The 118,259-nt window shown below is 38.4% G+C and overlaps 6 protein-coding genes across 14 annotated transcripts; 5 read left to right on the top strand and 1 right to left on the bottom strand.

The window, feature by feature from the left end:
• The first annotated feature begins 3,569 nt into the window (after nucleotides 1–3,569).
• Nucleotides 3,570–7,203, top strand: naa80 (N-alpha-acetyltransferase 80, NatH catalytic subunit). The gene is made up of 2 exons (XM_079828126.1): nucleotides 3,570–3,635; nucleotides 6,216–7,203. Coding segments are annotated over exons 1-2 (747 nt in total). The 5' UTR covers nucleotides 3,570–3,633; the 3' UTR covers nucleotides 6,961–7,203.
• On the top strand, nucleotides 4,335–14,557 carry hyal3 (hyaluronidase 3). Its single transcript, XM_079828116.1, has 4 exons — nucleotides 4,335–4,510; nucleotides 11,581–12,518; nucleotides 13,787–13,876; nucleotides 14,091–14,557. Exons 1-4 carry the CDS (start codon nucleotides 4,456–4,458, stop codon nucleotides 14,349–14,351), a joined length of 1,344 nt encoding a protein of 447 aa, XP_079684242.1. The 5' UTR covers nucleotides 4,335–4,455; the 3' UTR covers nucleotides 14,352–14,557.
• Nucleotides 14,558–15,322: 765 nt separating this feature from the next.
• LOC307133239 (uncharacterized protein) lies at nucleotides 15,323–21,126 on the bottom strand. Of its 2 annotated transcripts, none has more exons than XM_079828151.1 (4): nucleotides 20,637–20,810; nucleotides 19,470–19,607; nucleotides 19,304–19,384; nucleotides 15,323–16,930 (listed from the first exon to the last, which is right to left on the bottom strand). In XM_079828151.1, exons 2-4 carry the CDS (start codon nucleotides 19,591–19,593, stop codon nucleotides 16,800–16,802), a joined length of 336 nt encoding a protein of 111 aa, XP_079684277.1. In that variant the 5' UTR covers nucleotides 19,594–19,607; nucleotides 20,637–20,810; the 3' UTR covers nucleotides 15,323–16,799. The 2 variants fall into 2 exon arrangements, with proteins under 2 accessions (XP_079684277.1, XP_079684276.1); XM_079828150.1 differs by having other exon boundaries at nucleotides 15,326–16,930; nucleotides 19,172–19,384; nucleotides 20,637–21,126.
• A 2,237-nt stretch (nucleotides 21,127–23,363) lies between these two features.
• Nucleotides 23,364–32,344, top strand: amt (aminomethyltransferase). 4 transcript variants are annotated; one of them, XR_013817388.1, is made up of 10 exons: nucleotides 23,364–23,607; nucleotides 24,754–24,921; nucleotides 25,099–25,179; nucleotides 27,227–27,358; nucleotides 27,658–27,736; nucleotides 27,888–28,033; nucleotides 28,422–28,602; nucleotides 28,673–28,828; nucleotides 30,248–31,254; nucleotides 32,075–32,344. XR_013817388.1 is itself a non-coding variant. In XM_079828118.1 (9 exons), exons 1-9 carry the CDS (start codon nucleotides 23,497–23,499, stop codon nucleotides 30,424–30,426), a joined length of 1,233 nt encoding a protein of 410 aa, XP_079684244.1. In that variant the 5' UTR covers nucleotides 23,364–23,496; the 3' UTR covers nucleotides 30,427–31,274. The 4 variants fall into 4 exon arrangements, 2 of the variants coding, with proteins under 2 accessions (XP_079684244.1, XP_079684245.1); XR_013817389.1 differs by having other exon boundaries at nucleotides 29,687–31,254; nucleotides 32,075–32,202; XM_079828118.1 differs by lacking the exon at nucleotides 32,075–32,344 and having other exon boundaries at nucleotides 30,248–31,274.
• ifrd2 (interferon-related developmental regulator 2) lies at nucleotides 32,075–52,253 on the top strand. 2 transcript variants are annotated; one of them, XM_079828111.1, is made up of 13 exons: nucleotides 32,075–32,983; nucleotides 34,834–34,893; nucleotides 44,891–45,004; nucleotides 45,101–45,182; nucleotides 45,281–45,405; nucleotides 46,669–46,826; nucleotides 46,917–46,970; nucleotides 47,066–47,244; nucleotides 50,207–50,315; nucleotides 50,391–50,525; nucleotides 50,709–50,837; nucleotides 51,008–51,100; nucleotides 51,305–52,252. In XM_079828111.1, exons 1-13 carry the CDS (start codon nucleotides 32,935–32,937, stop codon nucleotides 51,383–51,385), a joined length of 1,368 nt encoding a protein of 455 aa, XP_079684237.1. In that variant the 5' UTR covers nucleotides 32,075–32,934; the 3' UTR covers nucleotides 51,386–52,252. The 2 variants fall into 2 exon arrangements, with proteins under 2 accessions (XP_079684237.1, XP_079684238.1); XM_079828112.1 differs by lacking the exon at nucleotides 34,834–34,893 and having other exon boundaries at nucleotides 51,305–52,253.
• Nucleotides 52,254–52,458: 205 nt separating this feature from the next.
• Nucleotides 52,459–77,096, top strand: LOC307132309 (acylamino-acid-releasing enzyme). 4 transcript variants are annotated; one of them, XM_079826539.1, is made up of 26 exons: nucleotides 52,459–52,523; nucleotides 52,988–53,159; nucleotides 53,359–53,669; nucleotides 53,925–53,991; nucleotides 54,981–55,381; nucleotides 59,445–59,577; nucleotides 59,677–59,803; nucleotides 59,929–60,004; nucleotides 60,081–60,156; nucleotides 60,404–60,543; nucleotides 60,690–60,824; nucleotides 60,982–61,073; nucleotides 61,270–61,307; nucleotides 61,434–61,555; nucleotides 63,035–63,095; nucleotides 63,216–63,310; nucleotides 63,495–63,564; nucleotides 63,690–63,775; nucleotides 63,852–63,990; nucleotides 64,083–64,166; nucleotides 72,363–72,443; nucleotides 72,537–72,625; nucleotides 72,709–72,902; nucleotides 74,489–74,591; nucleotides 75,642–75,748; nucleotides 76,347–77,096. In XM_079826539.1, the coding sequence occupies exons 1-26, from the start codon at nucleotides 52,494–52,496 to the stop codon at nucleotides 76,447–76,449; spliced, it is 3,132 nt and encodes a 1,043-aa protein (XP_079682665.1). In that variant the 5' UTR covers nucleotides 52,459–52,493; the 3' UTR covers nucleotides 76,450–77,096. The 4 variants fall into 4 exon arrangements, with proteins under 4 accessions (XP_079682665.1, XP_079682666.1, XP_079682667.1 ...); XM_079826540.1 differs by lacking the exons at nucleotides 52,459–52,523; nucleotides 52,988–53,159; nucleotides 53,359–53,669; nucleotides 53,925–53,991; nucleotides 54,981–55,381 and adding exons at nucleotides 56,249–56,366; nucleotides 56,725–56,878; nucleotides 57,024–57,721; XM_079826541.1 differs by lacking the exons at nucleotides 52,459–52,523; nucleotides 52,988–53,159; nucleotides 53,359–53,669; nucleotides 53,925–53,991; nucleotides 54,981–55,381 and adding exons at nucleotides 56,278–56,366; nucleotides 56,812–56,878; nucleotides 57,024–57,721.
• The last annotated feature ends 41,163 nt before the right edge of the window (nucleotides 77,097–118,259 follow it).

The following is a 118,259-nucleotide window of genomic DNA, read 5'->3' as shown; positions in this document are numbered from 1 at the left end:
CATCTTAATGAACTACAGTATTTTCAGGTAATTTATATGACAATATGTAGAAAAAATACCTACCAACATTGTGATTGTCCTTTAGCTTAATCATTTGAAATAATAAAAACTTTTGACTACTTTCTTTAATAACTACATAACACAATACTTGTACTTTTACTTTCAGTACTTGAGTAGTACATTGCAAAATAAACTACTTGCAAAACTTAAGTACAAAAAATGTTGAATACTTTAGTACTTCTACTTAAGTGTGGTGCTTAAAGAGCACTTAAACTTCTACTCAAGTCACTTTTTTGAAAAGGAACTTGTACTTTTACTCAAGTATGTGTCTCTAGTACTTTATACATCTCTGCAAATACTGGAGGTAAACGGCTCAATCTAGCCTACTGCTCAATAAGTGACAAAATAATGCCAACCGTTTCCTATTAACATGTTTTGATGTGTATAGTTAGTTACATCGTGTACTAAGACCGACGGAAAATGAAAAGTTGCGATTTTCTAGACCGATATGGCTAGGAACTACTCCCTTTCCTGCGTAATAATCAACTTTGCTGCCGTACCATGAGTGCACACTGTTGCCAACAATTTTTCAGGGGAAGTTGCTAAAGGCAGATCAAGTTGTTGCTAAAAGTTGCTAAATGACGTTGTGACGTCATTGCGCTATGACGTCATTACGTAATCGCAAGGTAAAACTTCGCCATTATGTAACGCGTAGATATTATTTGAAATGCTAATTTAGATTTGTTTGTAAAAAATAAATTAAAGCAATGTGTTAGTTAATATGTACGGATCGAGCCCACACATGACTTGCAAGAAAAAAAAAGTAAATTGTGCGGCAAATTTACAAATTTGTTCCCTCGATTTGCTAAACCGTCCACACGATTTACTCATTTGTTCCCTCGATTTATAAATCGTGTGCACGATTTAGCCTACTAGTTTTTTTCCTGCATGTCACATGCAGGGCTCCGTAAATATGCTACCTAAATGATCTTCCGGTTTTTACAGCGATTTCCACATTTCCACAGTGATCTTAAGGAATTATGAATGAACCGCTTGGCCTATTGAGCTAGCTTGTACGTGTGTTGTTTGGATTAGAGTCACTTTCCAGAAGTTGCTAAAAGTTGCCAAATAAATTAAAAAAATTGCTAAATTTGTTGCTAGGTGCTTTTAGAAAAAAAAGTTGCTAAGGTAGTCTGAAAAGTTGTTAAATCTAGCAACAAAATTGCTAAGTTGGCAACACTGTGAGTGCAGCGGCGCAATAATATTACGCAGCGTCTGAAAATAGTCCCCAGCAGCTCTCTGTGCTAGCAGGTTGTCACGTTGGTTATGTTGACGGAAGTTAGCCTATTTTCAGGCACTGTGTAATATCAAACAAAGCAGATAGAGCAACCATTGACTTTCATAGTATTTTTTCCCTACTATGGTAGTTAATGGTTGCTCTATCTGCTTGGTTACAAACATTCTTCAAAATATCATCTTTTGTGTTCAGCAGAACAAAGAAACTCATACAGGTTTGGAACAACTTGAGGGTGAGTAAATGATGACAATTGTCATTTTTGGGTGAACTATCCCTTTAAGCCTAAACCCTGACTAAAATGCTTGAGCTGTTTTAACTTGCACTGACATCTTCAATTAAGTCAGTGCCGTTGTTTTGTCAAAAGATGCACACCAAGAATGTTTTTCCTAAGGTATACGTTTATAAATGTTACTTAAAACTGACTAAATATTAAATGTCCCACAATAAGGGCACTGCTAACTTGCGTAATTTCTAACACTTTTGCAACAAATGTAGTCATTTTCAGGATGTATCTGCATAATTCGGTACTAGAGCTGCATGCCAGGGTGCCTGTCACAAGGTTTGTCCTCCAGCCAGTGTCTGTCCAGCTGTTTGGTTTCCCATGGAATATACACTCTTGTCAGGGTGGGGAGCATAGTTTAAATAGCGCGTACACACAACTGCCTTTATCAGTATTTGCTGAGAAAAGCCCCTCAAAAAAGAATGTAAACATCACGAAAGTGGCTTCAGAGGTCAATATATTGTTTGTTTTACTAGTCCAAAGCTTGTCACTGCTCTACAGTTCACAGCAGTCCATTTTCCAATCCGGCCTGATGACGATGTATTTGTTCTTGTATTCTGCATGTGATATTTTTAATTGTTGGTTTGTTAGACTTGGGGTGTTACATAACATCTGAGCATGAGTTAAAACTCTTAATCTAAAAGCTTATGGCGTCATTTCAATCTTAAACTTTTTACATTTTTAATAAAAATAAGCATTATTACATGTAGCTAATGTTTATTTAAGTGGTGCTCTGTTTACCAAGGAGACAACTGGAAAAATGTGAAGTAATTAATTAAATATAGCGTTTGTGTATAATATACTATGTGTCATTATCAGTCAAATTGTAGGTTATAATAATTTATAAATAATAGGTAAATAAATAAGTAATAATTTGTCATCAAATATTCTCCACAATACAAAATATATACTTAAAATATAATATAGATATGTTTAGGCTTATGGTCTATATACAAATATTGATATTATGGAATTCTCCTGAGGTCTTTTGAATTTAGTATTTTTTTATGTCATTACATTGTTTAGAGCATAAACAAATGGATTTTTTTTTTTAATGATATATTATTCATATGTTATGCTATTTCCTAGTGGCCACCAGGACTCAGTTGTTTAAAACATAAAAAGACATGTATAGGCAAAAACTATGGAATTTTCTTTTTTCATTCAACAATCAATTTTCAGGTTTCAGGATTTTTTTAACCAAACTTTGTTTAAAGATTATTCTCAATCATGTTATGAAAGATATAACAGAATGAATTTATATACCATTTTACTTTATGCAATATGTGGGTAAAATGGCAGTACATGGGTTTTCCCATTCAATTCAATGTATCTATACACTATCTAATTTGCATATTAAAGTGTTCTTGGAGCAGCATGTAATGAAAAAAGAAGTGTGATAAAGGGAGTAATAGATTGCTGTATTGTAATAGATTACATTTTCATAATAATATCTAATATTTTATAGGAACATTGATATGTAATTTCTTTCCCTATTCACTTGTTGTGTCCCCTAAAATGCCTGATAAACATGCTTTAAGTCCCGGTTTCCTCTACAGTGGACATGTATGAAATCAATGCTTTGTTACAGAAAGTCATATTTTGATTAGAAACCCTATAACATTTTCCTGAGATGTTGATTTATAACAAACTATTTGAAAATTAGTCAGATTAAGAGTGCTAAATTTGATCATTCAGTCATTTTTAAAGACCAAGGAGAAGTTGTTGAAACCTCAAAACAAAATGGTATCTCTGAAAAGCCCTGAATGTGCTCTTTACGGGACATCCATAAAACTATGACATGTATGGTGTCGGAGAAATTCACTAAAATAAAATATAATGTCCTCGTCCTCGCACTCGCACTCGCACCCAGTGAGTAAATAAAACACAAATACATGGTATAATCTTCCAGAATATACAAGTTTATGGACTCTTAGTGTAAGAACGGACATGTCCGATAGGTGGCAGTAAATCGACTAGTGCTGTTTCATCTGCTCCACCAGAAGAAGAGGGAGATTCTAAAGACAGCTGATGTGACAGCGATAAAGTTTTCAGCATGTAGGTATCATAGATAAGAACTCATATAAACTAAATCCAAAATAAATTGCATGTGCCTATCACAAACAGTCGAACGGGAATCGCAACCCTTTGCTGTGTTTGTTTATCTGTTCACTTCTCTGTCTTGCTGTCGTGTTTGCTCTTTGACTGTTGCGGCATGCTGTTAATGTTGCTTTAAAGAAGGAGCTTTTAGCAATTCATTGTATAAATAATACGATAGCACATAAGCTCTTGCCATATTTAAAAAAGAAATGTTGAATCAAACTCCTCCCAATTCCTGTTAGAGAGTCGTATGGCCTTTGACGAATGAATGACTCACACGTTGGAGATTTAGGGTGGATTCAGGTACATTTAGGACACTTTTTTGGGGATTGAGATGTCTGGGAAAATGTTTTCCAATTATCCTGAATTCACTCCTACTTGAGACAGAGGAATAGTGTTTCTATCCAGCTGGTTCAAACAAAGGCACATCTTAAAACCAGAGCTAAATTAATTTTTATTTACAAAAATTACCATGAAATCCCATGGACAAACATGTTAAATGACTTTAAATAGCTTTACTGCATCTCTCTCCATATTAGGGCCTGCAAACATTTATAGCACAACCCACACACTTCACATCAGCATTTCACACTTGGCTTGGTAAAGTCAAAAAAGCTGTTTCCTTTCATTACTGATCTAGAACCAGCCTCTCTACACTAAAACCACAGTAATTAATACAAGGGAACTAGCTAAACTGACTCCAGGCCAGTGTTAATGGGAGCTTACAGAGAAATCGATCTTTTAAGCTTCTCGTTTCCTTATTTTAACCCTCTGTTGCATGAGAGACCGTTTTGAAACATTAACTGGCAGTTCTGTCTCTCTGAGCACCGCAGGTGAGGCTGGCTGTTTTATTCACAAATTATTCTGTTACATTTTTAAGTCAGAATGGATTATGGTTAATGTTGTCATGCTGAATGAGTTTGCAACCTTTAGTCCATTGATGGTTCTGTCTTTGACTTTAGCAAAGAAACTCTTACTATCATTCATTTACGTTTACATTTATGCATTTAACAGTTGTTTTATCCAAAGCGACTTACAAAAGAGGAACAAAGCAAGTAGTCAAAGAGCCAGCCATATTCGTAATATGCAATGCCATTCTTATTAGAAAACTAGATTAGAAAGCAAGCTAGAGAAGAGGAGAAATGCAGGTTATTTTTATACTTGTGGTTCTGTTCATAATTTAAGTGTCTTAACTAGTGATACATCATATTGGCCGATATTTTGGGGATTATCAGCTGACAACCTTGGTCAACAAACCATGCTTCCATTTGTGAACTACAAGGAACTTTTTTTTAATTTCAGCAGTTTTTTGTTTTGTTTTTGTGCTTATCATTTGCGGTCATGAACTGCTATATAGAATTATCAGAATTATATCGACCATTGCCCACCCTGCTCTTTTGGTGCATTGAAAATGTCATATCAGATGGCTACTAGATTTAAATGGATAGTTCACCCAAAAATAAAAATTCTGTCATCATTTACTCACCCTCATGTTGTTCCAAACTTGGGTGACTTTCTTTCTCCTGTGGAAAGAAGATATTTTGAAAAATGTCTCAGTCTTATTTACTCACTCTCATTTTGGGGTGATCTATTAACTTCCATTCAAACAGAAATGCGAAGAAGTTTGTACCAAAGTTAGTTAGTGAATTTGGTGAACTCTGACCTGAAAATTCGCAAAGCTCAGAGACGTACTGAAAATGTGTCTAAACTGAACTTGAACACAAATGTTGAAAGATATTTTTTTATATATATATATATATATATCTTCAGTTGTATTCTTTTCTAAACTACAGTTCACATTAGCATGAAGTCCATGGAGTGTAACGAGGAATCGCACATTCAGACACACCCCAAAGCCACACGTCAAGACCACAGCTTCCTCTGCTATTTTAACTTTAACAGATACTTTTTTTTTTTATAAATATGTGCTATGAGAAAAAACTACTCATGAAATAGATTGTTGCTATTGTTTTTGCTTGTGTTTGTTGCTTCAGTGCTGTGAATTACTTGTTTTTATCAATCTAGCTTTTGCCTGCATGTTAAAATGACATATGGAAGTGATGGTGATAAACTGTTGAGCGTTGAAAACAGCTGACAACTCTTGCAGCGAGTGAAAGAAATGACTGTAGAAAATAAGGGATTTTAAAGAAGTCAAATGCATACTCGACTGCACGCCTCTTAATGTTTGGATGTAAAGTCCCTTTAAAAGGAAAATTGTCATTTAATCACTCACATTGTTCCAAACCTGCATGAAGTTTCTTCTGCGGAACACAAAAGAAGATATTTTGAACTGAAAACTGTTTTTGTCTGTACAATGAAAGTCAATTGGGTCCAAAGAAACAAGAGACAGAAACAAAGAAACTAAAAAACAATTTAAATATAGTTTTTCCACAGAAGAAAAAAGTCATACAGGTTTTAGAACAACATGAGGGTTAGTAAACAAACTATTTATTACGTTAAACTGAAAAATAACTGAGCTGTTCAAAAGCGACACTCTCTGACCCTAGTGTTGACCCCGTGTCCTTGGCGTGTGTGCAGGTGCGATGGCGACGTGAACTGCGCAGTAGTTCGAAACGAACCTCTTCATGAGCGCTGGGACTTAGTAGAGGCGTGCGCTGAATTACTCAATGCCCAATGGCAACGCAGCATGGGGGCGAGAATTCACTCGCTCCGCCAGTCGAGCCACAGCTATCCTGTGTGTCTCCTGCTGCTGAAGGGAGAGAGGCGAAGTCAAGACGAGAAGCTAATAGGCCACGCCCGCTTGTCCCGCGTTCTGGGGAGCCGTAGTTTGTTTGTGGAGTCGGTGGTGGTGTGCAGCACGCTGCGAGGGAAGGGATACGGCCGTGTCCTGATGGAGGCCGTTGAACAGTATGCCAAAGGACGGGGCTGCACACGATTGTGCCTAACCACCCACGATAAGCAACACTTCTACGCCCATCTGGGGTTTGTGCTGTCCAAACCTGTCCAAAGTGTCGGGACACTGGCCTCCTTCATGCCTATGGAGGTGCTGCACATGTTCTGCAGAAGCACTGAGAACGAGGAAGAAGAGAGGAAGAGTGATGTTGAGTTAGTTAACAATCCTGAACCCTCCATTTTACCGCCACCTCCTCCACCACCTCCCCCTCCTCTACCCTCCTGTCCTCCTCCTCCCCCTATTTCTGCTCCTCCACCTCCTCCCTCTTGTCCTCCGTCATCCTGGGTTCCAGTAAGTCAGACTTTGGAGCAAACGCCATACACAGACAACAGAGGGTTGCCCATCTTCTGGATGCACAAGGACATCTGAAAGTCATGCTACACTCCTTCAGTCTGTAATTATTCAGGGATACACAAACGTAGTGTTTACAGGTTCAAGGAGGATCACTGAACTGTATTGACTGGAAATACTGTGACAAACTTGATGTGCCTTAATCAGAGTTTACTTTGTTTTAACTGTTATTTATCTTATCACAACCCTCTAAAATAAATCTATTTTCTAAGATGTTCTGTTACTTTCAAAAGGTTTTTATCAAAAATAAAAGCATTCTATAACTTTTTAAGTTTTGTGGTTGTCATTTAATAGGATCACATTTGAGGTCGGGTGGTTGATGCAAAATGTTTCCATGGGCATTTCTTTTTTATCAACATTGGGATTTTATGTTCAAATTCACACTACTGTTCAAACATTTGGGGTCAGGAAGATATTTCAATGTTTTTGAATGATATCTCTTATGCTCACTGCTCACTCCAAAATACAGTAAAACAGTAATATTGTGAAATATTATTACAATAGACCCTTTTCACATTTACAGGTTTCTCAGAGTGGAAGTCGTCATAGTTGGGTTAACTTTTATAGCGGTGAATGGGAGTATACATTAAATATATTTGGGGAACACAAAAAATAGAGTGAGATTGATAACGGCAGTCAAAAGAGAGAAATATTTGTCACTCCCTAATATAGACGCTGTATTAATAACACCCTCATAGCAGCCTCAAACAATAGTATCCAGCTGCAGCCCCGCAGCACACCAGTTTCAGAACACCATCCACAGAACCGGAAGTGAGGGGCGGGGCTTAAACAGTCATAGTTGCGCTATCCATAAATGTAATTTTCTTTTGATAAATATAAGCTGTTTTCACATGGATTTTGATCGGATCGATGTCTACGATATTTAACAACAATACTTTTAAATAAAGTAACTTTTCTGTTCATATAATAAACATGTCATGATCAGGGCCGTGCAGAGAGTTCTTCAGGGGCAGGGGCTCAAATGTAAAAAAAGGGGCAATTTATGTATATATATATATATATACATATATATATACATATATATATATATATATATATATATATATATATATATATATATATATATATATATATATATATATATATATATATACATATATATATACATATATATATATATATATATATATATATATATATATATATATATATATATATATATATATTTATGTATATATATATATCATTAAATCCTCATATTAGAATGATTTCTGAATGATCATGTGACACTGAAGAGTGGAGTAATGATGTTGAAAATCCAGCTGTGATCACAGGAATAAATTATATTTTAAATTATTTTAAAATAGAAAACCATTATTTTAATAATATTTCACAATATTGCTGTTTTTTTATCAAATAAATGCAGGATTGATGAACATAAGAGACTTCTTTCATAATGCTGCATAATATAAAAAAATGGTAATATAATAAAGTCCTTTCACGTAACCATTTCGCCAGCCTACACTTCACATAATAGGCCTGTAGGTGCCGGTGGCACTTGGGTTTTGTTAACTTTGATAGTTTCATGAAATAGTAAACGGTGCATCAATATATATAAATGAATTTATATAAAATGAATTTAACACTACTTACCATTAATGCGACTTTTGCTGCTGAATGGTTTTGTGCAGATTTGTTTGTTGTCAGTTAAAATCCATTTTGTCAGTGATGCAATTTATAAAATGAGACAAACAGCAGGAAATCGTTCCACAAACGTTAGTTCGTCTGTCCATGTAATTTTCAACCGATTTATGAATAAGAACAGAAAATTACCGCTCCACTTCACATCCCCAATGGAATTTGAACTTGCTTTGCCAGATCACGATTGGTTGGTGTATATACATGACAAATGGGCATTGGTGAATTGTGTAATACTTTAAAATATATCATATATAGATTTGTAATTAAATCAACACATTAGCTCTGATTATGGATGGAAAAAAAATATTGGTTTATTTTTTCCCGTAAGGCCACACACTCTCTGAAAGGACCATATATGGCTCGAGAGACGTTTCCGAACAGTGGAAAATCATCAGTCAATCAAAACGCACGCAACCCATAGCAACGCGTTATGGCAACGACTTAACAGAAATTGTCTGACTTTTGAGCCGTTCGATATTGTATACATTGTCATGTTATAATAATCACATTTATTTCGTTTTATTGACCACGATATTATCATTGATTTTGTCTGAGAGGGGCACTTTTGATTCATTTTGAAAAAGGGCAGGGGCTCGAGCACCCAAAGCCCCCCCCTCTGCACGTGCCTGGTCATGATGCACAATGATCAACATTTTAAAACATAGATCATGCTTAAATCAATTTATACAAAGACAGTAGTTTATACTTCATGGAAACAGGCTAAAACTATACACAGTTTTTATTAAAAAAAATATTAATAAATGTATAACATGTTGTAAAGTGTTTCTCATTTGACTATAGATATATTAGTATTATTTTGTTCACATTCATGTTGTTCCAAATAATACTGACAGAAAATAGCCTATAAGATTTAATGTTAATGGACACAAACACTGTAGTTTATTGTTACTTTAACAATACTAAAACTTTTTATTTTTATTTTAAAAATATATTAGGCCTAATATTTGTAACATGTTATAAAGTGTTTCCCATTTGACTCTATATTCAATCGTATTATTTCGATTGAAAATAATAGACAGAGAATATAACATTTCAATTTTTTCAAATGTCAAATAAAAATAACCATTTAATACAAGGCCTTAAAGTGAAACGTGTTTCTCTGAAAGAAAACAAATAGGACATATATAAAATATTTCTAAAATAATAGGTTTAAAACGAATTTAAACGGCACATAATAAAAAATTAAAACATGCAAAAAACTTAAAACACAAACTTGTGACTCTTAAGCCCATATCATGGCATTTCTGCAGAAATACTTGAAAAGATGAAAGTGTTTTCATCTCTGAAAACTAAATGTATACATTTTATTAATGAATAATTATTTAATATTAAGACAAATAATATCTTTTGACAAATGCAAAAAAGTTTTAATGATAAAACGTGAAAGACGTGAAAAGATGAAAGTCTTTTAATCCCTGAAAACAAAATTAATATGTTTTATTAATTAATAATTATTTAATATTAGGACGAATAATATAATTTGACAAATGCAAAAAAAGCTTTAATAAGACCTCCGTTCATCTTCGGAACACAAATGAAGATATTTTTGATGAAATCTGAAGGCTCAGTGAGGCCTCCATAGGGAGCAAAGCAATTTACACTCTCAAGATCCATTAATGTACTAAAAACATATTAAAATCAGTCCATGTGAGTACAGTGGTTCAATGTTAATACTATAAAGCAACGCTTATATTTTTGGTGCACCAAAAAAAAAAAAACGGCTTATATAGTGATAACCAATTTCAAAACACTGCTGCATGAAGCTTCGGAGCGTATCGAATCAGTGAGTCGATTCAGTGGTTCGGAGCGCAAAAGTCATGTGATTTCAGCAGTTTGGCGGTTTGACACGCGATCCGAATTGTTTTGAAATCGGTTATCACTATATAAGTTGTTATTTTGGGGGGGTTTTGCCGCACCAAAAATATTATCGTCGCTTTATAATATTAATATTGAACCAATGTACTCACATGGACCGATTTAAATATGTTTTTAGTACATTAATGGATCTTGAAAGTGTAAATTGCTTTGCTCCCTATATGCAGGCCTCACTGAGCCTTCAGATTTCAACAAAAATATCTTCATTTGTGTTCTGAAGATGAACGGAGGTCTTACGGGTGTGGCACGGCATGAGGGTGAGTAATAAATTACATTATTTGCATTTTTGGGTGAACTAACCCTTTAACTTGTTTTTTGTAATTTGATGCAAAAGTAATACAATACAAAGTATTAGTGTTATAAATGTACATACATTTAAAAAAAAAAAAAACTTTGCAGGATTTACGATATTGATAGCGTCATCACAGTCTGTGAAAAGGGTCCATTTAAAATAACTTTTCCGTTTTGAATATATTAAATATATAAAGTGTAATTTATTCCTGTGATGGTAAAGCTGAATTTTCAGGTTTATTACTCTAGTCTTTTGTGTCACATGATCCTTCAGAAATCATTCTAATAGGATGATTTTAAACATTTATTATCAGTGTTGAACAATGTTGAACAGTTGTGGTGCTCAATATTTTTGTGGAAACCATGATCAATTTTTTTCAGGATTCATTTTATATAACGAAAAACTTTTGTAACATTGTACATGTCTTTACTGCTACTTTTGATCAATTTAACACACCCTTAAACAATAAAAGTATTAATTAAAAAAATAACCCTACACTTTTGAATGGTAGTGTATATAAATGTGTAAGTAAAGTGTATATATTGTGACCTGTAACTGGTCTTCTAATTTTTTTTAATGATTTTTATAAACACATTTTAATTTTTTTTATTTTTATAAAAGCATTAGACGTTTTAGATAGTGTAGGTCCTCAAAACACTGGATGTCCCCAATATAGACCGAATCATAAGAGTATATCATCATTTCAATAGTTCCAGACTCATTTCTAAATTATTTGCTGCAAGGTATGTGCATTAATATGAATGACACTAATTGTGTGTATTTCATAGGCATGCATTTGAGATCTGCTATTCCACATCCCATCCTCACCTTAGTCCTGTCAGCCATTTTGTCTTCCAGCAACCCTGTTCAGAATATGGTTCAGGGGGAGGAGTCTGTCATCGGGAGGCGTGGCTTTTCAGTGATCTGGAATATGCCTACAGCTCGGTGTCAGCGTCGATACGGAGTCTCCCTGCCGCTGCACCAATACAACATTATACATAACTCACAGCAGAGATTTCAGGGTCAGAATATGAGCATATTTTATCAGCGCCGTCTGGGCCTCTACCCCTACATCAACCGTCAGGGGTCAAAAGTCAATGGTGGCCTGCCTCAACAAGGATTCCTAAAGGCTCATCTCTCATTGGCTGAGGCGCAGATCAGTGACGTGTTGAGACGGGCGTTCAGCGGATTAGCTGTGCTAGATTGGGAGGCGTGGCAGCCCATGTGGATGTGGAACTTCGGGACCAGAATTGTATATCGAAAATTTTCTAAAAAGCTGGTTAGGTGGGAACATCCAGATATGTCTGAGGAGGAAGTGAAATCCGTGGCGAAGGCGGAGTTTGAATTAGCAGCAAGAGCGTTTATGGAAAAGACTCTACGCCTTGGTGTTCGCCTCTACCCAGAGGGATTATGGGGGTTTTATGGGTTTCCCGGTTGCTATAACAATCATGGCCAAGGACAGAGTGGTTACACGGGGCAGTGCCACAAAGGCACAGATATTTTGAATGATAGACTGGCGTTTCTATGGCAACACTCCACCGCCCTCTATCCCAGCATTTATTTGTGGCGTAAGCTGGCAGGACACACACATGCTCAGCTATTGGTGAGACATCGCATACTTGAGGCCCTCAGAGTGGCATCCCAGCATTCACCTGGCACTGAATCACTTCCTGTTTTTCCCTACGCCAGAGTGGCGTTCACACACACATTGACGTTCCTGAATCAGGTACCTACACAAGAACACCCTGACCATTTCAACACGGTGTTTCACATTGTAAAGGTCAGCGCTCTGAGTTCCAGTCTTATCATGTATTAATGGGCTCTTCACCTCCACCCAGAATAGACACTGAAAGAGGAGGGGGTTTAGTTTCCAGTTTTTGCCCAGTACAGTAAGGGGCGACTCACCTCATCCTCATTTTCAAGCAAATGGTTCTCCTTTAGCCCAGATCCAAGCTCAAGTATGTGGATTCTTGGCCAATGAATCGCATTACTCTACAAATATTAGCATGTATTTTCTGTTACTGTGGCTGTAACTAACCTCCACACTCAAGGGGGCGATAGATTAAATTAAAGTTAATATTTAAGAAACATTATTTTATTAACATTATTTTGTTAAATATACCCTTTAGTAAATTTCAAAATGAATATCCACTATTCATACTGTACATTATAATGTTGTGATAGCTAAAACAAATATTATATAATTCTTATATATTATATTTATAGGTTGTTGGCAATATGAAAATAATTCAGAAATGGTCAGAATATAATATTGGTGAATCCCTATTTCTGAAGAGTGTTATTGTATTATTTATTTACTATTATAGTTATATTCATATTCAACATTTAGCTTTATTTGTATATTTTCACTTGTCCTTTTAATCTTAGTTTACATTTTAGTTATTTGTATTTGTTTACTGAAAAAATTTCTCACTGTAAAAAAATATTGTTGGTTTAACTTAAAAAAGTAAGTTACCTGATTGTCTTAATTTTGAGTTCATTGAAATTAAAAATGAGTTAATACAACAAAAGTTGTACAACAAGATCCCCAATAATTATCCAAGTTGATTTGACAAATGATACAAAGTTGTGATAACAAATCAATAAAATAATTAAATAGTTTTAATTTAAAACTAGTTCTTCCATCTTATATAATATTTTGTTTAATTTTAATTCAATTAACAATTTATAATTGATTTCTTTATTTCAGTTTGTCATTTTAGGACTTATTTCTCTGAACTTATTTTAGTTAGTTGCCATGCAAGCAAACATCTCATTTTCATTTTGTTTAAGTTTTTCATTTAATTAATATTTTATTTTATTTAACAAAAATTAAATTTTTAAATAGTTTTGGTTAACATGAACAACACTTGCGCTGACCCACATACTTCCCTGGAGTATTTTTCAAGCTTAAGAGTGTCTTAATTCTTCAGGCTGATGTGACTTTAAAAACTATATATTGGTTGAAAAAACTGTATGTGTGTATCTTTTCAGACGGATTTGGAGCACACACTAGGTGAGAGCGCTGCTTTAGGTGCCGCTGGAGTTGTGTTATGGGGCGATCTGGGTTTCGCCAAGTCCAAGGTCAGTAGGCCTATACCTGTGTGTGAAAGTTTATACCGGTAGTCTGGATTTACCTTTTTATGTGATAACCTAATGATATAATTTCTGTCGTATAAATCTAAATGCTGTCAGTACACAAACTGAAAATGTATAATGTTCTATATTAGACTCAGCACATGCCTCATCATTACTCATTGCTGGAGCTGTTTTGATATACCTTTCTGTCTTTCTCCAGCGGCAGTGCGCCCTGTTGCGAGATTACCTAGGCTCAGTATTAGGAGAGTATGTCACCGCCCTTCAGGCCAGTGTGAGCAACTGCAGCAAAAGAATGTGTAACGCCCAGGGACGCTGCTCTCGACTGGACCCTCACTCAGGTCACATGATCCCTCTACATGGTACCCACGAAGCTTTTCCTCTCAGTGACATGAGGTCAAAGTTCAAGTGTGTGTGTTATGAAGGATGGAGGGGAGAACAATGTGAGAAAAAAATGTCCTAAGTACTGTGTGCAGCCTGTTCCGATTTCCCCTATAATTTTAGACCACTAACTCAGTAATAGTGATTTTAATAGATCCAACAACAACGAAGGACAATATGGTAAAGTCAATGTGAAACCCTGTTTGCAGAAAATTTCATTTCTATGATGTAACATTTATGAGTTAAAAAGAAAATAAAAAATAAAAAAAAGTGTGGGGCAATCAGGAATTGCTTGGATGGTGAAAACTGAGTGTTACATACCAGAATGGAGTCAGACTTCAATCTTTGCTAAACAGTGCCAACATAGCTATTTATTAACATTATCAACCCATTCTCACTCCCAAAGCGTCAAAATCCGAAGCATGGTCAAGTGCCTTCCATGTCACAATGAAGACGCTAAAGGTACCCCTAGGCGTCACATTTCGACGCGCAGGGTGCTTTATTGATTTCAATAAGAAACCTTTGGCGTCATACACAGATGTGTTGGGCATGGGAATGTTATCGTCATGATGAAATTATATAATGGGTTAGGATTTTGCCATTATGACATGTTGGAGTGTGATTCTCAATTTTATCAGCCAGCATCATTTTTTTGTAAACATTTTTTTAATTTTTTTATTTACGCTATTTAGACACATGAACATGTAACCCAACCACATCCCATCCCTAAACCTACCCATTTGTGTATTATATGATATTAGTGCACAATTACCATCGCACACCTGTAGGCAATAGATAGGTGCGTAGGACAAAGGACAACCAAATCCACAAATCTCAACGAATAAAGGGAAATCCCGCACACTATCAGTACTTGCAAAAAATATGAAAACTTTTTATTAGCAACGTTTCGGTCTCATGACCTTCATCAGGCATATATATATATTGATGTATATGCCTGATGAAGGTCATGAGACCGAAACGTTGCTAACGTTGCTCGTATGACTTCAGAAGACTTGGAATGCAACACAAGTTAATACTTTTATACTGTTTTTGGTCAGTTTTTGCAATAAAAACCTGTGACTGTACTTTTATTTTTTCTGTTACATGTTTTATATTGTTTAGAAGTGGGTAGGAGTGGGGTTAGTTGCTCCAAAATATAAAAATAGCATATAAATATTCATAAAATCATGTCTGCTTGTACAAATCCAAATAATTAAATGCGTCTTGATCTGAAGCATTGGGCAAACAACTGAAATCAATCGATATAGTGACGCCTAGGGGTACCTTTAGGGTCTTCATTGTGACGCGGAAGGCACTTGACCATGCTTCAGATTTTGATGCGTAGGGAGTGAGAATGGGTTGACATTATCCAGTTCTGGAAGTATTTTTCCCATTCATTTTACCTATAGGGGATTTTTTTTTAATCTTACCTAAAAAGTTATAAGACATTAACCCAACAAGCTGAGGTGAAGCACAACATTACAAACTTTAATTTGAAGCAAAAAAAGACTTTTTTTCTTATAATGAGGAAAAGAACTACAATCTCATGAAGCATTGCAAATGATATTATTGAAAAAAAAACAAATATTTAAATAGTTTCATTAGGGAGACTCAATTACTGTACCTCATTTGCAGCGCTTCATGGGAGTGGGTGGGCACTACAAAGTTATTTTGCCCTGATTTGCTTGTTTCGATTCTCTGATTGGTGGAGATTTAATTGCAGACTCATGGGCAATGTAGTTTTTCACCAGAAATCGTGCTGTTAAAAATGGACAGCTGTTATTAAAAAATTATTAGAAATAATGAATGGCGGCTTGGCTTCAACAAAAGCACCGATTAGCAACCTCAGCTCATTCCCATATTCTTTAAAGGTTTATAAGTTATATTTCCCTTATGGGGAAAACATTGGATTTGTACTTCTGGAGCCTGTTGCACTCTATAACCCCATGGCATGAGTGACATAATCAAAAAAGAAAGTCATTTTAAAAGCACAGATAAATCATCAACAAAATGACCAGGAACCTAATTAATTGTAAATTGGAAACTTTAAAGTGCTTCAAAAACTGTAAGAGCCGTGTCATTTATAATACATGTTTACTCTTTAATTTTTTTCTTATTAAATAGAACATCATGGTCTATATAATATATATATATATTTACAGTCATTGTGCAATTACTCACCGTAGTGAATGTTACTGCTCATTCAAAACATCCTTGATCAAACATGTTTAATATCACAATTTAATATGTTTGTTTAATTAAAATAAAATTTAATATTCTTTCCAAATTTCCTATGTGGTTTTGTATTATCATTTGCTGTAGTGAAACCAATGTAGCAAGTTGCCAACAAGTGTACAAAACAATACTGGTGAAAAAACTCCACAAACAGTTTGACTAATGGATTCCACCAGAGTAATAGAAGCGTTTAGGACAGAGAATCACACATTTGATGTAAAGTTCTGGATCATAATCAGTGCTCTTCTGTCCGTGTTGTCACAGTGCAGTAGTGTTTCTGTCGAGTGGTATGTTCTTATGGTCGCTGCTCCGTGAGGTTAATGTGCAGCTTGTGCAGCTGTTGTAAGAGTTGGGAGATGTCTTCAGCCGTTTCCTGTTTCTGTTTCACCATCTCCAGAAGTGTGTGGAGGACACTGCTCTGCAGGGCTAGAGGGTTGGTAACAGAAAACGGATGTCATTTGGTGAAATAACAGTTTAACAGGCCTTCTAAATGAATCATAATCCACAAGTGGAATAATGATGATTACCACAGAAAGTCATTTTGACAATTTAACAACAACAAAAACGGCACAAAAAGATGTAGAAATGTATTCCCACTTCAAAAAAGACAAGTTAGACAAGTTAAACTTTACAGAGCAACTTCTGCAAATCTTTTAAGCTCACTTTAAACTTACAAGCTTCACCCCACTTCAATGAGATGGGAGGAAAGATTATATTTCAATGCTTTTGGGTTTTCGCATAAAACTTTTTTTGCTCAAAAAAACTTTCATGATCGAAATTATGTGATGAGGTGGGAGGAAAAACTACACTCTAAAAAGTAATTTAACTTAAAGGAACATGCCGACTTTCTGGGACTTTAGCTTATTCACCGTATCCCCCCCGAGTTAGATGAGTCCATACAAGCCATTCTTATCTCCGAAAAGTTGCGATTTTCTAGACAGATATGGCTAGGAACTATACTCTCTTTCCTGCGTAGTAATCAAGGAACTTTGTGCCGTACCATGGGTGCAGCGGCACAATGATATTACGCAGCGCCTGAAAATAGTCCCCAGCAGCTCTCTGTGCAAGCAGGTTGTCACGTTGCTTATGTTGACGGAAGTAAGCCTATTTTCAGGTATAACTATACACATCACAACATGTAAATAGGAAAATGTTGGTGTTATTTTGTCTCTTATTGAGCAATAGGCTAGCTGGAGCCATTTACCTTCAGTCTTTGTGCTAAGCTAGGCTAGCGGTGGGTGCGTCAGACAGTTATGGCACGCACATCTAACTCTGGGGCATACGGTGAATATTAAACTAAAGTCCCAAAAAGGCGGCGTGTTCCTTTAAATAAAAGCATGGTTGCAGGTTAAAAATTCAAATTTAATGTTTTAATTAAACCTTTTAAGTTGCAAACATTATTTTGTGGAGTTCTGTTGACACAATTATGTTGATCATTACATCAACTTAACATCGTCTGTAATTTAAACTAAATTTTTGGCGTTAATTGGCTTTTTTAAAACATTAGTTTGTAGTAACTTAATGAAATATCTTGATAACTTCAGAAATTAGGCAGTGGATTTATAGTTCTCAGCATGCTTTGCATAGGACTGGGTAAGGAGAATAAATGTTGAAATGAAGTGTTCATTTATTTGTTTTTAGTGAGGGGAAAGACCTGTTAGTGTTTAATGCTGTTATGTTTGACATTTAAAAGAGATAGATAGTAGATAGATAGTAGATACATGAAGGTAAACACTACATTGACTCTATAAGCAATGACTGCGCTAATGCCAGTGACAAGTAATATCTCACTTGCTCAACTATACAAAATTATGTTAGCATGTGCTATGATAGCTGTTGATTTTAACTGAAATGGCTAAGATTAATTGGTTCCAGGGCTACAACTTAATTGTTTTGAGTAATCAACTTAAAAATTTGTGTTTATGCCTACAAATTATTGTTCCTCTAACTCAATGTAGCTTGTTGGTTGAACGTAAATTCACTCAAAGTTGTCATAACTCAAATCAAACTATGCAAACTGTTTTTTGTTGAGCCAACACGTTCATTTTTAGAGTGTACATGTCAGTGCTTTTGCAAGCGAATGTCAAGTTTCTTGAGGGAATGCAATAGTTTTGCTAAAGAACACAAAGTTTTCAAGGGGAACTCGATACTTTTGTGAAAATTTACGGAGCCCCTAAAGGGACATGGAAATGGAAAGAAAAAAATATATTTAAATGATTTTGTGTTCTCTCGCAAAAGTTTTGCTTTCCCACAAGAAACTTTTGTTTGTGCAAAAAAATTAGCTTTTCGCTCAAAATTACAAAACATTTTGCGAATGCAAAGTTCCTTGGGGGAATGCAAAATATTAGCGAGAGAACGAAAAAAAACATTGACAATTTTTTCTACCATCACATTTTTTCTTCCATCACCATGTCCCTTTAGGGGACCTGTAAGAATGCAAAGTTTCTCGGGGGAACAATACTTTTGCGAGAGAACGAATAAGCATTGAACTATAATTTCCCTCCCATCTCATATTTTTTCCATCATTGTGTCCCCTTAGGGGCTCTGTATAAATCAACATTATTCCACAAAAGCTGTCAATGGAGCTTAACTTGTATTTAAGCCAAAAAAAAATTAGTTTAGCCTTTAAACACATTCATTTCAGCTTTAACAAACAAAATTTCTCACCTAAAAAAATGAAGATAAGAATGAGAGTAAGGAGGAACGCAATGATGGCTGCAAATGCTAAGAAATAGTGTCGTCTAGTGGAAGTACAAATGTCTTTCAGTCGGCTCACACAGGGCATTCTCACTGGTTGACCTGTTTGATAAACAAATGCCCGATCTTGCATCTGAAGGTTCCCGTTGGTGGAAGGAGGTGGTGGACGGGGTGGCTGAACACCTAACAGTTAGAGGTAGGTTTGAGTTGTATAAAAACCAATAAGGATTTTAGAGTCATACATACAGTCTCTTACATAATGAAATACCTTTGCTGTGCTGTTCAGAGTGTGTGCGGTGCAGGTCATTGATGGAATCGACCGAATGGAGCTCAATCTCTGTCAGGTCTCGCTCGCTGACACGAACAAATGCTGGAGGAGGAGTGGACTTCATGATCACTCCCACTACTGAGAAACAGAGAGAAAGAATGCAAACCTGATTTCATGATTTAAAAATATTTTAAAAAAGTATATTCTATTATAATTTACGCCCCCTCATGCCATTCCAAACCTGTATGACTTCCTTTCTTCCATGAAATGTTGCCGGCAATTACAATGAATGGGGAAATGGCTACAGACACAAGCACCATATGGTCTATATGGCTTTGTCATATTAACTTTATGTGAGAGACAGACTGAAATTGAAGTCCTTCAGTAAGCTGTAAACAGTTATTTCATGGGACAGACCAAGGAAAACAATCTTCAGATTTTCTCCTTTTGTGTTTCCATTAAATGTTGTCATCATTTTCTCTCCCTCAGTTGACTTAATAACTAACTATCCCTTTAAGAAAGAAAGTCCTATGGGTTTGGGACAACACGAGAGGGAATAAATGATGCAAGTATAGTGTTTAGGTGAATATTCCTTTTTTTAAAAATCATATGTTAATGACTACATATTCCCATCCCTTGATGCATGAACGCTAAATTAAACAGTAATGCCATATAATTGTATAGTTAAAGTGCAGCTTTATTGATGTTAAATATGCTGCCTTTGCCTAGTGTGATGTTAGTGCTGTCTCTTTTGAACAGCTCTATTTATTTCAAACATTTAGCCAACTTTGATGCATGGCTAAAATCCAGTAATGTAACATAAAGCCTAGAAACAGCAGTGATATGTTCCCATATTTGATATTGGATAAACATGGACATTTGTTTGTTTGATACTGTTCAAAATGCCACTCAAATTCTACTCTTTTCAACCCATTGGCTTGTATATCTCAGATAAAGACAGCAAAACATATCATCCCATTACTCTAAACCAGGACTTATTGTATTAGTTTTAGATGAATATTGGCAAAATAGTTTGAGATCAGTAGCAGGTGATTTCATGTAAACTTTTTGTTGTCCTTAATTTGGCCAAGCTACGTAGAAAGAACTAATTTCTTAGTATTAATTTTAACACGGTAAACTGTTCTGCCTGTGCGTGTGTAGACTTACCCTCAGACTGTCTTCATTAAACGCTAGTAGACGCCTCTTTGTGGTTGCGTTGTTGACAAACACGAAAGAAAATGCAGAGAAAGCCGCTGTGATTTGGATAGTCCTCGTGCGGTCTGAAACGATCTGTCCGTCTCGTCCGCCTGGCACCTCTACCCCTTAACACAGCTCAAAATCCCCAGACCCAAAATAGATACAGTCTCATGGAGGAGAAGAGATGTTATTTATAGATTTGGGGCCAAACAATCATTCAGTAACATGCAGACTGTGTGTATTTTGTGATACAGGCATTAAAACTTATGCAGCTTCATAGTATGCGTTTCTTATAGGCCTATCCATTAGATTCTTCTGTAGTATAAAAACTATAACATAGAAATGTGTTTTACAAACTAAGCGAATTGGTTTCGAACGCTAGCTAGGGAACCGAGAACAGGTTGTTATTCACACCATGTATCACAGACACAGATTCCCGAACAAATGACTCGTATGATATGAGCAGCAGAGCCAATGGGTGGAGCTTGACGTCCAGCTCCCCCTGGACGTAAATGGGTGGAGCTAGACGGTCCAATCACACCCTAACCCTATCGCTTAACATAACTCCATCCATTAAAGGGATAGTTCACCCCAAAATGAAAATTCTGTCAACACAATCACTTCTGTGATTTAGCATTAAGCTTTGTATCAGTAGAAACCCCGTAGTATATTTGAATTATGGTACTTTCCCCCCTCATATCCCCTTGAGACGAGATAATTATTTCTGGAAAAAATCCTCCAATGATGCAAATATCGTCATTTTGCGTCATCTGAGGATTTTTTTGCCCAGAGGCTAAAAACTACAGCCAGTAGAGGGAGCTGTTCCGCATGTTTTCAACCCGCCCACAGGGGAGAGATCTCACGCACAGAATGTAAATGCGCTCAACTCAACCGGAGCGGTGCAGAGCAAATTGAGTGTTTCAACTTTTCAATGAATTCCTATGAAAGTTTAGCTTTCCATATGCGATCACAAAACGCGCCAGACTGAACATGCGCTGAGAATGACTGTCGCGCTTACCTCAGCTCTGCTCAGATCTTACTTCCCTCTCATGCTGAATAAAAATCTGACTCCTGCTGCGTTCGACCTGTGACTTTCGTTCGGCTCACTCACACTTTATTGAAAATACACGTTCAGTTTTTAATTGTAGTGTTTATTCTCTAACTGAACAAAATTATTGTATTATTATGAAGATCAAAACGAAGTTGGGGGTGGTGTAGGGAGTGGCCTCGTAGGGCAGCGAAGCAAGTGCATTCTGGGAGTTGTTGTCTTTCATCCACATGAGATAAAAATACATTTTCTGTCTTTTCACAGTCTAGAAGGCACCAAATTCAAAAATAATTTCACATTTCTACTACATAAATGACCCAGTTTAAATACACATTCATCTTCCCAGCGCTGAAGTGCCCCTTTAATTACTCACTCTCATGTTGTTCCAAACCCGTAAGACCTTCGTTCATCTTCGGAACACAAAGATATTTTTGAGGAAATCGGAGAGCTCTCGGACCCCTCCATAGACAGCAATTTAATGACCACTTTCAAGGTCCATGAAAGGTATGAATGACATCATTAAAATCGTCCATGTGACTCCAGTGGTTCAACCTTAATTTTATGAAGTGACAAGAATACCTTTTGTGCTCAAAAAGCAAACAAAATAAAGACTTTATTCAACAATTTCTTCTAGCCTGTATCAGACTCTTACGCTGTTGATGCAGTGTAAACAGTGCAGCACCTCCTAGTTCTTCTGCAGAACGACTTGAACGTATGCGTACAAAGTCTATCTCACCACAGTGGCTCTACAATAATTTTACGATGCGACGACAATAGTTTTTGTGCGCAAAAAAAAAATCTAAATAACACCTTTAACCAACTTGTTCTCGACTTCCGTGTATGCCTCCACGACGCATGGATGTGACAAGAATATGACGCAGATCCGGCGTTCGGACATATGACCCAGAAGCGATTTGTTTACGAGCAGAGGAAGATGCGCGTGTCTAAGCTGTTGGATTCTACATTGATCGTGCATTAGGTCTCGGCGTAGTTCTCAAAATGGGGTTAAAGTGTGTATTTCATGGATTCCCGAACGCCGGCGCTACGTCATATTCTCGCGCATGCGTCGTGGAGGCACACACGGAAGTCGAGAACAAGTTGGTTAAAGGTGTTATTTTGATGTTTTTTTGCGCACAAAAACTATTGTCGTCGCATCGTAAAATTATTGTAGAGCCACTGTGGTGAGATAGACTTTGTAACGACGTTTTAAGTGCCTTTCATGGATCTTGGAAGTGTCAATGTACTGAATGCCAATGGAGGCCTGTCTGAAGCCTTTCTCAGCCATCAGCTTTCAACAAAAATATCTTCATTTGTGTTCCGAATATGAACGGAGGTCTTACGGGTGTCCAACGACATGAGGGTGAGTAATTAATGACAGAATTTTCATTTTTGGGTGAACTAACCCTTTAACATGTTCTGTATATGGTAGTTGTGCTGTATAGCACCATTGAAGAACCAAAATTGGTGCCATATAGCACTTAAAAAGGTTCCCCAATGATTACGAGCCAAGAACCTTTTTTTTCCTCTTTGTCACCTCTAATATGTTAATATTATATTTCTAATGCGCCGTTCTTATGGGCTGTGGGAATTTCTCAACAGCACGTGTACGTCAGGGATTCCAACTACATTTCCCAGGATTCTCTGAATTTATACGCTCCTTGTTTTGCAGTGAAAGCAGAATTACGAGTGAGAGTCGAGTTCAAACGAGCTGACAATTCACCGTGAGATCGTGTTGCCTGCGCTGGGCTTTTGAAGAATTGGTGTGAAACTAAAAGAAACAACATGCTTGCTCGGGCTTTTGCAAACGGACTCTGTAACCGACTTTCAAGGGAAACCACGCGGACTGTCGGTTTAGGGGTAACGGGGCGGCAGGACAGACAAGCTTCCACAGAGGTATGCACGGTACTGGGATCAACTTAAAAATAAACCTGGTCTTTGCAAAACCGTAAAAACACTAAATATAATTTCCTGCAAACTGTATAAAGGGGAATTTGCACGGTACATTTCAGTGTAATTCTTAATTTTGAAATGATTTTGAATCCATTGAGCTTTAAGTGGACTATTATGGCTCAGAGTGTCGTTCATGCACGAGGAACACGGCATCTGCTGTGCTGTCCGCTCGAGCTGCTGCGCTAATTAAGAGCACGAGAGCGTCCATCCGTTCAGGGTCCTCGCGGCTTTGACTCTGTGAATCACTGAAACTCACTGAAGCACTCCTATTCAAATATGAGTCCCCACGGAGTGTTCACTGCTCTCTCAAACTCTCTGTAGCCTAGAAGTTCACTTCACTTGGCATTTTCCCCATTCCATTCGGAACACCCTGTAACGTCATCAAACGCAGACATGAGTCGCGTAGTTTGAGGGTTTTTTGTATGACAGATGTATGAGCTGTTTAAAGTTAAAACTTGTATATTTTAGGTCATGCTCTGCTATTTTTTTCATGTTTTTCCACTATTATTTTTGCCTTTGCTAGTTCATTTTCGATGATCCCATGGTGTGACATGAATTAACTTCACATATTCCATTTACTATCTCAAATAATATGATCTTATGAAAACTACATGTGTAATAATTCCAGTAATTACCATTGAAATAATTAAACTGGTAGTCACAGGTGAAAGGATACTGAATTCTTTTTAACTTCTAAACACAGTGTGTGAAACCTAAAGTAATAAAGATAAAGTCTCAAACACACTCTCTCGGTAGATCAGATAGCGACATAGCATTCTAGTCTCTCATTCAGACTACTTAGTTGACTTTGGACTGGTTTCGTAAACGGTAAATAGCTAATGTGGCCTAATGTGAGGTGTCAGAGGTCAAAGGTCACAATACCTTAAAGATGATTTACTATCATGCACAGGATCTTATTTATTGTGGAATTAAATGATTAAACCCTCAAACATGCTGGACAACATGCAGTATAAGATAATATGGACTTTTTTAATATAAACTATAAATACCATACTTTAGAATTATTATTATATAAATATGAACTTTACCCCACAGGATTAATTTGCACTGATTTTTCTCTGTATCTAGGTGGCGCTCAAGAAGACCCCGCTATATGATTTCCACAGGGCTCAGGGTGGTAAGATGGTGGAGTTTGCGGGATGGAGTATGCCTGTGCAATACAAAGACAGCCACATTAACTCGCACATGCACACACGGCAGCACTGCTCCATCTTCGATGTCAGTCACATGCTGCAGGTCAGTGTGTTTTGACCCAATGCAGATTTTATTAATCGAATAAAGAATTATGTGATATAAAAATTTCATCAGTTTAAACTACATTTTCCTGACAATATTGGATATTCAGTATCATGAGGTAGTAGTGCGAAGTGTATCTGAATGTCTAATGTCTAATTTGGTGTTTTCTCCTCGTAGACTAAAGTCTATGGTAGAGACAGAGTGACATTCATAGAGTCTCTGATTGTTGGAGACATTGCTGAACTAAAAGACAACCAGGTATGATGCACACAGTGTTTATAACCGCAAACTTAGTCACCATGAAATCAAAATGTACAATTTTTTTTAATGGAATATTATTGCAGTATTTATTATAAATTAATTATTTGTGCACATCATTGTTTTTTCAAATGAATGTGCCCTCATAATCTTTAATCAAAACACTTGCAACTACATCTCTTCCAGGGTTTCTGTGGATCTCAAATAGGTCTTAAAAAGTCTTAATTTCGCCCTTACACAAATTAAGGTCTTAAATCTGGGGTTGGTTGCATAAACATAGCCATTATGTTAAGTTCTAGTATGACTCACTAGCAGTTAGTCAGGGGCAGTCAGTCTGTCTTACTTTTCGATATCAAATTAGGTCAATCTACATTTTTATGTAACTGATTAAAAAATCTATGAACAGTCTTAAAGAAAAAAATGTGATGTCTAACTTGAAAGACTAGTATTATTGGTTTATGTAACCGCAACCGGCCACAGAGCAGAAAGTCTTAAAAAGGCTTTGAATGCCCTATCAAAAAAGATAGGGCATTAAATGTTTAATGCATTGCAAAAAATTAATATCTTCATCATTGGTATTTTTGTCCTGTTTTCCGATACAAATATCTAAACCTCTTTTATACATTTACTTTAGATGCAAATGTAAAATGAAGAACAAAAGGAAGTGCGTTTATGCTTAACAAGAACAAATATCTGTCAATAAGTTATGAAAATGTCCCTTTGAATTAAGATGATTTTTGTCAGATTATTGTCAGATATTTGTTCTTCTTTGAAGTATAAACTCACTTAATTTTAGTCAATTTCACTGGAAAACAAAACTGAGGAAAAACATCACTTTTTTTTGCAGTGTGATCAGAAGACAGAGTAAAAGTTATTGGTTGAGAGCATTGGTATTCATTTATTTGTAAAATTAATTAAAAAGTAATCGATATATCTGTTGAAAGTTGTATTTTCAAACTCATTCCCCCGGTTTCACTGACAAGGATTAAGCTAGTCCCAGACTAAAATGCATGTTTGCGCTGTTTTAACTGAAAGTAACTTGCACTTATCTTAAAATATGTCAGTGCCATTGTTTTGTTTCAAGATGCACATCAGTTATGTTTTTTTTTCTGAGGCATTTTTATAAAAGCTATTTAAATGCCCTAATTGAACTAAGGCTAAATCCTGGTTTAGTTTTAGCCAGTGGTTCTCAAAGTGTGGTACGAGTACCTAGGCTGCTCTAGTGGTGTGCAGAGGAATCACTAAATAAATTAATATTAAAACACACATTTGAATTTAATCTTTATTTGAGTAAAGTTTTTGTTTTACATTTAAGTACAGAACAGTTTTAATTTAACTTCACAACACTTTTTAATTGAATCATTATTTAATTATTTAATTTATCTGTATGTAAGCACAGTGCAGTGCTAATTTACAAACAGTGTCTTTACAATGTTAAAGTGGCTGACAACAATAAATATTCTTATTAGGAATAAACTGCTTCGTTTTTGAACTGTGCAGAGCTGTAGCTGAATAGTTAGGCCTACTACGCTGTATTTTAAAGTTGGTCATTATGGTGGTACTTGGACAGCCAAATATTTTCTGAGGTGGTACTTGGTATAAAAAGTTTGAGAACCACTGGTCTAAGCCCTTGTGCCATTGTGTTTCTCCCTTGTAGACATTAACATTTAGAGAACATATTTGACGTATTGTTTTCCCTACGATATATTCCTTACATTTTCTTTACTTGGTCTTTAAAAGGTCTTGAAAAAGTCTTCAATGTACCTCCATAAAACCCGCAGAAACCCTGCTCTTCTCTTGATGATGTTTTTAGGCACAAAGGCAGGGAAACCTGTCACTCACATGAGATTGCATCAATAGCAAATTACAACCATCCAATCAATTCCCGATGGACAAAATCAAGTCCTGCCTACAATTTTTTTCTTGTTTGAGAATCCGTTTCACTTAGATATGCATCGTAATAGAGAAGAAAAGACTGTTGCAATTTCCTTTTCATGCCGACTTTAAATGTAATATTTTGGATGACTAAACCATTTTTTTCTCCTAGGGTACTCTCTCCCTCTTCACAAACACTAAAGGAGGAATCATGGATGATCTGATTGTGACCAAAACAGATCAGGAGTACCTGTATGTTGTCTCCAATGCTGGCTGTTCAGACAAAGACTCTGCTCATATGCAGGCTAGTAACAGTTAATGAAAATTAAATCTGCTCATCATTCGATTCTGATTGGTTGATCATGGCATTTAAATATTTTTTATAATAACTGTGAAAATGTAATGTAGATATTGCAAAGATGATATTAACCTTAAACACCACAAGGGGGCATCCAAATTCCTTAACAGTTTCAATTTCCAGTTTTCGGGAATCTGATTCTTCAATGTAGTAATGTAGTTTAATGTAATGTTTAATTTTTATTTATGAGTAGTTATGTTTATTTCCATGCATGCATGTCTGAAAAGGTTTGTGTTTGTTTGTAGGCCAGACTGGAGGAGTTTAAATCAGCGGGTTATGATGTAGATTTGGAGTTCATGGAAGAAAGTCTCATCGCTCTGCAGGGTAAGTTGTGGCTCTGTGATATACTTGCATTGTAATACTGCCCACATTCCTGCTTTCTACTTTTTAGAATATGTTGATGCGTGTTATTTAAATGTATTATGTACATTTTCAGGCATTCCATTGATTGTATGTTTTTTTCATGCGTATGCAGGCCCATCAATGGCACAGGTTCTGCAGAAAGGTGTGGGGTATGACCTCAGGAAGCTGACCTTTATGACCAGTGTTTTGACCCCAGTGTTTGGCATCCAGGGATGCAGGGTCACACGCTGTGGATATACAGGGGAGGATGGAGTTGAGGTGTGTGTGATCTCCATCTGATTGTATGACAACTGTATTCTGAAGGATCATATATTAAAATAGAAAACAGTTATTTTAAATTGTTTCACTGTATTTTGATCAAATAAATGCAGTCTTGGTGAGCATAAGAGACACAACATTACGAATCTTAAAGACTCTGAACTTTTGAACAGTGTATCTCCCATGGTTGTTATAAATAATTAGAGGCACAAATATTTTTTCCCCCAATATAAGAACTATTAGATCTGATCGAAATATTATCTAACTTAAAATTAACTTAAAATTAGTAGCTAGTTTTAAACACTTTTTTGGGGGGTTTGGTTTGTTTAAATTTTTTGTGGCACGCATTTAAAGTTTAATTTCTTGTCTGTACACATGATTTATTCAGATATCAGTGCCACCTGGAGACGTTGTCTCGCTGACTGAAAAGCTGTTAGCCAATAGTGAGGTGAAACTCGCCGGTCTCGGTGCCAGAGATAGTCTCAGGCTGGAGGCAGGACTTTGTCTCTATGGCAACGACATTGATGAGACCACCACACCTGTGGAAGCAAGTCTTGTCTGGACTTTAGGTGCGTCAAGACTTTTATTTTCACATCTCATGAAAGTATATTGGGTGTTAATCTATTTGTTTGTCTTAAGGTAAGCGTCGTCGACAGGCACAAGATTTCCCCGGTGCTGACATTATTGTTCCACAAATAAAGGCAAAGACTCAGAGAAAGAGAGTGGGACTGATCTCCACTGGACCACCTGTCAGACAACACACACCCATCCTGTCATCTGATGGCAGGGTTATAGGTAACAAATGCATTTGTGTTTAAAGTGCCACTATTATGCCTTTTCAGATATTACCTTTCATGAAGTGTAATAGATGCGTATGTAAATGTAAAAGGCCTGCAAGGTTTCAAAGATCAAAATGCACGATAAATGGAGTTATTGTCTCCCAAAAGAAAGAACTGATTCTGAACTGCCTGAAACAAGTTGTCATTAATTTAATCTTTCTATCTGCATGAACTTACGTAGGTTTGTAAAAAATGTGCATTGTAGTTGTAGCTGGGGCTTGGAAGAGTTTGGTTTGTGTTGTCGACATGTTGAGAAAACTACTGAGTTTGTATCACTGTGTAAGCGCTGAGGAAGCCTCCAGAGCTGAAATTCAGATATAGTAATGTAAGATATGTAGATATTTTTCCCCCGACACACACTGTAGGTTGTATACCAATCACAACAGACTGGGCCATTATTCCAGTCAGAGCAGAGTAGGCTCATGGAAAGGAGGGGTTTAAAGGGACAGAATCCTTTATCGAACCGTTTCAGATACTGTGGGAAAAGAGGTGATGCAAAAATGTATATTATGAGAAAATGAAAGTTTTTTTAAAAATATTTTTTACCTTGGATGCATGTAACACTATTGTAGGAATGCTCCCAAACAAAAATAGGAACCTTTAAAGGGAATACGGAGTGCGGTCTGGCAGAAGCTAGATATTTTACGTTAAAACGTGTTAAAGCTGCTGTCCGTAACTTTTTTTGTGTTCAAGATTTACAAAAATGATATAATGAGAATGTACAGCATGAATCCATTTTCCAAACCGTGTTTTTGTCTTACCCTGAATCATTATGGTAAACTTATAATAAGTGTTTATATTGGGACTATTTCAGACCGGACTGGTAGGAACCGCTGCGGAGGAGCACAGTCCCTGCGTGACTCGCCATAGACATAAACAGAGAGAAGTAGCTCCGGCTGCAATGTTCTTCCGCAAGACGCATGCAGTTCTGTTTATTAACCGCTAGAGCTCAAAAAGTTATGGACTGCAGCTTTAAATATGGATATTTTTTTTCTTACACTAAAGCATCGCTTTGCCTTTATTAACCCTCCGGAGCTGTGTATTGCTTTAATAATGGATTGATGCACTTTTTTGGGATTCAAATTTTGGCCTGCAATTTACTGCCATTATAATGCTTGGATTAGCCAGGACATTTTTTTTATATAACTCAGAGTGTGTTCCTCTGAAAGAAGAACGTCATATACACCTAGGATGGCTTGAGGGTGAGTAAATCATGGGCTAATTTTCATTTTTGGTTCAACTATCCCTTTAAAATGGCATAATAGGGGCACTTTAAAAGAATAGTTAAAAATCATTATTTACTTACCCTCATGTCAACAAGTATAGGATATAGGTGCAGGATGTATGATATTATTCTCCGCCCACTTTATTTCAGGCGAGGTCACCAGTGGATGCCCCTCCCCCTGCCTCAAACAAAACGTTGCCATGGGCTATGTGGAAGCTGGCTTCAGCAAAGTGGGCACATCAATCCAGGTGGAAGTGAGGAAAAAGGCAGTGCCAGCAGTGGTCAGCAAGATGCCATTCGTGCCCACCAAGTACTACATGGGCCAGTAGACCTACTGATCATAAACCCGTCTGTGTTTAAGAGAGGGTCTGTCGTAGATCTGTCTGGAAGTATTTAGCACTGGATTACCACTGGAATGGAAACCAACATTAGAGATTGTGTAAAGCCTGAGACACATGTCAACATTAAGCATTTCAAAATGCAAACACAAATGCAAATTTTAAACACTTACATGATTTAATTTTGTGAAATTGTAAGTAAATTACATTCCAGAACATTTTGCAATAATTGCACAACATTTTGGCCACTTCACTAGGAATTCAAATCAAATGGACTTTCAGGATGTGGGATAGGACCACTTGGTGTCTGTGTGTGTGTGTGTGTGTGTGTGTGTGTCTGTCTGTCTGTGTGTGTCTAACATAGAGCACTTAAAATGTCAGTTTGAGTGTGGGAAGGTGACATCTGTTTTAAAGACTACTCTGTAAGATTAATGTAAAAAGTTTGCTTCACATCTGGTTCGTGTTATTTCAGTGTTCTTTTTTAGTGTCACAGTTCTATGATGGACAATGATAAGATCATTAACAAAGTTAGTCTGAATGAGATATATTTTAGAAAAGTGCCTAATTTCTCAGGAGTAGTTTATAATGCTGTAGTCATTATTAATGTCATCATCTTTTAACTTCAGACCACATCACTGTGAAACCTTTCTGTCTGTTGCTTTTTGGGATGTGATTAAATAATTAAATTTGATTTTATATAATTGTATAAACCTTTACTTGATTGGTAATAGTGGTAATATATTATATATTATACAGAGCGTTCCTTAACAGCCAGTGAACAATTTGGTAGGATTTGTACTGTGGGCTGTGATATTAAAGGCGGCATGAAATCAAATTTTACAATTCGTATTTTTATATTAATATTGTAGTGTTTACTATAACTGATTTATCTGTGCACTTCATTATTTTTTAAAAATTCATTTACCCTTATAATCTTTAATCAAATATGTTAACTTTCCTTCCCCCATCGAAACGACCTCTCTTCTCTCCTGGTCATGTGCTATGGCGCGAGGGCGGGGTTATCGCCCCGTCTCGTTTCTGCACCTCCTCTCAGAAACATGTCACTCACTGATCTTGGTTAGGTGCATTTTTCTCGGTATACACAATACCTTCTTCAAGAAGGACTTGAGGCAAAAAGAGAGCAATATATGAGAAATAAAAGCTTTTTTTATGTAAAAATTACTCAATATAGTCGGACGAACAGCTTATCGTGACGACGCGCACTAAGGAATGCAGCGTGTGAACGCGCTTACGGCGCGCCCCCTTATAAGGGAGAGCTGAGAAAAAAGCTTTACAGAAATAAAGCCATAAAAGGCTTAAAATAAGTAAAATCTGTAGCATAAACCAGCGAAAAGTGAAGAAATATGCTCAGTAACATTATGTAGAAAAGATTTAGAGAGAAAATACATTTATTTAAGAGATAGATCAGGTTTTTCTCCACAACTGAGTGCAAACTTCAAATCTGCCTCCATTTTGTTAGCAACGCCCAACTTCCAACGATCCAATCAATTCCCGAAGGACGAAATCAAGCCTCGCCCTACATTTTTTTCTAATTTCAGAAGCCGTTTCACTCGGATATACGTCACAATAAGGAGAAAAAGACGATCTCAACTTCCGTTTCATGCCGACTTTAAATAAGTACATATTTTAGATTCGGTTTGTATTTGCAGACAATTAATTCGGCTATTTTAAAGGAACTGGGTGTAAATAACGATTTACGATGAGTAATATTAGTTGGTTGGTTAATTAATAAACAGAAAAAGCGGGTATTGATGTTGTGAATAATTAACTTGTTAAAGAGTGAATGGTGTTTATGGTCGATGTCATTAACCTAACGCCACGTGTACCACCGTCTCATTCTATGAGAATTACTAGCGACATAAAACCATAAAAGTCAGGGCATGTTGACAGTTCTGATTAGCGTCCTTATTGTTTTCAAGCAGAAAAGTTTATAAAGCTCTTAACTTTTCTGCTGACTGTGCAATCCAAACATTTCTGAATTGCTGATCATTGTTGGAATTGTAGTTCTCAATTTATTGTCTCTCGCAGAGGCAGTCAGTCGGAATTCTTACAGTAAACTACATTACCCACAATGCCCTGCAGCGTTGTGAGCCGTAGAGGAGGAGCGTGCCGGGTGTGCGAGCGATACCGATGGGAAGATGGTGGAATCTGAAGCAGCAACGTGCACGATACTCCGTCCCAAACATTTCCAAAACCATTTACCATCACAACCTGGCATTAGATATCGGTTACCCGGGGATAACCATAGATAATAATTACTCAAACTAAGATAGAATTATAAGTATTTTGATCTCGGTGCAAGGCGCACCTTGCATTGTGGTGGCTGAAACGTGGGGCCAAACTGCACAGATCACAGTATTTTGATTATCTGGAAAGGATTTTTCGGCTGGGATTGTGTGTAAACGGATCACTCTCTACGGCGTGTTGTTCTCTATATTCTGTCTTTATTTGGCTTTGGTGTTTGGAGCAGCTCTCGGCATGCCACGAAGCAAAAAGGGGAAACGTGGTGGGAACAGTTCGAGTAAGGGTGAGTTTAACACCTCCTGCTGTCATGGACAGTTAAACATCACACGCAAAATAAGCTATATTTTTTTGTCTTGTAAAATATAATCAAAACAAGATCATTGTACTTGCATAATTATGTAAATTATTATGCAAGTACAAGGCTTGTTTTCTGTCTTGAATTATTGTTCCTAAACCATGCTTTTTTTCTTGTTGTCAGTCTAAACCTCAGTGAATTGTCATATTTATGCTTAAAATAAAAATAAAAGTGTAACATTTTAAAAAATTAAATCCCTACATAGCTTTGATTTTCTTGCTGATGTGGCTGTAACCATTTACAGTATAGCTTCATTTTAAGAGCCAGCCTTCTAAAAACTTGATGTAATAAATACAATTATTATTAATAATAATAATAAGCTAAGTATTTAACAATGATTGTTTGGGAAACTGTGTTTGCCCTTTACCTCAGCAGTAAGGATAGAAGCAAAGTGATTGACTGTCAGGGTTATTCAGTCTGCAGCATGACAGGTGAAGCTCATGCCAGCTCGTGTATATTTAGCCCGTGTGTCACGGAGCCACAAAAACCGGGCCTTTCAGGACCACTCACGCGAGCGGTATTACATAAGTTTTTGATTAAACATTTAACCGTTAGTCTCAAACAACAGTTTTTTCTTTAAAAAGAACAAGTTTTTTGGTAAGTTCACGCGCAGAGTAGTGTCACGTGCAGCGTCAGCACGGCGCGTGCGTGTGTACTGCCAGTCAAACCAGATCCAGGGTTTGATGATACTCGCGTGGCGTCACCTGGTAAATGCAGGCAAGTTAGGAAATTTAAAGTTTAAGCAAGCAGAACTTGCAGATTTTTTTTTTTTGTAATCATACATTTTAATTGCTCTGAATTTGAACTATTTGAGTAAGCTAATTCATACATTTTACTTAATAATCATTTAATCTCACATTTTTAGTAGTGGAAACTTGACTAGTTTTAACTAGCTAATTCAATAAAGGCCACATTGCTGATTGGTTACAAGATGCTTTAGTAGCATTAGTATAGAACTTGCTGAATGAGGACAGCAATATAATATGTTTAACATATATCTGTTCTCAAACCAAGCTCAGGTTCCACTTGTCACCATGATGGTAATCCTACAAAAAACACACACAAAACCTTAACAGAAACTCTTCTAAACTAGCATAGCAAAACATTAAATGACGCTACTAAATCTCCCACTTAACGTTAATCATGCACACAAGAAAAACTTAATATAGCTAACACTTAATTTTGTCATTTACTGTCCCTTTTGAGTGTCATGGCAAAGCATGCTGGGAAATAGAAATCCCAGCCCAGTTTCATTTAAATTTAAGAATTAAATGAAAATAAACAAGTTTATAAAACGCAAAACAATGATCTTTTTCATGACATTTCAAATTACTTTGTGTCAGTTTTGAGAACTCAAAAGAAAATATAAAGTTCTAAATACTCAAAGTTAATTTGATTGAACTCATTTGTTTAATTTGAGTTGGCTCTACTTAAACCAATTAATTATTTTGAGCGTTATGGTTTACATTGTGGTCTTTGCTGGTTTCACAGCTGCTTTAAGATTGTTGTTTGTAGTTAGCTGGTGGTCAAGGTGAATTTCCATTCTGATCAGCTGAAAAAATGACCTAAAAACCAGCTAACCAGACCAGCACACCATTTTAGGAGGGTTGTAACTTTAAAAGATTTGGGAAGTCATTTGAGGCCACTTCATACAGCAAATAGTAACTTTTCTGTGTCGGCTGGCCTTGTCCTACCGTTGAAGTTGTAATGTCAAAGTGATCTCAGATAAGATCTGTGAGTAGTTTAATCTGTCTCTTCCTCCTGTTCACTGTGAGCAGGTTCACTTCGACAGGAAGTGCTTCAGCTGCAGTTGTCAAAAACTGCCCTGTCACGTCCAGGTAGCGTGACCTGATCTTGATTGTGACCTCATGCCTCTCACCCCATTAATGTTTAATGAGCAGCATGTAAATGTCCATTCATGTGTATTTGTTTACATCTTCTCTCATTTCTCTAATGCCGTTCATTACTTGAGAACCAAAATTCCTCACAAGCATCTATCACTTCTGCTTTCTTGTGAAAGCAGCAGACATATAGACCGGTGTTTCCCAAATGTTTTCGTCTATTGTACAGTCACACCAAATACCAAGCAAGAAATGTGTTCCTTTATCTCCTATTATATTGGAACTAATGTATCATTTCCAGAGGCTGTTATTATCTTGCGTGTATTATCTCACAATCTTTCACAGTTTCCACTGTTGGAATGATTAACAAAAGTAGTCGTAAGCACGTTTTCAGTGGTGAAATTGAAATACCAAAGGACCCCATGGGCTACACAGACCCCTGGTTGGGAATCACATGCGTCTAGTCTGTTGCAGCTTCAGCTCTACTACATGATGAAGCTTCTGGAAAGTTCTGGAACTCAAGTCAGAATATTTGGACTAACTGTTTCTCCACATTTGACTTTGAAAAGTCTGAGGCTATTGTGGATGGTCTCAATGTGTTTCCCATCAATTCCCATTGCCATTCTGCACTCCTCCACATGGCATCCATCCCATGCTGAATGCACTGCTGCTTCCCATCAGTGATGCGCGGGTTGATCCAAAATGAGCGGGTGCCCGCGGCCACCCGCGGTTACGAGTCATCCAAAAATATTTTTAATGATATTCGGGTCACGGTCAGTCGGATCGTCAATAAATCCTTATTTACCTTTTGAATGTTGAGCGTTATTAACTTTTGAATAAATGCTGACGCGGGACAAAATGCCCGATTTCCCAAAACGTTGAACTGAGCAATGCCATTGTACCATTTTAATAGGCTACTTTTAAACGCATTTAAAGTCAGTTTTATGTATTTTCTGAGAGGGGGCGGGATTTTTGTTGGGAAAGTCGGGAGAGAGATGCACACTTCGATTAGACTGGATAAACACATGCAGCATCTTAATTGTTAAGAAAATTAAACGAAATAAATGAATAAATCAAGCCTGTATTACATAACACTAGGCTATATCATACAGCATTCAGAAAAATAACAGTTTGCGCTCCTAAGGGCTTTCACACTTTTCCAAATGTTTTCCAAATGTGGGCTGATGAATTCTTCAAGCCGGGTCGAAACATAAACATCGCGTTCATCAATAATATGCATCTGGAGCTAAAATGGGATGGGCCGCCTCAAGAACTGCCTGCTCTCGCCGCTGCACCTCTGAGCACCACGCCAGGGCCTGAAACATTTTCTCAATGGCCCAATGAGCTACGATGAGCATTTACTGCTTTTAAAAAATGCGGGTCAGGAAGCGGGTCGGGTACAATATTTTCTTCCTTTTTTTTGCGGTCCGAGTTGCGGGCGGGTTAGTTGAAAACGTCGGTCGGGTGCGGGTTGTTTATACATTGACCCGCGCATCACTGCTTCCCATCTCATTCCTGCTGATGTGATGTCTTGTTATGCTGATGCATGTATTAGTACAGCAGTTAGTACACACTACCATTTCAAAGCCTATTGAGCTGTCCCGTTGATATTGATGAGCTATTTCTTTTATTGTGGCCAGACTGCGAGCAAAAGAGACTTCGTTATAAACACCAGGGAAATCTTGCTGACCCTAAACTGTTGAGCAGTAGTATATTATGTACATTAAGCAAACTAACTTACAAATGATTAATATCTTCACTAAAATCCTCCCAAGAAAATCAGACTAATCAAGATAAATCGTGATTAAATCAATCTAACCATATCATTTTAGATGATTTCTTGTGAAGCAGTATACAATCCAGATAAATAATATTTTAAAGTGGTTTGATTGAATCTTTTCAAGAGAATGAACTGTTCGGACCCACCTTTTAGAGATTAGCCTGATTCAGTAGATTCTTGATCCAGAGTGGATCAGTGCAGAGAGACAGTGATTGATTTAAAGAGGATATTTCTCCATTTTAATCTATGTCTTGCTGGATTATTGATACATGGTTTTATTCACTCCATTTTAGTTCATTTTTAAACATGCCATTTACAACTCATATTTATGTGATTGACACTTCCATGTTATGAACTAAAGGTCTGCTGCTGGTACCTCAGGGGGAAACAGGTGGGCCATTTTGTGTGTTTGTGTAGCTGTGTTTGAGAGAGGCCACATTGAACTTCGGCCTTAAAGGGATAGTTCACCCGAAAGTGAAAATTCTGTCATTTACTCACCCTCAAGTTGTTCCAAACCTGTATGCATTTATTTCTTCTGCTAAACGCAAAGATCTCGGCAGCCATTGACTACAATAGTGGTGAAAAATGCTATGGTAGTCAATGGCTGCTGAGATACAAACATTTTTCCAAATAGGCTATCTTTCTTTGTGTTTAGCTGAAGAAATAAATCAGGGTTCTACGCTAACATTTTTCTTGAGGAGCACTTGCACAGTCAAAATTTCGGAGCACTTTTTTGATCAATAACATGCATTCCAATTATAACTTTCCCATTACAGGGAAATAATCCTGTATCTATCTTTGTCCCTTTAAATTAATGTCCAGGGGCATTTTTACCATTATAAGAGCAATGCTTTCTAATCTTATTAAATATATGGATCATCTTGTCAATATCTTCAATTAAAATAGAAAAGTTGTTTTTGAAATGTTAATTTAAACAATAAATTCAGTTAGAGCAATAAGACACAATCTGGCTGTTACCAATCTAATTAAATCAGCATCAAAAGATCCATCTGTGCACTGTAGAAGTGGCACAGCAGCTCTATCTGAAGTGGTGTTTAGACTGTTTAAGATGACGGGACACGCGCAGCTCATGGGTAAATAATGTTGTATGAATGTTTTAAATATACGTTTTTGAATTTAGACATGGGTTATGTACAAGTTAAACTTTAAAAGTTTGATATTTTAAATAAAAAGTTCATGCTAGGGCTGTCACGGTATCAGATTTTTCACACCACGGTTATTGTGTCCAAAAAAAATCACGGTATCGATATATCGAAATATCTATAGACCCTTGGGGGAGAAAGTTAAATGAATTGGTAACACTTTACAATAAGGTTGTATTAGTTGACATTAGTTAACGAACTAACCATGAACAACAGCTGTTCAGCATTAGTTAATCTTCTTTGTTAATGTTAGTTAATATAGAGCTGTTCATGGTTTGTTCATGTTAGTTCACAGTGTATTTTAGCAAGATTTTAATAATGCATTAGTAAATGTTGAAATTAACATTAACAAAGATTAATAAGTGCAGTTCATTATTAGTTCATGTTAACTAATGTAACTAATGTTAATTAAGGAACCTTATTGTAAAGTGTTACCAATTAATTTTTACTTTGTTTATTTAGTTTTATTTTTTACCCAACAAACATAATTGGATAATGATAAACACAGGGTAATAGCCTACTATGTTACTGATAAATTGTCTTTGAAGCTCCCTATGAAATAACAAGAGAGAAAATACTGTCAAGTTCAACAGTATGATGATGAATAAATATTAACATAAATGTTATTGGCCATGACTAGATTGCAAATAAAAATACAAGAATAGACATTATTCATTCATTAAAAGAAACTGAGCCCGCGACCGTCGACTGGCTCTGACTGGTGAGTGGTGACTGACCGCCGCGTTCCTTCAGCGCAGCTTCAAGAGTTATGGCCTTTTTACACCTGCTCACTTCATTCACTTCGTTTTCTCTGATCATACATCTATCATATTGTGAAGAGATCAGGAGTAAATGTCTTCCGAAATTCTTTCGAGGCGGATTTAAATCCGATCACGCAGATCCACCGCTCCCACCACGCGCTGCGCGCAGGGCACCGAGTGCTGATGGGACTACAAGAAGATGCAAGAAAAGACGCAAACGGCCGCCAGTGAAACTGAAAGTAGCCCAAGGCTCAGAATCAAATGCTCAAAAACACAATCTCCATTAAAACGAATGAGACTAAATGCTCTTACCAGTGCTTAGGTCGCTCGTTCTCCTATTACGGCCTTTGATCTTGAAATGAGCCGATAAATAAAATAGCCTACAACTCATATCTGTTGCTTTCGTTGTCGTGAACTGAATTTGCATAGCCAATAGAGTGGAAATTGAAGATTGGATTTATATTCATTTTGCGGAGAGGTATAAGGTAAGACAATGCATGTTTTTATTTTTATAGTTTAGATGTAGCCCGTTTCGTTTGCAGGCGCCGTTGCGTGCGAGCCTGCCTTAGCTTGTCAAAAATGCGTTTTTACTGTGGTGGTGATAGTAAACATATAAACTTACATTGTGATATGCTTGAAGTGTTTTATATATATGGATTTTATTATAGGCAAGACAAGTCAAGTGTTGATTTGGGAGGATAAATTGATTAAACATGCAGTTAACTCACTGTCGGCCGCGGACCGCTTGGTCATTAGGAAAAAAACTAAAACTTTAATTTAACTAACGAAAATTGCCCCAAACATTTTTTCTAAATTAACGTAATAAAGAAACGAAACAAAATATAACAAATTTGACATTATAAACAAAGCTGAACGGTTTTTATGGCTGCAACAGTGTGTAATAGAGAGGGAGGAAAAAACACAGCTACAGTCAGACTCGGGACACCGGAGTATTTATGCATCATGTTATCAGACCAGTCCTGTTCATTTTAAATATTGTGGTTATCGCCAATACCGGTATATTGCCACACCCAAAATTAACACGATGTCGATATGTTGTGCTTTGAATATCACGGTTATCGTCAATACCGGTATATTGCGACACCCCTAGTTCATGCAAAGTATAAATATGACAATAAAACCGCCAGTAGGTGGCGTCAAGTCTATGTGTGAGTCATTGATTCAATCGTTCAAACGCAGATTCATTCGAATCCAGTGGCGGTTCTAGGGGGGTGGCCAGGGGGGCCGGTGCCCCCGTGTCAACAAGCCTGCCCCCCCCTCTGGCCCCCGTAAATTTGGAATCACATCGCACCAAACAATGTTCTGAAACTGGTTGCAATGTGCGTTTTTTGCTGTGGCGGTGTGTGATGAAAAGAGCACTTTATTGTGTCATAACCAATAACCAATGCAGAGAAGCAATGAGGAGGCTGCGCGCTGTGGCGCGCAAGTGATGTCTGTTTATGAATGATTCGTCACTCAGTCTGCATTCGCTCAAATAGTTGTAAAACGCGGGCTATAGCGGTTGCTACGCTCTTGATTATAGATAAAATAAGCTCTCTTTATACACGTTGTGTTGAATGTAACTGCACCCTTACGCAGCAGTGATAGCTACTGGAGATTAATTTTACTGACTTGACGACTTTGAATTCCATTCAGTCATTTCGTTCATTTACTGGTAGTTAAAATATATTTTTTCTAGAGATGCTCCGATCAGCATTTTTGGGGCCGATCACCGATTACCGATCACCAAGATCATGATCTGCCGATTGCCGATCACTGCCGATCACAGAATGGCAATCTTTTATCTATAATCTTGTAGAGTTTGCACCATTTGTAGAAATGAAACTAACTCTAAATTAACTGAGTCAAGATCTTGAAGAACCACCAAGTGTTTATTTTAGAAAATGAGATAACTTAAGACTATTGTAGGCCATCTTTCCCAAATAAATGTATATAATAAATGTATATAATTCTCACCTAAATATTTGATCATGCAGTGCATTTTTGTTTTTAAAAACAATTTTTCAGGTAGGTCTAACATTAGTATTGAGGTAAGAAATACTAAAGACATTTAATAAGAAATCAAATGTAAATTAATATTGGTCTTCCCTGAATAAATTAAATTAGATTCATCCTTACACTTAAGGTTGCAAAAGTTAGTCATTCAAGAGCAGTGGGTGTCATAAAGGTTCAACACAAGACAAAGAGAAACTCAGAGACAGCAGCAGTTTATTCGACAGCTGTCACTTTAAGAGTGAACACGGTTACGGTTACATGCAGTTGCACAAATGTTCACTCGCGAGTCACGACGGGGTTTACGTGCATACTCGTCAAGACGGTCATTTAGTACATACATATGTGTGTATCTGACCATTTCAGCGCACTTTGTACTCGCAAGCTTTTTGTGAGATGGCCTGTGTGTGTGTGTGTGTGTGTGTGTGTGTGTGTGTGTGTGTGTGTGTGTGTGTCCAGACCGTGCGCGCGAGTGCGGTTTGAACACTGGCAAGACTTAAAAATAAATGCAAATGATAAACTTTAGTGACAATGCGACACTGCCTCGATTGTGCAAAGTGGCAAATCCTGTGTCAACTGAGCACCTCGATTTTAGTGCAGATGCGATGCGCTGATGTGAAGCCATTTGAGCATTTTGAAAGGGAGAGAGAGCGCGCGCGCACGCTGTGATTCACGCGCGCTGTTTGTGAACTTATGTCCCACAGAACGTTTTCAAATGACTGCGAAAGTTATCTAATATAGAAATATGAATTGTACCTCACCTTCAGCATTATAATTATTTTACCCGCACTGGAAAGAGAATGAGACGGTGTCGCTGCATATTATGCCCTAGCTCTCACAGCAGGCGCGGGGTTTATGTGTCGTCAGCATGCGATCGGTTCATGAGATCGGCCTTTTTGGAGACCGCCGATCAACCATCCCAAAGCGATTATCGACCGATCATGATCGGTTGCCGATCGATCGGAGCACCCCTAATTTTTTCAATGGCTAATTTCTCCGAACACGTCCACATATGTAATCTTTGATCATATTCCGAATTAGGAAGATGCAGCCAAAGATAAATTATGACCAACGCAATGAAAGAACCGTTCATGTGCGAATATGACAGAGATAGGCATACCCGAGAAAAGATACAGAATAATGTAATTTCAGTCTTGTTCACATATAGCGAGAAATAATATTATTTTATCCAATTGTCCAGTGTTGCTTATAGAGTATTAGATGTTTGTTTTGATGTCTATGCTAACTTTGCGAAGAGTCTGCTAACAGAGAGCAGGTAGGCTACAAAACATGTAAAATAAATGGTTTAGTTTTACTTTTATAAATTGAGCATGTATGATCATATTACAGATACATTACTTTTCAAATAAATAAATGAACTTGAAATGATTTTACTTCACGTGTAGAGACTGCAGATCGAGTGATACAGTACATGGCCAAATAAAAGACTTTCAATAATCTGGGAATAAAATAAAGGGTTAGTTCCCCCTAAAAGAAAATAAAAACACCTAATGTAACTCACCCTCGTGTTGTTCCAAAACCTGTATTGTTAGAATGTCATTAACCAAACCATTTCAGTGCCAGAATGTCCATAAAATTCAAGATATGCGGCAGAAATGCCCCTGTTTGAGTTTTAGACTCAGAGCGTTTTTACACTGGGCACGTTTGTTGTGGTCCGCGTCAGAGCGCGTTCTACACCGCGAATACACCGCAGGCTCGCTCTCGCTCGTATCCAAGGTAAATCATCAACACTATCATCCCTTACACATGTGTTGTATTGAACTAAATACACCGTCATCTGATAAAATGCATGCGCAGGTTACTTTTCTTGCGCACCCGAGTCTATCTTATAATATATAATACAGTCTTATGTATCCTGTTTATATATATATATATATATATATTAACAAAAGTACATATTTTGAATAGGCTATCATAATGTTTATAGTTATTTTATTTTTATTTCCATTTGTTTAGCTACGCATTTGTGTTGCCTCTATCCAAAAAAATACATATACAATGGTTATTAGCAGTTGTGTACTTTGTTTTTGATTCATTATTGCATTAAATATTATTATATTGGATCTAACTATAATTACCCAGTTGTGAATCATATGACCAGTGGATCGTCCGTGGGTGGCCAGAAAACATTTATTATAAACCAGCGGCTCGGTAGCGGACCACTGTCGGAAAAGTGGTGGCTGCCGCCGGTGGTCCGCTAGGAAAACGATGAGCAAAATGCCAGGGGGCCGCCGGTGGGCCGCCAACTTTGCCTCCAGTGGTCCGCCACTGGCCCGCTAGTCGTATTAGCTTGTTGCTTTCAAATTCCCATGAATCGCAGCACAGCTCGAGCGCAATTTGCGCAACCGAGCTCAGACTACCTCCTTCAGGCAGTCTCGAATTCAGTTCCCCTGAGCTCAGCTCACCCGGGTCCGCATGACAACTTTCACATTACCAATTATTCAAACTAAACTGCCAGTGTGAAAACGCCCTCACATTTACATCATGATATAGACTAAGCAATATAACATGAGTAACGAGTGCAATATCACACAAGTTCTGTTTTTCTACCCAGAATAGCATGAGTGCAAATGCGATAGGCCTACTGATCTTATACAACAGTTTAATAAAATAAATAAGTTAATATTGTGTTCAACATAAGAAAGTCCTATTTGGAACGACATGGGGGTGAGTAAATGGTGATAGAATTTTCAGGTGAACTACCTAATTATCTACTGGTTAAGATAAATGTTAACGTGTGCCCCCTAAAAGCACAAGTGGCCCCTGCCTGGCCCCCATAGTTACCGTGGTCTAGAACCGCCACTGTTCGAATCGAACCGCTTGGAGATGCGCAACAATTCTGGTGTAGTTTTGATTTTCACGAAATAAACAGTATTGTGGCTAAAACGTTTTTACTTAACATAAGCTTGTCTATTGGACTTTTGTACAAGATAAGTATCACATTTGCAAGCATGCCAACTCGGAGCAATAGCAGTCCGTAACTTTTGGCGCTAATAAACAGAACTGCACGCGTCTTGCGGAAGAACATTGCAGCCGGATCTACTTGTCTCTGTTTTTGTCTATGGCGAGTCACACAGGGACTGTGCTCCTCCGCAGCGCTTCTGGAAAAAAATAGTCAGAATATAAACACTTATTATATGTGTACCGTAGTGATTCAGGGTAAAATAAAAAAACGGTTTGGAAAATGGATTCATGATGTACTCTCATATACATCTAGTAATTTTTAAACTCGAGAAAAGTTGTGGACTGACTGCAGCTGATAAAGATTAAATCAAGAACTCATACAGGGGCTTTTTTAAATTATTATTTATTAATTCAATTTTGGTGGCATTTTTGCCCCAAGAGAGGAGGAGTTCATTTCCGACCTTTTTTATGATAATCTAATCCAAATGTGGTATTTCTAGTTCATTTGGATTTGGCTGCAAATAAACCTCAGCGCGAGGCGTCTGGTAAGTGCGTATGGCTGCGTCACACCCGTTTCACCTGGTAAACTATAAAGTGTAGTCCGTTGCACACGTTTTTTGCACATGCTCTGCTGACAGAAGGCATGACAAGCAGTCGATCGCAGAACGAAACGTAACTGTTGCTCAGTCAGTGTTGATGCACTTCGGCAGTTGTAGTTTTTATTCCGATTACATCTATTCATGAGAATCGATCGGGTCACTCGCACCGGTGCGCCTAAATATTTTTTCACAGTCGCACGCAGTAATTTTCAGGCGCAAAATGGTCGCTATGTAGAGCCCTGTAAATGCATACAGGTTTGGAACAACTTGTGGGTGAGTAAATGATGAAAAATTATATTTTTGGGTGAACTATCCCTTTAATCAGATCCCTTTTTCTTGGATATGGCGTGGGGTTGCTGAGGACTGTGTTTGTGAGTGAAAGAAGTGGGCTTTTCTATTGGTTTCCTTTAGTCAGACTGTTCACACATTATGTCAAAAGTTCAATTTGAAGTTAATGGGACACTGTAGATTATTAAAACAAAGGGCACTGACCGGTTTTTCGATGATACATGAGTGTTTGTTTTATGAGCACTGAAGTGAATCATCTGGCTTTGTTTGAGCACAGGGTTGGATTAGGTACATGAACTTTGTGGACCGCTGAAACACACCTGATTACTCTGACCCATCCAATCGCCTAACCTACAATCATTCCCTTCTGTGTTCCCTCTTTTACATATTTAAACCACTGAACTAATGTCCAATGTGTATCTGAAAATTAAGACTCTTCATCTTGTCTCTCCGTCTCTGTTTCAGGGAGGAATGGGGTGAGAGGCGAGTCTGGTGTGAGTGATGATGATTTGGCATCTGATATTCTTAGTCACTGCAGCAGCGCCAGTGAGAGCGCATCTGTCATAGAGGAGGCCACAGGTACATGCACAATTACAGTTGCATAAGGGTACAAACTTTATCACAAATGTGTATTGCCCCTAGCATGTCCACATACTGACTCTCTGTGTTATGCAGGTGAGGTGGTAGATGAACAAACTGCTCAGGAAGAAACGGAAGACAAACTGAAGCAATGCATCGACAATCTGATGGACAAAAGGTACCAAATTTGCTAAAAACAACATTCTTCTATCACACAGTTACTGAAAAGCATTTAAGCTCTGCAGCTGTTTCACTCTGTTGTTTTATGTTTCTCAGTGCTAAGACCCGTCTGGCTGCATTAGAAAGTCTGCGCTTGGCGTTTTCCTCCAGAGTCCTGTATGAATTTCTGTTAGAGAGACGTTTCACCATCAGTGACTGTCTGGAGAGGAGCTTGAGGAAAGGTTGGAATTAGGACAGATTTATGTTTGTGTGTATGTGTTAGGGATGTCACAAGCCCCGGTACTTCAGTACCAAGTCGGTACTGAAATTTCAGTAATGTGACGATACCAGCATTTCTGTAGTACCGACTCCTGAGTATATTCGGTACATATTCGGTATATTTCTGTGTTTATCTAAGCGCAGGACTCCAGACTGTAGCCGAATAAATAAATAAATAAATAAATAAATATATATATATATATATATATATATATATTTATTTATTAGCGTCTGTGAGCATTAAACTGCAAAATACTATTTAAATATTACTCCTGCATGTTCTGCGTCTCTGTGTGAATGTCGGGCAATGCGCGTGAGGGGGTCAGGTCTTCACGGCAAACCGTCAAAATAAAAGTTTGGTTAAAAACTGTACTGTTGTAGCCTACAGTAGATTTAGCTACATCTCTAAGTAATAATAATACCTCTCTACTACTAATAGTAATTATGCCTATATGGTTGATTTATTTTTCACTTGATCTTTTTTTATAAACAATGTTTACTTTTAAACAGCATACAGCCTTTAAATGTGTATGTATTATTTACTTATAATGATTATTATAAATAATAAACTTAATACATTTAAAAAATAGTTTTTAAATAATTCAATGAAAAAAAAATTGGTACAGAGTACCGTAAAATTTTGATGGTATTGGTACCGACTGAATTTTGGTACCGTGACATCCCTAGTGTGTGTGTTTTTTATGGTTTGCTTTCATATGTTTGTTAATGTTTTATTAGCTCAATGAGTCTGCCTGCTCTAAAGATATCAGAAAGTTATTATTACCACTCTTTGTCCAAAACTAACTCTAATTTTAATATCTACGAAGGGTCGAAAATTGATCGAGGACCGTGGACCAAAGATACATTTTGCATTTTATCCAATTATACATTACATTTTTTTGTAAAGATTTATTTATTTTGATTATACATTTTTATTTGTATTATATAAAATTAACTTAAATACTTTACATTTCAATGCAATAATAAAAGTAAAAAAATACATAAAAAATTACGTTTTTTTACTATTCCACCCCCGCCTTGTGATATGAAACAGCAGGCCAAATCAAGTAACCCTGCTGTAGAAGCTTTTGTGGTACTGATGTTTGGAGTGTGTGATTTATTTATGCGGGGTGAAATCCCAAGCTTCACTTAGACATATATCTGTTGTTTCTCTCACTTGACAAATTAACTGGATTGACTTACTGGTAAAGTCTCATTCCCTCTAGGTGGAGGAGAGGAGCAGGCAGCTGCTGCAACAGTGGGCGCTCTCTTGTGTATGCAGCTTGGGGGTGGAGTCGAAGGTGAGGAAGGCTTCAAGATGCTCCGCCCCATCCTCAGCTCCATGCTGATTGACAGCTGTGCCAGCCTGTCAGCGCGACAGAGTGTGAGTAATGCCTCAAAATATGTCCATAAATGATCTATTACATTGTCTTTTAAAATGTGATTGTTTACTTATATCTCCACCTTTTGTCAGTGCGCTCGAGCTCTGGGTATTTGCTGCTATGTGTCTGCCTCAGACGATCCAGAGGTATGATCAGATCTAGTCAAAAGCATATTAATATTTATAGATCTGCATGTTTGTAGAAGTTGTAGTGTAAGTTTCTTTTTCCACCTGTTTTTCAGGACCTGATAAAATCTATTGGACATTTGGAGAGTGTGTTTGTTGGTGCTTATCCCCTGGGTGATGGCACTCTGCCCTCTGTCAAAGCTGGGACTCCTGCGCTCCACAGCGCCGCCCTACAGGCTTGGGCTCTGCTCTGCACCCTCTGTCCTGCGTCACGCATCAACACCATTCTCAACCAGTGAGTTTGACTCGCAAGAAAATATCATTTCATGATTTTTTTTTTTCAGGAAAATCATGATTCACAATTGGTTTTGCCATTTTCTAAGTGACTGAGCAGTACAGCCAAACTAATTTCCCTATTTACAAGGTAACAAAATATAAAAAGAAATTCTGCAGCCTGCACTGCAAACTGTGCCGAAGATATATGCCAAAGTCAGGCAACTACAACCTGTTTCATGATTAGAAACAATATCACCTATTAGAACATGCAAGACTTTCATTCTTCTATTAAGAAATTAATTTTAAGGATAAATGACTGGAAAAGTGTAAGGAATTCAAAACCGTGAAGTGTTTGTCATATTCTGACAATTAAAAAGTAGTTTAAAACCACAATTAACAGTCTGGTTTCTACAACTTTCACTTAAAGGTCCCATGGCATGGCATTTTTCTATTATTTTATAGTGTTTCCTGATGTGTACTTATATTGTTAGTATGATTTTTACATCATAAAATGTCATAATTTAGAAATAAAAGGCATTTTGTCTATACTGCTGTTTGCCCTGTGGCGGACTGCCTTGTTTCAAGAGGCGTGTCTGCTGTGAGACTTCAGTAAAAACGCCCACTGTTGTGATTGGCTGACATCTTTGCATTTGAAATGAGCGGAGGGGGCGTGGTTTAACGAGGTCTACGACGCACGAGCTGCTGCCAGAGAGACAGACGGACCTGAGTTCACTTCTCATCAGTTCTCTCAGCATGTCTCAGTTCAGGGTGAACTGTTGTAGTTACTAGAATATACTTCAGGTTATTAGTTTATTTCTAGTCGGAGGGGCTGTCACTCATGTCAGAAAGTTAGTAACTTTAGTAAATTATGGATCAGCGCTGACTCGAGACGCGAACCGTTTAGAACGATTCAGTCCGATTTGGTGAACTGGTTCGGTTCACTAAAAAGAACCAATTCAAAAGAATGATTCGTTCGCGAACCGGACATCACGGAGACGGAGCGATTGCTAATAAAGTTATTTATAGTAACTACTGAGTTGTGAGAGCGCTGTCTGTCAGCGCGAGTTTGTGTTTGTATCTGAGAGTTCTGAATAAACACGAGTCCCAGTCACGCCGAGTCCGTCTTCATCATTATTCTACCAACTTTGTAACACATGCAATGTACCATTACAGTGAGATGAACGAGTTAGTAAGTTTGATTAAAGCATTATTTCTAGATATGTTCCAATCATATGAAAAGCGTCAGTGACGCGCATTGAGTAACTTACATAGCGCAAACAAAGACACAACAGCAGTAATCGAATGTAATCCAGTTTATTGTGGGGAAAGCTGGCTAGCCTAGCCGGATACCCTCACGCTTACCCCCCGTCTGCTTAATCTCACGCCGCGTTTGGTGCCTCCGCTGTGGGCCAGATGCAGTACTGGGGGTCGGGGATGTTGAAGGCCGAGCTTTTGCGTGCGTGAGGTTTATCTCTAAAGATGTGGCTCTGCCGATGTTAAGCAGAAACTCCCGACTGTATGCACATTTAAGAACAGATAGACGCGACGAGGACGTACAAAAACACTGACTCACAAGATAGAAAACACGAAAACACCGTTCTGTCGGGAGAGAGAGCCGCAGTGTGTGCACAAATAATAAATAATTAGCTACACATAAGAAATCACTGATCACAGATCAGAAGGAACTGAAGAAAGACTTCTGTTTTCATTTGTACATCCAAACACTGAGAAACTGCCAGCATTCACTCGTTCACAACCCATGATCTCTCGAGCGTTTGCATGGGCGTGCCAGATTCTCTGGGTGGAGGAAAGGGAGAAAACCGTTCCTGCTTGGACGTCAAACCAGGAGACTTCAGGATTGGCTAGTCTGACCTGTCATTTTCTCAAAGGCAGAGAAAGACAGCCAGAACTCGGTTTTACTCCGATCAACATTTCTATCCACTTGGGGACAATATTCAGGCTAGGGGAACTCATATTAATGTTGAAATACCTCATAAAATGAAAATTTCATGCCATGGGACCTTTAAGAGCAAAAATCTGCCTTTAAATTTGAAATAAATAAATATTTGACATTTATCGTGATAATTATCGATATCGACTGATATTAAAAGATTTTATCGAGATAATTTTTTGGCCATATCACCCAGCCCTAAGCTTAAGCCTTGCTTTGAAACCAGGGGAAAAAGTCTTAAAGGGTTTAACAAAAGTCACAAATATAATTAAGATGTCTTAAATTTGGGGATGAAAAAAAAAAACCAGGAATCAAGATATGACGTATTGTGATTTTAATAAAGTTCAAAAGGTGACGATTTAAACGCAGCACATTCAAGCTAAAAAAGCGGAGCTGGTCCACTTTCTGCAGACTCGTGCTTTCATAGCAGTTCACAATCAATGAATACAGCCCATTTATGCCAGGCGATTGTTTATGTACTGTTGATGATTTGCCAATGTATTGTCAATATTCCAGCATTATTATATTTTGTCAATAGAAATCTATTTATATGCGATGCCAAAGGCTACTTATGCTAACCACTGCGATAATAAATACACATATGATTATAGAGAATACCAGATACTGCTTAAAGAACTTCATATCATATATTATAATCGTGAATTTATTTGGTTTCATGTTTCATCTGTCTCTTCCCTGTGCCTTTGTTGATACCGGGCTAATGCATCCGCATATGTCATAAATTACATATACTCCGTATCAACCCGTATAACTCTTGTTTTTACTCTGTGAGCTCCCTCTGTTGCTCTGGCTGGAAGGATAACGGGATAGTGTTTGTTGTTAAAAAGCCACAATCCAAAGCAGGTCTAAAATCTAAGCCAAAGTGAATAATGAACACATTATTATAATGTCTCCAAGGTTTTTTGTTATGCTTTTATCTGGGTGAATAAAAAACCATGTGACAACCTAGATAGAGTACAGATGGTCCAATTTGTCTGTAATATGATCTTTCTCTTTGTCTGTATTTCAGCCACTTGCCACGTCTGCATGCGTGTTTAGAAAGCAGCGAGGTGAACTTCAGGATCGCTGTGGGAGAGACCATCGCTCTGCTGTTTGAACTGGCCCGTGACATCGATCAGGTGTGTATTGTGTATTGTTGAATAGGTTTGAGTGTCAGGATGTTGGCACCGTGCATAATGTGTGTTGTGTCTCAGGAGTTCGAGTATGAGGACTGCGACGCATTGTGTGAAAGTCTAAAGAGTCTAGCGACTGATGGAAACAAACATCGTGCTAAAAACGACCGCAGGAAACAGCGCTCAATCTTCAGAGAGGTGCTGCACTACATTGAGGTGAAAGGAGAACTGCAACTGTGGCTTTTTTATGTTTAAATAACGTCAGTTAATTACATCCAAATGTTTTATAGCAACATTGCATACTGTGCTAATTATCCGGGTTGATCCAGGACTGTAATATATGATTATGGTTTAAAAATGTACATACACTAGACCGATTATTCTCTGCCATTGTTTTAGAATGAAGATTTCACAGAGGAGAAGATCCAGTTTGGGATTGAGGCCATCTACATTGATGGGTGGATGCGCCACAGGATTTATGATACCTTTAAGGAGGTGCTCGAGTCTGGAGTCAGACACCACCTACAAGTGAGGAGGACCAATTGCAACTCACTGTTGGCATACATAACACACTGTAGTACTGGAGAAAATTTTAGATTTTATTCTAATTAATATTCATTTTAATGATCTTAAATGGTTTCTTAAAATCCCTGCTATAAAGTGTTTATTATACAGAATTTTTGTGTCTGTTTGTGTAGTTTAATCCTCTGCTGAGGGATATTTTTGGACTTGGACCTCCTCTCATCCTGGATGCATCTGTTAAAGCCAGCAAGATCTCCCGCACAGAGAGGGTAATCTTTCACCTTTTCCATTTATTAATGTAATAAATCACGCAAAGTGACACTGACATAATAAAAAATCTTAGCTTACAGAGATTTAGATTCAATTAATTTTGTATTTTGTATTGGAATTCATGCAAATGAAAGCAGCCCCTTTTATTTCCTATTTAAGTTTTTGCATGCATATTCATCTAACTTTGGCTTTTCTCTTTACAGCATCTGTTTAACTCTGCTGCATTCAAAGCTCGGACTAAATTGAGGAACAAAGTGAGGGACAAACGTGCCGATGTGATGTGAGGATGAAGGCGACACAGAGAGAGAGAAACACTACATCCTTAAAAGCCTCTCGGCTCACTTGAAATTATAGTTTGACATACTGCCAAGCCAGAGACCTGACAAAATGTGCGTGTTGACTGACTGTGTGCGAGTGTGAAAGGCCGGGTGTGTGCACGTGTGTATGCGGTGTTGTTTTTATTTAACATCACAGTGTGATACCTAGGAATCCTGCAATTAAACAAAACATGAAATATTGTATCTTTATAACAACCTTTTATAAGGATGTATTTAGCTCTTCTGTTGAAATCTGTTTTACCTCCTCAAGACTTTTGGGAAAAAAATAGTTTTTATCATTGAAACACTTTTTACAGCTTTGCAACAAAGAAAGAGGCCAAGAAAAATGAGTTCTTTCTAGTTTTTCTATATGCATTTTATAAATGGACCATGCTGATGCACCTATGATCTCTTGATGCAAACAATTGAAAATACATCTTGGACTGCAGGTTTCAAGAATTAGTGTAGACAATTTTGTTAAATCTCTCACTGCCACTAATTCAATCATGTTATACATCATGCTCATCTACTGAAAGAGTATTTTTTTATTTGCTCCAAGTGTGACCGTCAATTAAGAATCTTACACCCTGTACCCTCAACCCCCAAGCTCAGTTTTGCCCATTTAGATCATGCTTCCAATATTTGACATTCTTTATAAATATCAAAGCTACCTTGTCATGACATTTTTGAAGCAAAAGTACTGTATGCAACAGCCAGACTTTTGAAGATAAATTATGTAATTATCCTTCACAGAGTTGGAAGTCTTTTTGACAGACAAATGTATTTGCAGTAATTATTGCTTTCATTAAACCAAAATACGTAAAACTGCATTACAAATCTCACTTTCCTGGGTCTTTGATTACAAATGTGTATATAATTCAAATATGCTTGACAGCCCAATTATATATGTGTATATATATATATAGGGAAGGATTCGAGTGCAATATTTTTACATCATCATGGTCATGTTCGACACTCTTGTTTTGTAACTTTATTTTGAAAAGCTATTCACGATGTGTCCGTTTATGGGTAATCTCGCGAGATTTTAGACCATACAAATCGGCCTCTTTTGAAAATGTTCAGCCATACAAGTCAACATACAGAGGTAAATTATAAAGTTTTCTGCATACTTAACAATAAGAGCACATCTGTCACATCACATTGTGTAAAGAATGAATTAGCAAACGTACCAAAATGCAGAGTTTACTACGCTACAGGTGAGTGACCGTTTGATGCTGCGTCAGGAAGCGACCAACTGCAGACCTGCTAATCGGCCCCTGGCTGGAGGAGTCTGTCAAAGGATCAGCTGTTATTTCAGATTTTGTTTTGGAATAGATACCAAACTACTTTTAAACGTATTATGTTTTGGGCTTGGCCACAATTTGGCTTTAACTTTCATTGTTAGATTTTCAAATTGAAATTCCTTTTTATATAAAAATGCAGATTCAGATAGATTTGGTGCATGCAAACATAATATGAGATACAATATAATAAGGTTTTCATGTAGGCTTCAAAGCCCATTATCAGGAGACACATAAAGGTGTTTTTTCCTACAATTTCATTTTATAGTTACACAAAACTATTTTGCGAGGAGAGGAGCAGCCAACTCTCCAGAGATGTGAAGACTGTTGTTCCTTGTACCACTGTCCTTTCTGTGGGCCTGAGATGTTCAAACCCACCATCAAAAGCAAATGTTTGAAACATTTACAGGGCCACAGAAGAAGAGCTATACGACACAAAGGCAAGTACTAAATAATGTGTGTGAAAAATGACATGCAAAATGAATATTTATTACCCAAAAGTGTCTCAGACATTCTCAACGATTATTCTCTTCCTTCTAGACTTACATTTTAGTAAAGCGTATAATTTTATTGAAGCATAATCATTATGATAATAAAATCTGTATTAAATGGACCCCTTTCCTTTTTATCCCCCCGCAGAATTTGTAATTTTCAAATGTCATTTAAAGTGCCGAATTGCTCCACACTTTCACTGCATCAGCTGCACATCCACTTTTATGAGGAAAGATGGTTTTCTAAAACACCTGGCAATGTGTGAGAACAAAAAAACCAAGATAACAGTTGTGGAGTTGAAATCAGAGGAGAATTCACCTGCACCAGATCTTCATCAGGTTGGATGCAACACTGAGGAGATGCCTGTCAGTGATGGACACAAGAACCTGATCTCTGAGGATGCTCAGAAAATCAGACGAAGAAAATCAAACTTTGAGCAATACTTGTGCCCTAAAATGGTAAGTTTCTTTACTATATAAATATATATATAGTCCAAAAACATAAAAGTTTTCCATTTTTAGTTCCAGCATTCATGCTGTGTAAATGGCCCCTAAGACTAATGCACTTAAAAAAATATTCATTTAGATGAATCATCATAAATAGATTGCAGAAATATCCTTTTAAATACCTTATTGGGCTTTGTTGTGTCAATTTATGAAACTGTGGAAATTGATATAAACATACAAAACACTTTTCATCCTGTGCTTTTGCAGGCTGTAGGTGAGGAGACATCGAGTCCGGGCCCCACTGATTCAGAGATGGCAGACCAAGGGTCCACAGGTGATGAGTCTCATCAAACGTCTTGACTTTCCATTTCCAGTGTGACAAAGGAACAAAGTAATATCAGGCACAGAGTAAAACATATTTGTATTGACTTGTTATTCGATCATAGTGCCAAAATAAAGACACAAAGCATTAAAATGCTAAATAAGTAAGGCAAGGTTCCACTTGTTGAATTAAACAAGATGATAAGGTCATATGAAAACAATATAGGATTGAAATGTTTATCCTTGCATGATGTTTAACATACATTTTTAAAAAACTGCACAGCGAACATTGTGATACAATGTGGAATGATAGTAGTTCATACTGAATTATAGCCTATGTAACCCCACTTTTAACACTTGCCCCAAAGGAACATGAACCGTGCTGGTCGGGAACTGAACTGTTTTTGAGCTTTTGGGATCAATTGGCAGTTATAGATGTTTAAAAATGAGTCTAAGGCCTTTTTTGTTCTAGTTAGTACTTTAGATAATTAAATAAATGAGAAGATTTTAAGGCTGGAATACATGACACAACACTTTTGCCCAGATTGTTGCCCTGTTATGCAGTCTGAATGCATCAGTGCTAGTTGCTGAAAGTCAGAGCAATTCTACAGATTTTCAGAAGTCAGAGTTGACAGATTTAGCAGAAAATCGCATAATAATGGGCACAGAATAATCTTTTTCGTTTCAACCATTAAATGTGATATCTTAAGATGATTTTAGAACATTGTTTTAATTTTTCAGGAAGGTTTTTGTGTTTTGAACCACAGTGAAAATGTGAAAAAATTTAGGATGGGACTTGATGGCTCTGGGAATTGATCGGATTTTTTGAATGATGTGGTTTGCTATTGCTGTGATCTCATGTGAGCAATATTCTATAAAAAACAAGATTCTTTGGCCCAAAAACATGACTATGAAATCCAGTGTGTAATGTATAAATGAGTATTGTGCATATTGACATGCTCTGATCAGAGACCTTAATATTTTTACCATCTTTAATCTCAGGTGAAGGAAGGATTATGGAGGAGCAGGAGAGAACAGATGAAGCATCTAAATCCCCAGTGGATGAAGTGGTAAATCTATCTGTAGTAGATCACAACGTCACAGAAACCACTGCCTCAAATTCTGCTGCCAATCCTCATCCTATAGAGGCTGATCTCGTCATACAGACTTTGGTAAATGAGATGTTCACTGGACACACACCTTCTGAAAGCACCATCCCACAAAGGCCCAGATCCGACACACAAGACCTGTGTCCTTTCTGTGGTTTAATGCTGCACAGGAAGAATCTGCAGGTGCATTTAAGAAGGAAGCACCCAGATCAAGTTTCAAACCAGGAGAAGCCTGCCCCTGCTCAGGTGAAATCCCCCAAACAACAGAGACTCCCTTTGCGAAAACAACAGAAGGTGAGAGGAGAAATTCATCCTTTGAAAAGTTGTGCTGCTTTTTTATTCTTTAGAGCAGAGTTTCCCCAAACTGGGGTTTATTAATTCCTGGGGATTTGTGGCACAAAAGCTAATAATTCATGTAAAATTAAGATAAATAATTAAAAACTAAAAACTAAAATATTATGTTATATATGTTTAACTGCATATCATGTGACCATTTAATGACATCAGAGAACTGTGAATATGCATAAGCCTATGTATTGTTAAATTATTGAAGTATTAACTTAAAATATCTGGGGGTTAAGCCATTTAGTCACAAGGGGTTCGTCTGTACCAGTAAAGTTGGGGAATCCCTGCTTTAGAGTAAAGGACAGTTCACCCAATTATTCACCCTCATTTTATTCAAAAATGTCTCCTTTTGTGTTTCCCCAAATGAAAGTCATACAAGTTTTCAATGGCTTAACAGTGATGAAAGTGATTTTCATTTAGTGGGTGAACTATCCTACAGTGGCCCAGTAGTACACAGCAGAACGAAATGAAAACAAGTAAACAACACAACGAATCAACACAACGCAAATGCTCCCACGTGCGTGTGTATAGATTTTTATGAAACAATATGGACAACAATACATGAGCGTGTCGTTTCTATAGACTCAGGGGGTGCGTTACCATGCAAACTTTATACTAGTGGCAATGTACTAAAGAAACACTTTTTACTGCACCAATATATTGTTTATGAACCCTTGAATTTCCCATATGGGCCAATAGGAGGTCCGTCTGCGTCTTGCAAGACCACGCCTAATAAATCTACGTCCATTACAAGAAACGCCTACTATCACCAATGAAAGTTATACAGTAGGTGGCGGTAATACTCCCGTGAACGCCCATTAAGCTAAAAGAAGACGAAGAAGAAACGCCTACTAGCAACAACATCGCGGCCACTCCAAGATAGACGCTGCGCGAACTCGATGTCGTCAAGATGGTTCAATGTCGAGATGAGAAGGTAAGTTATTGAATTAAATATTAGCATTTGTCTTTGTTGTTGTTCATACAGTGATATGGCATGGCACATTTTAGAAAGTATGTTTTTGTATCCTGGGGGACTCAAGCATTTGAGTCAAGATATGGTTTCAATAAAGTATTTATGCAGCAGTTTACAGACACACACACTTCCACTGCCTCTCCCCACAGCATCGTGGGGAGAGGCAGTGGAAGTGTGTGTGTCTGTAAACTGCTGCATAAATACTTTATTGAAACCATATCTTTACACATACACTTTTCGTAAAATAAACGTTTATCTTTTTGGTTGTGACAATTATAAGGTATGTGGTGTGGACTTTTAAAGTGTCTTTTACTTCTAGTTTCATGTTACCATTCTGAATGAGGGAAGTTCTCCTGGACCTGTTTCACTTGCTAAAAATGAGTACAAATGCCTGTTTTGTAAAAAGATTGGAGAGTATCCTGCTCTGGTGGCACATGTACAGACCCACGAGAGGTCAGTTGTCAAACATAAAGGTATGTTTCAGAGTAATGCTGTGAAATGTTATAAAAACATACAAAATCATGTTGTCTCTCTGAAATTATTGTCAGCATGTAAAATTATGCATATACATTCATTAAAGTATTTTGTGATCTATTTCTCGCTCTCTTTTTTTTGCAGGGTATAAAATATATAAATGTCACCTGGGATGTATAGAAAGTGGACACTATCACTGTTGCTACTGCTGTCAAGTTATAATTCGAAAAAACTTATTTGTTAATCATGTGCAGAAGTGTGCATCAGCCAAAGTCCACAGTACATCTACGGAAACTTCCAGAGTATGTTTAGAAACCTGTGCTTTAAAACCAGCTGCCTGTCCATCGTCCCAAAGCATCTCAACAGTATCTGCCACATGTGATTCTAAACCTTTAACCAATCCAGGTTTACCTCAAGCTTTGACTTCTCCACCAGTCGCAAGCACCTCTGGATCTTCCATTGTTTCTGCAACATGCATGGTTGACCACAGTGCCTCAGAAACAAAACATTTTCCCAGCACTCCACCTACACAAAGTTCCTTGACAGACTCGAAAACTGCTGTTTTACATCCTACAGTTGTAATACCCTCAGACATTCAAAATATTGTGCCTGCCAACCCAACTGAATGCATCTCCACCAGTAACAAAAAAATACTTAAGTGTAGGCTGAAGCGAACAATGTGCTGCTTTTGCAACAAGATTCTAAACAAAAAAAACATAAAAACCCACATTCAAAGACGGCATCCTTTGTCTACTCCAGATATTAATATGACTCACCATCGTCCATCAACCTGCACTGGCCGTAAAAAAGGTTCCGCTGTTGGAGCAACAGTCACTGGACCAGTAAGACCTGTACATGTTCAGAAATATACATGGGGAAATATCCATAAAGTCAAAGAGGCCTGTGAATTTAGAAAAGTGCAGACGGAAAAGTGCGGTGCATTGAGTTTTTCCAGAGGAGTGGATTTATGGGCTTCCAGTGCATCCATTTTTGCACTTTAGTTTAACGTCTTATTTCCACTGAAGATGAGACGCATCTCAATTAGGAAGGTTTTTAGATATGGTCAGAAATAAGTGGATTTCTGAAAATACAAAGAAAAATTGTCTTGCAAAAAAAAAGTCCAAATGTATATCTGTTTTGGAGCCACACACCTCATATAGGTTAGGTATCACCTCAACAATGGTTAGGTATTTACCATACACCTTAAATACGTATATACCTATACATGACATGGCTAATTTCAAATGCAATGAATGCAGTTGAGTGTTTATTTAAAGAAAAAAAGATTTGTACACTAAAAATGTTCACATTTGGATTTTGGTAGACCATTACCTCTAATATGAAACCCTATGGCTGAGAAAGGAGCGGGAGCATTTTTGTTTTGTTGTGATTTGATTCTGCGTTGTTAACTATTGTATTTATGTGGCCACATATGTCTTTAACATTGTTGACTTATGCTGCCTTCACGTGCTATCGGAATTATCGTAAACACTAGTTTCCTATTTAAAAAAAAAAAATGGACATGAACGCCATCTCAAGTCAAAATTTGAATGCCATGAGCTCGTAAAGGATTTAGTTTTTAAATTTCCGATAGCGTGTAGAGGCAGCATCCTGTTCATCTTTTTTTGTACGGTCTATTAACTGGACCCATAGCAGAAAAACAATATAAATACTTTTACTTATATGAATCCTTAATAATATCAGATTAAAGATAATAGCGACGTTGCAGTTTAGGCAGCTAAAAAGAAAGGACAATATAAGACTAAAATAATAAATTAAACCCAATACTTTGCGCATGATACTATGGTTTATATTATTCTATATTATATTCTTAAATATTTGTGCAGTTAAAAAAAAAGATAATGTTGTCGAAACTGTTATGAATATGTTATCGAACACCCCTCAGAGCCGCAGAATGGATGCGTCCGCACTGAAAGGTCTTTGACCGCGGTTGGAACATCGGCTCTCATCGAGACTAGAGCGATTTTTCCCGATCTCATGAGAATGCACTCTCCCGTCATGACAGTCCACTTTCACTAGACCGGCGTGGATTGTTGTTGTTGACATGCGTTGCGCAGGACTCAGGAGTGTCTGTTGTTGTTCTTTTTGCCAGATTTCAATTGCGCCCATCTGACCCACATCTATTGTAAGGTGAACTGAACGGGTGCTACTTTTTAATGTCCGGACCGTCTTTTTTTATTAACATGTTGCTTTATTATCGACAGAATAAACATTTGTTATGATCTTACCGCGTAAGCGTATTGGTATCATAGCTTTATACAGACCAGTGAGATAAAATTAGTTATTTCATGGCGCAAAATATTGCCTAAATCTGGGACTAGTAGCAGATTGAAAAGGAGGTGCTTAACATGTAACAGATTTTGAGTTTTGAATACTGCTGTGCACTAGTATGAGACGCATATAGTCAATGGACACTAAAGTATCAAAAAATGTCTATTACAGTCCGAGCCCACAAGGCTGCTCAAGTTTGGCCCCTCGTCAGGTTTGTTAATTCATGTTGTGTTCTGCTTATGTTGTTGATAGTTAATATGTTTGTGGTTTCAGATTGCAATGGAGAGTGTGATCAGAGATGTGTTCAGACACTGTATCAGGTTTCCTGTGCCCATTTCGGCTTCTGTGGTCTCTGATGAGCTGGTGGATACTGCCAGTGATAAGCGGTGCATCACTGTATTGACCCGTGAGTTTAGTGGAGAGTTCTGTTGTGTAGTTTTAGGGTGTATTTGCATAGTTTAGTGATGTACTTCATGGTGCTAGCTTTTCAACTCTTTCTCTGTAGGATGGAGTCAGTGTGATTTGGAGAGAGGGGTGAAACTGTGTTTCTCTCAAAGATGGACTCTACTGTGTAAACACGACACAATAGAGCACCTTCTGCCATCTGGAACAAGCTCACACACAGAGAAAGAGTAAGATATATACAGTATATATAAAATATGCAGATATTCGTGTATCCTCAAGACGCAAAAAGAAAGATCGTTTTGACTACAAGTAGACAACACACGTGTCATCAAAAAATGTATCTCTCACTCAGGTTGCTCAGCTGCCAGTCTCCTTCTGGGACTCTTCAAGCTGTCATCCGGGAGGAAGCAGGACATCAGTACCTGGAGGTAATGTCTGATCTCTTTGAAATTCACATTTTAAGGTGAGGAAAATATTTGATTGTCTTTGTTTTTGTTTTGGTAGGTTTGGAGCCAAAATGGTCTGGAGAAAAGCTTGGACCTCGTAGCTCTGAATAAACACGGAAAAGTGTACGAAGATGGTAAGAGAAATACTTTTTGCTGTCTTTGTTACACACCAAGAGCCTCAAATCACCAGCCTGTGGGCCGAATATGACTAAATGTGAACACATGACTTTTTAAGCTCGTTCTTTGTAGTGAATGCGTCGAAAAAGAGGGTTTAAATAAAAAGCTCCCTATTGATTTTTACCTACTCTTGTCTGGAGCCCTGATCAATGTGTAAGGATATTGGTCTGATTGTGTGTACTCTGTTTCTTTGTGCATAATTAGCCCAGTTTGCATGTTTGGCCTGGTCACCATGTGAAAAAAAGTTGCTGTATGTGGCTGAGAAGAAGAGGGTGGAGCCGTCACCTCAATCATCAGTTGTATCAGCCAGTGAGGATGGAGGGCTAGTGTTGCTTGAGGAACAGGTGAGATGTCTGTCAATCAAATCATCTCAACTGAGCTTATGTAGCTTTGACTTTTCCCACTTGTAGCTTTGTGCATTAACTGTTATAACTAGATGTTAGAAGAAATGTATTTGAGGTTTTAAAAAAGTATTGTGTGCATTTCTCAGGATAAGAACATGTATGTTGAAGACTGGGGTGAGGGGCTGGAGGGTAAAAGCTGTCCAGTCTTGTGTGTAGCTGATCTCAGTAAAGCTGCAGTCATTGTGTATGCTGGCGTCCCTCCTAGTATATCACCAGGACAGGTGAGACGCATATCTCACTATTCTTATTTGATCATTGATAATGCTAATGAATATGTTATGCCATACTGGCTTTAAATGGTAGATGTTATATCAGCAATCTCAAATTCAAGTGTTTTAAATGTTAACTGAATTATGAAATAATCCTTGCTCTCTCAAGGCCCTGTGGGGGCCTAATGGAAAGGGCGTGCTGTTTGTGGGCCAATGGAATGAGCCATTCAGACTGGGCCTGAAGTTCTGCTCCAATCGTAGGTGAGAGGTGGAGTTAGAGAAAGCTTAATCCCTTTAACAGCTAGTATTTTTCCTTAGAAATATTGATTGTTATATTTCCACCCTCAAGTGCTACTATTTAATAAGATGCTTATCTCACTTGGCTGACTTACTCTGTGCCAAAATACAATAATTAAAACAAATATATAATATTTATCTGATTTTCTCTTTTTTTCAGATCAGCTCTCTTTTACTTGAATATGAAAGGGAATTGTGGTGAGATTCTTTATTGGAGGGATTGTATGCATGCGCCTTTATAAGTGCTTTTGCTACATGATGAGCTTTGATTTATATGTTTTTTCCTGGTCTTTAACCTCTTTTTGTTCATTTTGACCTGGTCAGAGTGCTTGTCATCTGAAGGCATGTCTGTGTCGAGCCCTCGAATGAGTCCAGACTCGTGTTGGATCGTTTACTTACAGGGACAGGTCTTTGGACCACATCATCAGTGCCTGAGAATGATGTTGGTGAGAATTTAAATAATTGATTGTAATATTTCACAAAGGAATGTTTAAATGAAATGCCAAACTATAAAGTATTTTGTTTAATATTTATAATATAATCAACTGGTCTAACGTTAGGAGCCAGTAAGATTTTTTTTGAAAGAAATTAAGACCTTTACATAGCAAGAAAGCATTAAAGGTCCTGTTCTTCGTGATCCCATTTTTCAAAATTTAGTTAGTGTGTAATGTTGCTGTTAGAGCATAAATAATACCTGTAAAATTATAAAGCTCAAAGTTCAATGCCAAGCGAGATATTTTAGTTAACAGAAGTTCCCTTTCAAAGCCTACAGCGAACGGCCGGTTTGGACTACATCCCTGTACTTCCCGCTTTAATGACGTCAGTAGAACAGTTTGTTGACTAACCTCCGCCCACAAGAATACGCAAAAAAGGGGGCGTGGTTTTGTTGCTCTCCCTCGTGGAGAAGAGGAAGTGTTGCATTTGGTTGCGTTTGTAGTGTGTTTGTCGCCATGTCGTCCAGGCGCTGTTATTTTCATCCCCAAGTCAAATCACCTTTGTTTGGCCTTCAGGGACGCTGTACTTTGAGCGGATGCCTCTCCCCGTTATGGTAAGAGGCGTGACCTTTCCGGGCAACGTGCGCTAAACTGCTGTCGAATCACAACACGGGAACCGCTGGCACAATCAGAACACGTTACGTATTTCTGAAGGAGGGACTTCATAGAATAAGGAAATCAACAAGCCGTTTTTAGGACAGTGAAAACAGCGGTATACAGATAAGTAAATAGTGTGAAAAATACAGTTTTTTTACACGTGAAACATGAACACATGTTATATTGCACACTGTAAACACAATCAAAGCTTCAAAAAAACAGGAAAAACGGGACCTTTAAATTGATCAAAAAATACAGTAAAGCATGTCTAATCAAATAAATGCTACTCTCTAAACTAACTTCTCATCAGAGAATCCTGAAAAAAGCGCATCATGGTTTCAAAAAAATGGCTGAAGGGTTTTCAACATTGATAATAATAAGAAATGTTACTTGAGCACCAAATCAGTATATTAGAATGATTTCTGAAGGATCATATGACACTGAAGACTAATGACTGCTGACAATTCAGCTTTGCCATCACTGGAAAACACTATTTCACAATATTACCTATATTAGGTTTTTTACTCAATATTTATTAGATCAAATAAATATAAAATTGGTGAGCTTAAGAGACTTGTTTCAAAAATCTTACAATATTTGAACTAGTGTGTGTGTGTGTGTGTATACATTTAATATTATATATATATATATATATATATATATATATATATATATATATATATATATATATATATATATATATATATATATATATATATATATATATATATATATATATATATATATATATATATATATATATATATATATATATATATATAGTGTATGTGTATGTGTTTATTAAACAATTTTCTCTGTCTTTGTCCCTTTTAGTATGACATGAAGAACAGAAGCACTTCAGTTTTGGTAGATGTGGTCAGGAGAGCAGAAAAAGGTACTTGGATGAAAACCTATGCTATGCACACATTGAAGAGTGAGGTCAAGTCGGTTTAATTTGTACTATAGCTCTTTTCACAATGGACATTGATGTGAATAATGTCATGTTTCCACACAGGTCAGTTTGCTGGTATATACGAGTCGTTGCCATCTCAATGCTGGTCTGCAGACAGCGACAGAATCTTCTTCAGCAGTGCCTGTGAAAACAATAAGGTAAACAAATATATAAATACACATACAGTTAAGGACAATAAATACAGGTGCTTTACCAAAATAATGAAAATTGCAAAAAAATAATTTACATACTGTTAAATAGCTTGAGTAGAAAATGTTTGCATTGTGTGGATTCTGAATTTCTGATTCCTAGATTTTGTTTTTGCACCATCTGTTCTTCTAGGCAGTTTTCTCAGTCGACAGAACCACGGGAAGAGTCACACAAGTGTGTGGACTGGATGTGCTAAGACTAGGTAGTGTGAATATGGAGTAATGTGATGACTCCTTTTGCTGTTTTTTCATTTTACTATCAGTGTGTCATTACTTCGTTTCATGCAATTTGTGACAGTCACTAATTCTGTGTGTTTGTGTTTGGTAGATGATTTCGGGAGTGTGCAGCTGTTGACTATACAAAAAGACCTGATGGTGATGAGCTGCTCGTCTCCAAATCAGCCACCCTGCCTGGTACAACCATTCACACATGCATACATCTCTTCACTGAAGATACTGCATGACATATAACTTTGTGTGTTTTCTGTAGAGAATTGGCTTCCTCTCAACATTTGATCAGGCTGAGGACATGCAGCTTTGTAATCTGGGTGGAGCTGATGTGTATGAGGAATTTTATTGGCAGCCCATGTTGATCACACCCCCTTCTCAAGAGGAGAACCATCAGTTCTGTGAGTAACATAGATGTGTCATCAGATATACAGCCACTACTAGCAATATTATAGAGTTGTGATTTTCATTTCTCCTCTTTGCCTCTATATAGCTGGACTGAATTTCGGAGCAATTTTGTTGAAGCCTTACAGTACTCCAGAGAGAAGGAAAACCCCTCTAGTGGTGAATATACACGGTACGGCTTGCACTTTTTCTCATGTAATTTTAATTCAAATGTCAGTGATCAATAGCTACATTTACATGCACCCAAGGCTCAATCAGAATGGAAAGCCTTCATCTAAACACTTCAATCGATCTGAATACAATTTCAATCCGATTGGAAGGGGTGGTGTAGACCTGAAATAATCCAATCAATAGGAAAAAATAAGCATTTAAACTCCAGGGCTGTGACGATTATGAAATTTACCTGACGATTAATTGTTCAAGAAATCTGTGCTATTGTCTGACGATTATGATGATTAATTGTCTGTTTTAGAGCTTTTTCATAGTTATTTAATGAACAAAGCATAAAACAAAGTGTCACAAATGATCATGATTGAATTTAATCCTTTGTAAATTGTCACTTTGCAGTGTAAGATTAATATATTTAACACCTTTAAATATAACAGTAATGTATTCAATTAACTGAAAGTGATGCACAACAAACTGCCCAATCACAGAAAAGTCCTTAAAAGTAACATATGTAGACAAGCGCGCCGTTGACACGAGGGACAGGGGGGTCATGACACTTTTGAAGGGAAAATAGCCTGCACGATTGGCGAACTAAAGCTTCCGACAACGAACATCACATTCATTGTACGTAATTCAAGTCAAGTCAAGTCAACTTTATTTATATAGCGCTTTTCACAAAGTAGATTGTTTCAAAGCAGCTTTACAGTGTTAAACAGGAAAATAATGCAGCATAATTTTATTCAGCCGCATAGCCACTCCGGAAAAAACGCTGATGTCATCAGCCCATCTCAACCATCACACAGCGACAGTGTGGGCTTTAGATCAATAATTCGATCAGTAATTTAGTTTAAATGGTTAATTTAGTTTATTATTTAGATTTATTTCAATGTTTATTTGAAAAATGTAGTGTCCCCAACTGAGCACGCCAAGCCAGAGGCAACAGTGGCAAGGAAACCAAAACCCCATCAGGTGACCTAATGGAGAAAAATAAACCTTGGGAGAAACCAGGCTCAGTCGGGGTGCCAGTTCTCCTCTGGCCAATTAACAAACAGCGTATGATTATTATTATTATTCTGGCAGCTTTACAGCTCAGAGGTCATAATAGATCAGAATATTCGAGGGACCGGGGGCAACATGCTGGAGACGGGTTTATTGAGGATGATGTTGATTAAATAATTATTAAAGTGCAATATTCGAATGATCGGAGGCAACACGCCGGAGACGGGTTTATTGAGGATGACATATCGATTTAAGTATTATTTAATTGTAATATTCGAACAATCTCAGTCAACACGCCGGAGACGGGTTTATTGAGGATGCCGTGTCGATGACGCAGTTTCAGGGGGAGTCTAATCACGGTCTCTGCAGACACTTCAGGGTCCTGTGTTGGTCTTCTCTGGGCACAGGTCCACCATCTGAACTGGATACGGCCCGGATCCGGCTGACTGCAGTAAACCTCGGGATAAAACAGAGACTATAATTAGCGTAGATGCCATTCTTCTGATGATGTAATGAGTACATCAGGTGTTATGGGAAGTGTTCCCGGTTCCGGCTGACCTAGTTAATGCAGCCTAACAATCATTTCATTGAAAAAGTGTTTTATGTGTATGCCACAGTAAAGAGATGTGTTTTTAGTCTAGATTTAAACTGACAGAGTGTGTCTGCTTCCCGAACAATGTTAGGAAGACTGTTCCAGAGTTTTGGAGCTAAATAGGAAAAGGATCGACCGCCTGCAGTTGATTTGGATATTCTCTGTATTATCAACTGGCCAGAATTTTGAGACCGCAGTAGACGTGATGGAGTATAATATGTTAAGAGCTCGCTCAAGTTTTGGGGAGCTAAACCATTTAGTGCTTTGTAAGTAATAAGTAAGATTTTAAAATGTATGCGATGTTTAATAGGCAGCCAGTGCAGTGTTGACAGAACTGGGCTAATATGGTCATACTTCCTGGTTCTAGTAAAAACTCGAGCTGCTGCGTTTTGGACCAGCTGGAGTTTATTTATTAAGCGAGCAGGGCAACCACCCAGTAGAGCATTACAATAATCTAGCCTTGAGGTCATGAACGCATTAACTAACTGTTCAGCATTTTGCATTGAGAGCATGTGCCGTAATTTAGATATATTTTTAAGATGGTAGAAAGCAGTTTTACAGATGCTAGAGACGTGGCTTTCAAACGAAAGATTGGTATCAAAGAGCACACCCAGGTTCCTCACTGACGACGAGGACTTGACAGAACAGCCATCAAGTGTTAGACAGTATTCTAGGCTACTACTTGTGGAGCTTTTTTGTCCAATAATTAAAAATTCATTTTTTTCTGAATTGAGTTGCAGGAAATTGCGGTCATCCAATGTTTTATATCAGCTATGCATTCCGTTAATCTTGTGAATTGGTAAGTTTCTTCAGGGCGTGAAGAAATATAGAGCTGAGTATCGTCAGCATAACAATGAAAACTAACGCCATGCTTCCTAATGATATCTCCCAGTGGTAGCATGTACAGGGTGAAGAGTAGCGGTCCTAGCACTGAGCCTTGTGGTACTCCATACTGAACTTGCGATCGGTGTGACATATCTTCATTTACTACTACAAACTGATAACGGTCGCATAGGTATGATTTAAACCATGATAATGCAATTCCACTAATTCCTACATAATTTTCGAGTCTATTCAAAAGAATGTTGTGGTCGATAGTATCAAATGCAGCGCTAAGATCGAGTAACACTAATAGAGAGATACAGCCACGATCAGATGATAAGAGTAAATCATTTGTAACTCTGATGAGAGCAGTCTCAGTGCTATGATACGGTCTAAATCCTGACTGGAAATCCTCACAGATACCATTTCTTTCTAAAAAGGAGCATAATTGTGAAGACACTGCCTTTTCAAGTATTTTTGACAGAAAGGGTATATTTGAGATTGGTCTATAATTGACTAAATCTGTAGGATCAAGTTGCGGTTTTTTAATAAGTGGTTTAATAATAGCCAACTTAAAAGTTTTCGGTACATATCCTAATGACAAAGATGAATTAATGATATTAAGAAGAGGATCTATGACCTCTGGTAGCATCTCTTTTAATAGCGTAGTCGGTATAGGGTCGAGCATACATGTTGTCGATTTTGATGATTTAACGAGTTTAGCCAATTCTTCTTCTCCTATAGCAGTGAATGAGTGTAATTTTTCCTCAGTGACACTACAATGCTCTGTCTGATGTGATGCTGTAGTAGACGGCTGCATGGTTAAAAAATTGTTCCTAATATTATCAATCTTACATGTGAAGAAGTTCATAAAGTCATTACTGCTGTGCTGTTTACAATCATCAGAAGTTGAAGCTTTATTTTTGGTTAATTTAGCCACTGTATCGAATAAATACCTTGGGTTGTGTTTGTTTTCTTCCAAGAGAGTTGAGAAATAAGCAGATCTAGCAGTTTTTACGGCCTTTCTGTATGTGATCATGTGCTCTTTCCACGAATTACGAAGTACCTCTAATTTTGTTTTCTTCCAGCTGCGCTCCATTTTTCTGGCTGCTGTTTTAAGGGCCCGGGTGTGCTCGTTGTACCATGGCGTTGGACTATTTTCTTTAATCTTCTTTAAGCGCAGAGGAGCAACTGTGTCTAAAGTACTGGAAAAGAGAGAGTCGATAGTTTCTGTTGCAACATCGAGTTCTTCTATACTATCTGGGATGCTGAGCAGATGATACTGATGAGGGAGATTATATAAAAAGCAATCTTTAGTAGCGGCAGTGATTGTCCTGCCATTTTTGAAGCGAGGGGGCGGCTTTGCAACCTTAGCTGAATTAAGTATACATGATACTAAGTAATGATCTGAGATGTCATCGCTCTGCTGCAGAATTTCAACGGTATCAACATTTATTCCATGTGACAATATTAGGTCTAAAGTATGATTATGGCGATGAGTGGCTCCTGACACGTGTTGCCTAACTCCAATAGAGTTTAGTGTGTCTTTAAATGCTAATCCCAATACGTCTTTTCCGTTGTCTACATGGATATTAAAATCACCAACAATTAGTACTTTATCTACGGCCAGTACTAACTCTGATAGAAAATCAGCAAATTCTTTGATAAAGTCTGTATTATGCCATGGTGGCCTGTATACAGTAGCTAACACAAATGTTGAACGGGTTTTATCATGTACACTACATAGCGTTACATAAAGCACCAAAACTTCGAAGGAATTATATTTGAAACTAGACTTCTGAGTAATACTGAAGATATTATTATAAATTACAGCAACCCCTCCCCCTTTACCTTTCAGACGCGGCTCATGTTTATAACAATAATCTTGGGGGGTGGACTCATTTAAGGTAATGTAGTCGTCAGGTTTTAGCCAGGTTTCTGTCAAACAGAGCACATCTAGATTATTATCTGTAATAGTAATAATATCATTAACAATAAGCGCTTTTGGGGAAAGGGATCTAATATTCAGCAACCCAAGCTTTATCAATTGTTCATCTGTATTATATCTTTTGTTTATTTGTTGGAGGTCAATTAAATTTGTACTGTTGAATGGTTTTGATGTTTTTTTGTATTTACTAATTCGGGGAACAGACACAGTCTCTATATGATAATATCCAGGTGAAAGAGTCTCTATGTGCTGGGATTTATCTGACTCCGGTAACGTGAGACAGCTAGCAGACGGTCGGTTTAGCCAGTTTGTCTGCTTCCTGACCTGGGCCCTAGTGAGTCAAGGTTTAGCTCTAAGACTATGTGCCAAATTACTAGAGAGAAGAGCGGCACCACCCCAAGAGGGATGGATGCCATCCTTCTTCAACAGGTCAGGTCTGCCCCAAAAAAATGTCCAATTGTCTATGAACCCTATGTTATTTTGCAGACACCACTTAGACAACCAGCCATTGAGTGATGATAGTCTGCTAACTATCTCATCACTCCTTTTTACAGGGAGCGGTCCAGAACAAAAAACAGCCTCAGACATCGTACTAGCGAGTTCACACACCTCTTTAATGTTAATTTTGGTGATCTCTGACTGGCGAAGTCGAACATCATTAGTGCCGACGTGAATAATAATCTTAGAGAATTTACGATTAGCTTTAGCCAGCACTTTTAAATTTGCTTTGATGTCAGGTGCTCTGGCTCCCGGTAAACAAGTGACTATGGTGGCTGGTGTCTGCTGGTGTCAAGTCATACACTAGGGGTGTGATTAATATCGTAATTGTTTTTTTAACGATGTGCAATCTGACATTATCAAGTGTATCCCTCACACACACCCAGAGAGAGCACACATAGACTACACTACGTGATGTAGGCTAGTCTAGTAGATAAGACTAGTGTGGGTGCGCATTTACAGTGCATGCTTTTCACTGCATGATTTACTCTAATTTTATCATTTAATATAATTAATACAGTTCACATGAAGAGTGCAGTTTTTCTCCGGGCATCAGCATAACAAGTGTGATACTGATTTTATACAAGTTTACTAAACAAGAATTTAATAATTGACTTACATTTTAGACACCATATTACCTGTTTTTGCTCTATTTCCTTCAACGAAAATAGTTCATAACACTTTTAAATTCACATTTAAAGTATCTTTTCATTTTTTAAAAATCATTTCAAATATCAATATTCAACATTTTTATGTTTAAAACATTATTTATGCATAACTTCAGGTTATTCATTTGTCACCTCTTAGCTCCTTAAACAGTCTAAATGCATCTAAATGCCACTACAGATGCAGCTTCTGTTTCCTCTCTATTGCAAATATGAATTGTTATTTAATTTGATTGGTAACAGCCTTATTGTGTCTTATTATTACAATTACATTTGATTAAATTATGAAACTGACACAAAAGATGATGCATGCAAACAATTGACCTATCGGTAAGCCCCGCCCCCCTTAGTTACTGTTGCTAACTCGGACAAACAAACGGAGTTGCTATATCTTACAATGACAGCTGTCAGTGTGAAAACCTTATCCCAAGATGTTTTTGGACACAGAATGTAGCGTATTGAATCCCGTCCGAATGATGGCCAAACTTTACTGATGGTTTATCAAGTTTATTATGTCCTTTTTCACTCCAAAAAATCATCGTAAGAGCTGAACAAACAAAGCAAAAGAAGTGCGCATTAATGTCTCATTCACAAACTCTCAAAATCTCTCTCCGTTGCATTACCATTAACATACACAGCAAATTACACAAAAACACTCATACTGCTAACAGTAAACAAACATGTACACAGACCGTATGCCTTTTCGAGGGTGCAGTTAATAACTGGTAAACTTTGTATCTGCAAAACAACTCCGTTAAACTGCGTGCGAGCTCTCCCTTTCACTACCCGTAGACTATAATACCCATCAAAATAGGAGTCCTCCTTAGTAGGACAGATAGTGTAGACCTTAAACATATCTAAAATTAAATTAATTTACATATAACCAGTTTAATATGGAGAGGCACTAAAATGTAGACCTTCGTGTTTTTGACCTGGCGTTACAGTGTTAATGTTACATGACGTGAGAACAGCTAGTTATTTCGGTTTGTATGTTAGCAGGGACTTTAATCGTAACTTAACGAGAGTATGACAAACAGAAAATCCTCTCAGGGTAGCTGGAATCAGTGCTACAGTACCTCAGGCACGACATTTTAGCATTTTTGTAGCATAAACACCATCAAACCGATGAGAGCTTCGGATTTTCCAATGTTTCTCTATGGCGCTGACACCTAAAGATGTCCGAGTTCCGGTCCCAGCGCAACTGATACTCAACTGCTATTGGCTCATCTGCGTTTGAGGGGAGGGACTTACCGATAGGTCAATTAGGCTTAAACAAATACAATTATAAAGGTAAGAAGAATACCCATAAACAGGTAAAATAATCAATTGAAACGTTTTGGAAAAGATAATTCATGTCATTGCTATGTATGAATTGACCCTCTCACAGAATATGAAGAATATCAAAAACTGTAGGAGGCAGCTGTCCACAGCAGTTTTAAACTTGCCAAGGTACCAGCACAATAACAATAACAAAATATTGTTAGCTATAAAATCCTAGAAAATATCGAGATCATTTTTTTTTTCTATTTATCGCACACCCCTAATCAAAATTTATCAAAGTATAATTGTGCCAGGTTGAAAGTTGAGACGTCCCAAATAAAAGGCTGATTTGGCATTCTGCACATCCCTAAATTTTGATCATTCATATGTACTTCTTATTTCACTTACTTCGTATTGTAATAATAATCAATATTATTCTATTAATGATCATGCAAGTTTAATATATGATGGTGGTCTGATAGGTGGATAGGTGGAAATCTGATCTTACTATCTGAGCTTTTGAGCTATCTGAGCTTTTGCTTACAGTTTGCCCCCGCACACACAGATTAAAAATGTATCCTGCGCCCCTGTATGTAGATATTCTACCAGCGACAAAAGGGGGCACATATGGAACAGCAGAAATAACCTTGGTTACTCCTGTAAACAAAGCAGGCTGCACTACTTTATATATTTAAATATAAATAATATTTAAATGTTTCTAGTAGGACTGGGTAAAAAATATTGATTTCTAGATTTTAATAGATTCTCATTTTTACGAACCAATAACGATTCTTAAATACCAAGAATCGATTAGTCTATCCTTTTTTCAGTTGAGGAATGAATGGAACATTGTAACATTATAACAGCAAAAACTTAAATTCTGAATAGGCTATTTATTTTACATTTTAATCTTGGCTAAAACATGCCCTAGATTTTAGTTTTAGAATTTTCAGTAACACTTTACAATAAGGTTCCATTAGTTAACATTAGTTAATCCATTAGTTAGAAGGTTAGTTCACCCAAAAATGAAAATTGTCATTAATTACTCACCCTCATGTCATTCCAAAACTGTAAGACCTTTGTTCATCTTCAGAACACAAATTAAGATATTCACCCATTTTGATGGGTGAAATGCAGAGCAGAGTATGGGACAACATACTTGGCTACACATCACTTCACTTTGCACTTTCAAATAAATACAATCTTACCGCGTTGCTTTATCTCTGTCTGATTTAAATTGGGCACCATCCGACCCAACCCCTACCGCCCACCACCTCTGGGAAGTGAGCGCAAATTCTGCAAAGTTTAGGGTTCATAAAAAACATAACGTTCAGAATATGGAATCGTATTGGGCTAATTTGGATTGATGAAAATTATGTAAAGTAAACATACCTAGTGAAGTATTTCTCTGTGCAGGTGGTCCTCACTCTCAATTTGCTGCTGACTGGAACGCCACAGCTGCTGCTTTAACCAAATTGGGCTTTGCTGTTCTTATGGGTGAGTGTTCATGTCATTCTTGTTCCTGTCACAACATAAACAATTTGAAAATGAGCATCGATTTTAAGTATTTAAAGAATTTGTGTGTTACAGTGAACTACAGGGGCTCCACTGGTTTCGGTCAAGATGGCATAGAGTCTCTGCTTGGAAATGTTGGCAGTCAGGACGTCAAAGATGTTCAGGTGTGTATATGCACAAATAACCTGCCTGTGCCTGTTTTAAAAAAAAGTATTGCATTAGCTTGTTTGTCATTCTTTGTGTCCAGAGGGCAGTGTTGTGCGCTTTGCAGAATGAGACTACTCTTGATCCTGATAGAGTGGCAGTGATGGGCGGCTCTCACGGTGGCTTCCTGGCCTGCCACCTGGTTGGTCAGTATCCTGATTTCTACAGAGCATGTGCAGCCCGAAACCCTGTCATCAATGCAGCCACACTGCTCGGGACCAGTGATATCATAGACTGGTAATGCACTCATGTTTACATTCATTAGTACTAGGGCTGTGAAAATGTCTGAAAAATTAATTCCAATTTTATACTTGAATATTACTAATATTTGAGTTTAAAAAGCATAATTTTAGTTTGGCATGTCTCCTGAGGCCACAAGAGGGTAATGAGCAAAATATTAATGCACTGCATTAAATTGTTAATTCAAAGCAATGAAATAACATGACTGTAAAACTGTTTAGTATATCGCTAAAATGTACTTTTATAAATCAAATATAATTTTGAAAAATTGCATAAACAATTATAATCAAAACAGCATCATGTATATCTAACCCCTCGGGTACTATTTGCCCTGCTCCAAAGCGGGATTCGAAGCGGCATTTCCAATATGAGTGGTGGGCATGCTAACAAGGATGTTAATGACCGCAGTCTCTAGCGTCAGTCAGTAGCGCACCTCTTGAGGCCAGGGGAGTGAGGTTTACCCACACAGCTCTTACTAGCTGCCGTCTGTTTACATGTATGCAGAGTTTGGTACAAAGAGCCAAAGCACCGGTCACACGGAGTACTTTTTTGCGTTAAAAAACATGAGATGCAATGGAACCCCCCCCCCTCAAGAACAAAAAATCTCAAGACATGTTGTTTGAAAGTTGGACTTCTTTTAACTTTACATGGCTTTCTAAACACGCGCTTCTCTTGTGCGAGACGCGAGTGCAATGGTCAATGATTGGTTCTTGCGGAATGCGTAAACAAACCAAAAGCCTTGAGCATGTTTACATAGAAAAGAATGGAAAATCAGCGCAGAAAATGTGTTTTGTGTGAACGGCTTGGTTACGGTTTTGACGTAAGGAAGATCTTCTCCCCATTAAGCTTCTCTATTTCTGCAATGGTTTGAATGAGCAATGTAGCAGCATAGCCTTTAGTGAGTTCAACTGGATAGGCTAACAAAAACATTAAAACGACTCTTACATCTTCATCGCATCTCGTGCGCCACTGATAAGGCTGCATGTACCCTTTTTGCATTTCAATGTGGATTTTTATTTTAAATTTGACGAGTATTTGAAATTCAAATTTTAATTTGACAGCCCTTATTAATACCTCTTCTATTAAAGATGAAATGGCTTGATGAGTGCTGATGCCTTTCCTATTGAAACAAGACGTTTGGGCAGGACAAATATATTGGTTTGTTTCTTTTTTTTATTTATTTTTTAGATGGCCAATAGTCTTTAGTTACGTCATAGATGAGCCAGGATCTTCTACTCTCTAGTCGTTGTCAGGTGGTATTGGGACAGGGCCATGCTCATTTTAGAGAGCATTTAAATGGGGAAAAATGTATTGCAAGTAGTTATCTCTCTTTGAAAAAGACAAAAAATATTGATGAAGACATTTTAAATGTTGCTGTTGTAAATCAGTTAATGATTAATAAAGATTTATTCCAGCACTAGAAGGAACCTTTTGTGTACAATACAGTAATGTAGTATTGATGTACTATTCAGATTTTAATGTTACTGTAAATCTGTTGGATAATTATCAATGTACTGTATTTCAGTTTTTGCAGTGGCCGAAGGTAACTGTAAGGGTGTTGTGTGCTTGTACTGCCCCTACAGGAGATATTCCTCTGTTGGGCTTCAGTATGCTTTTGACCAATTGCCCACATCACAGTCCCTCACTTCCATGTTGGAGAAGTCACCTATAATACACGCTGCACAGGTATACACACATGCATTGACCAAACTACCTAAATAGGGAATTTGCACAGACTTCTATTTATAAGTACTGAACCCTAAAACTTCCTGTATTTTTACAGTACATTTTTAAAAAAAATTTATATAACTATTACAAATCAGAATGACCTTAAAGGCCGTTTCACACCACAAGCTTAAGCAGCGTGTCAGCTTCACGTCAGCATAACTACACAGTCACTGCACTGGAGCAGTGCAAGAGTATTCACACTGGAACATTTGTACAGCGCCACAGCAGCGGCTCCAAAGCTAAATATAAGTGAGCATTTCTTAACAAAAAACAGTATATTTGTTTTTAGAAGTTGGTCATTTATAAACTTAATAGTCTTGAAAGTTTGTTAACATGGGGTGTGCACAACATTTGCATGTAAATGGTCATACTTTGATATGTTTACTAGACAGCAAACTGCAGATAAAAAAAGAAAAGAAAAGCACACTATGGTTTAATTTGGGTAGTGCTAGAACTTATTACCCCTGTGTAAGCCCATTACATAATAAACTAAAAGAAAGGTTATATTTTCTGACTGTTTACTTTAGTTTTTTGATAATACACCATACTTTCACCCAAACTGAATAATTAAAAACAAGTTTAAATCAGTAAATCTTCTATAAATATTTTTGATTCTTCATTTTCATTTCTGACATACTCAGTTCTTGTTAAATCACACTAGACACTTTTTGTGTGAAATCATATTTATTTTGTCCATCAAAAATGTGCTTTCACTTTAATTGAGCATCAGCAGCGCTGCAAAAATAGGATCTGCATCGCTTCACTGTTGCACATGGGACACTCCTGCTTGATGCTCACACACTGCTCCTGCTCCCGGTGTGAATGGAGTCATTGCTTAACATGCACAGCGAAAAAAATATGCGCTGCTCACAGTACAAATTTGTCCTCAAACAATGCACACACACAGACAATAAAAGTGATTGATTTATGATAGAGGATTTGTTGTGTAGCATAAGCTTAATATGTAAATATTAAATCTTAATATTGTCTGTGTGTATGTGTGTTTAGATCCGTGCTCCTGTTTTGTTGATGTTGGGTGGGAGAGACAGGAGAGTATCGCCTCACCAGGGTCTGGAGCTCTACAGAGCACTCAAGAGCAGGAATACACCTGTCAGGTACACACACACACACACACACACACACACACACACACACACACACACACACACACACACACACACACACACACACACACACACAAACTAACACACACATTTAATATACAAATATACTGAATACTCATATTATTAGTTAATAATAGTAATAGACCTAGCTGATTAAACATCCAGTATGTGGCCATTTCGAGAGGATTGGTTTTGGCTATTAACATATTTTATTGTATTATAAAATGTCATTTATTTCTGTGATGAAAGCTACATTTTCAGCATCATTACTCCAGTCTTCAGTGTCACATGATCCTTCAGAAATCATGCTAATAGTATGCTGATTGGGTGCTCAAAAAAACATTTTCCTATCAATGTTGATACTTTTTTTTCATAGGATTTGTTGATGAATAGAAAGTCCAAAAGAACAACATTTATTTGAAATAGAAATCTTTTGTAGCATTTATAAATGTCTTTGCTGTCACCCAAATCATTCTAAACCTAATAAAAGTATTCATTTCTTTAAAAAAAAAAAAAAATCTCACTGACCCTTCAGCCTGCTTTTTCTTTATCACACTCTTTCTCTCTCTTCTCTTTGTCTGTTTCTCAGGTTGTTGTGGTACAGTGACGAGGGTCACTCGCTGTCTAAAGTCAACACTCAGTCTGACTGCTTCCTCAACATCGTTCTGTGGTTTAAAGAACATTTAAACTGACATTTCTCAGAAGTACATATGAAAATATCCATCAGAAGCTTTTTTTATTTCTGTCTGCACACATTGTGTTTGACATTCTTGCCAAAACTGTAAACGTCTATGAATGCTGCACTGAAGCTAAAGTTACAGGCAATGGAAATGCCTGTCCACTAGGGGGCAGACCTGTCCATGTTAAATTAGCACTGCTAAAATAAGGGGTCAAATGCCAAAGCATGGAGTCTACAAGTTAAAAAATCTGAGCTCATTCACACTCTTTTGTGAGATGTTTGCTCTTCATTCCGTTTTTAATGGAGAGTAACATGGCAATATTTTTAGATCAAATCTGTTTGACTTTAAATACAAAGGCATGGAGATTGTTTGTAGAATTAAATGAGTTTGAATATGAAAAAAAAGTACATTTCGGACTGGAAGTACAAGAGAAGAGCAAAAGGCTATTTTCAGGACATTTTCAGAAATGTGTCTGTAGAGATCTGTGACATTCCCTGTTTATAAACATGATGCAAGAGAGAAATGTGTTTATTTTTGGACAATGTTCATACACTTCATCCAGGTGTGCATGCTAGCTTTGGTGGCTGCTGTAACAGCTCACATATCTAAGACTCTAGTGTCTGTTTCATGTACAGCCGCTTAAGAAAGATCCTTCCCTCAAAGATTTCTTTGTTTCATAGTTTTAGCAACATTCTTGTCCTTTGAACACTTAATCCTCAAATCCCCTTTGACAGATTCATTCAGCTCTTGTGTTTCTGTCATGAACTCTGTTTTTAATGCGTTTTATAGTATTAGGTATTTTGGTTTGCCGTTTGTGGCATGTTGAGCAGCAGCCAGGTTTATGTTACAGTGTTTTAAGGCCAATTGTAACATGTGGGTTTTCAATATGCTGGTGGTCTCAGGGGGCAGATTGCTTTATACCCTGTTAAGATTGCATTGCTAATGACCCACCGAGAGAGAAGTAGAACACAACAGGTCACCTGAGACCACTGCCGTGTGTGTGTGTGTGTGTGTGTGTGTGTGTGTGTAAGAGAAAGAAAGGTCTGTATTATTATTCACCCTTTGATCTGGTTTGGTGTAGGTGTCTGGGTCTTGGCAGGTCAAATATCATTATAGGTCTTTTCTCTCTGTCTCAGTCTGCCTAGCTGCTGGAAGACATGCTTATAAAGGAAGATTAAAGAGCAAGGCAGAATTTGAGAATAAACACAAACACCAAAAAAGCAGAAAATCATTGCCAGGGGGTGAAAAGCAGATGAAAAGCAGAAGCAGATTAGAGGAAGTAAGCAGAAAAATCTGAGTAGTTTTAAGGTCACTAAGTAAAGGGAGACTGGGCTAAAAGGAGCCACTGCTTTGTTGGTACTTTCATGAGCTCTGTGTGACGAAAACACAAAAGTTAGCTTTATCTGATGGCTCAAGCTGTTTTTTCCTGAGAATGCTGGGAGTTAGGTCAGATCTGGCCTGGGGTACATTGAATCAACAGCCATAAATATGACACAGACCGAAGCAGTGATTGTGCACTAAAACTAGATCATAAATTAAATCCTTCAGAATTCTTTGTTTTTATATATATATATATATATATATAACTATTTTGAATAGTTTTAGTTTAACTGTTTAAAAGTTGTTAAAACAAGAACGTTTACATTGAATATTAATTTAGCATTGCAAAGAAAAAGACAATTTGGCTTGTCAATGTATAAAAAAAGACCCATCTTACTTGAGAGTGTTACTAAATTCTCTACACTCTCTCATGAAGTCCTTACTGCTCTGACCACAGACCAACAATGTGTTAAAGAGTCCAATCCAGAGAAAGTAATGGTGAATGACGAGGGACAGAACTGACCAGTCAAACCCATTAAGGAAAGAGTATACAAGTAGAGGGGCTACTCGTGTGTGGTTATCAGTGTGTTTAGACAGAAGGCTCTGGATGGGATTAGAGTGAGTAGAGGAGATTAAACAAGAGCATTTCCACCTGCTTGTGATTTAGTTTGTTGGATGGGAAATACGATACTACTTAGTTTGAAGGATCTGAGTGATATGTTGTGTGAGTTTGCGCAAGCTTGAAAACATTACCACACTCTCATAGGACATGAAGAGTGTGTTTGTGTTTATGTGTTCAGGGGTCTGGAGGCTAATAGACTTTTGGGGTAATTAGCATGCTGCTGAAAGCCATTAATTCATCTCGCCTTTCCTCCCCCATGCTTCCATTCATGGGCCGGTCCGCAGTGCTCTGCTCAGTTGTCACTGTAATGGATGAGTCCATTAGCTGCCCCTGGCAGGGGAGGTGATCGGTCAGAGAGTAAACTGGGTAAAAAGGGCAAAACTGTCACCAAACAACTTAAACTAATAGCATCACCACTTTACTTGATGAAATGTGTTTAACACGCTCTCTTGTGCTTTGCTTTTCTCCCTGCATCCCTCGGATAAACACACATTGCACACACCTTCATATTCAAGTGTCTCTCCTCTCTGACTTCCTCTGTCGTTTTCTCATTCCATCGCTCGCTCACTCACTCCCTTCCGCCGTTTTGCCATGTAACTCTGTCGTTTCTTGGGAGTGATGGAGCTGGAGAATATTTGGTCACTTATGAAGAACTGACATTTCCTGTCAGCGTTTGAGTGTTATGACTGGGCATTAGGGTGAGACGAGGTGCTGAAACAGTGTGTGAGTTCTGCAAGCAATAACAAATCCAGAAATTCACCAACTTTGACATTCACCAGTGAGCAAAGAAAAAATCTTAAACAGAATCTTATGGAATCTTACACAAAGATAAATAAGTAAATGCAAATGCCCTGTGCCGTGAGTTTGCACATGTGCAGATGTTTAAGTTAAATGATTTTGTGCATGCTCACTTAGAACTGAACTGTTCAGAATAGAATACTAGTGTACCGCACTGTATACACCGAATCCTGCCTATTATTACAAAATAGTATGCAGAACGAATTAGACTTCAAATGTTAAAAGTTTCAAATGTTATGGAATGAAGTACAGTATTATGCATTTTTTTCTTTATGACCTCTTTATGTTGGTCACATTAGCTTCCATAAACCTATTTTTGTGTGTGCACATTTTGGGATAGTGCATAAAAAACCGCTGGATGGAAACGTCAAGAAAAATTACAAAAAAACTGCCTCGTGGGATTACTGGACTAACCAGCAGACCAGTTTCGTTGCACAGCATCTAAAATGTTGGTTTGGTCATTCTGAAATGCCTGAGCCAAAGTTTGTCATCAGAATAGTTTGGTATAATGTGTCTCACATGATTTTATTGCCAAACACCAGAAGATATCATGACGTTTATTGCTTTTCGTCTGCGCGCTCTGGATTTTTATTATGAATAAATTGCGCCTCTGTGACTGCCCCAATTGCAGCAACTTCCATTTTATAGATATTTTGTGTCAATGAAACACGAGATGGAAACGGTGCTATATTCGCAAATGTTTTATGCGATATTCCAATTTCCTAGTTCAATTCGCAACTTTGAATGGAAACACTATATGACCTTGTTGTTGATGACAGTGGACCCAATCTAAAAAAATAAATGCAATTAGTTTTTTTGTTTAATATTTAATCCAATTTTGTGTAAAAAAAAAAAAAAAAAAAGTAAACCAAACTTGATTGGAATTGTCAGCATTTACAATATTTCATAAAGATAAAAACTTAATCGTGTTCACTCGCATACAATTTATTGCTCTATTCACCCACACAGTTTCCTCTCAGGTGTCATACACCTGTAAAAAAAAAAAAATAATAAGGCAACTTGTCGCATTCAACTTAAGTTAACTCAACTAATCCACTCCAGTTAAAAATCAACTTAAATGCTTTTGTTCATCTAATTCTAATTAGTACCAGGTAATCTTTTGAACTTCTTGTCAAGACCACTAAAAAAAACACGTTAAGCCAACTTAAAAAAATTGAGTGCAATAGGTTGCCTTATTATTAGTTAACTAATAGTAGTAATTAGTTAAAGGAACTGTATGTAAGAAATGTATTTCAATTAATCATAAAATGGCCCTTATATGTCACTAGACATTAAGAAATCATGTTCATTTCAAATACTTATATCACTGACAACGGTTGCCCGGCCAGGATATTGTCATTTTAAAAGTGAAGTTGCAGCCCTCAACTGATGTTGATATGTTGTGTTTTGGCCTGAAGCGCCACCCTCAACCTACCAATCACGAAGTCAGTAGTGTTTCTGCATTCGGGTTGCCAGCTCTGCTCTAGTTAACACAGCTGCAGCTACAAACTTTTTGGATAAACAATGTCTAACTTTACGAAACCTAAACGACCTTGTTATGAATCAGAAAAACGTTGTGACAGTGTCCGAAATAAAACAAGGATTTGTATAAGAGATGCCTTTGAAAGATGAAGACGGCTGAAAACGGAGAATAATTTGAAGACTGATGCCAACGTTGCTAATTTTCTCCTGGACAGGTAAGGTTCATCTATGTTTGGCTAACTTGTACTTAATGTAAATGGACATTTCAAATATTCATGACAGTCGAACAAAGTTATGCATGTTCGTGCAAAGTAACGTTAGGTTAGCGCAGATAGAGGAGGCGGGTCATTGAATTGAAAAGGTAACGTTAAGGAATTGTTTGGTAAATTAAAACGGCGAGTCGTCATTGCTAACATTTAGTAATGCATTATCAGAGCCTGTTTATCTGTCATTATGCTGGGACGCTGAGGAAAACAACATTAGCACGCCTATTATGGCAATGTGAAAACGTATTTGAGACAGTAAGTTAGCCTAACGTTACCTCGGTAAAAAATATTCCTTATTCGTTCTTCGCATATATAGTGGACAAAACATGCTGCAAGTGGACCTGTATGACCATTGCTAATGTTATTTAGCTTTGCTGTAATTTTACTATAGTAATTTTTCATGTGGGAATGTACTGTCACATACGATCGTTCATATTTACGATTATATTTGGCTAATCGCCATTAGTAATTTTTTGCGATTCATAATTAGTTCACAAAACATCGCTCTTGAAGCATAAACATAATTAACAGAAAGAAAAAAAACTTACTGTGTACGACTCGTCCGTGTAGCAGCCTACCTTCCTGCTGGATCCTGCAGCCTAGCCGGCAACCTCGAGTCAGGGGGAGGGGATACACCGTTCTACAGTAATTTGAAAGGGATTGCAGTACCAGTTTTGGCCACAGTCCTACATACAGCTCCTTTAAAACTAGTAATTAGTTACTAAAAATAATTAGCTCCAGTTAACGTCAACTTAAAAACTTTTGTTAGTGAAATGAGTAGCAGGTAATCTTTTGAACTTAAAACAACTAAACAAGGTTTAGCAATGCAAAGCAGCTACAATCCTTGTTTTTTCATCTCCCTGTTTTATTTTCAAAGTTAGGTGCACAACATGAACATCATTTGCCTCTTAAAACTACAGTTTACCCATTTCACCCAGGAAAATAAGTCGCAATGAGAAGCACATACAGTGCATACGGAAAGTATTCACAACGCTTCACTTTTTCCACATTTTGTTATGTTGCAACCTTATTCTAAAATGGATTAAAATCATATATTTTACCCTAAATTCTACAAACAATACTGACAACTTGAAAAAAGTTTGTTTGAAATCTTTACAAATTTATTAAAAATAAAAAACGGAAAAAAAAATCACATGTACATAAGTATTCACAGCCTTTGACATGACACTCAAAACTGAGCTCAGGTGCATCCTGTTTCCACTGATCATCCTTGAGATGTTTCTATAACTTTATTGGCGTCCACCTGTGGTAAATTCAGTTGATTGGACATGATTTGGAAAGGCACAACCTGTCTATATAAGGTCCCACAGTTAGCTGTACATGTCAGAGCACAAACCAAGCCATGAAGTCCAAGGAATTGTCTGTAGATTGTATCGAGGCACAGATCTGGGGAAGGGTGCATAAAAATGTTTGCAGCATTGAAGGTCCCAATGAGCACAGTGGTCTCCATCATCTTTACAGCACTCCACCAATCAGGCCTGTATGGTAGAGTGGCCAGAAGGAAGCTACTCCTCAGTAAAAAGCACATGACAGTCCGCCTGAAGGACTCTCAGACCACGAGAAACACAATTCTCTGGTCTGATGAAACAAAGATTGAACTCTTTGTCCTGAATGGCAAGTGTTATGTCTGGAGGAAACCAGGCACCACTCATCACTTGACCAATACCATCCCTACAGTGAAGCATGGTGGTAGCAGCATCATGTTGTGGGGATGTTTTTCAGCGGCAGGAAGTGGGAGACTAGTCGGGATCGAGGGAAATATGAATGCAGCAATGTACAGAGACATCCTTGATGAAAACCTTCTCCAGGGTGCTCTGGACTTCAGACTGGGGCGAAGGTTCATCTTCCAACAGAACAACGACCCTAAGCACACAGCCAAGATAACAAAGGAGTGGCTACAGGACAACTCTGTGAATGTCCTTGAGTGGCCCAGACTTGAACCCGATTGAACATCTTGGGAAAGATCTGAAAATGGCTGTGCACCAACGCTCCCTCCAACCTGAAGGAGCTTGAGAAGTCCTGCAAAGAAGAATGGGAGAAACTGCCCAAAAATAGGTGTGGCAAGCTTGTAGCATCATACTCAAAATACTTGAGGCTATAATTGGTGCCAAAGGTGCTTCAACAAAGTATCAAGTAAAGGCTGTGAATACCTATGTATGTGATTAAAAAAAAAAAAATTTGCAGCAAAGATTTCAAACAAACTTCTTTCACGTTGCCATAATGGGGTATTGTTTGTAGAATTGAGAAAATAGTATGAATTTAATCCATTTTGGGATAAGGGTGTAACAACAAAATGTGGAAAAAGTGAAGCCCTGTGTATAATTTCCAGATGCATTGTATACCTCAGCACACAAATCTTAAACATGGTGATGATCAACAATTGTAATTCAAACTGTAATTCAGTAAAAATATGAACTCTGAACCATATGACATCTAAATTACAGTGACAACAGCAGCAGCAGCAGCATAAATCAAGCCGGTTAATGCAAAGCAATACTCATTTTTATATAATAGTTACCACATAATTTTTATGTGGTAGCTGCAATGCACGCCGGGAACTGGCACAACATTGTTGAATGTAAAATTGTTTGTTCAGGTAACTCGATTTGAATAGTTGGGACAACATTTGGACAAGTTTTGGACAAATACTTCCCAGTAAGAATCCAAGTAAGGCCAACAAACAACTGTTGTTAGCAACATGTTTAGAGAATTCTTGTTTAGTTCACTCAAGATAATAAACAGACTCATCCCAAATAATCTTTGTTCAAGCTATTGTTACATTTGTTTGAAGAAAATGTTGCTAACAAAAGTTTTTTTTTTTTGTTGACCTTACCTTAATTCTCAAGTTGTCGCAATTTTTCAAATTGAGTTATTTGAACAAACATTTCTACATTCAACAATGTTGTGCCAGTTCCCAGCATGCATTGCAGCTTCTCAAAAAATGAGTTTACTGGCTTGATTTATGCTGCTGCTGTTCGTATATGCATCCACCTTTAATATTTCTCTCAAAAATGATGGTTGTGTTGGTAAGTAATCTGTGTATCCTTAAATTCTTTTTACAGCATCGGCAAAGATTGTTTACACTCATCTTCTCCTTCTTCCAGTGTGCGTGCAGTTGAGTTCTGTTGACAACTATGCGTCGCTCAACATACACCACTTACTTCGTTGCTCTGATTGGATGTAGGTCTATCTAATAATAATAATAATAATAATACATTTTATTTGTAACGCACTTTACATTAACCTGTTAACAAAATCTCAAAGTGCTACAGATTTAAAACAATTAAAAATAAAAATAAATAAGAATAAATAAAACTGAAAAATTAAAGTAACAAATCAATCAAAAGCTCTGCTAAAAAGGTGGGTTTTAAGACCATGTTTAAAAGCCTACAGTCTGTGGGATCCGCAAGTGGTCAGGGAGAGCATTCCACAGACTGGGGGCAGCTGAGCAGAAGGCCCGATCTCCCATAGTACGGAGTTTGGTCGTGGGAGTTTTGAGAAGATGCGTTGAAACAGAACGGAGATTACGTGTGGATGTTTGTGTGGTGAGGAGTTTCTTGAGATAGGTGGGTGCGTCCATGGATGCACTGATGAGTAAGGAGGGAGATGTTCTACTCAATCCTGAGCGAGACAGGAAGCCAGTGGAGTGATTTGAGAATGGGGGTGATATGGTTGTATTTGCGCACCCTCATCAGGATCCTAGCAGCGCTGTTCTGAATATACTGCAGCTTCTGGAGATTTTTGCCAGGGATCCCGATAAGGAGCGCATTGCAGTAGTCCAGCCTGGAGGAGACAAAGGTGTGGACAAGCTTCTCCGCATCTGCCAGTGTTAGTATGGGACGAAGTTTGGCAATGTTTCTGAGGTGGAAGAAAGAGGTCTTACACAGATGTTTGATGTGAGCTTCAAAAGTAAGTTGCGATTCCATTCTGACCCCCAGGTTGGTGACTGATGTAGAAAGTGGAATGTCCTGATCAGAGAAAGCAATGCTGGTGATAACGGAATTCCGGGCCTGAAGTGGAGTGCCGACTAGGATGCTTCAGTCTTGGAGCTGTTTAGCTGCAGAAAGTTTTGCTTCATCCACGCCTTTATCTCATCCAGGCAAGTGATCAAAGTGGATGGAGTGAGGTCAGCAGAGGGGGAAGAATTTGTCCTACAGTAATGTTGAGTTTCATCAGCATAGCAGTGAAAAGAAATCCCATGCCTGCTGATGACACTGCCAAGGGGGAGCATGTAGAGGATGAACAGGATGGGGCTGAGCACTGAGCCTTGAGGGACACCGCAGGTGACGTATCTAAAGTGCAGAGGCATTTTCTTTCCTGGTTCGGTTGAAACACACCTCATAATCAAAGCCCAATGGAGCAGTATCAGACTCATATTCTAACTAGAATGTGAGTATGACGACGTCAAGCTAATCATATCATGGTACATGTGGAAATAATCTCTAAGAATGAAGGAGAAAAAATCTTAAATGCAAATCATGATTTAATAGATTCAGGGAGTTTACTAAATGCAAAACAGTGTCTCAATTCGGTCTTTGCTGCAGACAAAATATTTATCCCCAAAACAACACATTATAATACACTTATGACGGGATTTGTGCCAGGGTGATGATTAGAAATCTGGGCTGGCAACCAAAATCTTTGGTTTGAACCCTACACTATAGAGTTGTTGAATTCCTCCATGTCCCTTGAGGATGCACTTAATAACTAGAAACGCTCATAGAGACATATCCTACCTTCCGGCTGTGTAAATATTAAGAGAAACTCTGTCATGTACAGCCAAAAACATCTAGTATTGGATAAGCACATCCTGTGGGCTAAGAAAGAGATACTGGAAGGAAAAACAACCCATTACAATAACCGCTTAAACTGCTGGGGCTCATGGTAAAAGCCTGATGAAGCCAAGGGCAGGGAAAAAAGTGATCTAATGACTCAAAACAAACAGCACAAGAGCAGCTATTAATGTAATCATAATCTCTCTCACACACACACACAGAATTTTTTTTATAGTTTTATAGTCTGAGATGAGGCTAGTCATAAAGTGCAATAATTGCAGGGATAAACATCAGAGACTCTTTCATTACACTGTAAAAATCAAAATCAAGTTGAGCTAACTTAAAAAAATAAGGCAACTTATTGCATTCAACTTTTTAAATTAACTCAACTAATTTTCTTCCGTTTAAATCAACCTAAATTCTTTTGTTCTTCTAATGAGTACCAGGTAATCTTTTGAATTCAAAACTTCTTGTCAAGACAACCAAATAATGTTTAGCAATGCAAGTGTAACAAAGACCATTTAGTTGCAGCCTTTAGCCTCCTTGTTAGAGCGTCTGACTCTCATGCTGGTAGACCCGGGTTCGAGTCCCGCGGGCGGTTCGAACAGGAGGGGTTACATTGGTGCCGTGACCCGGATGGGAGTGAGGTTTAGGGGGGTGAGTGTAACGGAGACTAGCTTTTAGTTGCTGTGTGAGTAAACCTCAATCCTCTGATTTCAAGAGACGCTCTAGCGACTGATGCTAGGGATTGCAGCCTTTAGCCTCCTAGTTAGAGCATCCGACTCTCATGCTGGCGGATCCGGGTTTGAATCCCGCTTGGAGTGGGCGGTTCGAATAGGAGGGGTTACACAAGCAGCTACAATCCTTGTTTTTACATCTCCATGTTTGATTTTCAAAGTTAGATGCACAACATGAACATCATTTGCCCCTTAAAAGAGGCACACAGTTTACCCATTTCAACGGGGCAAATAAGTTCTCAGTTTAGAATTAGAACGAATTCAACCCAAGCGCTCTTTGGTGACGTGGATGATTACGTTACTGTTGATCATCCGTCCATCATCGTATAAAGCCCGCCCTGACAATTTGATTGGTCCGAACAGCTCTGGTTTGATCATAGTTGCTCCACAACGGATCAAGTCCAGACCGAACTTCCCTCAGCGGGGCTGATTTCGGCTGGCATCCAGGCTATGATATGATGGCAACAATGATGCCACCGATACCATATTCATGTACTATTGTATTTATAGACTACTTACTACCTAATCAAACCATGGTGGTACTTTTTGGTACTTTATGTTTGTGACACAACCTCCACTTTCATGCATAAGTGAATCCATCATTTTTTGAGCTCACCCCCCCATAACATTTTATGGATCATTCTGTACAAATTGTCCCATAGTTCTCTGTATATATTTAAAGATGTCCCAAATGTTTTGGGCTGATAAACAGTCCTAATGAGTAAACACAATCTCCCTTTAGTTCAGAGCCCTGATTCCAATCACAGTAACAAACAGAGACGGACCTGCTGTAATGTTTGCCACATGTTCCTGATCACAGACCTGCAGGAGTTACACCATAATCCTAATTTAAATGACCACAGCTGTCAGAATGAACGACTGTTTTACACTGGTGAAGTCAGAGCACTGCTTACAGCCCTTACTTCAGCAATATATGTATAATTTAACTCCACACACACACACACACACACACATATATATGGTATATGGTTCATCTGTGTTCTATAGACATCTTGAGTATTTTCATAAGAATAAAGTATATAACGCAATGATAATGCATTGCTATAGAATTTATTTGTTTATAACATTAAAATATTAATATTGTTTATATTTAAAATATTTTGTATTATGTATCACAGTCTTTTATGCATGAACAAAATGTAAATACTGCATATTCCAAACATGTTTCCCAGTGTCCATTAAGTTAAAAGTACCCAGACTTCACTGCTGCTCTCTCTCTGCGGGACAGCTCTGTGATAAAGTAAGATGGGAGTTTTGGGCTGAGTTTTGTGATTGGTTGTTCTAACAGTTTTCAGTAGCAGCTCTGTTGTTTTTGTAGGAGTATAAGTGATGGAATGTTTTTGACGATTCAGAAGAGAGCTCAGAAAGTAGAGAAAAAGGGTCTCAGAGGGTTTCAAAAGTAGTTTTTTCTCTAAATGCTATCGGTCAGTGTCAGACTGCACATGTGCTGTATGTTTCAATAGCCTGATTTTACACACCTACCCACGTAGTTAACACACTTCATCAACGATTAAGAGGTTCTTCATTGAATTCAGTACACTACACGAGCCTTTCTCTCTCATCCACTTCATCCTTTCTAATCCTCCAGTTTTTCTATATTAAACAACAGATTACTTTTCCCTCTCAACCCCTCCATCACTCCTATTCGATCAGCTCTTCTGACCCTGTGTAGTGCTATTTTACTCTGATCAGTGAGAGGCCCATCACTCGATCGCTCTCTCTCTCTCTCTGATGAGGTGTTGGGTCACTAGAGTTCTGTTTCCCAGGAGACTGGAATCTTGGAGTGGGTTCTGGAATGTTACTGTCTGAATGGAATCTTTATAATCTCAGGTCTTCCTCTCCTGAGAATGTAATGTATTAAATAATGCATGCAGTTTTCGATTGAGTTTCAAGTTGCAAAAATGGGAATAGGAAAATTAGAAAATTTTGTGTAATGGTGTTCTGCTAGTAAGGAAGCATGACATGGTACCCTTTATTTTATTGGTATAAATTGCTATGAATGCTATTAGACAATATTGGATATATTACATTTTTTTATGTTTATTTGTACTATTTTTATATTTAGATTTTATTTGCCATAATTTAACATTCACTTAAAGGTAATCTTAAAGCGGACATATTATGCCCTTTTTTACAAGATGTAAAATAAGTCTCTGATGTCCCCAGTGTGTGTGATGCTTTAGCTTAAAATACCTTTTTTTTATAGCATGTTGAAATTGCCACTTTTGGGGGTGAGCAAAAATGCACAATTTTTGTATGTGTTCCTTTAAATGCAAATGAGCCGTTGCTCCCGGCCCCCTTTCAAGAAGAGGTGGAGCTTCAAGAGCTCATGCTCCAGCATACCGGCAACATCAAAACAGGACAATCTCACACACTGAAAATATCAGAATAGCCGTGTTCACAGCCTTAAATGTTCAGTCATCTCTCATCTGACTGTACTGTGCATAATAAATAAATGTTTACAAATTACGTAGACTGCGAGCATGGCAGAATAAAAATATAGCCCTAGCCCTATTCTCCAGGTGGCTTCACATGCTCAGAAATGTCATAACTCCCACTTCTGAAGTCGTGATTATTAGCTCGTTGCATTCAAGTGGGCAGCATTAAGGGGCGTTCATGTGTAATTTTTAACTAGGAAATTTGTATTTACGATAATTCTGATAGCTCGTGAGGGCAGCATCAGTGAAAACAAGCAATGGTAGCTTTAACAGCATTAGCCATACAGAGTGCCAACAAGCTCTTTCAGAAAGGCAATTTGGAAGGACTCACAAAATATGACGTGTCTGGATCTGAAGTTTGCACACAAAGCGTTGGTATTGACCCATCTTTCAGAATCGACCTTTTTGAAAATCCAGCATTGAAAAGACCTTTGTTTGTGAAGCAGTCTGGTGCAAAATGATTGCCGCAAACATATAAGAATCTAGCGATTTTCTTCTGGACATTTCCTTCGAAAATGAAATTTAAAGGATTAATTCACTTCAAAATGGAAATTTCCTGATAATTTACTCACCCCCATGTCATCCAAGATGTTCATGTCTTTCTTTCTTCAGTCAAAAAAAAAATCAAGTTTTTTGAGGAAAACATCCCAGGATTTTTCTCCATATAATGGATTTCAGTGGCAACCAATGGGTTGAAGGTCCAAATCAATGCAGTTTCAAAGGACTTCGAAGGGCTCTGCACGATCCCAGCCGAGGAATAGGGTCTTATCTAGCGAAACGATTCTTAAAAAAATACAATTGTATATACTTTTTAACCACAAATGCTCGACTTCGCTGTTCTGCTTTTGCACGACGTATGATGTCATCACATCGGAAAGGTCACGTCCGTGACGTAAGTGGAAGTACCGACCCAGTGTTAAAACAAACGTGCAAAGACTAAATCAAACACCCTTTACAAAAATAAAAGTGAAACAATTCCTCAGCTGGGACCCTTCGAAGCCCTTTGAAACTGCATTGATTTGGACCTTCAACCCATTGGTTGCCATTGAAATCCATTATATGGAGAAAAATCCTGCATGGGATGTTTTCCTCAAAAAACTTAATTTCTTTTTGACTGAAGAAAGAAAGACATGAACATCTTGGTTGGTTCAAAATTTTAGTTTTGAAGTGAACTCAACCTTTAACCACAATGTCCTCAGTGACTCAGATGGTGGGAATCTATGGAGACTCTTATGTGCATTGGTACAGTATTAGTAGACTCTCTGCTTATACACTCAAACTTTATTTTGATGCTCTACCAACAGACAATCTAATGACTTATAAGTAACATTGCATGTACATGTCAACTTATTCTACTAAACCTAACCTAAGGAGAGTTAGTTGACATGTAGTTGCAAAGTTACTTATGGTTAGTAGAATGTCTAATGTGGACTATCGAAATAAAGTGTAACCTGACTTTTTTTTTCTCTAGGTGGGTGTTTACATTCTTAAAGATACATCAGTCTGTTTAATTCTAAGGTTCGGAGAGAGGTTGGAATACAGTTATGAAGTAATTTACCACTTCTTTAGGTGCAAGAAACTTGACAAACATTATAAATGCACACCAGGAAAAAAAAAAGTATGATATGACTCCTTTAAGGGTCTCTGGATGAAGTTAAAGGTCCCATGGCATGAAATTTTCATTTTATGAGGTTTTTCAACATTAATATGAGTTCCCCTAGCCTGAATATTGTCCCCAAGTGGATAGAAATGTTGATCGGTGTAAACCCGAGTTTTGGCTGTATTTCTCTGCCTTTGAGAAAATGACAGGCCAGACGAGCCAATCCTGAAGTCTCCTGGTTTGACGTCCAAACAGGAACGGTTGCCTCCCTTTCATCCGCCCAGAGAATCTGCCACGCCCATGCAAACGCTCGAGAGATATCATGGGTTGTGAACGCTGGCAGTTTCTCAGTGTTTGGATGTACAAATGAAAACAGAAGTCTTTTTTCAGTTCCTTCTGATCTGTGATCAGTGATTTCTGATGTGTAGCTAATTATTTATTATTCGTGCACACAATGCGGCTTCTCTCTCTCCAGACAGAACGGTGTTTTCATGTTTTCTATCTTGTGAGTCAGTGTTTTTGTACGTCCTTGTCGCGTCTATCGGTTCTAAAATGTGCATACAGTCATAAGTTTCTGCTCAACATCACATCTCTTAAGAGATAAACCTCACACACGCCGAAGCTCGGGCTGCACTGGCCGGTGGCCTTCAACATCCCCGACCCCCAGTACTGCATCTGGCCCACAGCGGAGGCACCAAACGCGGCGTGAGATTAAGCAGACGGGGGGTAAGCGTGAGCATATCCGGGCTAGCCAGCTAGCCCCACAATAAACTGGATTACATTCGATTACTGCTGTTGTGTCTTTGTTTGCGCTGTGTACTCAACGCGCGTCACTGACGCTTTTATTTTATTTTAAAAATAATGTTAATTTCAACATTTACTTTTAAGTCGTTCATCTCGACAGCTGTAATGGTACTTTGCATCTGTTACAAAGTTGGTAATAATGATGAAGACGGATTCGGTGTGACTGGGACTCGTGTTTATTCAGAACTCTCAGATACAAACACAATAAACTCGCGCTGACTGACAGCGCTCTCATAACTCAGTAGTTACTATAAATAAATTTGTTAGCAATCGCTGCGCTCCATCTCTGGTACATTAGTGATGTCCGGTTCGCGAACAATCTTTCTTTTGAACCAGTTCTTTTTAGTGAACCGAATCAGTTCACCAAATCGGACTGAATCGCTCTAAACGGTTCGCCTCTCCAGTCAGCGCTGATCCATAATTTACTAAAGTTACTAACTTTCTGACATGAGTGACAGTCCCTCCGACTAGAAATAGACTAATAACCTGAAGTATATGCTGTAACTACAACAGTTCAGACATGCTGAGAACTGATGTGAATTGAACTCAGGTTCATGCATCTCTCTGGCAGCAGCTTGTGCCTGCTTGTGCCTCGTAGACCTCGTTAAACCACGCCCCCTCCGCTCATTTAAAATGCAAAGATGTCAGCCAATCACAACAGTGGGCGTTTTACTGAAGTCTCACAGCAGACACGCCTCTTGAAGCAGGGCATTCAGCCACAGGGCAACAGCAGTATAGAAAAAATGCCTTTTATTTCTAAATTATGACATTTTATGATGTAAAAGTCATACTGACAATATAAGTACACCTCAGGAAACATTATAAAATAATAGAAAAATGCCATGCCATGGGACCTTTAAGGGATCACATTACGGTGTCAGCTATGATTAAACTATAAGAAAATGCAAAGATCTGGATTTGGCTTTGTGCCTGTTTAGTGTGGTGTCATCTCTCTCGATCATGTCTCATTGCTGTCCCACAAAAACACTTTTCTCTCAGCAGTTCAGATACCCAAACAAGGTCAAACGAGAATGTCAGAGAGAAAGAGAAAGCGAGGGAGGATTAAAACATAATAGAACATAAAGAAGTTTGATCATAATATGATGCACCCCTTCATTCTTTGAACAGCCTCCCCACTAACACCCGTCAACTCACTCACCGCCCCGTCAAGCGACTCTCGCTTTAATAAATCAGTAAGCAGAATGAACAACCACAGCAAAGACAAACCAATGTGTTCTCAATTAGCCGCCTCCTGAGGAGCAAGACGGAGGGAAGCAAAACGATGATGGGTGAGAAAAGGGACGTCCTGAAAAGAGAGAGGCGGAACGAGGGATGTAGAGGTGATGCTTTGCCCCAGATGGCTTATGGTTAATGGTTTAATTATCTGCTTTTGAAGCTTAACAAAGACCGTCTGGAACTAAATGCTCATCCCAGCTAAAGAAAGCGAGACGGGACGTCTGACAAGCTGATCTCTTTCTCTCTGTGTCTCTCGCTGTGTAATTGTCTGCTTGGTTGATCAGTTTAAAAACAGGAAGTGGGCCGGTGGCTATATTGTCTGTCGCTCTCACCCGCTGTCTTGCCTCTTTCTCTTTCTCACTTTTCTTCTTTCAGCATAATCCACCATTCATTGCTCCATTCACACCGAAAATCCCACACTGCACGGTCATGGACACATAGGCACACTGCGTTCTCATTAAACCATGTGCCAGCACAAACGCAAGCTGCATTCTTGTGAATACATTCACACAAACACATCATAGCAGACCCCAAAAGCCATTGAGATCATGGCCGGCCCCAAGCGCACACACTGCACACCTCCATGGGATTCAGCTTTGAAAGAGATGCCTCTGCGGTCACATCACTATTCGGTTTGTTTGGTGTGTGGCTCAAAGGGAGTGAAATTCTTTTGTGCGTGTGTGTTCTCTGTCTTTTGAATAAAATCTGAGGGCAAACATTACTTGGGCATCTATTTGTGGTCTTTAACCTATAGCAAATTCAATGGGGGCTGTGGCTTTAGAAAAAAGGCTTTGGAATGTATATTTATATTTTTAGTGAACAAAAAAAACTTTATTTATATAATATCACTAAATGATTTCAGGCCCTCTTCCACTTGATAGGCTTTATGATTCCAGGACAAAAAGAGCACAAAAGGAAATGCTTTAATGAATTTCCTTTTGGGTCAATTCAGTACAATTCAAGTTTAAGATCAATAAGAGTTTTTAAAAAGAATTTAATACTTCTGTTCTGAAAGCTGAACATTAAATGGGTCAAAAGTGACAGTAAATAATTTTACATTGTTAAAAAAAAATCTATTTCAAATAAATGCTGTTTTTTATTAATTAAAGAACCTTGAAAAAAATATTAAGCTGCACAATTGTTGTTAAAGGGATAGTTCACCCAAAAATTATCCCATGATTTACTCACCCTTAAGTCATCCTAGGTGTATATGGCATTCTTCTTTCAGACGAATACAATCGGAGTTATATTCCAAAAAGTCCTAGCTAATCCAAGCTTTATAATAGCAGTGACTGTTGCTTTTTTTTTTTTGAAGTCCATAAAAAATGCATCTGTCCGTCATATAACGTGCTCCACACGGCTCTGGGGGGTTAATAAAGGCCTTCTGAAGCGACTTGATGCGTTTATGTAAGAAAAATATCCATATTTAAAACTTTATAAAGTTATGTTCCAGCCGATCGCCTTCCGTGGAAAAGTGTTGAAAGTGCCTTCTCGAATTTAAGATGCGTACGCGACGTCTGACTAGTGTACCTGGTAACGTAAGCCTTTTATCGGCAGAGGCACTTTCAACACTTTTTCCATAAATTGAATACGTGAGGTGATCGGCCGAAACTTTACTTTATAAAGTTTTAAATGTGGATATTTTTCTTACACAAATGCATCGATTCACTTCAAAAGACCTTTATTAACCCCCCATAGTCGTGTGGAGCACGTTATTTGACGGACAGATGCATTTTCAAAAACAGAGCAACATGCACTGCTATTATAAAGCTGGGAAGAGCCAGGACTTTTTTAATATAACTCTTTTTATATAATATCATTTTATTCATCTGAAAGAAGAATGTCATTTACACCTACTTGAGGGTGAGTAAATCATGGACTAATTTTCATTTTTGGATGAACTATCCCTTTAACATTGATAAGAAAAGTTTATTGAGCACCTAATCCGAATGATTTCAGAAGGATCATGTGACAGTTATTTTAAATTGTAATACAATTTCACAATATAACTGTGTTTACTGTTTTTGATTAAAAAAATGAATGCATCCTTGGTGAATATAGTCTTGGTGAGTCTTCTTTTGAAAACATAACAATATTGCAGACCCCAAACTGTGATTTTTCTGATGATTTTACATGTTATTCATTTAGCATAGGAATGAGGAAAATCACAAGTAATTTGTCATAAGAGCCAACAATATTTGCAGTACATACTAATTTTTATGCTTTAAGACTTTAAGAAATGCTCTTTGCCAACTATCATTAAAGCAGCACTAGGTAACTTTTCAACCTTTATAATATATTTTCAAACCTCTTGTGATGATACATCGACTTACAATAGGTTGAATGACACATCTGCCATAGCCTGACGGGGTCTGTATCGTTTTTTTAAAGGTCCCCTTCTTCGCGATTCCATTGTTCAAACTTTAGTTAGTGTGTAATGTTGCTGTTAGAGCATAAATAATACCTGTAAAATTATAAAGCTCAAAGTTCAATGCCAAGCGAGATATTTGATTTAACAGAAGTTCCCTTTCAAAGCCTACAGCGAACGGCTGGCCGCCCACAAAGAAACGCGAAAAAGGGGGCGCGGTCTTGTTGCTGTCCCACGTGGAGAAGCGGACGGTCGCATGGAGAAAAGGAACTGTTACGTTGAGTGTGTTTATCGCCATGTCATCGAGACGCTGTTATTTTCATCCAGGAGTCAAATCACCTTTGTTTGGCTTTCCCAGGGACGCTGTAGAGATTATTGAACGCATACATCTCCCCGTTAAGAGGCGTGACCTTTCCAACGTGCGCTAAGCTACTGTCGAATTACAACACAGGAACCGCTTTCACGTGCGCTAAGCTGTGGTCGAATCACAGCACGGGAACCCGCTTGCACAATCAGAACTCGTTACGTATTTCTGAAGGAGGGACTTCATAGCACAAGGAAATCACCAGCCGTTTTTAGGACGGTGAGAACAGCGGTATACAGATAAGTAAATTGTGTGAAAAATACTGTGTTTTTTTACACGCGAAACATGAACACATGTTATATTGCACACTGTAAACACAATCAAAGCTTCAAAAAAACACGAAGAACGGGACCTTTAAACTTCGGGTTTCTGGAGGAGGGGCTACATTCTTGCAAGTAAATACGTAAGACGTACAAAATCATATTTTAGGATACCTAACATGTCTGTGATATTGGTTTATTTGTCTTTCCTCAAGCTATAATGCAAATCGATTTTTCAAATTTGCAGATTCATCTAGGGTAGCTTGATATTATAATATAGACGATATATGGTTATTACCTACCACTCAAACATTGAATTGAAGTATCATATAGATTCTGTAAAATGGTAACCAATAGACTAGGCTACTATAATGACGCTGGCTTGTAAACGTGAGCATCGCGATCATTTGGCGTTTGAAAAAAATAAAACCCATGAAATTATTTTCATATGACATGCTGAAACATATGCCACTGTACCTGGGATGAAGACATTTCACACGCGATGCAAGCAGAACACCTGCATGTGAACTCCATAGACATGTGAACTCATCCAGCCTGCAGTGTTCAGGGCTATCATAGTTGTCATGTCAATAAATGCACGTGCGATGCATCCACTGATGTAGAATGACAGTTTACGACAGCAGTAGAGGATAATACTGTTTCCCAACTGTAGGGGGACCCCGAGAGCAAAAACTACCTAGTGCTGCTTTAAAGGGAGGGCAGTAAATAACTTTAGCAGTAAAGTTCTGGCCGATCGCTTTCCGTGGAAAAAGTGTTGTCCTCTCGTGTAATTGGTAGCAAGCATTTTGAATTGCAGAGGCACTTTCAACACTTTTCCATAAATTGAATACAGAAGGCGATAGGCCGAAACTTTACTCTATAAAGTTTTAAATATGGATTTTTACACAAACGCATTGATTCGCTTCAGAAGGCCCTTATTAACCCCCCCAGAGCCGTGTGGAGCACGTGATGTGACGCACAGATGCATTTTTATGGACTTCAATAGGGATGTGACGTGAGGAAATTTTCCCACCGGTTAATCGACGTGTGACAACACCTGTAATACCGGTATCACCGGCGGGGGCTTTTAAATCACTAATTCTATCTAACCGAGAGTAACATGCACACGACCGCTTAGGCTTTCATAACTGAAAACTGAACTGAAAACGCGCCAGTGCACTCACCGTGAATGACAGCTCGTCTGTAAATGCGCGCTCTGTGAGGCCATGGGTGCGTCTCAATCAGCTCCCTAGTTCAGTAGTCAGGGCACTGATCAGGCATTGATCGGTATATGATTGAGACGCACGCCATGAATGAATGACAGTTCGTCCGTAAAGCCTTGTTTATACTCGACGCGTCCGCATGAGCGCGAGGGTGCGCACGGCAAAAATGAGTCATCAGAGTGCCAAGCGGACCAGGCGGAGGCCATTACGTTTCGCTTTGAAACCAAATCTCTCGCGATCATCTCAGTCAGCTCCTCACTCTCTGATGAATGAAATCTGATGATTGAACGCTGCCGAGACTCACGGTCGGATCGTGCATTATTAAGCAGACACATTCAGTTTTTATTTGTATTGTCTGTTCTCTAACTGAACGAAATTATTTTATTACTATAAAAAAATCTAAACGACGGTGGGGCGGTGCCACGGTGGGCAAGTGATGTAACCGGTGTTGAGTCTGAACACCGGCCAGGACATTTTTAATAGAACTCTGATTTTATTCGTCTGAAAGAAGAATGTCATATACACCTAGGATGACTTGAGGGTGAGTGAATCATGGGATACATTTCCTTTTTGGGTGAACTAACCTTTTAAGATGACAAGAAGAAGACACTCAATGCTGCTATCAAATCTACTGAAGAGTGTGTGAAGCATTGCACACAGGAGGATTTTTCTATTAAAATTGCTTAAGTGTAGACCCCCCCCCCCCCCCCCCCCACAAGACTATTTGAAGCACTTATTTTAAAAATTAAGTGTGATATTCCTGGATCTTTTACTAAGCATCAAAGCGAGTCATGATGTCTTGCCATTGTATTGCATTCACATAACTACATATTCATTAAATCTCTTTTTGTGTTCCATAGAAGAAAAAAAAGAAATTCAGCTTTGGAATGACCTGAGGGTGAGTAAATGATGACAGAAAGTTCATTTTTGGGTGAACTATCCCTTTAATCCTGAGTTTTAAGGAATCTAAAGATTTACACAGACTCTGCATCAATCATTCTGTGATGATAAAGTTTTAATTTGAGCATGTATGAGTTGTGAAACCAGTTTCAGATATCACAGCATTTCTCAATCATTCCATTGCACAAACACACATATACACACACATTCCAGTACATACCCATGTGTTGTCTATGTCATCCCCATAATTTATGCATCTCTGGTTTGTCTTTCTGTCAGCACAGAAAATGTTGGTGTGTGGTTGAGGTTAATTATGTGTGTGTGTGTAGAGAGACACTTGTTTCATGCTCTGCTGACACACAGAGAATGTGAGGGCCAGAAAGTCTTTCAAATCAGGCAGCAGTTCATGCATTGACTCGGGATGGGGGTCACGACCCTTGACCTTGGAGTTATCCAAGTTGTCGTCTCCTCCCCAGACACAATATGCAGAGCACAAACCAGCCATATACAGGGAAAGAGACTCTCGCTCAACAACTTTTCAGAGTTTCTAACAGACAGTGGCTCTCTCACAGTAGCAAAACCATTTTGATACTAAATAGACATTGCAAGTAAATAGCTTTTAAAATGTTAAATGTTAGAATTTTTCTGTCATATTTGACCCTGAAATCCAAGATCTTGCTCTCTTACATGTTTTTTCTTCTTTAATGTCATGAATCTCCTGTTTTTTATGTATGCGATTCAAGCTCTCACATTAACTTTTCAAATGTACAGTCTTGAGGTAAAACAACTGACGATAAAGCTGGACTGGTAATGGAAAATAAAAGATAACATATTTGGAAATGTGTTTATCTGGGAGAGGAATTCATGGGTGAATGTGCACGGTTCTCCATTTTATGCTTGTTAGTTTTAGAGCATTTCTGTAGATTAGCTTCGAATGCTGCTAATTACAGGGTTACTGTAGCACCCGTTTTGCAGAAATAGGAGTTACGCGCTTGTTTTTGTTAGGGTTTTAGGATAAGCAGTGCATGACCACATCACAGTCATGCCGCTTGGCAGCACTCCACAGCCCTGCTGCTCTACAACCCATGCGTGCTCTCTGATCTAGACGGCAAATTCTGGTGCTAGTCAAAGTCTCAAAGAGAAATAGAGCTCTACATTTATTAAAAGGAATAGTTAACGCAAAAATGTGAATTGTGTCATTGAGTTACTCACCATCTTGTCGCTCTAAACCTGTTGACTTTCTTCCAGACTGAGCTTGTTGCGGTTTTTAAATTAATCATTCAGATCCGTTTTATTAAAGGGTTAGTTCACCCAAAAATGAAAATTAGCCCATGATTTACTCACCCTCTAGTCATCCTAGGTGTATATGACATTCTTCTTTCAGACGAATAAAAACTGAGTTATATTAAAAAAAGTCCTGGTTCTTCCAAGCTTTATAATGGCATTGACTTGATGGGTCGTTTTTGAAGTCCATAAAAGTGCATCTATCCATCATAAAAGATATCCACACGGCTCAGGGGGGTTAACCCTTTACCTGTCACCCCCCTTTTTGAGCATTTCGTGAAAATGCACTACCCAAACTTAAATGGTTGTAATTCATGAACCCTTTGGACTAAAGACTTATGGTTGGTCTCTTTTAAAAGAAGACACTTGGCAGATTATTGCTGAAGTGGAAAAAATGTAAGTTTATTGTTATAAAAATATAATAAAATAAATATTATTTATTTTATTAAAAAATATATAAATTAATATAGGTTTCAGCCTAAAAAAGACAGAAAGTCAAAGCCAAAATTCTAACCAAGTTGTGTTCAAAATTTTAGGTAAAAAACTCAAAAAATGAGTTTTCTGTAAGACTTTTAGCTGCATAACCTCCAAAAACCCACATATTGGTGATCCCTAAAGATTGATCTGGCAGATATTCTCTATATATAATATTATTTTCTGAATATTTTTGGCCAAATACTAGAATCAATGTTTATGTTATGAACTTTTAGCATGAAAATCAAAGTTTGAATGATTAAAAGTGTGGTTGTTGACTTTTTGTTACAAAGGTGAAAACTCCTGTAATGATACAGATTTTTTGATGCACACTCTTGTCATATATTAATCCATTACTCTTCCAAAATATATATTTTCTGCAAAATCATCAACAAATATGTATTCTTGAGCCTTAGACCTTTCCAATGATATATAGTTTGTCATGACTAGATTAGGATTTAATAGTAATATAGTGAAGTAAATGTAGAATGCCCGTATACGGGCAAATGACAGTTAAAGGGGGGGTGAAATGCTGTTTCATGCATACTGATCTTTTTGCACTGTTAAAGACTTGGATTCCCATGCTAAACATGGACACAGTTTCTAAAGCTAAGGTGGACGTTTGATGGGAGTATTTCTTTGCCAAAATTAGTACTTCCTGTTAGTCATAAGTTTCGGAAAGTTTTTTTCGATCATGGGTCCGCTTGACGTCAACAGGGCGGAATTTCCTTGTATGGGCCGTACGGACAATTCTACCGGAAGAGCGCGCGCGCGCGCGAGAGAGAGAGAGAGAGAGAGAGAGAGAGAGAGAGAGAGAGCGCGTGAAAGCAATAGGCTACGCCCATCAAAGCGCTGGCTCGTAGCCAAATAACGCCGCGTTAAGGCAAAAGTGGATGGAATTTGCTTTTCCGTATTTTCAAATCGCCAAATACTGAAGGATGGAGCGGTCCCAGCGGTCCCAACGATAAAGGTCCCAACGTTGGAACCGCAGGCAGTGAGACTGCTTCAAATGTCTGTTTTTGCCTATGCCCATCAAGTAGCCCAAACATGACCACGTATTGATCAATGGAGCATGCGATGTATAGTGTGTACATTTGTTTAGCTGGCCACTATATGTGTATGTTTGTGTATTGTAAAAGCACTCCAAACAACAATACACAAAGAGTGGGGAAATATGTTGAACTAAATAAGCGCGCTTCTTCATTCAAATGCGCTACTATTCCATGTCTTTCTATGTAAACACTAGCCTGACGCGCAAAACCAGTCCGCTTACTACAAATCATATCTACACAAACCACGCGTAAACACACACACACACACACACACACACACACACACACACACACACACACACACACACACACACACACACACACACACACACACACACACACACACACACACACACACACACACACACACACACACACACACACACACACACACACACACACACACACACACACACACACACACACACACACACACACACACACACGATATAATTAAAGTATAAATGTGTAAATAACACAAGCCGCTAAGCATATTATATAGTTAGTGTAACTTATACCACATAGAGATGTCCTGCTCTAGCCGTTTTTGCTGCTGCTCCTGTTCAACTTCAGCCTCTGGGTCTGATTCCGGATCATAGATGTATGGCTGTATCTGATTAAAAGCCATTTTTTATGTTGAATAAAGTTTTTTCCCGCTTTTAGGGATGACGCAGCTTTCAGACGCACTCAACACAGTAACAGCGGCGCGCGCTCGACATTCTTTAGCTCCGTCCACACGATACGCCCCCAGCCGCACGGCTTTTTTCGGAAAGACTCGGAACAGCGCATCTTCCTTTTGTAATTATAATAAAAATAAAGACTTTTCGGAGATATGCAGGATGCAATGCTACTCTATAGGTACTCAAGATTGACATGAGACTGACTGAAACTGAGTGTCCCCCCCCCCTTTAAGGGGTTTTTAATAAAGGCCTTCTGAAGCGAAGTGGCGCGTTTGTGTGAGAAAAATATCCATATTTAAAACTTTATTGACTAAAATAGCTGACTTCCGGCAGTCAGCAGTGTGCGAGTCGACTTGCGCTAAAAGAGTAACCTATTGAGCTACGTATTGTTTTGCTCTATCCTCAATACGCATGCATCAAGGGTTCAAGTGTCTTTCGTCGTAAATCGATGCGGACGGCAATTCGCCGGAATTTAGCTATTTTAGTCTATAAAGTTTTAAATATGGATATTTTTCTTACACAAACGCACTACTTCGCTTCAGAAGGCCTTTATTAACCCCCCAGAGCCGTGTGGATATCTTTTATGATGGATAGATGCACTTTTATGGACTTCAAAAACGACCCATTAAGCCATTATAAAGCTTGGAAGAGCCAGGACTTTTTTAATATAACTCAGATTTTATTAGTCTGAAAGAAGAATGTCATATACACCTAGGATGACTTGAGGTGTAAATCATGGGCTAATTTTCATTTTTGGGTGAACTAACCCTTTAACTGATTCATCAAAAAAAATCGAATTCAAAAGAATGATTCGCTTACGAATTGGTTACTGCTTGTCCCATAGAAGAAAGTAAGTCACACAGGTTTGGAATAACATGATGGTGATAAAATGATGACAGAAGATACATTTTTAGGTGAACTATTCATTTAACAACACATTCTGTCGCAGTTTACTGTCATGATGAAACTAATAACACACAGAGATGTAATGCAGCCAGATGGAAGGTGTTAGGAAGATGGACTGTATTACTGGTTTCTAGTTGATGGCATTCCAGCTTGTTTAATATTGCTTTCTCTTACTTCTGTCGTTCACTCTTGAAACCACATCCCATGGCCCACTGCATCACTCAGCACACCTTCCGTCTTTCCTTTCATCTCTCCATCTATCATCTCCTTATTTCCCTCACCATTATTTTTGGATCTATTCTGTTTTTTCTTGACTTGTCTTTGCTCTCCCTCTCTCTGCTTTCGGTTCAGGGAGCTGTAGGGAGACGCCTAGTTCCTTCATGGAGGTCCTGCTGCCTGTGGCTTTCCTCAGGGTTACTGGGCTCAGGAGTTTGTAATGTTGGAGGTCTTTTTTTGTCAATGATGATTGCTTTGGGGCCACTGAGTGTTTCAGGGTCCACTGAGCTTTCTAGGGGCCCCCATTCTAGCATGAAGACCTACACACACAGACATAGTCTTGCTGACCGCTAAACACCTGTTTGTAATAGTTTGTGTTTTAATATTTACATCCAGTGACAGAGGTTTGGGCTTATTGTGGATTTAGTTTGGATTTGGTCTGTTGTCTGTTTTATCTAATTTGTCTTTTTTTGTGTTGTATTTTTGTCTCTCTCTCTCTGTGTGTGGCACACAAAAGCTGAGACCAGCTTTGTGCATTAGAGAGATTGTGTAAAGTCAATATCCGTTCATTCAATAGAGTTGCTTAGGGGAATGAGATTTGGCCTTTATTTGAAAATAGTCAGCTACAGAAAACATGTGAAAGTGTTTTGAATGCTGATAAAAGTTTCCATTTATTGGTTCTGTTTAAAATGAACACATTGTTTTCCCCAGTCTTATCAAATAAGTTATTTTCCTTGAAATACAAACTGAGTGCCAGGTCTGTTTGGTAATGGGTTGCTCCTTCTCTTTTGATGTTTTACAGAAGTTTTTCGCCCATTGTGTTTCATTGTGTTTAACTGAAGGTCAAACTTTTCCAAGAAACAGGCAAAATATAACTATCACTAACACAGTTGTTCTTCATGTTACTGAGGGGGAAATTTACTAAATAGTTGTGACATTCTGTGATTAATATTTCACTGCAAAAACCTGCATATTAATCACTAATCACCTGCTATTCAGTGTGACAGGCACTAAATACAAATGCTTCACTGTATTTAAAATCAATTATTGTTGTTCTTTTCAGTGCAAATATGTACTACCATTCAAGTTTGGAGTTGGTAAGATTTTTAAGGTTTTTGAAAGAAGTCTCTTTATTTAATTAAAAAATACATTAAAACAATATAGTGAAATAATTTTCCAATTTAAAATGGTAATTTTCTTTTATTTAAATATATAAAATGTATTTTAAAATATAATTTATTCCTTTGATGAATTTTCAGCATCATTAATCCAGTCTTCAGTGTCACATGATCTTTCAGAAATCATTCTATATGCTGATTTATTGCTTGAGAAACATTAAAAACCGTTAAGCTGATTAATATTTTTGTGGAAACCGTTTTCATGATTCCTTGATGAATAGAAAGTTCAAAAGAACAGCATGTTTTTTATAATAGAAATCTTTTGTAACATTATTAATGTCTTTAATGCCACTCTTGTTCAATGTAATGCATCCCAATTGCTTGTTAAAAGTATTAATTTCTTTTTAAAAAATCTTACTGACCTCAAACTTTTGGACGGTAATGTATAAATCAGTCGTATTGTGAATTGCTGTGTAGTCAAGACAAGTGTGCTTTTGCTCTGCAGTTTTCAATCTTTGTCCTTGGGACCCACCACTCTGCATATTTTATCCTAACCACTGCTTCAAATGTACTTCGAATTCAGAGATGAGCTCAAAAATTGTATTTCGTGTGTCTGTGTGTGTTTGTGATTTATGAGGACACAAATTTGTATAATGACACGGGTATTACACTGGTATTGCGACGTAAACATGAAATATGAGGACATTTCATATGTCCTCATATTTAAAATAGCTTTAGAAACATACTAAACAATGTTTTATTAAAAATGTTAAAATGCAGAAAGTTTTCTGTGATGGGTAGGTTTAGGGGTAGGGGTAGTGCAGGGGGATAGAATGTACAGTTTGTACAGTATAAAAACCATTACGGCTATGGAATGTCCTCACTTAGATAGCAAAACAAACCTGTGTGTGTGTGTTTAAGGAGGGAGGCCCCTCACTGGAACCTGTAGTAAAGTTCAGGTCTGCAGAGGTCACCACACCTCGGTTAAAGGTGTCATCATCAGGACAAGAGGGAGAACAAGGAATAAGATGACAGCTTCACAGAGATGTAACAAGAAAGCTGTGATTGGTGGTTTGGGCTTACAGAGAGCAGGTCACGGGGTCAACCCGACAGGCTATTGAGCACACACTGTTTGATAGGGAACCTGCTGTGGAAACAGTCAAGCGCTCGGGGAGTGAGAGGTAGTTCATTTAGGGACTGAGCAGAAAAAAAGGAGAAAGGTTGAAAAGGAGAGGAGAAAGGGATGCTTGGGGTCACTCATATGTTTGCCACGTGTGAAGAAAAATAGTCCTCATGTGAAAGTGTTGTTTTTCTGTTTTAAGTCAACGTGAAATTTACTTTCTTAAAATGCGCTCCAGTTGTTATTCTGAAGGATTCATCAGTGCATCAGTATTCTTTCATCAAAATGTAATAACTTGCCCCACCTCTGAATTGAATTTTCAGCTGATGTCATTAAGCCCTCTTATTTTTCAACCCCCACCAAATACCAGTCGTATATATAGACCACATTTCATGATCTCTAATCAATTCCCAATGGAGAAAATCAAGCCCCACCTTACATCGTTTGAATAAGCCGTTTTACTCTGAATTACATCACATTACAGAAGTAAAATGGGTTGCAAATGACATTTCGTGTTGACTTCAAATGAGAAGCACTAGTTACCCGTCATAACATTTTTTACTTCTTTCAAGTTTGTTACATTTATCAAATGTTTTACCTCCTAGGCGTGATGGGCTGGATAGATGAGCTTATTAAAAATGGATATTCATCTAATAAATAATATTTATTATAAAGCTATAGTACTATTTATTATAATGTTAATGTATTAACATGCAATTTTATTTATTTGCATTGATATGCTTAAAATTCATATATCATAATAAATATATTTAATTCAATAATGTATTATTGTTATTAATTATTATTATTTCTATTATTATTACACATTTTGTGTCATTTACTATTTTTTTCTGAATGTGTTAAGACTTTAACCATGAAACATTATGAGATGAAATCACAATTAAATATAATAATCATATTTAAATCTATTTACAGCCCTAGTAGTAAAATATATTTAATGGGAAACATTTTATTTTTTAAATCACTTATGTTTGTAATTTTCATCATTTGATGGTTGATTGCTGAGGAACTCAGCATTTATGTCCTTTAACATTGAGTATCATGAAAAAAAATTTAGAGAGAGAGAGAGAGAGAGAAAAAGAGAGAGAGTGCAGCTTTATCACTGAAAGTGTGTGTGTGTGTGTGTGTGTGTGTGTGTGTGTGTGTGTGTGTGTGTGTGTGTGTGTGTGTGTGTGTGTGTGTGTGTGTGTGTGTGTGTGTGTGTGTGTGTGTGTGTGTGTGTGTGTGTGTGTGTGTGTGTGTGTGTGTGTGTGTGTGTGTGTGTGTGTGTGTGTGTGTGTGTGTGTGTGTGTGTGTGTGTGTGTGTGTGTGTGTGTGTGTGTGTGAAAGATGTGAAGTGGTAGAGGGGTACGGTATGATGGAATGCTCCCTAATGTGTTTATATGAAACTCTGCTCATTTTTCAGGTTGGTTTTAGTCGCGTGAGTGATGTGTGTGAATGAGATTGGAGACAGGATGGCTGTGGAATGCACTGCACTGTCATTGCAGGTGCCTCTCCCAGAATGCATTTATGTTCTTTGTGTGATGTCATGATAACATCAGTCCTCCTGCCTGCCACCGTGACAATGGCCGTGCTGTTAACCCCACCCCCAGACCCCAATAATTATCCCGGGCTAGATTGTGATTGGAGGGGTCAGACTAATGGGGCACCCCATGTAAAGAAACCACAGAGATAAACTCATGCCAGACTGAATTACAACACTTGCATGCACACAATCACTCTATAATTCACAGTTCAGACTCAGCAGGGCTCCAGCGCAGTCACACAGGACGAGTAATAATTACATGGAAATGAAACCTTTCATTTAACAATGTCATCTGTCCCTTTGCCCTCTTCCGCTCTCTCTTTCATTCTCTTTGTTTCTCCATCATCAAGATGAAGTGAGCTGAAATGCAATTCTTTCAAGTGCATGTGCCCACCATGTGTTCAGCATGTCCCAGTGTAAGTGTGTGTGTGTGTGACTGATTGACTGTGGTGAAAGGGAGCTGCCAAGCCAAACCAAACCGACATAAATCTACACTTAACCACAAAGGCACCAGCGATTATACAAAAGCTCTGTTTCAAAACCTATGTGCTGCCTACTCCTTACATAAACTGCTGCCTTCTGAGGCAGCATCATAACCTTCATGAAAGCTCTTAAATGACCAATTTAAAACTCACACAGGCAATAACCCTACTTTCCACACAAATAACTCTTTGCACTTGCGACTCAACTTTTGAACAATTGAGTTTAAAGTTGTGTAAATGCATGTTATAGGTCTTATAATGGCAAACATATGGTAATGTATTATAATGACCTGCAATGGTGAAAATTTCACAATCAAGACAGAAAATAAAATTCTCCTAATATAGCCTCTAAACAACACAGTTACTCAGAACACATTCTCTATAGCCTACTTACGCCAAAGTTCTTTTTCATTCTTTACTTAGAAGTAAAAAGAAGTACCCTTGCAGTAATATGCAGTTAACAAACATCCTGACGCTGTCCACGCTGCTGAGAGCGACGTTTAGATGAATATGTTGTAATGGAAAATTTTGTTTGCTTATGTGCTGCACGCTTTCCTCTCAATAACAAAATGAAGGCAACAAAAATGACAGTGGTGAGAAAACAGAGGTTAAGAAAGCATCTGGTCGTAGTGATGTGGATATTTTTACACCAGCTCTGCAATTCACCTCAATCATGTTGACAAAGAAGGTAATTAAAATTACATTATGATAGTTTGATTATAAACTATATTTGAGACTATAGACAATATAGATCTGGCTCTGTGAGATTACAGGTTGAATGAACCCCTTTTCTTTTCATAACACATTGACATTACAGTATGAATGGCGCTTTCCGCATTATTCTGAACATTGTGTAAGCATTCATTTTATGTCATTGAACGGAACGGAAGAGAGGCTCTCGGAAGTGAGCGTGTATGCTTTGATTTTCTCAGCAAAAATGTCTTTCCCTTAAAAATCAGTCTATAGGCTTTCATAGACAACCTAGGAAGTTGGAGAAGGTCTCGTTTTTTAAGTTTTGTTACATGCTGTTCACACTAGAGCCCAACCGATTTATCGGTCTGCTGATTTTATCGGCCGATATGAGCCTATGCATATATCGGCATTAACGTATACTGTGTATGCTGCAGATATGCCACCGAAATGAACGCGCGCCCATCTCACACTGCACAAATGTTCACACAAATTATGTAAAAATGCCGGTTTTGTCGAGTATCATCATAAACAGAGTCGGTTATGTCTTAAGTGAACGTAAACACAGCGTTTTTGGTCTCAAGTTTCATGGCCCACAGAATATCTTGGTGTATTAATATCTGAACAGCAATATATCAAAAGAAAGAACACAGTTTTATTCTAACTTCATGCATTCTTTATCAACACTTGAATGTGGGTAGCTTTCATGAAAATTGCAACTTTTTGAGAAAAAAAAGCTGAGTAAATTGCATTTTTTAATAAAGACTAACTTGCATACAGATGGGATTCAGATTGGTGATCAAAACACAGATGGAGTAAAGCTTGGTTTATACTCGCCGCATCCACACGAGCGCGAAGGTGTGCACGGCAAAAATGACGTCATCGGGGAGTGGGCGGTACTGAGTGCCCGAGACCCCAGTTTGCACGTACAAATTAGTTGCTTATATTTACAAAATGAGCCTACAAAAGCAGAAATAAGCCCTTTTATTGAAAATAAAGATCCAGGTTTAATTTAAAAAAAATCACGAAACTAAAGTAAAAGGTTTAGGGAAATTAGGAAATATTTAAGAGATCGTTAATTTAGTTATATACATGTGTACATACATTTTGTTCTAATGTCACAAGTATTAATATCAAATTTGCTGAGTTTTACACGTTTCTTTTGTTGTGCGGTTTTTGGTGAAGTGTACTAAAATAAGTACTGTGTACCTGTTTACATTACGTACTTCTTCTCACCGCTGTTTCCTGGTGGTTTATAGAACAATTACTCCTAGTCGCTCTCTGTCGTTTCAAAGAATAGTACAACATGGAAACGAACATGGAAAATCTAGTCAATGGCAGAAAGCGTTTTCTCATAAAAGACGAGATAACAAAAGACAGAAAAAAATTATAATTTAATAAGGATTAATCTGTATTTATACAGTGAAGACTAAGTGATATTTTACATTTGAAATCTAGTTTAGACCTATGAAAAACCGGAAAATAACTTTTTCTGTTGTAGGCCTATTTATGTACAATGTATGTATTTTATGTATATACTACAGTACCAATGGGAAAGTGTGTCCAAACTTTGACTGGTACTGTACTATAATGTACACAGAAAGAATATTTTTAAAAGACTTTTTTACTCCCTAATATAGGTATCGACATCGGCCCCCAAAAACCCATATCGGTCGGGCTCTATTTCACACGTTAAATTCTTACTTATAGGCCTTTTAAATATCCACTAAAGATACTTTAGAATTTGGATTAAATGTGTTAGGGGTGCACCTATGATTCCTTGAAATATTGCTTCCTTAGGCAGCTCACTAAGTTTTGGACTTGAGCAAAAAATGTCCTGAACGGTTGAGTTTGTGAAGGGGTTGGATTTCATGGGTATAAGTATGTGTTATTGCACCATAATTTGATATAGTGTGTGAAAGTGTGGGTGTTGACAGATATTTCACGCCACATAGAATTTTAAGAAGCAGTGAAATTACTTTATCACATTTTCTCTCTCTCTCAGTATGCAATTATGCATGCATTATTTTATTGTAATATAATGAAGGTCTTAAATTGCCTTCACGTTCTTCACGTTACACGTTCTTATCCTCCAAATACACTCATGGGTGCAGTCTGGCTCTGATTTTGCGTGGCTCTGTTAGATGGCCAGTGGTTTGATTGTGCGCTTTGTCTTTGAGAACATGATACTGCATAGCTCTAAATTGAGCACATACACAATATCCTTCTGCTGACCTGGTATGTGTCAAATAAGAGACAACAAGTTTAATGTTTTCCAAAACTGTTTCATATTTTGCTGAATGGATTTCTCCGACACAATCATTTTATATATCCTTCTCTGATTTGTTTGTTTAAATGAAAAATCACGACAGAGAGAGAGATCGAGAGAGACATGAGCAAATAGAAAAAAGCTTTGAGAATAATAAGGACAGAAAGTACTTTGTAGGTATTTTGCAGTGGTTTTCAACTGGTTTTGCCAATTAACCCACTGGCATATAGTGTAGTTATGGTATGAGATTAGCTAATACCATGGTACTGAATGATTATCAAATTTGTGTACTATTATTCACATGATACTCTGATTATCTTTTTATTTTCTAGTTTTCATTTAAATTTAAATTTAAATAATTTTTTGCATCAATTTTCTATATCTAAATCTTTCTATTTTTCTATTTGTTTTTTATTTTAGTTTGAATCATTTTAGTACTTAAACTTGTTTATTTCCGTTAGTTGCCAAGGTAACATTTCTTTTTTTCTAAGTTTAAACTTTCTTCTAATAGCATATATATATATATATATATATTTAATATTATTTTAGCTTTATTTCAGTTACCACAAATCAATTTGAACAGTTTTAGTTTTAGTTAAACTAAAGTTTCTGTCAATTTATTGATGGATGGACCGTAGAGTTTGAGATTGGCATAATCATAATGAAGTTTGCATATTCTGAAGGCGAGAGAACTTCCTCTTTCCTTCCCCCTTTAAACCAAAATGAGTTTGCAGAATGAGCAGAAATGAATGGAGTATATGTAACGGGCCAACAGTAATGTTTAATATCACCCAATCGAAATAGCACTGACTACGCCACCTTGGGAATTGCGCCCAAGGAAATATAGAAGGAACACAGGTTCGGTGGTGCAGTGAAAAGACAGAGTCGCGTCATCCAATAAACAAATTAATAATTTTATTGGACAGGAAAAAGATATTCCACTGGCATCATGTAATCAAGGTATAAATCACTGGCAAGTTTATTGTAACAGTACTTAAAACAGCACAATATTAAAAAACATCCCTCTAAACATGACTGATTCGAATACTGGATCAAATCACACAGACATCACAAATACTGTACTGTTCCCACAAAATAAACAAACAAAAACAATTACTAAACAAAAGAATAAAACAAACTATAAGCCTAAAGCTTACCTCAGGGGTGGCAAACTAGCTGTAAGAAATAGTGTTCTAATCTCAACCCCTTATGTGTGCACAGCAAACAAAATAGGAAGAGGTGCTCCAACCGTGGTGCTCCAAACTCACAGCAAAAAAGGTGTTTCACCCAGGTGACTAGCCTCCCCCTCGGCACACTTAGCCTTAACTCGAACCAAAAAAAAGAAAAAAACAAAGGGAACAAGTGAAATTAGTGGGTATGGTACAGATACAAAAATCACCACAGACACAATATGGTGGGTGACCAGATCAGCTTGTGCACGGATAACCCGTCCTACCTCGTCGGCATAAACGAGCCCAGAATACTCAAAGTGTGACGGTGAAATGGTCACCTACTGGATAGTTACACAGCGAAATCACACTGGTCAACCCAACTTCAATACATAAACAACATAACCCAAAAGATAGAAAATGAAGGACAGAAAGAAAACATTAGTTCACGAAACCAAACAATAACCTAATCACGAAAAACAGCAGCACGACCTGAATTAAATCACGTGGTACGCGAGAAACACGGCGTCAAGATGCACTCGCGAATGTTCCGCTAAAACACACAATAACCCCCATTAAACTCAACTAACCATAGAACGCACAACACATTATGACAGCCGACCTACCTTAAAGCTTTCAATGAGCGCTTGACGCAATTCTCAACGCCCGTCACCGAGACGACTACGGCGATCACTTCAAAGACAAAACACATACTCTAAATACTTTAAAACCACACGAAACCATGCGTAACCTCCATCACTTACCTCGACTCTATCGACACCGGTAACCGGAAGAGGGGGGGGGTATGACAATCTACATTTGGGATGCACTCGCGAATGTTCCGCTAAAACACACAGTCAACCCCATTAAGCTCAACTAACAGTAAAACACACAACACATTACGATAGCGACATACCTTAAAACTTTCAATGAGCGCTTGACGCAACTCCCAGGACACGTCACGACGACTACAGCAAACACTCGGCTAGAGTGACACCGGTAACCGGAAGGGGGCGGGTATGACAAAGTCTACGTCCGAGGGCTTCCTGCCTAAACACTTAAATACTCCTCCTAATTACCTCATCCACCCATTCCCATATAAGGATTGCGAACGAAAAAAAGGAAATAAAATCCCCTACTACTACATTCCACCCCCCCCTTCTTTTATCGGCGCCGACGATAAGTCAACTCAAATGTGAACATTAAAGGCAGAATTAACGATCCACTAATGCCACCAGACTATTACCAGGGCCTAAACAAAGCCGGAACGGCCTGAGACGCAACCCTGGAAGAGCACACAGTCCCACCAGCGACCCCCTGTGTTGTCTGCGGAAGATGGTACAAATTAGAATGTTGCCCGGCAGTCGAGCGAGCCGTCCGTCGTAACGATGGTCGAGTCTCCTGAGGCAAGGTTGGACCTAGACAGTCAATCAGGGCAGTAGGAGGGGTCAACGGCCTTACCCCCTGGGTATCTGGAATAACCAAAGGAACCCTTGCAGTCTCTGGTACTGGGAAAAGATTACAGGGGCGTCTCGTAGGGCCAGCACTTGTACTGGGACCATCCACACTTGTAGGTACTAACAGCCACAAATCATCATTAGCATCTTCCTGGGGTGGCACCACTGACACTGATGGTCGCTCCTGAGGGATGTCTTGGGGCTCTGGCTGCACTTGGGCTTTCAGCATTGTCCGATGTACATGTCGCACATTCCCAAGATTGTTCACCGGTGCAATAGAATACACCACCCCCTTCTCTTTGGGTGCTTTTAATACCTGATAAACAACAGAGCTCCAGAGGTCTTGAATTTTGTTACGGCCCCTTACACCAACGTTGCGCAGGTAAACTCGCTGACCCTCAGACAGTGGCATTTCCTTCACCCTCTTATCGTGATGATCCTTGCGACGTGCGGCAGCGCTTGCTAGTCTTTCTCTGGCCCCCTTGAATGCGACCTGCAGTCGGGCCTCATGTTCTCGAACCCAGTCGTGCACCGTACCAGCCTCTGACTCCTGCACTCTACCCAACAAAAAGTCTACCGGCAGCTGGGGATCTTGACCGAACATCAGGAAGTGTGGGGACTCCCCAGTCGACTGATGTGGGGTAGTGTTGTAACAGAAGACTAACTGCGGAAGGCAGGAGGCCCAGTCTCTCTTCCTTGAGGCAGGTAGGGTGCGCAGCAAATTATGCATGGTCCTATTAAAACGCTCACATTGCCCGTTGCCAGCAGGATGGTAAGGTGTAGTACGTGATCGTGTAATTCCATACAGGCAGCAAAGCTGTTGAATCAGGTTGCCCTCGAAACTACGACCCTGATCGGAGTGAAGACGACTAGGCACCCCAAACTTACAGAACCACTCCGTCACTAGAACCTGGGCCACCGTAGAGGCCCTCTGGTCCCGGGTAGGTATAGCCACGGTAAATTTACTAAAAATATCCGTCACAACAAGCACATTCTCCAGGCCATTGTGTGAAGGCTCCAAGACGGTAAAGTCCATAGCCAAAATCTCATTAGGCCGTGCAGCCAAAAGATGTCCCATGAAACTAGGGGTAGCAGGATTCGTATGCTTCGCCACTTGACACCTCTCGCACTCTTGACACCAGCGCTTCACTTCCGCAGCCATTCCTGGCCAAAAGCAGCGTCGACGGACCAAATCCATAGTCCGTTCTACCCCCTGATGCCCATGGTCATGGTGTAACTGGGTAAGTACGTCTTGCTTCAACACTGCTGGTAGAACCACTTGAAACACCTCCTCACCCCCATTCGGTCGAAAAGTGCGACGGTGTAATACCCCATCCATCTCCACCAGACGATCCCAGTGTCGCAGCAACGCCAATGCCTGGGTGGATAGTGCTTGACGCATTACCAGACTAGGGTACATCTTCTGCTTCCGAAAAGTCCAAATAGCTTGGATATCCGGGTCTGACCACTGCAGAGAACATATATCGGAGGCAGAATGATGGGGTAAAGCAAAGATGGCCGTTTGGGTTACCTGAGGTGGTAGTGCAACTTCGGCCTGCTGCAGGAATTCTGGAACAGAGGTGGTGGTATTCTCTGGTAGATACTGTCGAGATAAAGCGTCAGCGTTCCGATTTACTCTGCCAGACCGGTATCGAATTTCGTAATCGAAACATGACAATTGGGCCACCCATCGCTGCTCAGTCGCCCCCAACTTGGCAGAAGCAAGATGACTCAAAGGATTGTTGTCCGTGTAGATTGTGCACTTTTGTCCCAAGAGATACTCGCGGAACTTTTCAGTAACCGCCCATTTCAAGGCCAAGAACTCTAATTTCATTGAACTATAATTAAGCATATTACGTTCAGGGGGCCGGAGGCCACGACTTGCGTAGGCTATCGGCCGGACTTTACCGTCCTGTTCTTGGGACAGCACGGCTCCCAAGCCACTATGGCTAGCGTCCACTTCCAGGATGAAAGGTAGTGCGAAATTGGCATAAGCCAATACTGGAGTGGAGGTGAGTTTAGCCTTCAGTCCTTCAAAGCTCTGCTCACAAGCCTCTGTCCAGGCCGCAGCGAAGTCCTGCCCAGTCTTTTTCCGAGCCTTAGTACCAGCCAACTCCGCTACCAACTTATGTAGGGGTGCAGCCATCTTTGCAAAGCCCTCCACGAAACGACGGTAATAGCTGGTGAAGCCAAGGAATGAACGCAGTTCCGCCACCTGACTTGGACGTCGCCACTGGGCCACCGCCTCGATTTTTCCCGGATCCGTGGAGACGCCAGCGCTGGAGATCACATGTCCCAAATAGCCAACCTCCTGCTTAAAGAAGGTACATTTCTCCAGCTTGGCTTTGAGTCCTTCCTGTCCCAGTCGGCTTAACACTCCCTCTAATCGTTCCAGATGCTGTGAAATGGAAGAAGAAAAAACCACCACATCATCCAGGTAAAGTAACAGAGATTGACAGTGCTGATCCCCAAACAACCGTTGCATAAGGCGCTGGAAAGTACTTGGGGCATTGCAGAGGCCGAAAGGCATACGGTTGAACTCAAATAATCCAAAAGGGGTACAAAAGGCTGTCTTTGCTTTATCCTTCTCGGCAACAGGGACTTGATTGTAACCGCTAACTAAGTCGAGAGTTGAAAACCAATGGGCCCCGGAAAGAGCATCCAACGATTCCTCAATACGTGGTAACGGAAAAGCGTCTTTACGAGTCTTTTGGTTTAATTGCCGGTAGTCCACGCAAAGGCGAAGGCTACCATCTTTCTTCCGCACCAAGACAATGGGGGACGCATAGGGACTGCAGCTTTCCCTAATGACCTGCGCCTCAAGCAGTTGATTAATATGGGCCTTAACGACCTCATATTCCGATGGTGGCAAACGCCTATAGCGTTGTCGAACTGGAACGTCGTCTAACAAGGGGATTTCATGGGATATAAGGCTTGTACAGCCCAAATCCCCCTCATGAGCTGAAAACACTGCCTGGTACTCAACCAGCAATGTCCTAACCCGTTGTGCCTCTTCCCTACTAAGATTGGATAAATCAAGGGCATCTATTTGGCTCCTGATTGAACTGGGAGATAAACCAGTGACTTCAATGGCCCTCAACTCAGCTACGCCCTTAGGCAAACTAACCACATCCACCCCACGCAAATAACCTAGCTGGGTGCGAGAGTAAAGCAAAACGTCAGTAGTGCCCACATTTACAACAGGAACGTAAACTGTACCCCTGAACACCTGAACTAACGAAGGAGAGGCTAACAATCCACCAGGTAAGCCTGAGTCCAGAGGCTCAAATAAGGCGGTACTACCAGACAAATGATCTGAACAGGTCGCCCTGACAAACTTGGTCACACCACCTGGAATACGCTGAACCCTCCCCTGACTTAATTTGACGACACTCTTCACATCAAGGGGGGTTTCATCACCTGCCTGATGACATTGTTGCAAGGCTTGAAACACCTGACCAGGTGCTTGAGACACGGTTGGTAACTCAAATAACGCCGGCCCATGCTGAAAAAACAAAAGTTCATAGCATTTGCTAATTACATTCATCCCAAGGACCCCCGGGACATTGGCACCACTAGGAAGGTCTTTTACTACGAGTATGCCACAGCCTGGTATGACCCTCCCACACAAGAAAACATCCAATTCTAAATAGCCCAAATACGGGATGGCCAACCCATTAGCAGCCTTAAGCTGAAGCCAACGGCAAGCCTGTAAACTCCCTGTCTTAAAGTGTTGCAAAAAGAAACTCTCCGTAACGGTGGATACCATGGAGCCGGTGTCCAGTAAACAGGATACCTTAATTCCACCCATAAGAATGTCTATATGGGGGCAGGAGGACATTAATTTTGCAGCGGTGTTCACACTATTTACAACACAAGAGCCTGTAAGGGCCCCACCCGAACTGTGGCTCAACGGTTCGGTGGGCATTAGTTTTCCGACCCCTGTTGGAAGGCTAATGGTCCAGTGCTAGATGGGGAAGGTACAGCTACAGAGTTAGACCGAGAGCGGAAAGGAGCCCTTACACCATCACACTCCCTTGCAAAGTGCCCAGGACGCTGACATCTCCTACAAATTACAGGGCCATCACGGGGCGGTCTAGCATGCCTTTGATTGTTCTGAAGTAGAGCGATACTTTGGGTCAACTGGTTAAGCTGATCTTGTTGTTGTTTCAAAATAGCTTTAAGATCCCCCAGTTCTGTACCCAAAGAACCATTGCCTAATATAGTAGAGGAACCCCCTTGAACCCCATACTGAAGGCCATAGGCCGATGGAACAGAGTGACTACGACCTCGAGCACCCCCGGCCATGCCCTCCCGTTCCCACCTAATGGCCTCCCCTCTGGCATCCAACAGAGTAGCTGTGGGTTGACTACGCACCATTTGCTTTAGCATGCGGCGGAGGGAACAATCAGAAACATGCTCAATAAATTGGTCACGTAACAGCACCTCAAAGTTTAACATGCCCGCTGGTGCAACACGTTTCACCAGGTCCAGAAGACGCATCAGAGCCAAAGAAAACTCTTGAAGACTCTCCCCCTCTTGCTGTTTCCTGGAAAAAAAAGCCTCCTGCAAGGTAACATATGATTGACAACAGCCATATAATTCTTGCAAGATTTTAATGACAATTTCTGGGTCTCCCCGTTCTGCATCTGAACGATATTTAATTTCATCCCTGGCTTCACCTTCTAAATGATCAACCAAAAAGAACGCTTGGTCGACAGGCGCCAAATGACGGGCTCGCATACAGGCGCGTGCCTCCTCGACCCACTCGTCAATGTTCATACCAGAGTTACCTCGGAACATAGGACACTTCCTATCCCGTGGGATAAGAACAAGTCTCTCCGTAGCAGTTGTAATACCTCCCGCATCCATACTTGTAGATGGCCTGGCTGCAGTGTTGTCACAAAGGGCCGGGACAGAACCGGTGGATCCTGTTGCTGCTGGTTCCTGGCGCAGACGTTCGTTTTCGGCTCTCAGTTGTAGCACCATGTCTCTAAGTTGTGTCAACTCATCCTCCATGACTGCAGAAAGGAAAAGAGGAAGAGACGACAAAAAAAAAAAAAAAAAAAAAAACAAACACCAGAAACGACAGAAAAAAAAAAAAAAAAAAAACCCTGGGGAGTCGTTCGTTCAGATGGGACCTCAATTAGTCCAGGGCTTGAGTATCACCTCAGAATCAGAGTCGGCTGCTGTTTTTCAAAAAAAAATAACACACAAAATAACTTCAAACAAAATGTTGGACAAATAAAGAAACTTCAGAATACCCGTCTCTGCTTTTACAATGCAACCACCCTGCCGACTGCGCCAGTTTGTAACGGGCCAACAGTAATGTTTAATATCACCCAATCGAAATAGCACTGACTACGCCACCTTGGGAATTGCGCCCAAGGAAATATAGAAGGAACACAGGTTCGGTGGTGCAGTGAAAAGACAGAGTCGCGTCATCCAATAAACAAATTAATAATTTTACTGGACAGGAAAAAGATATTCCACTGGCATCATGTAATCAAGGTATAAATCACTGGCAAGTTTATTGTAACAGTACTTAAAACAGCACAATATTAAAAAACATCCCTCTAAACATGACTGATTCGAATACTGGATCAAATCACACAGACATCACAAATACTGTACTGTTCCCACAAAATAAACAAACAAAAACAATTACTAAACAAAAGAATAAAACAAACTATAAGCCTAAAGCTTACCTCAGGGGTGGCAAACTAGCTGTAAGAAATAGTGTTCTAATCTCAACCCCTTATGTGTGCACAGCAAACAAAATAGGAAGAGGTGCTCCAACCGTGGTGCTCCAAACTCACAGCAAAAAAGGTGTTTCACCCAGGTGACTAGCCTCCCCCTCGGCACACTTAGCCTTAACTCGAACCAAAAAAAAGAAAAAAACAAAGGGAACAAGTGAAATTAGTGGGTATGGTACAGATACAAAAATCACCACAGACACAATATGGTGGGTGACCAGATCAGCTTGTGCACGGATAACCCGTCCTACCTCGTCGGCATAAACGAGCCCAGAATACTCAAAGTGTGACGGTGAAATGGTCACCTACTGGATAGTTACACAGCGAAATCACACTGGTCAACCCAACTTCAATACATAAACAACATA

This window comes from Gobio gobio (assembly GCF_949357685.1).
Source record: "Gobio gobio genome assembly, chromosome: 10".
NCBI lineage: Eukaryota > Metazoa > Chordata > Actinopteri > Cypriniformes > Gobionidae > Gobio > Gobio gobio.
Note: the sequence above shows the minus strand (reverse complement) of the source record. Positions and strands in the feature narration are given on the sequence as shown.

Coding starts and splice junctions, on each gene's coding strand:
- hyal3 (XM_079828116.1), top strand. CDS start 4,456: ATGAGAGACCGTTTTGAAACATTAACTGGCAGTTCTGTCTCTCTGAGC. Junction 4,511..11,580: donor TGTCTCTCTGAGCACCGCAG/GTGAGGCTGGCT, acceptor TGTATTTCATAG/GCATGCATTTGAGATCTGCT. Junction 13,877..14,090: donor TGGGTTTCGCCAAGTCCAAG/GTCAGTAGGCCT, acceptor GTCTTTCTCCAG/CGGCAGTGCGCCCTGTTGCG.
- LOC307133239 (XM_079828150.1), bottom strand. CDS start 19,593: ATGAAGTCCACTCCTCCTCCAGCATTTGTTCGTGTCAGCGAGCGAGAC. Junction 19,385..19,469: donor CTCTGAACAGCACAGCAAAG/GTATTTCATTAT, acceptor TCTAACTGTTAG/GTGTTCAGCCACCCCGTCCA. Junction 16,931..19,171: donor TCTTATCTTCATTTTTTTAG/GTGAGAAATTTT, acceptor CCAACCCTCTAG/CCCTGCAGAGCAGTGTCCTC.
- amt (XM_079828118.1), top strand. CDS start 23,497: ATGCTTGCTCGGGCTTTTGCAAACGGACTCTGTAACCGACTTTCAAGG. Junction 23,608..24,753: donor ACAGACAAGCTTCCACAGAG/GTATGCACGGTA, acceptor CTCTGTATCTAG/GTGGCGCTCAAGAAGACCCC. Junction 27,737..27,887: donor AAGTCTCATCGCTCTGCAGG/GTAAGTTGTGGC, acceptor ATGCGTATGCAG/GCCCATCAATGGCACAGGTT.
- ifrd2 (XM_079828111.1), top strand. CDS start 32,935: ATGCCACGAAGCAAAAAGGGGAAACGTGGTGGGAACAGTTCGAGTAAG. Junction 45,005..45,100: donor TGTCATAGAGGAGGCCACAG/GTACATGCACAA, acceptor TGTGTTATGCAG/GTGAGGTGGTAGATGAACAA. Junction 50,316..50,390: donor TGGCCCGTGACATCGATCAG/GTGTGTATTGTG, acceptor GTTGTGTCTCAG/GAGTTCGAGTATGAGGACTG.
- LOC307132309 (XM_079826539.1), top strand. CDS start 52,494: ATGTTCAGCCATACAAGTCAACATACAGAG. Junction 59,578..59,676: donor GTGCATCACTGTATTGACCC/GTGAGTTTAGTG, acceptor CTTTCTCTGTAG/GATGGAGTCAGTGTGATTTG. Junction 61,308..61,433: donor GAATATGAAAGGGAATTGTG/GTGAGATTCTTT, acceptor TGACCTGGTCAG/AGTGCTTGTCATCTGAAGGC.